This window comes from Rattus norvegicus, chromosome 1 (assembly GCF_021556685.1).
Source record: "Rattus norvegicus strain SHRSP/BbbUtx chromosome 1, alternate assembly SHRSP_T2T, whole genome shotgun sequence".
Lineage (NCBI taxonomy): Eukaryota > Metazoa > Chordata > Mammalia > Rodentia > Muridae > Rattus > Rattus norvegicus.
This window is the reverse complement of record NC_141534.1, coordinates 146440686-146568701: the sequence shown is the minus strand read 5'-3', so window position 1 is coordinate 146568701 and position 128016 is coordinate 146440686. Positions and strand designations below refer to the sequence as shown.

The following is a 128016-nucleotide window of genomic DNA, read 5'->3' as shown; positions in this document are numbered from 1 at the left end:
TCCTCCTCCGCGGCCTGTACTCCAGCGCCCCCTCCAGGTTCTATTCTGGCTTATGTAGTAAACAGCATATTAAGAATGCGAATAGTCGGGGTTGGGGATTTAGCTCAGTGGTAGAGCCCTTGCCTAGGAAGCGCAAGGCCCTGGGTTTGGTCCCCAGCCCCCCGCAACCCCCCCAAAAAAGAATGCGAATAGTCAGGGTCTGGAGAGATGGCTCAGAGGTTAAGAGCACTGACTGCTCTTCCAGAGGTCCTGAGTTCAAATCTCAGCAACCACATGGTGGCTCACAACCATCTGTAATGAGATCTGATGCCCTCTTCTGGTGTGTCTGAAAACAGCTGCAGTGTACTTAAATACATCTCTAAAAACGAAAGAACAAAAGCCAAACCAAAAATGCAGATAGTCATTTAGAAGCCGAGGTTGTCAGGAAGAGACAGGGAAAGTGTTGCCAGTGAACGACATTTTATTTCCACAGATGGATCGAGCATCAGGTGGTAGCACTGTCCTCTGGCTCATGTTTCTCAGCCGCAGAAATGACGAGGATAAGAATAGCCTCAGCTTCAGAGGGTTTTTATGAGGCCTAAGTGAGATCATTATAGAACAAGGCCCTAGTTCTGTACCTTTGCAGAGACACAGTGGAGAGAGAGGTGCATTCGGGCTGGTGGGTCCGGGCTGGTGAATGGCAGCCAGGATCTGACACCCACCAGGGAGGACCTAGAGGTGCTTTCTCACCCAAGAATGCAAACATCGTGGAGGTTGAGAGCAGGAGCAGCCGGCCACTCCCTCGATACTAGTCTACTCCGGGCTGTCTGGATGACCTTGGGAGCACCTGACTGGGGACTTGGCCAGTGACTGGCTACAGTGTTCTCCATGATGCACGTCTCAGCATTGCTGAGATTTCTGCTCTATGGTAGGGGGTGGTGCCCAGAATGCTAAACTGCTCTGGAGCCAGGAAAGAAAAAGGTCACCTTTTGTGTTGTGTCTCAGGGGAGGAGCACCCGCCTCACCCCGTGCTCAAGCACGTGAAGCCTGCCAATAGCGCTCTCTCTCCGGTGGCCAGGTCCTGAGGTACACCGGACTGATACTCCGGGAGACTCCCGAGGAGAGCCTCTGGCCTGGGAGCTGTGCCTGGAGCCCACCTGTGCAGGCTCAGGAAAGCCAATGTCTCCATTCTCACGAAGTCTGACTGCCACTCGGTGAGGGCGTTGCACACCTTTAATCCCAACACTTGGGAGGGAGAGACCAGTCTGGTGTGTAGCGAGTTTCAAGACAGCAAGAGATACATAGTGAGACATTGTCACAAAATAAACAGAAAGAAGTCAGCCTGCCTGCCTTTAGGCACCTCCACTGCTGTGGCTGGTGATGTGCCACTGACTCACTTTGACAGTCATCCCTGCTGTGAAGTGTTGAGACAGGATCAGACGGGAACTTTGAAGGGCAAATGAGCTAAGTGGCACATGCTTTTTAAAAAAAAAAAAAGTCTTAATTAATTATTTATTTATTTGTATGTGAGTACACTGTAGCTGTCTTCAGACACAGGAGAAAGGTCATTGGATCTCATTATAGATGGTTGTGAGCCACCATGTGGTTGCTGGGATTTGAACTCAGGACCTCTGGAAGAGCAGCCAGTGCTCTCCAGCCCAGCACATGCTTTTTAAAAAAAGATTTATTTTTATTATTTTATGTGTATGAGTGTTTTGCCTGGAAGTGGGCCACAAGCCTGCCTGGTGCCTGAGGATGTAGTGAGTCTCCATGTGGTGGTCTGGAAATCAAACCTGGTCCTTTTAACAACAAATGCTCTTGACCACCAAACCCCTCCCCTCTCCCTCCCTGCAGAGGTTTCCAGGGAGGTTGTAAGCTTGAATCTAGCCTGGACTGCAAAATGAACCGATGTCTCAGAAGAAATGGGAAATGGAGAGCTGGGCAGGGTTGGTGGCTGGGGGTGCGGAGGTTGGGAGGAGAGGGGAGGAAGATGGACTGAGGTGGGGAAAGGATGGGAGGAGAAAATAAATGGATTCCAGGAGGTTTGTCTTTCCCCATTTCTCACAAGTTTGGTATTCTCCATCTGGCTTAGGTGGACAGGCCTTTGTGCCTCCCCACCCCAACGTTCAAATGAGCTGGCTTGAATATCCAAATCCTGATAATCTTACATTTGCCCAGGGTCATGATTGATGGTGTGGCGCTGGTCACGCCCTCCCTGGCAAAGCTCCCCTTTAACCGTCACGTATTTACCACATGGTTGGTATAACCTGTCTCCATACCTATTTTTTGCATGTTTGTTTTTCTAGACAGGGTCTCTCTGTGTAGCCTTGGCTGTCCTGGAACTCACTCTGTAGACCAGGCTGGCCTTGAGCCCCCCTGACTCTGCTGGGATCATACCCGGCTACTCTGCCTGTCCTATAGATGATAAAGTGAGCTGCAGAGAAGGTAAAGCAACTCTTCTCCATGAGACGGGCGTGGGGCAAGGCTGGAGCCCTGTTTCTGAGGCTCACAGAGGAGTCTGAGCAACAGAGAGATGAGCTGAAGACCTGACAATGCACCCTAAAGGAAACACTAGAACTAAAGGGTCAGGATTTCATAGGTCAAAATGAGCAATAGAAAGAGGAGAATGAAGGTTGAAAACCAGACCTGGAAGAGATGCTAGAAAGAAGGATTCACCAGTTCACCGATCAAACTGAACAGCCAGGAGACAGAGATAAAATCTGGAAGCAAAGTCTGGAGGATAATTTACTAAAGCCAGCAAATCAAAATAAGGCAGATGCTGCAATATCAGAATTACAACATAAAGAGAAGCTAAGATTATGCAAGCAGGGCTTAGAACAGAAGATACAGAAAATTATAGAGCAGCACGAACAACAGAAAGAGAAATTTAAGACTTGGCAACGTGGCCTAGAGGGAACACTAGAATTGAAGACACAGGAAATTATAGATGAGGGTAAGCGACAGAAAGATGAAAATGGAGGTGGGAGACAGGGGCTGGAAAAGATGCTAGAAAGATGCGACAGTTCACAGATCCGACTGAGCAGCAAAGAGGAAATAACGGGGGTTGGAAGCAAGACTTGGAGAATAACCTTTTAAAATTAATCAATCAAAGCAAATTGGACAGCAGGCTATCAGAATTTCAATGTAAAGAAAAAAATCAAAATGTGGAGGCTGAACCTTCAACAGAGAATACAGGAACTCAGGGAACAGGAGGAGCGACAAGAGGAGAGGTATGAAGTGTGGACACAGACCTAAAGGGAGGAATTTAAAATCTCAATGAAGGAAAATATCTCAGGTAGAGAAAGAAGATAAAATTAGAGAAAGTCGACCTAAGGGTATTAGAAAACAAACTTTAGGGGTTGGGGATTTAGCTCAGTGGTAGAGCGCTTGCCTAGGAAGCTCAAGGCCCTGGGTTCGGTCCCCAGCTCCGAAAAAAAGAACCAAAAAAAAAAAAAAAAAAAAGAAAAAAAAAAGAAAACAAACTTTAGTCTATCCGGTCAGTGTACAATGCAGACCTCTAGAGATGATCAATCACAGGGTTATCAGGAATTTGAATGGCAACCCATGGATGTGTTAGAACTGAGGAAATTTAAGGAAAATGTCACTAATTTTGGAATGCATTAAAAAACATCCTGACTTCTTGGGCTATTAAAAATAGACTGGAAGGATATGGCAAAAGAAATACTAGAACCTATGTCACATTTACAACGGTTCTCAGGGTGGAAGAGAAAAGGGAGATATAGCAATATCATATATCATAAAAGTTAGAGAAATAGACAAAGAGAGATAGGTTATCAAATTTACTCCTTTTTTTTTTTTTTTTGGTTCTTTTTTTCGGAGCTGGGGACCGAACCCAGGGCCTTGCGCTTCCTAGGTAAGCGCTCTACCACTGAGCTAAATCCCAAGCCCCTCAAATTTACTCTTAAACAAAACATTACATAGCTATATCTTACATTGGAGGAAATCTTTATAATTGATACAAAGTTGAAGTTATAGTCTCATACTGGTACAGAATTTATTTGATACAAATTTAAGGTTTTCATTGGTATGAGTTTTTATTGATATAAAATTGGGATTGATATTGTTACTCTCATATAGACATTGTGTCTATACAACATATTTAAGAATACAAGGCTTAGACCCAGACCTATAACTGCGATTATAAACTGTTTTTAGATGATTAAGCATTACAAGTTAAGGGCCAGATAGCAAACTCATGGTTCTGAGTCATTTAAAGGGTGTGTTTGAGATAATTCAATTAGAAATGTCTGAGAGTCATCAAGGCTTAGCAGTTCAGAAATGCTTTGCATAGATAGATAGTCTTCAAAGGCGTCAGAAGTCCACAGAACATGACGTTTATTAACATTTCTTTATTAAAGATCATTTGACTAGAGACCTGTCTGCTCCTGACAGGACCCCTTCTTAGATTCAGAGAAGAAATTAAGCATCAATGGAGTTGCTCCAATTGTGGTGAGACAGCCACTAGGCAAGAATTGCCTCAACTCATCTACAGACAAAATACTGTCCAGAAAGGGACCAACTATGCAGAATAATCGACTAATAATCTCTGCCAAGACAGGGTAATCGGCCCTTCAAAATTCTGCATTACAAAGGTCTGTCAGATGACCCTGGGCCAGAAAGCTGAAGACTGATGTTCTGACATTTTGAGGAATGAGAGACTGTTCATGCGATGAGTGGCCTCTATAATTTGGCTAAGTTTTGGAAGCTATGTTTTGTGTTTCTCATGTTTTCAGGTATTATTAGTCGTTCTTGGGTTTTCTGAGGGGTTGAAGACTGGTTGTAGTCTCATAGTTAAGCCAAGCTGTTTAGCACTGAAAAAAGATGATATAGATTTGAGAGGATGGTTTTCAGATGGCATACAATCTAAAACCAGGACATAAGTCAGGCATAGAACTGTAAGTCTTTTAGTTAGAATAGATGATAGAGTGCTTTATCTAATCAACAAAACTGACGGACTGGGTGTTAAATGTGTCTTATACTTTATAAATTGTAGCATGATAATAGTTATACTCAATTTATATCTGAGAGAAAAGAGCCTTATAATTGGACAAAAAGAGGGAAATGTTGTGGGTTGCCCTGGTGCTGTTTGCATTTGATGCTAATTCTGCTTCCTCAAGAGGGGCTGCCTCAGATGAGGAGTGAATCACATACTCAGGTGACTTCATGTGAACCTTCTCCCCATTTTAACTTGTAAAATAAAGCTGAAGCCGGTGATTGGGAAGTGGAGAGGAAGGTAAAGCTAAAAAGTTGGGGCTGGGGATTTAGCTCAGTGGTAGAGCGCTTGCCTAGGAAGCGCAAGGCCCTGGGTTCGGTCCCCAGCTCCGAAAAAAAGAACAAAAAAAAAAAAAAAAAGCTAAAAAGTTTTAGAGAGAGGAGGAAGGGAGACAACAAGAAGAGAGAAAGACTAAAGAAGAGGAGGTGGAAGGAAGATGGAGCTGAAGCACGTGACCCGAGAGACCACAAGTCATAAGGGATCTCCTAGCTGGGGAGTAGAGTAGTGTATGGTAGATCTGCCCAGTCTAGACACACAGCTTGTTTTCATATTAATTGAGTTGTGTTTTCCTTGCTTATTTGGGTTGGAGATTTATCGCAACATCTCCCGGCCATTAGTTTATGGAGAAGAGTGTCACAGCCTGATACAGACTTCAGGGAGGCACTGGGCACTCCGTCCTGTAGCTAGCCCTGGCTTAAGCTTTCCTCTAGCTCTAGGCATTGCTCTTCATCACCCACAGTAAAATTACTGTGAGCTCATCAAACATCCTGGGAATGGGGAGACGGCTCAGCTGTGAGGAACACTTGTCTCTGTGGAGGACCTGAGTTTGGCACCCAGCACCCATAAGGCTCCCAATCATCCACAAGTCCAGTTTCAGGGACCTGTTGTCTTCTTCTGACTCTGAAGACAGCAGGCATGCATGTGGTGCTTGACATATCAGCAGGCAGAACACCTATACACATATGCATACACAGAAAACAATAAATAAATAAATTTGACTAAAATTAAGTAAAAATACTAACTTTCTTTCTCTCTTTCTCTGGAATGCACACCTGCCCAGGGCTAACAATGCTAAGCAAACACTCTATACCCGAGACACAGAACTAGTACTAACCCTAGGCCTTTAGAATATTTTACTGAGCCGGAGAGATGGCTCAGTGGTTCAGAGCACTGACTGCTCTTCTAGAGGTCCTGAGTTCAAATTCCAACAACCATATAATGGCTCACAACCATCTGTAATGAAATCTGATGACCTCTTCTGGTGTGTATAATAAATAAATTAATTAATTAATTAATTAGAGAGAGAGAGAGAGAGAGAGAGAGAGAGAGAGACTCATGTAGCCAGACTAACCTTGAACTCTTTTTTTTTTCCTTTTCTTTTCTTTTTTTTTTTTTTTTTTTTTTTCGGAGCTGGGGACCCAACCCAGGGCCTTGCGCTTGCTAGGCAAGCGCTCTACCACTGAGCTAAATCCCCAACCCCCTAACCTTGAACTCTTAAACTGACTTTGTAGCTGAGGATGGCCTTGAACCCCCTCATCCTCCCTTCTCTACCTCCAAAGTCTGGGTGTACAGACTTGTGCCAACACCTCTAGCTGGACACCAATCTTGAGCTGTGTTTATTCCCTAGCTTTATCTCAATTCCTAACTAATCACTGATTGATTTATAAGTGTTATATCAATGGCACTGTCTTAGTTATGGTTTCATTGCTGTGAAGAGACACCATGACCGAGGCAACTCTTATAAAGGAAAACATTTCACTGGGGCTGGCTTACAGAGACTCAGTCATTGTCATTATGGCGGGAAGCACGGCAGCGTGCAGGGAGACATAGTGCTGGAGGAGCTGAGAGTTCTACATGTTGATCCAAAAGCAGCCAGGAAGAAGTTCTCTTCAGAGTGGAGCTTGAGCACCAGGAGAACCCAAAGCCCACCTAAACAGTGGCACATCTCCTCCCACAGGGCCACACCTCTTAATAGTGCCACTTCCCATGGGCCAAACATATTCAGACCACCACAGGTACAGTAGATCGTTAACCCCAGGACAGCATTGTATATTCATTAACATGTTTTAGGGTTGCCAGAAGGACAACCATAGAGTTGTGGTTATGCAGCCTGATGACTGGGAGTTTGATCCTCAGATCCCATGAGGTGACAGGAGCTATCATGTGACCTCCACGAATGTGTTGTGGTATGTGTGTCCCTGCACCAACACATGCAGGAAAAATATTCTTTTTTTTTAAAGGTTTATTTATTATACATGAGGACACTGTACTGTGAATTGAACTCAGGACCTCTGGAAGAGCCGTCAGTGCTCTTAACCACTGAGCCATCTCTCCATCCCCCAGTATGCTTTTATATCATTCTAGGTACATACGAAGAATACGGTCAGTCCTAAGACATAAACAAAGTAGTCAAGGAACAAACAAGTCATAAACGAAGGTCCCAAGGTCGCTGTTCCTGGGGACTTATTAAGATGAACGAGATACAAGGAGCACACTCCTTGGCTCTATTTTCTTGAGTTTACTTTTTTTTTTTTCTTTTTTTTTTTTGGAACTGGGGACCGAACCCAGGGCCTTGCGGTTGCTAGGCAAGCGCTCTACCACTGAGCTAAATCCCCAACCCTTGAGTTTACTTCTTTATCCTAGCCCAATGTCAAATATTCTCGCCAAATTCCTAGAAGTGGCCCCAAGAGCTCTCCTCTAGTTTCCATTCTACTCCTAAGGTGAGATTAAGTTCAGATTCTCAGGCTCTACTTGGCAGAAGTAATTAATATAGCTGACACAGAATTCTCCCATAGAGACATAACTCTCTGGTTGTATTCCTTATGCTCTGTTATCTCAGGGCTCCGAAGCTCCCATCCCCATCCCCCCACCACCCTTGTCCCCTCACCTCAGGACCAATCAGCGTAGAAGCAGAAGCCGTCTGATGGTCAACTCTCCAGTAAGGCAGAGGTTATAGTGCCTCCACCCTTGCCTTCTGAACTTCTGAACTTGGTTTTTCCTATAAAAACCCTGCTCTAAGAATAGATGGGTGTCACCATTAGGTCCCCAAGTCCCCAAGCTCCTAATCTTGGGGTGTGTGTTCAATAAACTATTCTTGCCTAACTAAAATCAATGCCTGTATGGTTTGTATGGTCATTCCTTAACCCCAACACAAAACACCAATGCAAATAAAATAAAATAAAATAAATACTGTAAGGTGCTGGGTGGTGGCACATGCCTTTAGTCCCAGCACCAGGGAAGCAGAGGCAGGAGAATGTCTGTTCGTTCCAGGCCAGTTTGGTCTACAGGACAAGGTCCAGGACACCTGAGGGCTACACAGAGAAACTCTGCCTTGAAAAAATCAAACCAACCAACCAACCAAATACATACATAAATGACTAAATAAATAAATAAGGTTGGGTGTGGAGATACATGTCTTTAACCTCAGAACTCACAAGGCAGAGGTGGCTGTCTCTGAGTTCTAGGATAGCCTGGTCTGCATAATAAGTTTCGGGCCAGTCAGGGCTTTGAGACTATTTCAACGAAAAATAAAACTAAATTCACAGAGTGTCTTGAGAGTCTGAGGCAGAAAGACTGATGTGAAATGAAGGCTAGCCTGGACTAGATAGTGAGCTCTAAGCCAACTTGTGCTACAGAGTCTCAAAACAGAAAATCCCAACCAAAATCAGAAGTACAAGTTTCAGGTAATAGATGTTTGGGGATTGATATATTAATGAGCTTCATTAATTATTCAACTTTATACTAGCAAATAAGATCGCTGAATAAATGCACTCAACTATAATCTGTTGATTTCCAATTAAAAGATTGTTTTTAAAAGTCAACAGTTAGTAGAAGAATAACTCGTGAATCTGAAGGGAAGCCACATAAAGGCAAGAGAGAAATGACAGAGCCAGAGACAGACCCAGGGCAACCGTCCCTGCAAGCCTGTCCTGGGACCATTCAAACACACTTCTGCTATTTTCTGCTGGCCTCAAACTTGACAGAGATCTGCTTCCCTCTGCCTGGAGATAGTGATGGGAACAAAAGCAGGGGGCCTCATTCAGAGAACCAGTTTAATCTGGTTTCCTTTGCAACAAGGTATTGTTTTCCCAGGTATTGCATCCTGGACTGGCCTTCAATAGCTGCACAGTTGAAGCTGTCACAATCCTCCTGCCTCCACCACCAATGTGCTTGAATTACCACTGTGCACCACCACAATCCCGTAAGCCTAGAGGAAATTACACTAAAGCACGCAGTTCAAACACAAGAGAGCAAACACTGTTCAGGCCAGTGAGAGCAAGACAGGGGGAGCACAACTAACCGAGGCTGCAGATTCCGAGACGAGTCAGGGTGCAGCACAGCCGTTAAGGAGATAGAGATAAGGAACACAACAAGCTTCAGATTCAAGGGCCAGCAGAGAGGTGGGGCACGGAGGGGGAAGAGGGGGAGAGAGGGGAGAAGAGAGGGAGGGAGAAAGAAAGAGGGAGGGAGGGGGAAGGGAGAGAGACAAGGAAGGGGAGAGGAAGGGAGAAAGGGGAGGGAGAGAGGGAGGAGAAGATGAGAGTGGAGGTGAGGGAGAGAGAGCGAGAGCGAGAGAGAGCGAGAGAGAGCGAGAGAGAGCGAGAGAGCGAGAGAGCGAGAGAGAGAGAGAGAGAAAGAGAGAGAGAGCGCGAGCGAGAGCGAGAGCGAGCGAGAGCGAGAGAGAGCGAGAGAGCGAGAGAGCGAGAGAGCGAGAGAGCGAGAGAGCGAGAGAGAGAGAGAGAGAGAGAGAGAGAAAGAGAGAGAGAGCGCACCGGGGTGACTCACTTTTATCTGCAGCACACACCTGGCACACGCGGAGGCAGTGGCAGTGGCAGGTGATGGCATAAGCAGTTGCTAAGTCCCTGAGAACAGTCGGTTAGTGGAATTGCCTGGACACTGACAAGAGGAATGGGGCAGAGAAGGAGGGAGCCTTGAGATAAGGACATTATTACACACCTAAGACTTTTCAAGAGAGTTTCAATTTTAAAAACTCCAGTTCCAGGGACTCATGACTTCCGCAGCTACCAAGCATGTGCACGGTACACAGACATATGTGTGGGTAAAACACTCATAGCAGAGAGAGAGATGGGGGGGGGAGGGAGGGAGGGAGAGGGAGAGGGAGGAAGAAAGGAAGGAAGGAACGAATGAACGAACGAAGGGAAAATTGGGTGGAACTGGGTGGTGATTTATGTGTTAATCTTGGCACTTGGGAAGCAGAGGTAGACCGACTTCTGTGGGTTCAAGGCTGGGTCTCTCATTGTGAGACCCATCTCCAAGAAGAAAAAGGTTAAAATAGCTATTTCCTCAACTATTAGATATGTACAGATTTTTACTTTTGAAAGCTTTTTAGATTTTGAGACAGGGTCTCACTACATTGCCCTAGCTGTGTTGAAACTGGATGAATAAACTAGGCTGGCCTTGACCTCATAGAGACCCACCTGCCTTTGTCTTCAGAGCACAGGGACTAGGGGAAGGCGTTCAGTTCACGCAGCATGTGATTTGGAGCTTTGATGTGCCAATGGACACGCGGAAGAGAAGGCAAGCCACTGAAAGGGAGAAGCCGCTCTCAATCTACACCCCAGACAGAACCTGCCGGCAAGGCAACCCAAGGAGACCTGAGGCGGACAAAACATAATGGGGAATGGGGCTATAGCTCCTTTGTCTCCAGGGCAATGCCGTCTAAACCATTAGGAGACGCTCTCTTCCCCATCAGAAAGACATTACAGAAGACTAAGAGACAGAGAGGCAGAAGAGTCAAGGTGTTCCTGTGAGGTGATTAAATTAATCGGAACTTTGATTTGTGTGTGTGTGTGTGTGTGTGTGTGTGTGTGAGAGAGAGAGAGAGAGAGAGAGAGAGAGAGAGAGAGAGAGAGAGAGGAGAGACCCACTTCCAGTGTCCTAATGATTCTATGAAACATTCTTGCACAACATTTTCAGAATTATTTTGGCTAATGCTTGGGTTTAGGAGTTTAAAGTGCTTAGGAGAAATGAATTTTATTTATTTATTTTTTTGAGACACAGTTTCTTTGTATAGTCTGGGCTTTCCTGGACTCACTCTGTAGACCAGGCTGACCCATAGGCTCACCAGCCTCTGTCTCTCTTGTGCTGGGACTAAAGGTGTGTGCCTCCATGGTGCATTTAGGGTTTTTGCTTTCTTTCTGTGCTGAGGAGGGAGGGCACTTAGGCCTCACCCTTGCAGAACAAGAGCTTTCCCTCTCGGATGTCTCCCTAGCCTGTGCTCAGCTTCGGTGGACATTGTCGGCCAGGCATGGTAGTGATCCTGTAACCTGTAATACTAGCAGTTGGAAAGCAGAGACAGGAGGATCCTAGCCAATCTGGGCCAACTACACAGAGTTCCAGGCCAGTCAGCACCGCACAGGGAGGCCTATCTCAAAAACAAGCAAGCAAGCAGAAAAAAGACGTGTAAGTCAGGGTGCTAGTGCGCATGCGTGGTCTCCACACTTGGAAGGCAGCGGCGTTTGAGGGCTGGAGAGATGGCTCAGCTGTTAAGAGCACTGACTGCTCTTCCAGAGGTCCTGAGTTCAAATCCCAGCAACCACCTGGTGACCCACAACCATCTGTAATGAGATCTAATGCCCTCTTCTGGTGTGTCTGAAGACAGCTACAGTGTACTTATATATAATAAATAAATCTTTAAAAAAAAATAGACGTTTGAAAAAATAAAGTTACAAGGACAGCCAAGGCTGTTACACAAAAAACCTCAGTCTCAAAAAAATATATAGTAAAAAGTAAACAAACTTTTCAGTTTTGATTTATGAGACAGAGTCCCACTAGATAGTCCAGGGTTGTCTTAAACTAACAATTCTCCTGCATCATTCCCAGAGTTATGGGATTACAGGTCTTAACCACCGTAACGTCAAGGCTTTGAGAAAGCCCAAGGACAGTGATGTACAATACCATGTAGTTCAAAGTAATCATAGTGATGGGGTCCTCGGTGGGACCACACCTTTAGTCCCAGCACTCTAAAGACAGAGACAAGCGAAACTCTGAATCTGAGGCCAGCCTGGTGTACAGAGTGAGTTCTAGGATACCAAGGGCTATGCCAAGAAACCATGTTTCAGAAAAAAACAAAAAACAAAATAAAACAAAACAAATGTTTGTGTTGCCTGTTAGTATGTATGTATAACACACATGTGCCTGGTGCCCATAGAAGTCAGCAGAAGGCATCAGATCCCCTGGAACTGGAGTTAGGGATGTTTATGAGCCACCATGTGGGTGTTAGGAACTAAACTCTGGTCCTTTGCAAGAACAATAAGTGCTCCTAACCACTGAACTATCTCTCCAAGCCACTGGGCTAGCCTTTTATTTTTTTTCACTCAATTTATTTATTTTTTTTCTTTTCTTTTTTTCGGAGCTGGGGACCGAACCCAGGGCCTTGCGCTTGCTAGGCAAGCGCTCTACCACTGAGCTAAATCCCCAACCCCTTTCACTCAATTTATATTATGTGTATATGTGTGTGGGTTTGTGCATGTGACTGTGGGTGTGCCCTTGGAGGACAGAGACATTCCATCTCCCAGCTGAAGTTTCAGGTGGTTGTGAGGCCCGGAAAGAAAGTGCTTGGAGCTGAACGCTGCAGAATCAGCAAGCACTTTTTTTTTTTTAAAGATTTATTTATTTACTATATGTGAGTACACTGCAGCTGTCTTCAGACACACCAGAAGAGGGCATCAGACCTCATTACAGATGGTTGTGAGCCACCATGTGGTTGCTGGGATTTGAACTCAGGACCTCTGGAAGTGCAGTCAGTGCTCTTAACCACTGAGTCATCTCTCCAGCCCTCAGCAAGCACTCTTAATCACTGAAACTTTTTCCAGTCCTGAGTCTTTCCTTGTTTTCTTTAGTAACAAAGTAATAGTTTCCTGGTTGTCATTGTGGAGTTTGAAACAGTATCCATGAGGATTTTCTTCTTGTCTTTCTTTCTTTGTTCCTTTGCTGGGGATTGAACCCACTGAGGCTCTCACGTGCTAGACAGTAGCTGTACTGTGGAGTCCTCAGACCTGTTCTTTGTGTGTTTGTGAGGTATGTGAGAGTATTCGTGTGTGTGTGTGTGTGTGTGTGTGTGTGTGTGTGTGTGTGTGTGTGTCCCAATTTGACTAGACTGACTGGCCAACAGGGTCCAGTGTTCCTTTTCATTCTTTCTTTCTCTTTGCTTCTTCTCCACCCCAAGCACTGGGGTTAAGAGGAAATACTACTAATTCTATTTATTTATTTATTTATTTATTTATTTATTTATTTATTTATAGACAGGATCTCTCCTGACTGTCCTGGAACTAACCATGTATACCAAGCTGTTCTCAAACTCAACCAGATCTACTTGCCTCTGTCTCCTGAGTGTTGGAGTTAAGAGTGTGTCCCACCATGATGGGTATCCAAACAAGTTTATTGCCAAAGACTTTGCTGACTGAGTCCTTGCCCCTGTTCTTGAATGTATCCACTAATCACACACACACACACACACACACACACACACACACACACACACACTCCTTAGAATAAAACTCAGGACGTTGATTATGCCAGACAAATACTTCTACCAATAAGTTAAATCTTCATGCCCAACATTTTACTTTTGTTCAAGTCACCACATATAATGCAGAGTCAGAAGAGGGCATCAGATTCTCCTGGAACTAGAGCTGCAGATGGTTGTGAGCCACCATGTGGGTGCTGGATACTGAACCCATATCCTTTGCAAAAGTGCCAAGCCATCTCTCTAGGTCCAGGACCACACCATTTGAACCTTTGTTCTGAATCACGATAGTTTGTCTCCATCTCCATCTAATTTCTCAATTTGTTGTGATTTTTTTTTGTTCTCCTGAGTCCCCAGAGAAAAAATGGCTCCTTCGGGAGAACCTGGAGTAAAGGGCAGGCACGATTGACTTGGGACGGGGGTGGGGTGGGGGGTGGGAGTGTAGATGAGGATTTGGGGTGTGGGTGGGGCATTCTTCCAGCAAGCAGACACAGCTGTGGGTGTGGCTGGTCCCAGCTGTGGCAGCTGGTTTTCTGTTTGTTGAGGGTGTTGGGGTCCTCACTTTCTTTCTCTTTGCTTCTTCTCCCACCCCAAGCTCTTTAACTTTCATTTCCCACAAAGAAGAAAGAAAAGTCTGTGCAGAAAAGGAAGTTGCCAGATGGACTGTGCTGGCCACTCTGGACAGCACTTTGATATAGTGTCCATTTGTTTAAGTGAATGTGTCTGTCTGTCTGTCTGTCTGTGTGCCTGTATGTCCTGTGCTGGATTACAAGCATGGATTGCCATAGCCAGGATGGTCATTATTTTTCTGTCAAAGGCCGAGACAGATAGTCACCTTCCACAGAACAGTATCAGGTTGACGCAGTATAAGGCACAGTAACTCACACATGCAATCCCAGCTTTCTGAGACCGAAGCAGGAGGATTGCCTTAATTTAAGGCTAGTCTTCGCTCAGAGTGACATCTTATATCATAAATAAATATTCTGGGTATGGTGGTGCACGCCTTTAATCCCAGCACTCAGACGGCACAGGCTGTCAGACACTCATGAGTTCAAGACCACTTTGGTCTATACAGTGATTCCAGAACAGCCAGGGCTACCTAGGAAGAAGCTGCCTTGAGAAAATGAAAACCCAGCTAAACAACAAAAAGTTGAAATGAAGAGTCCTGCTAATCCTCCTTCTTCCTCATGTGTCTTTAATCTCTATTTTTTCTGTTTATATGTATATACATACATATCTATACATGTACATATATCAATACATGTGATGGTATGTGTGTGTGATGGCACAAATGTCTAGGTTAGAGGTCAACTTGCAGAATATACTGTGGTGGTTTGACTAGGAATGGCTCCCATAGATTTGTGTGTATGAAAGTTTGATCCATAGGGAGTGGCACTATAGGAGGTGTGGCCCTGTTAGAGTAGACGTGACCTTGAAGGGCGCTGCCATGCTTCCTGCAATGGTGATAATGGGCTGAACCTTTGAAACTGTCAGTCAGCCCCAGTTAAATGTTGTACTTTATTAGAGTTGCCATGGTCCTGGTGTCTCTTCACAGCAATGAAAACCCTAACAAAGGCGCTCACCATGTGGGTCTTGGGGCTCAAATTCAAGTGGTTAGACTTGACAAGCAGGCTCCACCACCCAGTGAGCCTTCATACTGACTTTCTTTACCTTTCTTTTCTTTTTCCTCTCTCACTTTGTAGCTTAGGTGGTCCTGGAACTGCTAATATATCCTAGGCTAAAGCTTCCTAGGTACTGAGATTTTAGGCCTGTACCACCACGCCTGGGTTTCGGTCTGGATTTTCCCACCACAAACAACAACCCTTTGAATATTCGTGTACCCTGAGCCTCCTTTTTTTTTTTTTTTTTTTTTTTTTTTTGGTTCTTTTTTTTTTTTTTCCGGAGCTGGGGACCGAACCCAGGGCCTTGCGCTTCCTAGGTAAGCGCTTTACCACTGAGCTAAATCCCCAACCCCATACCCTGAGCCTCCTTATACCTAGAGATTATTCTTGGGGCCGCAAACCCTGTGAGTGAAATTGCTGGATTCCAGAGTCCGTGCATTTCAAAATGGAGGGATGCCATGGAATCGCCCTGGAGACGCGGCAATAGCGCAATAGCGGGGCACTCTCTGTACCGCATTCACTGTATTTTTGAAATGACCTGTTTACATATCCATCGCCTCCACGCCCCTGAAGATTAAGGTCCTCTTAGGGAGGAACCCCCTGATCCATCCCTATGTCAACCTTGGCAAATCTCAGAGGTCCAGCAACCCTGTGTGGAGCAGCACATGCCTCTGTGTACCCGGCAACATTTCAGCACTGTGCTGGGAGCTCATTTAGCCCCAGAGAACTCCCCCAGAAGTCAGCACCGTTATTCCCTATTTGCAGCTAGAAGACTGAGGTTCCAAGAGGCTGTGACTCTCGGCAGTGAGACCCTAAGGATACCAAGACCATCTGCAAGTTGGTAGAAACTCCGCTCTGGCCAACCTGGTAATGTTGCACCTGGCCCGTGTTAATGGCTTTCAACCATTTCATGAAACAGTTCATGAAATTCAATAGTATCCCCGCATCTTCTCCCAGAACCGAGTGCGTCATCCTGAGGACTAATCTCAGAAGAGCATCGAAACAGACAGTAACAGAAAATTCACCCCCAAATCTAGTTTTAAACACCATTATTACCCATTTTTACAAAGTTAGAGTCAGAGACTAGCGTGCAGCTCAGGTGGTAGAGGGTTTGCTGAGCCTGCTTGAGGTTCGTGGTGGCTTGACTCTGCTTGGCCCTTGCGGAGTGGCACTGTTAGGAGTCACGGCCTTATTGGAGAAGGTGTGGCCTTGTTACAGATCATGTGACTCTGTGGAGGTGGGTTTTGAGGTCTCCTCCTGTGTTCAAGTTCTGCTTCTTCCTGGATGCCTGCGGAGGATAGCTCCCTTCTGCTGCCTGCAGATCAAGGTGTAGAACTCTTGGCTCCTTCTCCAGCACTGTGTCTGCCTGGATGCCGCCATGTTTCCTTCTATGATGATAATGGGTTGAACCTTTGAACTGTAAGCCAGCCTCAAGTAAATGTTGTCCTTATAACAGTTGCCCTGGTTGTGTTGTCCCTTCACTGCAATGGAAACATAAACTGACACAAGGTTCTGGGTTCGGTGTCCCAGAGCCACTGAATGTAGGAGGATGAGGTAGTATTAACATCCCAGCCCTTGGGAGCTTGAATCACAAAGATCAGGAGTTCAAAGCTATCTTCAGCTACAAAGCAAGTTTGAGGCCAGCCTGGGATACCAAACCCTACCTTAAAATAGTAGGACTAATAGATGGGTTGGAGAGACGCCCAAGCAGGAAAGACACTTGCTGCTCTTGCAGAGGACAAAACTTTGGTTCTTAGTACCCATATATGGCAGTTCGTGGCCATCTAGTTCCAGAGGCGCTGATGTATTTTTCTGGCCTACTCAGGTAGTGCACCTACATACATTCAGGCAAAGCACACATACACATAAAACAAAACAAAAACAATTACATATCTAAACATATAATAAAAGGTCCAGGTGCTTGCTGCCTGGTAAGGTCCTCTTTGATATTATAGCTTCATACTAGAGAAAGCAACTGTTTCACGAGACTTCTTACAAGGTCAGTAATTTTATTTATGATGAGTGGTCCTCATGATGTAATTGTGTTCCCAAGAGACTACCCCTAAAGACCATCACTAAGAGAATAAATGTGCAACATCTGAATTGTGGGGGCTCAAGCACCCAGGCTAAAGCATCTACCAGGCAGAAGCTGGGTTGGTCTGTGGTTGGAAAGCAGGTATTTGACTTGGCGAGAGGCCGTGGTGCAGGCACAGGGGACGGGGCTATCCATCTGTTCTTGTACTCATCGATGCTAGAACTGCTTCAGTTCTATAGAACCTCAGAGTGCTAGGCTGCAGGGAGAAGGTGCTGGAAACAGGCATGGGACAAGCTGGGGAGATCACCATAAATAGCTCACTCTGCTATCAACACTCGCCTCCTGTTTTCCACTTTCTAATAATGGCCTTCTCCAGCCTTCCAGGGGGAGTCTGACTCACCCTGGCTCCTCTCCTGCCTGGCTCGTGTTCAGGAGGCTCCGGCACTGCCTCTGAGGTCCTGTCCTTTTTTGGAAGTCTTCCAGGACCTGTGTCAGGCCAGTCTTTGGGACAGCGACTCTGATCTCTCTTCCAGGTGTGGACCCCTGCCTGCCAACACACCGGTACACTCTGCTTACAAGCACACCACAGGACACATGTAGTGTGGGCTGGACAGAGCTTGTCAGCCTGTGGCCCAGATTCTCACACTCTTGGTGGATCTTCCATCCACACACATTCTTTACCAGGGAAGCTCCTCCATCACAGAGGACTTTCCTCTCGCTGGATGTCTCATGGGCCATCAAAACTCCTCTTGGAAATAGGGTAATCTCAGCTTTGGGAAGTGGAGGCAGGAGGATCAGGAGTTCAAGGTCATTCTCCAATACGTAGTAAGTTTGAGGCTAGCCTGGGCTACATAAGACCTTGTTTAAAAAACAATGACAAATAACAGTAATAAAATGAAATTTAAAATGAAATCCTCTTGGGAGTCTCTTCTTGTCCCTGGATCTGTGATGAATGCATCTGTACATGGGCATTTTTTTTATAAATATCTTTTTTTTTTTTTTTGGTTCTTTTTTTCGGGGCTGGGGACCGAACCCAGGGCCTTGCACTTCCTAGGCAAGGGCTCTACCACTGAGCTAAATCCCCAACCCCTGTACATGGGCATTTTTAGAGGGTGAAGATAGACTAATTTTTGTCCTTCTTCAAAGAACTCCTATGTAGCATAGACTCAATTATGAAATGAAGATTAACTTTAAAAATGTGGGGCTATCTGGGTGCAGTGGCTCATGCCTTTAATCCCAGCACTCAGGAGGCAGAGACAGGTAGATCTCTCTGAGTTAGAGGCCAGCCTGGTTGGTCTACAGAGTGAGCTCCAGGATACCCAGGACTACATAGAGAAACTCTGTCTTGGAAAACAAAAACGAAGTATGTGGATCAAGGAAATTACTTAACAGGTAGGGGCCTTACCATGCAAGTATGGGGACCTGTGCTGACTCCGTAGAACCTACTAAGGCCAGGCATGGAATGCATGTCTGTTACTCCAGTGTGTCTATGATGAGATGGGAGGCAGAGGCAGGAGAATGCCTGTCAGTAGTGACAAACAATGAAAGACACCCTGCTTCAGACAGGGTGGGAGGAGGACAACATGCGAGGCTGCCTTCTGACTGTTTTACTCATGATGTAGCATGCATTCCCCACTGCTCACACACAGGTACAAGTACACACAAATATGTATGCACACACATGTGCCTAGCATTCTAACTCATCGACCTCAAGCTGCAGATTCTAACCCAATTTCCTTTAAACACCAGGTGGTGGTTTGAATATGCTTGGCCAAGGAAGTGGCACTGCTTGGAGGTGTGACCTTGTTGGAGTAGGTGTGGCTTTGTTGAAGGAAGTGCACCACTGCGAGCGTGGGCTTTGAGAGCTTCCTCCTAGCTGCCTGAGGATGACAGTCTCCTCCTAGTGGCCTTCAGATGAAGATGTAGAACTCTCAGCCCCTCCTGCATCATGCCTGCCTAGATGCTGCCATGCTTCCACTTTGTTGATAATAGACTGAACCTCTCAACATGCAAGCCAGCCGCAATTCAATGTTTCCTTATAAGACTTGTCTTGGTCATGGTGTCTGTTCACAGACTAACTGAGTCATACCATCACAGGTGAAACTTTTAGGGTCAAAGATGTTCATGTAGGGCTGGAGAGACGACTTGGAGGTTAAGAACGACCTCTTCTAGAGTACCCGGGTTCAACCCTCAGTCCCATATGGCAGGTCACAACTGTCTGTAACTCCAGTACCAATCACACATGCATATGGTACACAGACATACATGCAGGCAAAACATCCATACACACAAATTAATAATTTTTAGAAATTACCATAGCCAGGAATGCCAAGCAATAACAACAGGGTTTCTAGTTTCTTTCTTCTCCCCTTAAGCAAACATTGGGCTGTGAGCCAGGTACTTGGGTTTGAACCACAGCTACATCCTGACTGTATGACTTTGAAGTGTTGTCATCCTCTCTGAGCTCTGCTAAAACCAGCTGCCTCACAAATCACCGTTTGGAGAAAGCTGGCACGGAGGTGGAAGCCTAGGAGCAGGCATTGAGAGGGGCAGTTTAAATAGTGACCTTGCCAGCTGGACAGTGCTGGCCCATGCCTTTAATCTTAGCACTGGGGTGGGGGAGGCAGAGACAGGCAGATCTCTCAGTTTGAGGCCAGTCTGATCTACATACCAAGTTCCAAGACAGCCAGGGTTGCACAGCGAAGAAACCCTGTCTCAGAGGGAAAGGGAGGAGGAGGAGGAGGAGGAGGAAGAGGAGGAGGAGGAGGAGGAGGAGGGGAGAAGGGGAGGGGAAGGAAGAAGAAGAAGAAGGAGGAGGAGGAGGAGGAGGAGGAGGAGGAGGAGGAGGGGAGAAGGGGAGGGGAAGGGAGAAGGGGAGGGGAAGGAAGAAGAAGAATGAGGAGGAGGAGGAGGAGGAGGAGGAGGAGGAGGAGGAGAAGAAGAAGAAGAAGAAGAAGAAGAAGAAGAAGAAGAAGAAGAAGAAGAAGAAGAAGAAGAAGAAGAAGAAGAAGAAAAGTGACCTTGTCTCAACTGGTTCTAACTGATGCTGCATTTGGAAAGTTTGCGTGTGATGGTTCTGGAAACACAAAAACTTTCTACCTTGGTCTCTCGGCAGACAAACACTGAGTCTGAGTAGTGACTTGCCAGAACTCTGAGAGCTTTGCTATGGAGGAGAAGCCCCTTGTGAGATTCAGCAGCAATTGCAGTGGCAGTATGGGTAGTTGCCCTCCATAGTCACATCTGACTGGTCTAGAAAGACGCTTGGAAAGTCTGTTCTTCAACCCTGCATGTGTGGGTCCTGAAGTCCAGGAATCTGTTATTGCCAGAATGGCATGAAAGCCGAAGTCAGCAGCCTCTGCGGTCTTTACCAGTGTTTATACAAGACATTTGGGAATCCAGTAACAGGACTCAGGCTGTTCAGGAACATGTTGCCACAAGTTAGGCTTTCCTATTCCTTTCCTCAGACCTTGGAGGGATGGACCCATATGTCTCTGACTTACAGATACTCCCTATACTGGATCCCAGACACACATCTGTGGCTCGGACCAATTGAGACACCCAGAGGGAAGCTTTGATGTTAGCAGTTCAGAGGCCACTTTTCTGGCCCAGCTCCACCTGGCAATGCTGATCATGAAGCTGGGGTGGGAGACTGGGAGCACAGGGCAGAAAGGTTGCTCTCCTTTGCAGTAAATGGGTGTGACTGGGAGAGCTGGCATGGGTTTGTTAGATTTGATACACGAAACCCAGCCTTCAGTGAGCCCTACTTCAAGAAAATGGGCAGTGATTGATTTAGCTTGTATGTGCCAGGGTTTGCCATACAAACAGGCAAACTAGGAGTTGTTGGGCGGTGGTGGCTAGATCTTTGCCTAGGATATAGGAGACACGGGCTTTCCTTCAGGGCTACATAACTAGTAACACAGAATGTAATTAACTTGGGCAGTAGTTGTGCTGTGAAGGATGAACATACCCCAAACCTTTACATACATAATGTCACCAAAGTCTCCTGGCAGGCACTCTTATGCCTAGGGGAGACAGATTCGGCCATGATGAAGGACTTTGGGACTAGAAGTTTGGTTTAGTCAGGAGCAGAAGGATTTCCATCTTTTGTTTTTGCTGCAGGGTTTCATGTAGCCCAGGCTGTCCTAGAACTTGGTATATAGCTGAACTTCTTATTCTTTTGCCTCCAACATATTCAGCATTTCAACTCTCGATCCTAGTTAGTCCACCCAACTAGACGCTACCTGGGGGAGACCCAAGGTGTCATGTATTTGTCAATTGGCTTGATGAAATCGCCTCGGGTCGGTGGGTCAGCTAAACGCACAGGGCGCAAGGGATTAAGGCGACGTTTCCGCCGCTGACATTCTTATAGAAGCGTGAGTCTTGCAGCCATAAGCTCCCGCGGCCGATGGGTCTTACTGCTGCTTTGAGGATGTATAGAGGATCCCAGAAAGCGCGGGCTCAGCGTTGGGGCCGCCCGGGCTCTGGAACAGGCCCAAGGCTGTCGGGCAGGCTCCTGTCCCGGCCGTGGACCCGCCTTCTCCCGGGTGAGACCCAATGGGGCGGCGGGTTCTGCAGCTCCGCCCCGGTTGGGTCCCAGCCACCAAGGCCAGCCGAGTCCCCACCGCACAGCCCGGTGCAGCGGCGCGCTCGGACCTCGTGTGCTCGGGATGGCCGGCTATCTGCGGGCCGTGAGCTCGCTCTGCAGAGCCTCGGGCTCAACACGGACCTGGGCACCGGCTGCACTGAATGTCCCCAGCTGGCCGGAGCAGCCGCGGCGCCACTGTGAGTGTCGCACTGGGGGGACGGGGGGGGGCGCGGGCGCGCGCGCAGCGCTGCGACGTGGCGACGTCCCGGGAGGGGGACCCTGGAGCGTTACTCGCGACGTGCCGGCGGTCGGGGAACGGCGGCGTGCGGGTTACAAAGGACCGGGAGGTGGCCTTACTCCGGGCTCCCGCGCTTGTGGCTCCTGGGCCGCTGCAGGCGTAGGGATGGGGACGTAGGGGGATAGTGGCAGCTGGTGACTTGGGGCAGGATTGCTGGGTCTTATCAGGGTTCTCCAGGTACTCCGGAGAAGCATTTTTAGGGGTACCTGGACCCAGGGTGGGGTATCACGACTGCCCTGCGCCTTTGGAAGGGACAAGCGACCAAGAAGTGCTGGAGCTGTCTGTTGTTGCCCTAGGCAGGGGAGGGTCACCTCGCGCTCCAGGCTCAGACAAAGGCGAGGAGGAGAGGCCTCCACTTCCCCTTCTCTCCAATCCCCGCGTACTCTGGTCCCTCCTCTTCTACAGGCCCACGTCAGCTATTTTTGGAACCTTTACTCGACAGCTGGAGGAATGTCCTTCTATTTTTCCCGCTTTGCTTAGCTGCCACTCCCCCACCCTTCGCTGCTCAGGAGGCTCAGTCTGGGCCCTCTCCTGGTCTTTCTTGCTGGGCCGACCACGAGCTGCTTGTGAGTGGGACCTGCTTGGCATACAAGCTCTGGAGAGCTGGCACTGCACGCATGTTGTCATTTTTCTGCAGTCAGTCGTTCCCATGAGATCTGTGTTGCCTTCAGCTTGCTTATTTAGATGTGAAGGCTCAACTCGGGACAAAATAAGCAGGGTTTAGAGTCTCCATTGCTAATAGTCTGCCCAGCCTGGCATGTGGGCATCTTTCATAGCCTGGCACTTCAGCGCCTTGCTACAAAAGGCAGGGAACAATGTAGAGCACTTGGTGGCCTCTTTTGATGCCTGTTGCCACGGAAATTCTACCCTGACCTGGCCCAAAGCCAGAGGAATGAGAAGAAGGGGGTGGGTTTGGCTATGGGGTTTGTTCTGGCTGGAGTGGTAATCGTTAACTCACTGTGGAAGCAGCTGACCGGAGCTGGGGGGCAGGAGGAGGGAGAAGGCGGGGCCCTTGACCCTCCCCTTTGCCAAGGAGAAAGGGACATTTCTGCCTTTGTGCTTCTGGGATTTGCTTCTAAGCTCTGAGGCCCAGTCAAATGCCTCAGGTCTTCAAGACACCGATATGGCAGCTCTGCAGCAAAATAAATAGAAGTTAAAGGCACCCAGGGCTTTTTTCTTTTTTATCTTTTCTCTTTTTTGGGGGTGGGGAAGTCTGGTAAAATGGTAATGGTAATACCAAAACAAACAAACAAACAAACAAACAAACTACCTTAAGGCTCCTTTGACATCCTGAATTTGGATACATGGTTTGTTTATTTTGGTTTATTGAGGCAGGGTTCTCTGTGTAGCCCTGGCTGTCCTGGAACTCGCTCTGCAGACCAGGCTGGTCCAAACTCAGCAATCCACCTGCCTCTGCTTCCCAAGTCTGGGATTAAAGGAACGGACCCCCCCCCCCAATATGGATACATATTTAAAAAAGCAGTCAGTGGAAGGTCCTTCCCAAAGGTCTCCAAGTGGGGAGGTGATTCAAACCAAACCAAGCCAACCAACCAACCAAGACCATCCAGTGTCTTTGCTGTCCCTTGGTTCCCACTTGCAACCTCCAGCATCTGCATAACTTAGACCTTGGCAAGAGATGCAGCTTCTCCAGGGGACAGAGCATTTACTTAGACTACCTTTATTGTACTCCTGGTTAGAAACTTTGTCATTTCCTCACCTTAACTTTTTAGACATGTACTTAAATTTGTTTATTTTTATTTAACTTGTGTGCCACCTGTGACCCTATTTGCCCACAGAGGCTAAAAGAGGGCACTGGACTCCCTGGAACTGCACTTACAGATGGCTGTGAGAGGCCGGCCATGTGTGTGCTGGGAATTGAACGTGGGTCCTCAGCAAGAACAGGAAGTGCTCTTAACTGCTGAGTCATCTCTCCAGCCTCATATTTAGGTGTTCATGGTGGCTGGGCCAGGAAGGTACACTGCCAGTCTTGTACTCTTGGAGGGGACAAATAATCCCAGTGTCTAAGAGCAAAGAATAAATTATTCAATGGTTGATCATCAGTATTTTTTTTAACTTTTAAAACTTTCTTATTTATTATGTATGTGTGAGAGAGACAAGTATGTTCTCTCTCTCTCTCTCTCTCTCTCTCTCTCTCTCTCTTTGTGTGCGTGTGTGTCTGTGTGTCTCTGTGTGTGTCTCTGTGTGTGTGTACTTACTACAGTACATGTGTGGAGATCAGAGGACTACCTTGTGGAGGTGGCCTTTCCCACCGTCCCATAGGCCCTTCATCAAGTTCTGCAGACCCAGGAGTTAGTCCTTACTTGCTCCCCATGAGCTGTATCAAGCACAGCAGATAAATCCCCAGCTGCTCATCCCCAGAACAGCTCCTCCCTCAGAGCTGGTTTGGGTGCTTGTGCTAGACCTAGAACAGGGTTTTTCAATCTGTGGGTTGTGACCTCTTAGGGGTTGCATATCAGATAAGTTACATTATGATCCATAATGGTTAACAAACTTACAGATATGAAGTAGCAAGAAAAATAATCTAAGCACAACCTGAGGAACTGCATTAAAGGGTCACAGTATTAGGAAGGTTGAGAGCGGCTGCTGTAGAACGACTTGGCTGCCCCGATTTTTCCACCCTTAGCTGAGGCCTCTTGGGCTCATTCTACCCTCTTCTTTGATAGACTCCGGGCACAGCTCCTTGTTGTATAAAGTCGGGATCTGTGGTTTGCTTTGGAGTCTATACCAGGTAAAATGTGTCAGGGTCTCACATATGGCGAGCAAGTGCTGTTTGATAAGTTTGCAGCCCCCTGGCTTTTTCTAAACTTTGTTTCAAGCTGGTCTTCCTAAATTGTTCTGATTAGCTTTAAGATGTGTGATCCTCCTGCCTCTACTTTCTTAGTAGGTAGTCTTACAGGCATGTATCCTCACACCTGGGTGTACCCCTCTCCCCTACCCAGAGACTCACGGATGCAAGCTAGCTATGCAAGCATTCAGTCACTGAATCACACCTCCAGCCCGGATGAGAAATACTCATCTAGTCTGTGAGCTGCTCTGGGCATGGTGCCCATCACATGCGAGAGATCTTTGCTTATGTGTGGCAATGGCCCTGGGTAGCAGGAATGGAGGGAACACGTTCATCAAAATAGGAAGTGAGCCAGGTAGCCCTGGTGGACATTTACCCTTCCCCTATGACTTTGGCACGTTTTCTTCCTTTTGGGAATCCATGCAGGATGTAGGAGACAGAGCTGGGAATAGGCATGGGGAAGAGTTCTGCCTTTGGGCCTTAATTCTAATGGGGAGGGTACTGACATTTAACAAGGTAGTTAGCCAATGTGACGCATAGTAATGGGCTAAGGATAGGGTCAGAAAGAGGCACAGTGGGCAAAGGCACTTGCTGCCAAGCCCAGTGACAGTTTGATCCCCAGGACCCACATGGTGGAAGGAAAGAACAGATTCCTACAAGTTGTCCTTTGACCTTCAAAGGTTCTCTATGGAGCGCTTGTGCACACAGGTGAGTAGCTGCAGTAAATATTGAAAAAGCTAAGAAGAAGAAATAAAGAGGGTACAAGGTGTATGGGAATGGGGCAGACAGGAACGACCTGAGTGAAGCCAACCTGAGAGGAAGCTAATTCTTTAGATACCAGCGGAGGAAGAGGCCTGCAGGAGCCAAGGCTGCTTGTACTGTGTGCTGAGGTCTGTGGCTGTACAGATTTTTTTTTTTTTTTTTGAGCTGGGGACCGAACCCAGGGCTTTGCGCTTCCTAGGTAAGCACTCTACCACTGAGCTAAATCCCCAGCCCCAGATTTTTTTTTTTTTTAAGAGAACACATTCATGTAACTTAGAGTCTATTACTAAGACTGTCCTATTTCATTAGTTATTGTTAAGCACCAACTATGCCTGATTTGTAGGGTAAGCTTTATCATAGCATGTCTGCTCTGGAGAAAGTACAATACACACTGAGACAGTATGGAGCTAGCCACGGTTCCAGGTGTCCAAGGTGGATACTGGAGTCTATTCCTTATGAAGACGGCAGGGGAGGGTGGGGGTCACAATCTCTGCCTTCATTTGCATTTTCTCAGTAGGACAGGGGCATGGGCCTGAGGGCTTCATTCTGCACCAGCTTTTTTTCTACTGCTGATGCTATCTTTTAGTATGTCCCATCTTAGGAAGCTCCCTCTCTGGCTGGGTGGTGCAGCCTGCTGTATGGACTGAGTTCCAGGACGGCCATACTACACAGAGAAATGCTGTCTCAGAAAACAAAAACAAAAACAAACAAACAAATAAATAGAGGAGAGAGAGAGAGAGAGAGAGAGAGAGAGAGAGATCCCTCTCTGAGAATCCTGGTGGGGGACAGTTTCAGTTTTCAGAGGTTTCAGTTTCATGGTCTTACAGTCTTACACTTATGGTCACATGTTCCCCAGGCTAGCTTTGAACTTCCTAGTTGCTGAGGATAGCCTTGAGTTTCTGATTCCTCTGCCCCCGCCCTCCTGAATGTTGAGATTATAAATGTGTCCACATGCTCAGTCTTTGCAGTGCTGAGACTGTGTATGCTAGGCAAGCCCTCTGAGTCACACCCCCAGCTCTCCTCCCTTTTAGTCTGGTGCTGACAGTCAAATAGGGCTTTGAACTGGAGGACATGTGCTTACCACCTGGGATACACCCTCAACTTGTGGGCCATTTTTGAGGACTTTGATTTTGATTTAGAGTGAAAAAGGAAGTTCTAGAGGATTTCACAAGGTATATTACGGTCAGATTTATGCTTAATCTATTTTTTGTTTCAAAAATTAAGATTTTTATTTAATTTTACTTAAAATTGTTTTTCTTTGCGGGGAGTTGGTGTTACACACCTTTAATTCCATCACTCAGGAGGCAGAGGCAAGCAGATCTCTGTGAGTTTAAGGTCTGCAGAGTTCCAGGGCAGCCAGAGTTATGCAGAGAAAACACACACACACACACACACACACACACACACACACAAATACACACACACTATATGAGTGCTTGCCTGTATGTGCATTATGAATGACTGGTGTCTGTGGAGGCCACACGAAGGGGTCAGATCCTCTGGAACTGGACTTACAGATGGTTGTGAGCTACCATATGGGTGCTGGGAATCAGGCCCAGATTCTCTGCCAGAGCACCCAACTGCTGAGCCATCTCTCCAACTAATAAAGATTCATTTTTATGTGCCTGTGTGTGTGTGTGGCATGCATGTGCTGCTGATCCCTGCTAAGCCAGAATTGGGCATTGAACTCCCTGGGGCTAAAGTTCTAGGTGGTAGTGAGCTGACAGATGTGGATGCCGGGAGACAAGCTCAGGTCTTAATTTTAGAGTCCTCCCTTCAGTTGCCGTGTTTTATTTATTTATCTTTTGCAATGCTGGTCATGGAGCCTAGGCCCTTGGGAGAATCAAGCTGGCTGGACTTAGAGTTTTCAGAAAGGCTTTGGTACTGCTTCTTGTGTTTTCATGACCCTTATCTTCTTCCTCTCCCCCATGACATGGGCACACACAATGGTGTCATGGTGGAGGTCAGAGGTTAACCTTGAGTTTCATTACTCCCCTTCCACCTTATTTGAGACAGCGTCTCTTCAGGTTCTCCACTGTAAGACAGACACCTACCGCGTCTGGCTTTATTACGTTATTGGTTCTCTTGTGGTTCAAGCATGGTTTGTTTGCAAAACTAAACAACAGAAAAAGGTTTCAATTCCTGGAGACCTCGGGTGCTCTAGAGAGTGCAGGTCAAGCCTGGAACAGGGAGGCCCAGCTCTCCTTACTTCTAAGTGTCAGAGTAACTCATTCTTCAATATAGGCTGTGATCTAAGAGTGTGGGGCATGGCATTTTTATTTTGGTGAAAATATTAACCATGACAACTTTTGTTTTTCAGAATATTTTTTTTTACATTGCTTAAATGTGTGTGTGTGTGTGTGTGTGTGTGTGTGTGTGTGTGTGTGTGTGTGTGTGTGTACATGCTTGGCATAGCACCTGTGTGTAAGGACAACTCACAGGAGTTGGTTCTTTCCACCAGGTAGTTCAATCCTGAGATTGAATTTAGGTCCTTAGACTGGAGTATCTCTGGCCCTAGACTATCTTTTATTTAGTCTTTGACACTTTCTTTTTTAATTTTAACAGTATATTTAAATTTTCCGTTGACAAGTTAATCCATCTGTACAATGTATCTTGATACTTTGTTCGCTTCCTCCCGGCTTACTCCTCTCTTCAGTAGCGTTCAGTGTTGTTACTTTGTAGCCATCACCCCAGACATCTTCAGAACCTTTTCATCTTGCAAAACTGAAACTCTGTATCTATGAAACAGTCATTTCCTAGTTTCTCCTCCTTTAGCCCCTGGCTCCCTTAGCCTCTTCTCTGTGCTTCTCTGTACTGACCTGTGTTTTAGACCAGTAGTTCTCAACTCTTGACTTGAGACCCGCTTTGGTAAACTTCTCTCTACAACAGTATTTACATTACTGTTCAAAACAGCAAAATTACAGCTATAAAGTAGCAATGAAAATAATTTTACCGTTAGGAGTCACCACAGTGGGGTTGGGGATTTAGCTCAGTGGTAGAGCGCTTGCCTAGCAAGCGCAAGGCCCTGGGTTTGGTCCCCAGCTCCAAAAAAAAAAAAAAAAAAAAAAAAAAGAAAAGAAAAGAAAGAAAGAAAGAAAAAGAAAAGAAAAGAAAAGAAAAGAAAAAAGAGACGGAGTCACCACAGCATGAGGAATTGTGTTAAAGGTCTCAGTAGTAGGAAGGCTGAGGACTGCTCACTGCTCTAGGTACTGGTGTAAGAGGAATCCTACAATATTTGGTCCTGATGAGGAGATGGGGGTAGGTGACAAATGCAGGTCTCTGCGCTCTTCATGTCTCGACTTCAGGAAAACGTTGAGCATGCTCACTCTTACCCCAAGCAGCATCATGAAGTAGGTGAGGGCCTTCCACATATGAGCTGAACCTTCCTCGACATTGGCTGCCCCAGAGCCCAGCCCAGCAGCTGAGAGACACATACAACACCACCGAAGCCATCTTGGAACTATCCACATACGAATTCTTACAGGAGGTTGTGAGCTGTCTGACCTGGATACTGGGAATGAACTCAAGTCCTGTGGATGGGAAATATGTACACTTACCCTCTGAGCCATCTGTCTAGGCCTCCTCATTTACATTAAAAATTGTTTTATGTTTATGAATGTTTTACCTGCATGCACATTTTTATGTGTAGCATATGTGTGTCTGGTGCCCAAAGGAGGTCAGAAGAGGGTATCAGGTCCCCTGGGACTAGAGTTACAGACAGCTGTAAGCCATCAGATGGTGGGAGTCAAACCGAGGCCCTCTTCAACAGAAACCCAGCCATCTCTCTAGTCCCTCTCCTGATTTTTAAAAAAATAGTAGTCACTAAATGGATATTTGAAAACTACAACTACCTGGGCCTGATATGGTGATGCTGATGCCTGTGATCCCCATGTTCAGGAGGCAAGGCAGCAAAACTTTTGCATTTGAGGTCACCCTGGGATATAGAAAGAGTTAAAGGCCAACTTGAGCTACACAGTGGGACCCTGTCACCCTACCCCCAAACTAAAACCCAAATTGAACAACAACGACGACAACAACAAAAACCTACTATCTGGATGATGGTAGGGGGATTGCTTATTAACATGTGTGAGGCCTTAAGTTCAATCCACAGCATCAAGTAAGAGGGAAGAAAAGGACTTTTTAGAATTGAAGTTGTCTTAGTCAAAGGTTTATTGCTGTGAAGAAATACCATGACCCAAGGCAACTCTTATAAATGAAAGCATTTAGTTGGGGGCCAGCTTACAGTTTCAGGGACTTGGTCTATATCATCATGGTGGGAAGCATGGCAGCGGGCCGATGTGGTGCAGGAGAAGTAACTTACAGCAGTATCCTGACTGTAGGCTGATTAGTCCTGATTTGGGCTTTGAAACCTCAAAGCCCACCTCTATGGATATACTTCCTCTAACAAGGCCACGCCTACTCCAGCAAGGCCACACCTCCTAATCCTTCTCAAATAGCGCCACTTCCTGATGACTCAGTTTTCAAATATGTGAGCCTATGGGAGCCATTTTTATTCAAACCATCAAAGGGGTGTAGTCTAGTGTATGAGAGTTTGGCGTGAATATGCAAAGCTCCAGGTTCAGTTTTTAGTATGGGGGGGGGGACATCAATTTCTAAGGCAAAGCAAGAGGGCCTAGCTGGTGTGGGCTCAGAGACGCTAGCTCTGGGGTTGGGGATTTAGCTCAGTGGTAGAGCGCTTGTCTAGGAAGCGCAAGGCCCTGGGTTCGGTCCCCAGCTCCGAAAAAAAGAACCAAAAAAAAAAGAGAGACGCTAGCTCTTCTGGGAAGCCCGAGTATCCTTGGAGTCTGACAGCAGTGTTGGCTCCATTACCTGTTTTTTCCATCTCCTCCTTGTCCTCCTCCACCTCTCTTCCCCTCCCTCCCTGGGTGGTTTCAGATCTTAATATCTCAGTGTCAACAAAGCTTAGTTCGCACCAGGTTGCCATGTGAATAAATAGGCCCTGTGTTTTCTAATTCCATGAACACAGCCATGTGATCGTGACTTTGCTCTCCTTACCCTCCACAAGGGGGTTTGGAACTCATATGCTGCTGGCATAGGGCTGTGTTTATCTGTTGATGAGGTTGAGACCCTAAGAACTGGCTAGTGTCATAGGTTTAAAAAAATCTGACAAGCGGTCCTTAGATTAACTCTCAGTAGAGTCTTCTAGAAACTAGGCAAATTCTGTCCAGCAGACTGTTTCCAGCCCTTCTTACTTAAGCTCTAGCCCAAAGTGAAACTCTGTAGCTCGGGATGAAGATCCCTGTGGCATCTTGGGTATGTTAATGAGCCAGCTACATCTGCCTTTAGTTCCCAGGAGGGAGCCAGTTCACATCTGTGCTTTTGACTTCTTGGCATCTGACCCATGAGGACAAAGGTACACTGAACAGGGGACCTGGATTCTGACTTTCTTGCCTTTGACATCAACTGCACTCCTTAGCTCTGCTGTTTCTCCCTTAATGATCTCTCAGAGTGTCTGTCAGTCTGTCTGTCTCTCTGTCTCCCATCTATCTCTGTGTGTCTCTGTCTCATACAATCATTTGCATGCCTTTGAAGTGAGCTGGTTTGCTAACTGTATATGAGCTATGGTTGGGCTGTGTGTTGTAGGGCAATGATATGTTTAAGGCCCTTCAGACTTTTCTTTTTTTTTAAAGATTCATTTATTATTTATATGAGTATACTTTAGCTGTCTTCAGACACACCAGAAGAGGGCATCGGATCCCATTACAGATGGTTGTGAGCCACCATGTGGTTGCTGGGAATTGAACTCAGGACCTCTAGAAGAGCAGTCAGTGCTCTTAACCTCTGAGCCATCTCTCCAGCCCCAGACTTTTCTTTTCTTTCTTCTTTCCAGACAAACTTTCAGGTATCCCAGGTTGGCCTCAAATTTACCTTGAATTTACCTTCTTCTCCTGGGTGCTGGGATTGCTGGCACTTGCCGCCACACTCAGTTTTTGGAATGTTAAGGATTAAGCCCATGTATGCTAAAAAGGCATTTTATCAACTGAGTTGCCCCACACTAACTTGTTGAGGTTCTTTAAGATATTTTTAAGGAACTGGAGAGATGTTCAGCAGTTAGGAGTACTTACTACAGGCAGGAAATCCCAGAATGAAGGAGGTAGAGACAGAAAGATCAGACTTTCAAGGTTATCTTTTGTTATATCAGGAGTTCAAGAGCCAGGGCTACAAGTGAGTATGTCTCAAAAAACCAACCAAACCAAAACAAACAAAACAAACCAGAGAATCAACCAAACAAACAACAAATAAACAAGATGGCACTGGGACACTTCCCTTGGGGTTGTTTTGCAATATATGGTGACTGTAATAATAAGGGGGCTTGTACTGTTGTCAGGCACGTGTTGGGCTCTTGCTGGGGATCTGCACGTTTCTCTCTTGGTTTCAAGCTTTGGGGACTCTCAGCTTGCAGACAACAGTCAAACTTAGTGACTGTGAAAAGGTCACATTGGAAGGACACAGGATCACAGGGGAAAGAGAAGAGCGAAGACAGTGGAAGTGAAGAGTTTGCAGATTTCCCTGACTTGGGGCTGGACCGAGTAGGCCATCTGGCTGTGGTTCTCTCTTGGCCTATTCAGCTTCCAAGGGGAAAAGATCTGATTGGCCAGGCTGGATCCAGCCCCCTAAGCTGGGATGGGTTAGCTCTACTTGGAGGTCCTGAAAGCAGAAGAGGGAGGAGTTGCTGGATCATTGGAGTCCTTGTTGTCTTTAGTCCCCTCCTTATTGAAGTATTGAACTGGCAGGGAGGAGAAGGGCTCCTTTGGTGCTGCCCCGGAGCGGGGACGTGATATGCTTTGTGTCCAATTCTAGATGCTGAGAAGAGAATCAAGGTGGAGAAGCCGGTGGTGGAGATGGATGGCGATGAGATGACCCGGATCATCTGGCAGTTCATCAAGGAGAAGGTAGTACCCCTCCCTCAGAGGGTGGCAGGTCCCCATGGGTCTCGTGGGTCCCCGGTAGAGCGCAGCCCCGTTTCTCACTTTCTGCCCCACCTCCCTCCTGTAACAAAATTAGTGGTTGCCAGTTCTTTGTCTTTAGCCAGTGCCTGTCCTGAGCAGTCTGGGTCTTTCTCTTTCTCTGGTGCTGAAATGTGCAAGCTTTTCCAGTCTTCTTTCTTTTTCTCTTCAAAGCGTTTTATTATATTTGTGTACATGAGCGTGCACACATGGAGGTCAGAGGACTTGTCAGCTCCCCCCTTCCAAGTGAGGCCCAGGGATTAGACTCCAGTTGTCAGGCTTGGCAGTAAGTGCCTTCACCTGGAGAGCTATGTTGTCAAGCCCAGCACTTGGGAGGCAGAGGCAGGTAGATCTTTGAGTGATTGGTCTACAGAGCGAGTTCTAGGACAGCCAGGGCCACACAGGAAAACCTTATCTCAAAAACTCAAAACAAAACAAAAAAAAAGGAGGGCTGGAGAGATGGTTCAGTGGTTAAGAGCACTGACTGCTCTTCCAGAGGTCCTGAGTTCAAATCCCAGCAACCACATGGTGGCTCACAACCATCTGCAATGATATCCGATGCCCTCTTCTGGTGTGTCTGAAGAAAGTGACAGTGTACTCACATACATAGAATAAATAAATCTTTAAAAACAAAAACAAAAAAACAAAAAAAGGAGATCAATTGGCGTAGGCAAGATAGACCGGAGGGTAAAGGTGCTTGCTGACAAACCTGAGGATGTAAGTTCAATCCCTGAGACCCACACAGAGAAAGGGAAGGACAAATTACTGCAAGTTGTTTTCTGTTCTCCTTGTGCTAGCCATGGCGCAGGCACATCTACATACATGAACATGCATGCACGCGTGCACACGTGCGCACACACACACAAAATAGGGAAATAAATGTAATAAATGCGTGCGTGTGTGTGTGTGTGTGTGTGTGCGTGCGCGCGCGCGCATGGGTACAGAGGTCAGAAGATGGTATTTGGTGATCATTCACTCTCCAGTAGTTCACTGAGGTCGTTTCTCTTGGAACTCGGAGCTTGAAGCTTGTGCTTTCTCTGGAAGCCGGCAAGCCCTAGCAGGCACACACCCTCCCCTCCCACACACTCCGCCCCCTGTCTCTCTCTCAGATACAAGCATATACAAGATGGCCTGCTTATTTTGGTTGCTGGAGTCCAAACAGCTCCTCATGGTTTTGCAACAAGTGCTCCTAACCCTGAGCCATCACTTCAGCTTTTGTTTTTTTTTAATTGAAAAGTTATTTCAGATTTGTTTCTTTTATGGGTATAAATATTTTGTCTGCCTGTACGTGTGGACACCACATGTGTGCCTGGTGCCTTCCACATAGGTCAGAAGAAGGTGTCAGTTTCCATGGAGCTGAAGTTATGGGTGGTTGTGAGTTACCATGTGCGTGCTGGGATCTGAAGACCCTGTGTCTTTTACAAGAGAAACAAGAGCTCATATCCCCTGAACTACCTTTCCAGCCCCTGTACCTTCTTTAATTTAATTAGTGTTTTGTTTTGTTTGCCAAAGTCTCACTCTGTAGCCCGAACTGCCCTCAAACTCACAGTGCTCCTCCGCTTCAGACTTCTGAATGCAGCAACCACACAGCATGTGCTACCATGCCTCGCTGTGAGACGGGCTTTTTTGTTTGTTGAATTGGTTGGTTTTGGTTTTCTGTTTGTTTTTTGAAAGGGTTTCCCTGTGTAGCCCTGGCTGTCCTGGAACTCACTCTGTAGACCAGGCTGCTCTCAAACTCATATAGAGATCGTTCTGCCTCTGCCTTCCCAGTGCTGGGATTAAAGGTGTGAGCCACCACCACCTAGCTTTTTTTTTTTTTTTTTTTTTCTCATAATATTTTAGCAGGGCTGGAGAGATGGCGCAGCATTTGTTCTTGCAGAAGACCCAGGTTCAATTCCCAGCACCCACTGTCCAATACACTCTTCTCTCTTCACAGGGACCAGGCATGCATATGCACAGTCATACATGTAAGCAAAACAGACATACATGCAGTGGTGCATGTCTTTAATCCCAGCATTCACACGGCAGAGGCAGGTGGATGCCTTTGAGTTCCAGGACAACCAAGACTATATAGTGAGAACCCTCTCAACAACAGCAACAGCAACAAAGATTTATTTTTATTATGTGTGTGTGTGTGTGTGCACATGTGTGTGCACATGTGTGTGCACATGTGTATGCACATGTGGGCGCCAGTTCCCACAGTGGCCAGAGGTGGCAGCTTCTCTGGAGCTGAAGTTACAATTGGTCACCTGATGTAGGTTCTAGGGATTGAACTTAGGCCCTCGGCAGGAGCGGTATACTTAACTCCTAGCCATCTCTCCAGTCAGAGACAGAGTCATAACCGTGTAGCCCCAGGCTGTCACCTTGTCTGGCCACAGCATCCTGTCCAAGTCAATTGTCTGGCCTTACTTTACTCCGGCTTTCTTCTCTAGCTCATCCTGCCTCACGTGGATGTCCAGCTCAAGTATTTTGACCTTGGGCTTCCAAACCGTGACCAGACCAATGACCAGGTCACCATCGACTCTGCGCTGGCCACTCAGAAGTACAGTGTGGCTGTTAAGTGTGCTACAATCACCCCCGATGAGGCCCGTGTGGAAGGTAGGAAGTGTGGCGGGGTCTCAGAGCCCGGGAGGGTCATAGGCTATAACACTTAGATGGAAGCAATTGGCTGTGTCACTCATTACCAGACCGGGAGATGGGAGCTTCCAGAGCTGAGCTTCTTCCCTGAGGCTGAAGGGGGAGACTGAGAGTCAGTCCAGTCTGCTCAGAAAGCCTGATGTACAGCAGGGCCTCAGGTCACTATGATGTGCCTTGGGGAGGTGCGATGAGGGATCAGCCTCATTCTCATGGTCAGGCCAGACTTTCAAGTCTGCTAGAAGCAGGAAGGAGGTCCTTGCTGTGCTGTATGGCTTACACCAGCCAGAGGCATCAGCAATTACAGGGAGAGACAGTACTGCCACAGTACTGCTACTCTCATGTGAAGGGATTTCACAGCCTGGCCTTCTGGCCTCTTGGCCTGTTTGGTAGGCTGGTATATGGAGGCTGGGCAGAAGCCCGGGGAGGGTGGGCGTCAGTGATGCCGTAATGGTGGCTAAAGGTTAAACTTGCCTTCCCTGGAACTGTCAGCGTCTTCTGAAGACACCCTCTCTTTTGAAGTGTGGCTGCTTGATTACCCCCACTGCACATGAATGTGCTTTAGGGCATTTCCTTCCTGATTTCTGCAGTCTGAGGAAGCTAGTGATGGGCTGGAAGGATGGCTCAGTGGTTAAGAGCACTCACTGCTCTTCCAGAGGTCCAGAGTTCAAATCCCAGCAACCACATGGTGGCTCACAACCATCTGTAATGGGATCCGATGCCCTCTTCTGGTGTGTCTGAAGACAGCCTCAATATATACTTATAAAATAAATAAATATTAAAAAAAAAAAAAGGAGGAAGCTAGAGACAAACCTTCCAGTTACTCTTCGGAGCTCAGGGACAGAGCACTTGCCTAGCATGCTACAAGGCCCCGGGCTCAATCCCCAGCCCTGCAAACCGGTAACAAAGGGAAACCCAGGAAAGGGCAGTCTTCAGACCAGCTGTCTATAGCCCACTGGGTCAATTTTAGTCCTGAGCTCATTTCTTTGACAAATGCCAGGCAAGCCCTGTGTCACTGGGCTACATCTCCAGTCCAGTGCTGGGGTTTACAGCTCATTCTCTTATGGACAAGGTCGTAGTGTCTTGGACAGGCTGGGGTGGAGGGAGGCTGCCTTTTCTCCTCACTAAACAACCTCCCTGTGGACCTAGTAATAATGGCAGCCAGGTACTGTTCTGGGCACTTTACAACTTATTTAATGACAACCCAGCATGGTTCTCATCCTTCCTACTGCTGGGACCCTTCAATAAAGTTCCTCATGTTGTGGTGACCTCCCAACCATAAAATTATTTTCGTTGCTACATCATATCTGTAATTTTGCTACTGTCGTGAATTGTAATGTCAATATCTGTGTTTTTCCGATGATCTTAGGGGACCCGTTTGAAAGGATTGTTCAACCCCCAGGTTGAGTACCACTGCCCTAGACTCTAGACTCTTCTTCTGGATGAGTCCAGGATGACTTCTGGGGCCTCTGTATGGCTTGGGATACTTTCTGGTTGAAAGGTGGGGCTGTGGTGGGTCTATCGTATGTATCCCTGTCCTCACAGAGTTCAAGCTGAAGAAAATGTGGAAGAGCCCTAACGGAACTATCCGTAACATCCTTGGGGGAACGGTCTTCAGAGAGCCAATTATCTGCAAAAATATCCCCCGCCTTGTCCCTGGCTGGACCAAGCCCATCACCATTGGCAGACACGCCCATGGCGACCAGGTAGGCCAGACTTAGAGACACAGTCTGTTGATTCATGGTCCCGACAGGAAGCCTTGGCTTAAACTGCCTCTTTTCTCTGCAGTACAAGGCCACAGATTTTGTGGTAGATCGAGCTGGCATGTTCAAGTTGGTCTTCACCCCAAAGGATGGCAGTGGTGCCAAGGAGTGGGAGGTGTATAACTTCCCTGCCGGAGGCGTTGGTATGGGGATGTACAACACCGACGAGGTAAGGCCGTTCTCCTCTCCAGCCCATCTCTATGTCTGCCTATCTTTGCTTCTGTTGGCCTCACTCTTATGCCAGGAAGAGGTAGAAAAGACCACTTGGTCTTCCTGGCACTGCCTTCTTGCACAGGCCAGGATTGGGTCACATGACTACCTTTGAGCCAATCACTGATGGCCAGGGAAGAAGGGCTCTGATTGGATAAACTGGAGACAGGCGGTCAATCAAGCCTAGTAGTAGGCTGCTTAACCAGGCCCGCACCAGCCATATAAGGTCTAATTGTGAGGTCGAGCTGTCCAAAGTGAAGTTGGCGGCAGGGGTCTGTGCTCCCAGAAGTCTGGTGGGAGAAGATTGGCCAACCATAGTATCAGGGGCAGCAGAAGTCGAGGAGTCTTATGGGGATGCTGCTGGCCCTGGCTCTGGCCCTGGGACCATGGCAGACTGGCAGTCCTCAGCCTGGGGGCCATGCTATGCCCACTCTCCCCACAGTCCATTTCGGGCTTCGCGCACAGCTGCTTCCAGTACTCTATCCAGAAGAAATGGCCGCTCTACTTGAGCACCAAGAACACCATTATGAAGGCCTATGACGGGCGTTTCAAGGACATCTTCCAGGAGATCTTTGACAAGTAACAGCCTTTGATGCTTCCTGAGGGCACCGCAGTACCCCAGCTCCCTTGCGCCATCCCTACTTGGGGAGGTTGCTTTTACAGTGTGCTTGGTTTAGCTTTGAGGTTCAGGGAGGGGCCTTTAACCTGCCAGATTCCTGTGCTCTCCCCGAGACAAGTCCTTTTGCCCCCAGGCACTATAAGACTGACTTTGACAAGAATAAGATCTGGTACGAGCATCGGCTCATTGACGACATGGTGGCTCAGGTGCTCAAGTCTTCCGGTGGCTTTGTGTGGGCCTGCAAGAACTATGACGGAGATGTACAGTCTGACATCCTGGCTCAAGGTACGCTGAACAACCATCTCTCTGCGGTCGAGGAACTATTAGTCTGTGACTGGAATGATTTTTTTTTTTTTTTTTTTTTTTTTTGAGATGGTTTCTCCGTGTAGCTCTGGCTGTCCTGGAACTCATTCTGTAGACTAGGCTGGCCTCAAACTCAGAGATCCACCTGCCTCAGCCTCCTGAGTGCTGGGATTAAAAGTGTGTACAACTACCTAGCGATTTTTTTTTTTAATTAAAAAAAGTCATTATGATTGTAAGCACAAGGGCTAAGTGAAAGAGATAGAGGCTCTGAGGAAGAAAGTAAGATGCATCCAAGATCTTCCGGAGGGCGCGCACGCGTGCGTGCGTGCGTGCGTGCGTGCGTGCGTGCGTGCGTGCGTGTGTGTGTGTGTGTGTGTGTCCGTCCATGGAGACCAGAAATTGATGTCAGGTATCTTCTATTGTGCTCCACATTACTGTTTTTTAGCATACATTTTAAAAATTACCCTTATAAGACCAAGCATGGTGGCATTATAAACAGAGGCAGTTGGATCTCTGTATTTGAGGACATAACCAGTTTTATTTAGGACAGCCAGACTTACATAACAGAACCTCTCTAACATTTTTTATGTGTTTATAATTCCTGGGGATTATATATACAGCCTCATGAAAGCTAGGCGAGCGCACTACTACTGAGCTACAACCACAGGCCTTTATTTATCTGTGCTTGTGTGTATGCCGCAGCACATGTGTGGAGGGCAGAGGGCAGAGGGCAGAGGGCAGAGGGCACCCTGAAGGAGTTGATTCTTTCTGCTGTGTGGGTCCTGGAGATTGAACTCAGGTTGTCAGGCTTGGTGGTAAGAACCTTTACCAGCCGAGCTGTCTTGTCTTCCCTCTGCCTTATTGGAGACCAGCTGACTGGGTGAGCCCAAGGGATCTGCCCATCCTTGTCCCTGTGACTGTTGTAACAGAGAAAGGAGTGCAGGCTGCTGATTCAGGTGGCTCATACCTGTATCCTCAGCCCTCAGGAGGATGAGGTAGGCAGACTTCTGTAATTTGAGGCCAGCTTAGGTTACCTGGTGAGTTCCAGGCCAAACAAAAATAAACAAGACAGAAAGATTCTTTGAGGTGGCTCAGTGGTAAAGTCGCTTGCCACTGAGATTGACAGCTTGGGTCTGATCCCCAGAACCTACATGGTGGAGAAAACAGACTCTTGCAAAGCTGTCCTCTGACCTCCATACATACACTGACACATGTGCACCATCCCCTGCACAAAATAAAAACAAACAAACAAACAAACAAACAAACACCCAGAAAACAAGACCAAGCTGGATCTTTTTTCTTATGTAAGTTCCCCACTTTTTCTTCCTCCGACCTTCACGTTCTTTGTGGGTCTGGGGGAGTTTTTCGATTCCCCAGAGTCCTTGACAACAGACTCATTCTAGCTGAAATCTGGATTTGGGGACATTTGGAAAAAAGGGGCTAACTGCAGCAGGAGGGTTGCAGAATAGCTGATGGTGGCTTATTTCTTCTTGGAATGGTCTCCTGTGGGGCTTCAGGATCGACAGCGTCAGGCTGTGGGGTCTGGAAAGGGAGCACACAGAGTTCTAGCATGGCGACAGCTGTCTGGAAGGGCTCTACTGTCTTCTCAGCTGCAATGGGCTGGCATGGGGTCTAAGGCAAAGGGTTCTTTCTGAGCTGAAGCATGGCCCTGAGGGGAGATCTGCTCCCCCCCCCCCCCCCCCCCCCAGGATTTGGCTCCCTTGGCCTGATGACATCTGTGCTGGTCTGCCCTGACGGGAAGACCATTGAAGCTGAGGCTGCTCACGGGACAGTCACCCGCCACTACCGAGAACACCAGAAGGTAAATGTGTGCACTTCAAGGTCCAAATCCCATTGGCCCTGAGGGCTGGGAGGATGAGCCTGCTCTGCAGGTCTGGAGGTACACAGCTGTATCTGGTGCTCGGCTGATCCCGTGACCTGTCCCCAGGGCCGGCCCACCAGTACCAACCCTATTGCCAGCATCTTTGCCTGGACACGGGGTCTGGAGCATCGAGGGAAGCTGGATGGGAACCAGGACCTCATCAGGTGAGCTCATGGGGAGGATTTGAACTGATATAGCCCACACAGGTCTGCCCAGCATGCCAGGGCCTCACTCTGTCGCATCTCCTGCAGGTTTGCACAGACTCTGGAGAAGGTGTGCGTGCAGACTGTGGAGAGCGGAGCTATGACCAAGGACCTGGCTGGCTGCATCCATGGCCTCAGCAAGTGTGTGCTTTGGGAAACAGGGCTTGAGACCTCAGCACGGGGGAGGAAACCGGGGGACCCCACTTAGAGTCCCTCTCATGAGTGGGTAGAGCCTCCTGGGGTCTGGGACAGGACAAATCCTAACAAATGGCTCAGGCCAAGCCTCCCTAGGCCAGGTCTGAGTTGGTCCCCGCTGGCAGTTGCTTAGTTTCTTTCCTCTTCTCCTTAAACCTTTCCCCAGCTTCTTCTACGAGGCTTATGACAGGTAGCTTTTAACTTTCTGCTGAATTTATTGTGGCCCTCTTAGCAGTGGGCTACTAGCAAACTTGGACCTGTGCCTGGTGGCATGAGAAGGCCATTCCGGTGCCTGAGGTCTGATGTGCCTTGGAAGGGCTTGGTTAATGGGCTCCAGGAGGCCTGAGTCACCCCCCCTCCATGTTCTCTTGGCAGTGTGAAGCTGAATGAGCACTTCCTGAACACCACAGACTTCCTGGACACCATTAAGAGCAACCTGGACAGAGCTCTGGGCAAGCAGTAGGGGTGGACACTACACTACCCAGCTCCAGTGGGTGCTCCGTACATGGTAGAGGGTGGGCGTTGTAGCCCCCCTCTCTGGTGGCCTTTCTAGGGGATTATTTTTTTACATATATATATATATGATGGAGATGTTTTTTAAAGCATGTGAGCAATTTCCCTCACAGTGGACACGAGGCAGGAACGGTGCGCTTTACCTCAGCCAGTCAGTGTGTTTTGCATACTGTAATTTATATTGCCCTGAGTCACGTGGTGCCATATTTAGCTACTAAAAAGCTCTTCACAAAATGGTCTTGATGTCTTTGTCCCTGAGTGAGAGGAAGTAGCTGGTAGGATGCCCCAGGGACAGGGTTAGGGTGCCTCAGGCTGTTAATAGGACAGGTAGGGGGCTGCTTTACATGAGAGGGAACAAGGCAGCCTGTGGGCCTCATGCATTCTTCACAGGCTGCCTGAGTTGCCAGACTTTTGGGGGAAGGTCCTGGCTTCCTCACAAAGTGGCCTGCAGGGTTTGTCCCTGAGCTAGAGGAGGCAGCTGGGGCCTAAGGGCAAAGGGCAGAGGCTCACATAGAATCTCCTAGGGTGACCCCTCTCTCCTTAGGGATCGTCATTCTCTGTTAGTCTAGGTACTTATTAACACGCGCACCTTTTGTAGTGCGGGAGTCTCCGACCCAGGGGGCTTTGCGCACACTGAGCAAACATTCTACCTCTGCACCCAGCCTCTTTCATCCTTGTATTTATTTAGCCGAGTGGAGGCCCCATCACCACATAGCTCTGGCTAGTTAGGAACTCACTGTATGGGTCAGGCTGGTCTCCAAGTCATGAAGGTCCCAAGGCTGGGATTAAAGGTGCTCAGGTTCCTTTGCCCTTGTTATCCGCTAGATCCCCTGGTGTCTGCTCTGCAGCCCGCTCAGATTCCCTATGTCTATGTGTATACATGTTCCCCTGTTGTATCCTCAGGTTTATACTAGGAAAGTAACGTTGAGAAGTTGCTCCAACGCCATGTATACACTCACTGTAAAAAGCACTGTCCCCATGCGGTCAGTGAGTTCTCTTTCTGCTCGTTGGCCCTGTCCAAGAGCTGTCTGCTCTCTGTATCCAGAGTTGATGCTGGGCAGTGCTGGGAATTGAGTTTAGTTAGCTAAGGCAAGCATTTTATCGTTAAGATCATCTACCTTTTTTTTCTTTTTCTTTTTTTCCGGAGCTGGGGACCGAACCCAGGGCCTTGCGCTTCCTAGGCAAGTGCTCTACCACTGAGCTAAATCCCCAACCCCTTTTTTTCTTTTTTTTAAAGACCCATGGCTTTGTGTATCCTAGACTAGCCTCAAATTTCCATATAACTAAGGATGACCTTGAACTTCTTAGCCTCCTGTCTCTACCTCTTGAACGTTGGGATTGTGGGCGTGTGTCACGATACAGTGCATTCGGTGCTGGGTGTGAAATCCAGGGTGGTCTCCCGTGTAGTAGGCAAGCACTCTACCAAACAAGCCTCATCCATAGCCCTGGCCTCGGGTTTAAAAGCCATTTCCCTACTTTATGGGGTATTTTTGCCTGTTTGCATGTCTGTGTACCACAACATGCAGGGCCCACTGAAGTCAGAAGAGGCACGGGAGCCCCCGGAATCAGCGTTAGAGACAGTTGTGAGCTGCCATGTGGGTGGTGGGAATTGAACTCAGGACCTCTGGAAGAGTAGTCGGGTGCTCTTAACTGCTGAGCCATCTCTCCAGCCCACCAACAAGTGTTCTTAACCAACTGTCTCTCATCTCTAGCTACAGGTTTTAAGTTTGCAGATCCAAGAGCGGGAGTGTTTGGGGAAAAAAAGGTCAGGGACAGCAATGCTGTAATCCCAGCACTTGGGAGGCTCGGGTAGAAAGATCAGTCACTGTGAGTTTGACTAACGTGTCTCAAAAAATAGAAAAGAGAACGAGAAACCTGAAAAGGCCAGGTGCGTGTGCACACTTGTAATCTTGCTTCAGGAAGCCGAGACAGTTAGACAAGTTGGGTTCCAGGGTAGCACAGTTAGACAGTGAGAGCCTGTCACGAAAAGCCTCAAAACTATAAAAACAACCCCGAAAAAGGAGCTGGATGTGGAAGAACCCATCTGTAGTCCAGCCTTTCACAGGTAGATCTGGGCTATGAGACCTTGTCTCAAACAATAAAACCCACCCTTGGGGCTTGGAGCATGTCTCCCCCCCCCAACCCCCCACCATCTGGCAGGTCAGGTGGCTGAGACTGTCCTGTAGTTCCAGAGAGGGATGCTGTGTGGCATGTGACTAGGGAGCCTTGTTGGGACCTCCAGGGGGGAAAGGGCCACCCAGAGCAGCAAGAAGCACATGCAGTCACCTCGCTAAAGAATACTCATTTATTTATAATTATTGCTAAGTAAACTTCTCTTTTAAACAGGAACATAAAAACACAGTAGGGCTCTGCACAAGTGGAATCGCTAAACCGTTGGTTTGTATACACTTCAAAATAAGTTAGAGTGGAATTCCGCCAGGGCCACCTCCGGTTCCAACTGTGTACTGTGCTGTGCCTTCCTCTCTGCTTTGCACAGGGCGAGGGCAGGGGTTTCTGAGTATGGCACACCCCCCCCCCCCACCAGAGGGTTGTGCCAATGGCAGGCTGGGAGACAAAGGGAGATCCCACCCAGGCCAGACTTCTTCCTTCTGTTTTCCAAGACCAAGGCCACTGCGTTGGCAGGAGAGGAGGAGGAGGAGGGGAAGGAGGTACAGGGTGCTTTTTGGTTCCAGGGGAGAAAGTCGTTGTGGGAAGAGGTAGTTTGCAGGGGTGATGCCTTCTGCTCAGCAGGAGAAATGTCTTGTACAGTGACACCTAATCACTGCCACCTGAGGGTCATTGTGATGGGCACCTGGGAGGCTGGGAGCCACGGGAAACCACATTTAGACCACTGTCCCCCTCACTCCCAGTCCTGAACAGCTACCCTGAGGCCTGGCTTGGTGTCTCACTTAGGGACAGGCTTGGGGGCAGTTGTACTGCCAATCAGCACCCTCTGCCCCAGCTGGTTCTCCCTCTTGGTTTCTCAGCCAAAGCTGGTGGCGTCATCTATGTCTTTTTGGGGTTAGCCCTGCCTGCTCCTCCCCTTGGGGGCCTTGGGATTCGTGGGCAGGGGTTTGGGTACTTGGGAGATTATTGATGTGCGGGTCATTACCTGGGGGACAGAGGGGAGCAGAGTAGACAGCTGAAGAGGGCCAGCTGGCCTTGTGCAGTCAGAAGCCTTGGCTGCCTGGGTGGCACAGAACCGATGGCTGAAGAGGGCCAGGTAGGTTCTCCGCCTCCCCTTTCCTCCTGCCTTAGCCTTCTGAGGCTCCCAGCCAGTGACACACCTGGGCCAGGGCACAGGTCCCTCAGGCCTGATTGCTTTAGGTAAGGGAAGCAGGAAGCACACACAGCACACGAGAAAGCTGAGGCTTGAAAGAACAAATCAAAAACAAAACAAAACAAAAAAACCCTCTCCATCAAACATGATAGACAAGAGAGTTGGAAAAGAAAACATAAATTACCTTCAAAATATCCTCACTTGCTCAAAAAAAGATTACTCCCCCCTCTCTATGGTCTTCAATTAAATATGCTGCTCTTCCTTGGGAGCCTGCTGAGCTTCAGCTTACCCACTCCTCACAACACCTGCTTGCTCATAAAAAACAAAAACAAAACATTCTAGTTCCCCTCTTCCCATGGGTGGTCTTCCTTGGCTTCCCCTGAGGACAGCCTCTCCTGGTCCCAGAGATGTCACCCTGCCCCTCCCCGCTGGCTCAAGGGGCCTCCACCTATCTTTGTTAATGTTTGCCAGACACAAAGGCATGTCCTGATTTTGTTTGGTGAGGACGCTGTGGTTGGTGCCTTAGCTTGGGGCAGACCTGGATGAAATTTGTTGAAATGCACATCAGGGACATTCTTTCAAATGGGGCTGGGGCAAGGGTGCTCTGGAGGCTGGACTCCCCAGCTCCTACGGGCAGGGCCAGGGCCGCATGCATGCCTGCATGGAGCGAGGGGAGGCCCAGGAGGTAGAAGGCAGAGTGCCCTGCCTGGCTCTTGAGTGACAGGGGAAGGGAAGAGGTTCTTGGGTCTGAGCAGGGTGTGGTGGGCAGTGCTGGCCAGTGCAGGAGCTCAGATGTCCTTAAAGGCCAGAGTCGGTGCAGGAGAGAGACAAGACCTGACTCAAGCACTCTCTTCCTGGAGAGCCCCTCTACGCCCGAGGTGGCTTGGAGAAGACCTCTAAGTCTGTGCCTGTGAAGAGGCCTCATTAGTATTTCCCCTACCCACCCACAGCAGCAGGCCAAGGAGAACCAGATGTGGGCCTCCTGGTTACCTTTCCCTCACTGGGGTGCCTAGGCCTGCGCCCAGCTCCCTGCAAGGACAGTAGTACAGTCTCCATTTGGTCTAAAGGTCCCTAGTGGTGCAAGTGACTGAGGGTGGGGGGGAGGGGGGCTGGGCAGTGGGCAGTAGCTTGGTTCTGGACTGCACAGGTGCAGCCCTCAGTAGGTGGGTCTCACCCTGCGCCCCCCTCCCCCACTCAGCAGCCCGCTATAGCACATTGTAGTAGGCCATCTCTTTCATGGCCTGCTCAGTGAGGGCGCTGGCTTCCGTGCTGCCGTCCACACTGCTGTAGGTGTAGGCGTTTTCCTCGAAGTCCTCCATCTCCTGATGGTTGTCAAGTTCAGAGGGGTCGGGGCCTGCCAGCTCCATCATGGGGTCTACGAGAGAGGGGCATAGTTAGGCCTAAACACCGGGCATCCTCAGCGTCCTGCAGGAGGGGGTGGGAGTTAAAGTCCAGCCTCTGTTGGCCAGGTCTCCCCATCCAGGTGGTGTACATGGGCCTTGGGCAGAACAGATCCCTGGCCTGACCTTGACCTCTGGATTATGTAGCCTTGCCCCTGCTAGATCACAGAGCCCTCCTGGTCATCTGCCATGTCTGTCACTGGTTCCCCCTTTGCTATGGGACTCATGTAGTGCCCACTGCATGCCAGGTGCTTTCCAGACCTCACCTCATCCAATGTTTGCCCGCAACCCCCGGGTGTAGACTGAAAGGTCATCTCTTCCCATGTTCCCAAAGTCATCTCACAAGTGCTCCCGTGAACTTGCAAAGCTCTACCCCGAGCACCAGCAGGGGTGGTTTCTCCACATTACTGCACCAAACCAGCCCCACCCTGGCCCTGGGCTCTCCAAGGACAAACTCTGGCCAAGGTAGGTTGCTAAAGTGTCTCTGGAGACAGGAGGATGTCTGAGAGGTGCTGGTGCCTTATAATTCTGTCAAATTGGAAACTTACTATAAAGCTTGCTATTTCGACACGAGTGCCTCCTGAGATGTGGATTGGTATGAACCGGGAGTCCTGGATGGCTGGCAGGGGCTGAGGCTCACCAGTGGAGTGGGTTCTGCTCCTGCCCACTGGTGGTTAGGGGGAAACAGACCCAGCCCAGGGCTCAAACTGATAGGTCCAAGGGGGCATCTTAACCTTAGCATCAGTGTTGGCTGGGGCCATGATTGTGGCAGGCCACTGCAGGACATCACAGGGTCCTGCACTCTTCCTATCTAATGCCAGGGGTATCTTCTATAACAGTTCTGACATCCATATATCTATCCCCTGGGGGTCAAAGTCACCCTCCTCTGCCAATGAGTAGCTAAGGCATTGGCCTGTAACCTAATTCTGACCACTGGGTCAGAAGGAAATGCTTGCTGGCGAGTTATTGGTTTTAAAGGAGGAGGTCAGCTTTTGTTCCTTTCCTGGATGTGCAAGGAAGCAGTGTTCTAGTGGCTATGTTACACCTTGAGTGCAGGAGAAAATGCCAGTGCTGTGGGGTCTCACAGAGGTACCTGACCCTGATATTCACCTGACTTTAAAGATAGCTGAGGTTTTCAGTCCCTCTCTCTGCCTTTTTTTTCTTTTTTTGAGATAGGGTTTCTGTTGTAGCCCTAGCTGTCCTGAAACTCACTCTGTAGACCAGGCTGGTCTTGAATTCAAAGAACTGCCCGCCTCTGCCTCTCCAGTGCTGAGATCACAAAGGTGTGCTCTGCCATGCATGGCTTTCTCTGTCTCTCTCGACTAGATCTCATGTAGCTAAGGCTATCCTCAAACTCAATGTATAGTTGAAGATGACCTTGAACTTTTGGTCCTCTCCTCTCCACCTCCTCCAGAATGCTGAGATCATAGTGGTGTGCCACCACATCAGGTTTATGGGGTGCTGGGGTCAAACCCAGGGCCTTGTGCATGCTAGGCAAGCACTACCTACTTAGCTATCTCCAATTCTTCCAAACTGCTGAATCACCAAATCCGGCACACAGAACCCCTTGACCTTGAAAGCAAGATTAACTGACCCAGTGAACCAAAACCTGGGTTCTCTGTTCAAAGCCCACTGCCATCCCATCATATTCCACCACTGCTTATCACAGCAAGCCAAACTTCATGTCCCCACTTTATCTCCATTATGTCCATTGCTTCAGGCAAGTACCTCAGGCTGGCCTTGAACTCGGAATATAGTTGAAGACTGTGTTGAACTGGGTGAGGCATAGGAGCATCCAGCTGCTCTAGCAGCAATGCTAGCCATTCCTGGAAATGAGGAAAGAGATTGTTCCCCTCACCCCAGAGAACCGGCTCCTGTTATTTGCAAAAGGACAAAGGCTGGCTTGGTCTCTGCGGGCGACTAGCTATAAGGCAATCCCACTGTAGTAAAGCTCTCACATGGATGCACAGGGGACAGTCCAAAGGGCTTCAAAACCCAAACCACAGCCCAGCACCTCCAGGGTCCAGACCCAGCCATCAACATTAACATTTCTTCAACTGTGCTGGAGCCATGGCTCAGTGCTTAATGCACAGGGCATTCTCCCACAGCCCCGGCAATGACTGCCAGCACCCACATGGTGTCTGTAACTGTAACTCCTGGTGTTGCATTGGACCTGACAGCCTCCCCTGGACTCCACCAGACAGGCCCATGGTACAAAGACACAAAAAAACCCATACACTTTAATATTAAGGGAAAATCTTCAAGTGACTCCCACGGACAGCCAATTTGAGACCTCATAAGGTCTATATCAAAGCTATTCCAAGAGAACCTATTGGGAAGGCAATCCCATAACCTCCTACAGACTGCTGGAAGCCCAGCAGTTTAGGCCAGTTCTAGGGAGATTCTGGGAGGTACATTAGGCAAGGAACAGAGAACCATTGGTAATGAGGATTTCCACTCAGCAAGTCTGGGGCAAAGCTAAGCCCACATGTCCACTCCAGACAATGTGTATCAAGGGGCTAGAGAGCATCCAGATGTAGGCTATAGTGTTCCTGCTTATCTACCAACACAGCCATAGTAAGACTATTGAAAGACTATCCAGAACAAGCCACAGCTCCACCTCTGCCAGAAACTCTGGGCCACTGACTGGATACTCCAAAACCATCTGTAATGGCTCAGGGAGGAACCTCGGGTGCACCTTCAGCTGCCTCCTGCCTGTACGATCTGAAGCCACCTCCCCACAGTGGGATTGTAGACCAGCGGTCAGCTCTGCTGTGACCAGACAGAAGTGGGGAAGGGGCCAAGATGTAGCATCCTTGAGAAAATGTTCTCTTTTCTTTAGAGACAGGGTCTTATGTAGTCTGACTTGACCTCAAACTTGTAGTCCTGTCTTAGTATCACAAGTGTTTGAGTTACAGGTGTGTGTAGCTGCACACAGCCTTTCTGGAAATCTCTCTCAGACTATTATTAATGCTACAGGGTCTCACTGTAGGGCCATGCTGGCCTTGAAGTGATCTTCCTGCCTCAGTTCCTAAATGCTAGAATTGTGTGTATTGCTGCTTTACCTAGATCTCCTAAATCTTGGCTTCTGTTTTATGTTTCTCTCATAAAACTTACTGACAGGACCACCTGTCCCTCCCTGACTATGTGGCTGTATTCTCTCCAGCAGGTACCATGACTAAGTGTCTGAGACTCTCCAAGTGACCTTGTGCCACCCTCCCCATCGCTTTCCCACCCACTATTTCCAGTTATCACGGTACCTCATCATAATGATGAGAGACGGCACATCTACGGCTCTCATGTGTTACGATCAAGTTGCCTCATCTCTCTGCCCTGCAGTTTCCGCTATAGGAATAATACCAAAGCCAGCCTCCCTGGGAGGGTCACATGAGTTACACAGCACTCAACATGTATAAGTTATTGTTTTATTATTGTTTTAGTGAGCCCACGTAAGTCCTTGGAAGAAGACATAAATACCCCCCACCTGTTATTGCCACGATGGCTCTCCGGGTTCCCCCTCTCTCCAGACCTGAGCCCACCTCATTGACGTCTCGGCCTTGGCCAGCCTCCCTATGCCTCTAATTGGACAGGAGACTCCTGAGTGCACCATGCCGCTGTCAATCCTGCTCTGTCCACTGCGCACAGCCCACCCACCTTGGCTGTCCAGGCTGATGTCCATGACGCCGTGCTTGACCTTCATGTGCCGGCTCAGGTTTCCCTTGAGGTTGAACTTGCTGGAGCAGTACGGGCACTTGAATGGCTTGCTGCCTGCGTGCAGGTGCATATGACCCAGCAGGTTGTACATGCGGTTGAAGGACTTCCCGCACACCTGGAACAGGAAGGGTACCAGAGGGCTGTGGGGAGCCCGCCATCCTGGCTGATCTACCCCTGCTGCACACAGCACGCTGTCCCTTCCTCCGCGACCACAGAGAGAGGTAAAGGCACTGAGGTAGAAACTGCGGCTCACGTCCTATAGTAGGGACCTGACCAAGCCCCTGCAGGGACTGCACCACAACCTTCACCCCAGAAGTACAACTCCAGCTGCTCTAAGGCCCCATCCCCTCACCCACACCCGCCCTCTGCCCCAACACCTCCAAGCCCAGGCAAGCACTGCCCAGGCAGGCCATGGGAACTGCCCCATACCTTGCACTTGAACGGCTTCACAGGCGAGTGCACGATCATGTGGGTCTTGAGGGTTTGCTTCTGCACAAAGGTCTTGAAGCAGATGTGGCACTGGTAGGGCCGCACGCTGGTGTGGATGAGCATGTGGCGCTTCATGTTGGCCTGCAGGGTGAACTCCCGGCCACAGACCTCACACTTGAACTCCTTCACACCCTGTGAATATATATGAAAATATATTTGTATATATATAAAATACTTGGCAGTTTGCATGTGTGTGGTGTGTCTGCCATAGCACAGGTGACCATCAGAGAACAACCTTCAGAGCCTGGCTTCCTCCTTCCACTTGTGAGTAGCAAACTCAGGCTATCAGGTGTGGTGGCAAGCACTTACCTCTACTTGCTGAGCTGTTTTGCTGACCTTCACTGGGGTCTGACAGGGAAGAATGGCAGGGCTGCTGTTCCAAGCCATCCTCTAGAATAAGGCACACAAATTGTGCCTGCCAGTAGATCTGATTCAAGGCCAGCACAAACAACTTATCAATAAAGCCAGGGTGGGGTGGAGGGTGGGGCTGGAGAGATAGCTGAGTGGTTAAGAGCACTGGTTGTTCTTCCAGAGGATCTAGATTCAATTCCGAGCACTCGCATGGTTCACAACCATCTGTAACTCCAGTCCCAGGAACTCTGCCACCCTTTCTGGCTTTCGTGTGTGTGTGTGTGTGTGTGTGTGTGTGTGTGTGTGTGTGTGTGTGTGTGCGTGCGCGCGCGTGTGTGTGTATCACACACCCACGTACACATACGCAAAACATTTTTACGTGTAATAATAAATAAAATATAAAAGCTGGGTATAGGGGCACAAGCAGACAGATCTGAGACCAGCCAGGAATACACTGTAAGACTGTCTCAAAAGAGAGGGGAGAGGGGGAACTGGGAGTCTCTCTCAGCAGTAGAATGCCTATCTACCAAAGGTTCAATCACCAACACTCAAAAAAAGAATAAAATCTTTGTGCACCGGAGGAAGAATAACTAACACTCAAGTATAAAATTCTAAGTTGCAGTGGTGCATGCCTTTAATCCTGCACCCAGGAGGCAGAGGCAGGCAGATCTCTATGAGTTCAAGGCTAGCCTGGTCTACAGAAATAGTTCCAGGACAGCCAAGGCTACGCAGAGACACCTTTTCTTGAAACCTTCAGGCCCTTCCACCGATCTCCTGAAGGAATGGAGAGTGGCTGATAGCTGTTGTCCAGAAGACAGGCCGAGGCTCCTCCCTGAAGAGGCTCATTCAGTGGGGTCTGGGGTGGCCCGGGAGTTTAGTTTGACATTCTTCCCAACTGATTCTTAATCAGGGACACTCAGCCCCAGGAGACACTGGCTCCAGAGCACTGTCCGGTCAGGACTGTTGCATGACTGTTTATGGCCCAGCATTCACTTAGCCCTGGAATAGGGTGCTGTGTGCACAGGGGATGCTGGGAGAGAAGGCGGGGTCACAGCTAGGCACTCCCTGTCCTGAAGAGAACCTCACTGGTCACAGCTGCTGTCTCAACTACTTAATATAACATGTCTGCATTACATGCTTTTGTGCCTGTGTGCTGGTGACTGAACCCAGAGTGTTTATACTTTAACAGACTCTGTGTCTACTTTTTAAGCAGCCAGGTGTTCTTTCTTATTATCCACCCTCTTTATCCTTTTGACAGGGTGGGGCACATGACCACCAGGGGGCCCCACTCGAGAGTTGGAAGCACTGATGTGCATGGGGTACAAAATAAGATACCTTTGGTGTTTTTAGGCTTCCTTTATCTCTTGGCACTTCAGTGGATCTTGAAGTCTCTGAGTAAAGGAAGATGGCAAATACACAGCCACCCATCATCCTTCACTCCTACCCTTGCAGACATTAATAATCAATTACAGTTTTACTGATGAGCCCAGGTTCAGTGTCAGAATTTTTTTTTCAGAAATTTTTATTAATTTTCATTGATATGAGTACACTGTCGCTGTCTTCAGACACACCAGAAGAGGGCACCAGATCTCTTTACAGATGGTTGTGAGCCACCATGTGGCTGCTGAGAATTGAACTCAGGACCTCTGGAAGAGCAGCCAGTGCTCTTAACTGCTGAGCCATCTCTCTAGCCCCGAGTGTCAGAATCTTAACATTATACATTTAGCGGCCATCACAACTGAAAAGCCAGGCCTTACTAATGGTCCCTATGCTAGCAGAAAAGTTTGGGCTGGAGATGTTTGGGCCCCTAACTTGGTAAGCTCATAGGTGTCTACTGTGACACTATATATGGTGATCTGTCTCACAGACCACCATAGGCCACCACATAGAGGAGGCCAAGAAAGGGTGAGTTGGCCGGAGTTTGAAGGAATCAATGGGTCAGACAACTTCTAGGATGGATTGTTAGTTAAGTCTAAGGCTTGATTCCACCCTCCCGGGTAGAAGGGCTTCTTTGGGGGAAGAAGGTGGTGGCTGAAAGGTGAGGGGAAGAGAACTCAGTGACCTGGCACCAGGAAGAGGAGGAAACTGGAGGCAGGTTGGGTCTAACAACCTGGTGCATGAGAACATGGCTGCTCAAATTACTTTGCTCAGGTAAACATGTCCGTCACATGTACTTTTTTTTTTTTTTTTTTTTTTTTTTTTTTTGGTTCTTTTTTTCGGAGCTGGGGACCGAACCCAGGGCCTTGCGCTTCCTAGGTAAGCGCTCTACCACTGAGCTAAATCCCCAGCCCCCGTCACATGTACTTTTAAGGTCTACATATTCATTTTATGTGCACGTATTGTAGCTGTGTGTATGTCTGTACATCATATGTGTGTTTGTGCAAGCAGAGGCCCTGAGACGGAATTGGATCCCCCTGGAACTGGAGTCCCAGTTAGTTGTGAGGTACAATAGGCAGAAGTGGAGAACCAGACCTGGGGTCTCTACAAGAGCAACAAGCGCTCAGCTACGGAGTCTTCTCTCCCCTCCTTTCCTCATTGTGTGCATGTGTGATCATGTGTGTGATCATGGGTGCACATGAATGTGTGTGTGAAACCAGGTCAGCCTCAGGTGTTACTCCTCAGGAGCTGTCCCATGGGGGCCTGGAGCTCAGTGATTAGCTAGGCTGGTTGCCAGAAACCTCCAAGGATCCGCCTGCTTCCCGGCACTGGGATTATAAATGCATGCCGGCATGCCTAGCTTCTTACATGGTATGGGGGATTGATCCTTATGCATACAATGTGTGTGTGTGTGTGTGTGTGTGTGTGTGTGTGTGTGTGTGTGTGAAGCAGCACTAATGGGAGTTGGCTCTCCTTTTACCCTGTGGGTCCAGAGGATCAGACTTGAGCTTCTCTGGCTTGGCAGCCTTTACCTGCTGAGTCATCTCGCCGGCTTTCTCCAGCCCCATCGATCCCTTCCACAGTCATATATATATTGCATTTTCCTGAAGGGAAATCAAAAGTTTCTAACACTTTTGTGATCCCCTGAATTCCTGGCCATCTACCACGGCTCTCTCGGACCTCAGATCTAGGAAACAGCGAGGGACATTTGAGTCCTGAGTTCTACAAACATTTCACACAAAAATCTTTTAAATTCTTCTCTCTCCCTCTCTCTCTCTCGTATGCTTGTGTGTGTGTGTGTGTGTGTGTGTGTGTGTGTGTGTGTGTGTGTGTGTTGTCCAGGTGAACAGCTGGCGACCACAGGCTGATGGCGGGAGGTCTTTCTCGGTTGTTTCTCCACCTTACTCTCAGACCTTTCCTGAACTCACTATTTTGGCTTTGCCATCTGGCTAGTGAGCCTCGGAGACAGCTGTCTCCTCTCCCCACTGGTGGGTTCTGCACACCTGTGCACCCAGCTTTTACAAGGTGTGCCGGGGACTTGAACTCGGGCCCTCATGTTTGCATGAGCACTTTACACTGGGAACCATCTCCCCGGGCCTCAAAAACACAAAACTAATTTCAACCCAGTATTCTGTTTCTAATACTCTACTGAAATTAGGTGAATTCCTAAGTGTGAAGGTAAATAACATCAGGGTTATACAGATGGCTCTTCCAGAGACCCAGGTTTGAGTCCCAGCACCCACATGACAGCTTATAGCCATCTGCAACTCCAGTTCCAGGGGATCTTCTGGCCTCCAAGGAGACCAGGCACACACGTAGTACACAGACGTACATACGGGCAAAATACTCACACACATAAAATAAAAATACATCTTTAAAAAAAAAAAGTTCACCCCTGTACTACCTAAATAATCCCACCTGGGGCTTTGGGAAGAAAGTGACAGGCAGGGCAGCCATGGCTGGTGGCCTTACCTTGTGGGTGAGGGAGTGCTGCTTGAGGTGGTGGATCTGGCTGAACTCCATGCCACATTCAGTGCACACGAAGGGCCGCACATTCTGGTGCTTGAGCATGTGGTTTTGTAGCTGGCTGCGGTAGTGGAAGGACTTGTCACACTCAAGGCACTGGTAGAGGGTGGGGCCCTGGTGGGAGGCCAGGTGGCGCTTGAGTTGGGTCAGGGTGGAGAAGTCTAGGCCGCATTCGACACAGACGTGGCAGCGGCCACTCTCGTGCTTTACCTCGTGGGCCTTAAGCTCGCTAGGGTAGGCGAAGCCGCGGCCACAGAAGTGACAGCTGTAGGGCTTCACCTCCGAGTGCAGCAGCATGTGGCGCTTGAGGTGGCTGGTCTGAGTGAAGGCCTTGTGGCACACCTGGCACTTGTGGGGCCGCGTGCCCTGGTGTGTCAGCAGGTGCGTCTGCAGGTGGCTGGGCTGTTTGAAGAGCTTGCTACAGTGAGGACATGAGTGTGGCTTGATGCCATTGTGGCCCAGGATGTGCGTCACCAGATTATACTTAGACGTGTAGGACTTCTCGCACATGCGACACTGCCAGCGTTTCTGGCGGTCGCCTGCCTCCACTAGGTAAGAGTCATCGATCTGCACATTGATGTCCAGCCGGTCCAGCTGTGCCTTCTTGTGGCGCTCCACTGTAGAGCCTGCCGTGTCAGCCTCGAACTCGCTGGACTCCTGCCACACGAAGCCCTGCTCTGGTTTGACGAGTTCCGTCGATGTCATGTTGGGAGGCTCAGGATTGCTCAGGGGGGCCAGATGGGGCGGCTCGAAACTACATTCAGTGGGCAAAGTCTCTGATCCAGGTAGTGCCATGCTGGGCTCAAGGAAGCCATCCCGGGCTGGGTCCGGGAAAGGAGGATCGAATGGGGCCGTGTCCAGCTCTGGCCTTGGAGTTCTTGGCAAGTGCCGGAGTGTCCGGGGCTTGCGGCTGAAGGCGCTGAGGTCGATCATCTTGACGGCACTGCTCTGCACCAGGGCCTCACAGCCACCACTGGCCGCCTCCTCAGGGGCCTCTGCAGGGCCCGGGTCTTTGTCATCCCCGGGCACAGACACCTCATACACCTCCTGTTCCTCTTCGTCTTCTGCCTTCTCAAACTTGACCTTGGGTACCAGCCTCACAGGGGGCCGTGTCTTCCTCCGGGTGTGCTTCTCAAAGGCGGCCTCTACCTCCAGCACCTCCTCTTCTGGGGGCTCTTCCAGGGCCTGCCCATTACAGGCCAGCTGATAGATGTCAGGCCCTGGTGGTCCTGGCTCCCCCATGGCTGTCCCAGACAGTTCTGGCCCCAGGTCTGGGTAAAAGGCCTCTGCACTTATGGTGGCTCCAAAGAGCTCATTTTCTGAGACCAGGCCCAGCACAGCAGCCTGAGCCAAGGACAGCACCACCACAGCATCCGTCTGTGTCCCTGAGTCCATGAAGCCCTCCATCCCGTGGGGTCTGGCTACGAGGGCATTTCTGTAAGAGAAAAGGGAAGAGGTTACTACTGCTAGGCCCATGTTGAGTGGGGATCAGACTCATCGAGGAGAAAGGTCCTGATAATTTGGGGTATATGACCCTGATGTCGTGACCCCTGTCTTGAGAACAGGATATGCTTGTACTATGGGGAGCAGTGACCATCTCTTGTGTATACAGCCAACTCCTTCATCTCACTGAGAGGTCCTGGGTGAGCCCTATCCCCTGCCTGCCTAAGTCTTTCCCTGCATCCATAGAACAGGAAGGAGGGTGGACTTCATCTGTGATATTCTTTCTTTGTTTGAGACAGGGTCTCACTTTGGAGTTGTAGCTGGTCTAAAACTCGTTATCCTCTGGCCAATCCTCCCCCCACCCCAATGCTAGGATTACAAAATGTGCTTCTGCGCCATCTGTCCAGTGGTTTATACGCAGGTGTCTGGTACGTGTGCACATGCCCATGTGCAAGCCTGCATGGAGGTCAATGTCAGGCTTTTCTCAAAAAAAAAAAAAAAAAAAAAAAGATACAGTCTCTGACTGAACCTGGAGCTCACTAGTAAACTGGCCTAGGTGGCCAGCAAACCTCGGGAATTGATTCTCCTGACTCCGCCTTCCAGCTCTGGGGTTACACAGATCTACCTCCCTAATCCATGTACAGCTGTCCTTAAACTGGGTCTTACGAGGTCTTCACAGTGCCCTCAGAAATCTGTTTCAAAATGCACAAATATGATTCTACTTTTTTTTTTTTTTTAAGGCTGACAGGCTCTCAGTATGTAGCCGAGGTTAACCTGGAACTTGCTATCTTACAGCCTTCGCCTCCTAAATGCTGCCGTCACAGTCAGATGTGTGCCTCCACAAGCCCCAATTTATGAATGAAGTTGAATAGCCTTTTATTTTCTCTCTTGCAGTGCTGGGGATGGGGCCCAGGGCTCTGAGCATGCTAGGCAAGTACTCTTCCACTGAGCCATAGCCCCAGCCCTTCTGTTTTAAAAATTAATTACTCCATTATTTTAAGAACTGATTAAAAAAAACCCACCTACTCAAAATATAATGCGCCACATTTCTAAAACACGCCAAGTCCCACTGGTGGTGCCGGCGGAGTAATTAATTTTGCACAGACCCTGGGAACGTACTGTGGTGTGAAACGATTGTTACCATTAGTGATAGTGTGGCTGCATGAATGAGGATTTAAAAATATATATATACAGAGTAGAAACAGGACAACATGCAAAAATAGATTAGGCTCTGAGACTGGGTTTCAAACATGGGCTACCACCAGGCAGCCCCGATGTTAAATGGTCTATCATAGAGCCACTGTTTTCCCTAATTAACTAAATGCCGTATGTATATTTATCCAAATATACTGATAAAAAGACAGCTATAGCGGACACAGAGCTGTGGCATGTGAGACCACTGTCTGACTTGACCTGATCAAAAACTGCATCCCAGGCTCTGGGTCGTGTTCTCTGACCTAACAGGATCATGTAATCAGTACCACTGTACCCCATCCAGTTGTAAAACCAGCCGAGGCACCCTCCTTTCCCTGGGCTTTACAAGCACTGCAAACCCCACCTCTGAACAAGGTGCCCCTCCCCCAGCATTGCTTGGGCCCTCTGCCACCAGTTTCCTGGCCTCTGCCTGCTCCCATGCAGATGCCAGCTTCGCCAGGCTACAGTACACCCACAGCATGCCTGTGCTGTGTGGGTGCCTCCTCCTGGGCTTCACATACTCATGTCCTCACGCCCTGCCCTGGCTCAGTTCCTGACACACTCCAGAAAGAGGAAGGACACTCGTGGGGTGGCTCTGGCCTGCCTTACTCCTAGGGCCAGTGTCCAGCACATGGCCAGTGGACAGCCCTTCCTCAGGAAATCAGTCCAGGTCTGTTGCTACCCTCCCCCCAGCACTCAGTGGAGCTTCCTCTTCCTGAGGCTGGCTAAAAATACCCTAGACAGGAATCCGGCCTCCTTGCAACAGACACGAAAGATTAAACTATTAAGCTCAGAGCAGGGCTCTGGTGGAAGGGGTCACATGGGAGCCCTGCCAGGAGCCTCAGGTCCATCTGGAGCTGTCCAGGGGACTAAACTCACTCCTGGTGACCCTTGACGCCATGCTCAGCTTCACTTGACTGGGATCGCCCACTTAAAAAGTCACTCCTATGGCTCAGTTTCTCCATCTGAACACTGGGAGTGAAAGCACACAAGGAAGGCATGGGATCCCCAAGAGCACGGTGCAGGACAAGGATCTTATTTAACCACAAGGCCCTAAGCGGGAGTAAAGATCGGTAGCTTTATCATCAGATCTCCAGAAAGACAGTCTTAGAACTGAAGAAACTGTTCATCCTTGGGCCCCGAATTCAGCAAAGTTCTGGTGATCGCAAGGATAACTGTCACGAACTAAGGATTCATGAAAATAATACTACTACATCCCAGCTGGCTAGCAGGTCTAGTGCTTAGTAAAGAAGGTGAGCATGACAGGGACTCACTCTGTCCCCACTGAGCCTACAGAGAACTGCTGGGTTCTTCACAGATATGTCCAGGGCCCACTAGCCAGAGCTCATCCCAGACACAGCACCAGGCAGCAGCCTGGTATACACAGTGGCTCTGAGCAAACAACTCACTCAGCAAAATTTTCCGACTTCCCACAAGGCAGAACCCATGGGGAGCAGGGACTGGCCAATCACGGCAGAACCTGTGTTTAGAACTTGGCACTGGAAGCTGGGTCTGACAGCACACGCCTATAATCCCAGCACTTGGAAGGTGGACTAAGTTCAGGAGTTCAAAGTCATCCTCAGCTACATACTGAGTTTTGAGCAGACAAAACAAACAAACAAAAAAGAGCAACAACAAGAAGGAATTTGGGTTGAGTGCTGAGGTCAGCGCGAAGTTGGGCATGTCCCACTGTGTCTCAAAGCTCAGTTTCTTCTACCTAGTCTGATGAAGGCTTCCTGACTTGAAATAGACACAAGACAGACAGTGTGGCCTTTCCTCAGAGGCCAAATTGCTACCCCCACCCCTACCCGCACTCCCCCGTCCCACAACCCCAAGAGAATGTCGCACAGGGTCTATTTCACATTCAGACAAGAGTGTGACTGATCACTGGCCAACCCTGCTTGAGGAAGGAGCGAACATGAGTGTGGGTCTGCTTCCCGACTGCAAAAGAAGTCCCACAATTAACCATGCAACCCTCCAGCAAGGAGCCACTCCTTCCCATACAGACAGGATGCAAACCAAGTCTATCCCAGGCCACCTGGGCCTAATCTTCCCTAGGAACAGGTGGTTTTGACTGGAGTCAGTCAGTGCTCTCTGAGGGCCAAGGGTGGGGGGAATTGTCTGTCAATCGTGAGCCACAGACATAGCAGAAACTTACTGAGGGCTCCAGGACCCATTTAACCCTAAAGCAACCTCACTCCACAGCCAGGGAATGGTGTCTAAGCCCTGGTGACAGCAGTTCTTAATTAGCAGGGCAGAGCTGGGTCACACCAGGCATCACTAGCACCCAGGAGGACTCCAATTCCAAGGCTGCCAAATCTGGAGGCCACATCACAGCAGAGTGCAGGGGCTGCCCAGGGCTACTTGGGGCCAGCAGAAGCCTGCAACCTGGTGGCAGGGCCTGGGCTCTATGTTTTTGTGGTCTGGTCTCTTGGGAATAGTCTGTGCACGCATGAGTTTGTATTGTGTCTGCTCAAGTATGTGTTATGTGTGTGCAGAAGGGGCTTTGTTGACAGAAGGACAGATTCCAAGTGACTTGCCACTCTGCCTGTCAGTCTGATGTACAGAGCCTCTGGTCCAGAGTCCTTTTCATCCTCTTGGACTTGGTTTAGTTGTCCCCAAGTCCCCTAGCTCCTTCTCACAGGCTACAGCCCTGGCCCTGACTGCTCAAGGCAGAAGAGTCCACAGGGGACCATGTCACTTGTGGCACATGGATGCTGCAGGCCCCCAGAGGCCTCCTATGGCACCTGCCTTCTCAAGGCAAGGCCTTACTTTATCACTTGTGCTGGGGACTCAACCAAAGCTTGTAAGGGTGTCCAAGAGAAAAGGATCTGTGTCCTTCCAAATTGTGTGGCTTAGGACGGGGGCAGCCATTAGTGCGGTACCTCTGCAAAGCCCCTCCCACTTCTCCTGCTCTCTTCTCCCCTGGGTGTGGAGAAAGTAAATGTTAAAGGCAGGGATACAGAGTAGCTGCCGGGAGTGCAGTAATGCAGGGAGTGGGCTAAGGGAAAGAAGAAAAGGAGAGGGAGGAGGAAGGAGGGAGGGAGGAGGAGGGGAGGGAGGAGGGGTAAGAAGAGGAGTGAGATTGAGGGGGAGGGAGAAAAAGAGAAAGAGACTGTGGAGGACAAGAAACAAAGGCCCAGAGGGGGAGGGGACCCAGAGAGACACAGAAGCCCAGGGCTGCCCTATTTCCCAGGGCTCAGCTTCACCTCTGGGCCAGAGGGTCAGGCCTGATCCTGGGGAGGGAGCAAAGTCTCCCCTTTGAGACCCAGCAGCAGGCTTCTCCAGCCCAAAAAGGGCCCCAGGCTTCTCACTGTTACTCTAAAAATGCTTTGTCTCCTTTCCCCAGCTCCCGTGAGGACTGATCCAAGCAAAGGGACCATGGGCAAGTCACCTGATACCTTGGGGTCTCACTGACCCCATCTATGAAACAGACACGAAGGCCTACTTGGAATCTCAGGGTTTTGATAACCTACGGGATCATCCTATCTGACTTCCATACAAGGTCCCCTCATTTCAGAGCCTCCCTTTATCACGAAGGGTTCTACCAGTTCCTATCTTCCAATGGAACCCCCCCCCCCCATGCCCCTGCTTAAGGAGGCTTGGCCAGGTGGTAGTTTCACATGCCTTTAATCCCAGCACTCTGAGTTCAAGGCCAGCCTGGTCACATGGTGAGTTCAAAAAAAATAAAACCAACCAAAGTCAGGGGTGTTCCGCAGGCCTCTGGTGCCCACTAACTACAACTGACTTAATCTGCTGATTATTCCCTGAGGACCCAAGAGGACCCAGTCCCCAGTACAGCCTGAGCAGTAACCAGGCCTGATACTGGGAGGCCCAGTTTGCCCTTGGGCCTCTTTTTTTTTTTTTTTTTTTTTTTTTTTGGCCACGAATCATGAGACTACTCAGGCTTTGGTCTCCACTTCTCCAGGGGAACCAACTGCACTGACACACACTCACCCAGCACCTCCCTCCCAGGCGCTGCAAGTGTACCAACAGATGGAGCCTGAGATCTGGGAGGCAGGAGGTGTGGCCTCTTGTGGGAGGGACAGGCTCTCAGGGAACAAGAGGGAGGAGGTCTTAGCTAGGGTTTGCACTCAGACCTCCAGAGGTGGCGCCCGGTATCCGCTGCAGTACTGGGAGGAGATGGCACACAGGTCCGGGGAGATGGAGAGGTAGGCCCCAGGGTGGGACAGTACAGGTAGTCTGAAAGGGAAGCAAGTTCCTGGCACGAAGCTGAAGAAACACTCCAGGGAATTCACCTGGTAGCCAAACCCGTTGGCTTCCTCCTGTTGTTCGCACAGCAGACTTAGAGGTAAGGTGCTCCTGGCTATCCTCAGAGAAGAGGAAGTGAAAGCCCAAAGCTTGTGCAAACCTTCGGTTCCTTGCCTCAGTCTCGCTTGTCAGCCACGGGCTACCCACAGCATGGAGGCCCAGCGGAAATGTAGCTGTCGTCTCTCCTCCTCAGCTTCCTCTTTCCAGAGGTCCAACTCCACAAGTTAGACCGGAGCTGGGCCACAGAAAGTACAGATATATATATAAAATCAGCCCCTGCTCTGTTTGGACAGTGTCTTACCGAGACTGGTCTTGAACTTGTGGACGCAAGGGCTCACCCCACCTCATCCTCCTGAGCACAAACCACTCAGCCCAGCTCAGACCTCCCTCACCAACCACCGAATCCCACTCACTCAGCCCTCCCAAGTGCTAGGATTACAGGTCCACAACACCAGGCCCTGTGAAGCACAACTACCACCTCCTCCACCTCCTCCTCCTCCTCCTCCTCTTCCTCCTCCTCTTCCTCCTTTTAAATAAGGCCACTGAAGCCACAAAGAGAGGAGCCACGGATAGAAAGGCAAGGCTGGACTGCATCTCCAGCCTGGATCCCATCATGGCCTATAGCCTAGATGCTTCAGTCTGCTGCCCAAGGCTGTCCTTAGTTCCCCTGCTGGCCCTCAGCCCCTCTCACACTTGATGGCTCCTGACTGGGGACTTTGCCCATGCTAGCTTCCCTGTCAGGAAGAAGCATTACCCAGGCATCAAGAAGGAATGAATGGGGGCTGGAGATGGCTCAGCGGGGAACAGCAGCAGCTGCTCTTCCAAGGGACCTTGATTCTCAACACCTGCAAGATGGCTCACCACTGTCAGTTTTCTAGCCTCTCCAGGCACCAGGCACACACATAAAAAAAAAAAAAAATGAACGAACAAATGAATGATACTAGGGGCCCCTTGATGCTTAGCAGTGCATGGCCCTGCTCTGTACTGCAGGGTGGAATTTTGGGGTCCCTCTAGCCAATGCTATCACCTCACAGAGGTGGGAAGCAAAGCCCTAAGGCCCCTGTGCCACATCCCTAGGACTGATCTGGGATTTTAAGTCCTGCTACACTTTCCCCCAACATACTAAACAGAACACTCCTGCCCCAGGATGGTGGGCACTGCTGTTTCCCCTGGAGGCTGTAAGGGCAGTGCATGAAGGGTCTCCAGTCAAAGTGTTTTGAACTTAAGAATTCTGCCAAGACAGCTGTGTGTCGGCCCTGATCTGGAGCCTACTCCCCACTGTGTTTGTGGTCATGGACCTGGGAGCCTGCCTGGGCTACCGTGCCTGTGTGGCTTTCACTGTGCACTGCCTCCGTTCTCGGTCACAGACCTTGCCTGCAAGTGACTTCTGCATGTGTAGTTCCACACTCCAGGAATGCTCTTTCTCAACCTTCTACTTTTAGTTCAGGCGTCACATCTGCGGGAAATCCTCCTCATACTGCCCCACCCTCTAAGTTCTCAGCAAGTTCCAATTGAATCCTTTTCTAAGACTTCTCCTTGCCAGGTGTGGTGCTGCACACCTGCCGGCCCGGCACCTGGGAGTTGGAGTTCCGCAGGGACCCCAGGGTCACTGGAGGTACACACCAAACTATGCTTCAAACAACAACAAACAAACCCCCCCAAACTCCTTTTCCTTCCTGGACTTTATCATCATTTTTCAGGACTTGTTTTGTTGCTTTTTTTAAGATTTATTTATTATCTATAAGTACACCGTAGCTGTCTTCAGACACCAAAAGAGGGCATCAGATCCCATTACAGATGGTTGTGAGCCACCATGTGGTTGCTGGGATTTGAACTCAGGACCTCAGGAAGAGCAGTCAGTGCTCTTAACCGCTGAGTCACCACCTCTTTTTTTTTTTTTTTTTTTCCGGAGCTGGGGACCGAACCCAGGGCCTTGCGCTTGCTAGGCAAGCGCTCTACCACTGAGCTAAATCCCCAACCCCGAGTCACCACCTCTTAAGGACTTGTTACTGATCTGTTTATCAGGACAACTACTGGCCTAGAGAATTTGAGATCCCAGTTAGATGACACTTTCCAGGGGTGGACACCTGGCCCGTTTGCTCTCAGCAGCAGCACCTTGTGAGAGTGCAGATTCAAGGAGGAAGAGGAGGCCATGGCGGAGCCCAGCTTGGAAGGCTGCCATGTAGACAACCCCAGCCCTCCCTGTGCCTGAGTGGCAGGACCAGTTCCTCTTCCATGGGTGGAACAGCAGGCCTCCTGTATCTGGAAGGCTTCTTGTCTTTCCTCTTATTCTAGAAGCAAAAAATCACACATACAGTCTCTCCGACAAGGATGCTGTCTGTGCTGGACCCCAAGACCACCACCCTCCCCCCAGCTTAATGTAAAAGGGAAAAACAAAACTTTGGCTCACAAGTGCAAGGGGTGAAGAAAAGAAGAAACACACATGACTCTCACTGCTTCGAGCCTTGTCGGGACCTTCCATGAGTACATGTGAGAGGTTCTAGGAGTAGGGGAACTGCATTTCCAAACTACAGATTCAGAATCTAAGGCAGGCAGTCCCCGTGGGCAGGGTGAAGCAGCCTCCCCAGGGTCTCTCCACTCAGGTCTGGACAGCACAGATTTCGGGGTCATATTTTCCCTCCTTCGCCAGCCCGTCGGGACCAAAGGACTTCCCGTCCTCTTCATCTAGCCTGTCCGGCCCCTCCTCTGCAGAGTCCTCCTCTGCCTTCTCCATCCTGTCTTCCTCTCCCTCCATTCCTCCCCTCTTCTGTTTCCATGGCAACCCATCCTCTGCTCTGTTCTGCCACTCGGTCTTTCGTCCCCATCTCCTCTCTTTTTCTCCTCTTTCGTCTCTCCTGCCATGCCAGGGTAGAGTCCAGATCCCCCCATGTCCGCTGCTTCTGGCCTCCTGCTCCCATTTGCTCTCCTTTTATCTCCCCCAATGTTCTCTTGTCATCTCAGAGCGACATCTATTTATCTCTTGCTTAAAAAGAAAACACGAAACTCTAGTCCATTTGGCTCTTCCAGTTCGGTCCCAGGCACCTTTCCCTTGAGCCAAGGGTCAAAGCCCAGGGATGGCAAGGAGGGAGTCTCCTAGAAGGGGTCCCCCGCCCGCCTCGAGAATCCTCTGATTTCAGCAGTTCGAGGAAGAAAACACACAGTTGGGGGGTGGGGCTTGCTGGGAGAGGCCACTACAGTAGCCTGAAGTACCCTCAAAATAGAGCAAGGCCCAGGATTCCCCACTATGCTGCCCAAGGTAGGAATTCACTGTTTTTAGGGAAACTCCAGCCCAACCATACAACAACCCTGAGGCCCTGCCCCAGGCCCACCTTGCCTTAAGAATTGGATCCTCAATGTCTCAGTGCTCTTCCCTACAAACAGATGACGAGGTGGCAGAAGTCACCAGTTCTTCAAGATTCACTTTTCTAGGGATGAGGCCTAGTAGTGGAACACTTGCCTGGCATGCAGAATGCCTTGGGTTCTTTTCCTGGGGGAAGGCAGGATAGAGGGCCTTCTTCCCAGTGTCCTTCCAGCTCCCACAGACTGAGCTCCTAGTCGGGGCCAGGCAAGGAGATGGTCATTTCTGTGTCTTTTTTATTTTTTTTAAGATAGACAAATTGAGAGCAGAGGCTGCTGTTTGAGTCTGGGCACACAGGTTTGAGCCTGTTAACTATGCTCTTCTTCATAGACTCCACTTCTCCCTGCACTCGAGCCCAGCCTCCTCCAGGCCACTGCAATGCTGTGTTTAATCTACAGTGATCAGATACAAGTCCAGGGATGGATTTACCACAGAAAAGAAAGCAAACTGATTACGCTGGTGGCCCCGGGGTCTCAAAGCAACATGGGACAGATAGGTCGGTAGAAATGGTATCAAGTCCTGTGGTGGCATGGAGTAGGATGAAGGGGCCCAAAGGCTGTGAGAGACCTTGGCAGTAGCTGAGGGAAAAAAATGCACGGTGGGGAGGTAGTGGAGTCCTGGGCTCCCAAGACCCAGATGGGTTCTGTTCTGTCCTGCCAGTGTAGTTGACAAGGCTCTCTCCAGGATGCGGCAAGTGACAGGCCCAGAGGAAGCCAGGGGATGAATGCTGGGAGGGCCTCCCTCTGCAGGTGAACAGGGGAGGAGAGCTGTGCATCGTCTGGCAAGCTCCTGTGTGTAATTCTTTGTCTGTAACCAGGACCATGTCCAGGGAAGGAAGCTACCACATCCCCAGGCCACGTTTACTTTCTGAGATCATGGATGTAGAGAATGGCACCTTGGTAACAAAGCCTCTTTTACAAGTGGGCATGATGGGTGCATACCTGTCATCCCAGTACTTGGGAAGTTGGAACAAGAGGGCTGCTGTAAGCTCAAGGCTAGCCTGGGCTACAAATTCCAGGCCAGCCAAGGCTCTATAATAAGACCTGGTTTCCAAAAATGAAAAGTCAGGACAGGAAAGGAAAAGCAAAAAGAGAAGAGGGATACAGAGAGCCGTCTCACAGGAGAGGAGGCAGAGAGGAGCTGAGCGACCTGGCTGAGGCCCCCAGGGTAAGCGGCAGCCAGGTCTAACCTCATGCCTATGCTTTTAAATGAAAGCAGTGAGAGAGATGCTGAAGCCTGCAGTTGAGGCTTGTGTGCAGGGAAGACTGGGGATGGGAGCCATTGCTTTCCCTCATGCCTCGGTCATTATCGATGCTGAGGGCCACACGGGTGCAGGCAGGTCACAAAGATCTTCAGTAGCAGGGACCTCACGGCTTCTTAGAGGCAAGATTAAAAGCCACAAAACCGAAGTGCAAAATATCAAGCAGGAAATGAGTAAGGGGTACCACAACAAGACCAGGTAACTCCCCACCTCCCCACTTAGGGGGTTGGGAATGGTTTTCCATGTGAACCAGCTCTAGGGAGACAACAGACCTGAGCTGCAAAACTGAAGTTACCCCTTCCTGCCATGCTGGTTTGTGTGGGCCTCATCACCCGACCTATTAACATGGGATAGGATATCTATCTACTTTCTAGGGTGGCCAGGAGGTGGGCCTGAAGCCTACTGGATGAATGAGACAGATGCGGGTTGCACCATGGGAAGGTGGGTGGGGAGGCTTGGTGATGGATGATTAGGAAGCCATCACTGAGATAGATGGCAGCTGGCACAAGGGCTGTCACAGGCTGGAGGCACAGGGTGGAGAGAGAAAAGGAAAGAGTACAGAAGAGCAGCTGACGGAGAAGCGCTGAGGTTGGAGGGCAGGCGAGGCATGAGGCCTGGCCAGGAGCCCTCCCCTTTCCTCTCTTCTCCAGTAAGCCTGCCTGACTCATCCTGGGGCCTCCATTCTTGAACATCCCCTGACAGCGAGCACTGCCTCTCCAAGCCAAGCTGGCACTGGAATCAACATTTATTTTGCAGTCACCCACACACTCAAGTCAGGCTTGGATTTATGCCAGGAGAAGCGTAATTTAGGTCTGTGGGGTGTGTGTATGTGGGGACAGCTGGAGTACACACAGGCAGAAGTCAGACACACACACCGGCCACACAGCGGGCCTGGTGCACTTCCATACCAGGAGATGAGGGGAAGGAAGCCCTGTGCACAAGTGGAGTCACAAGTCCATGTATTCCGCCCACAGCCTCAGTCCATGGAGGGACACGCATGCACACATGCGTGAACGAAGTGGCTCAGAGAAGGAGGAGCAGAAAGAGGCTGGGGTCCTGTAATTAGAGCACGTGCACTGCGGGCTGATGGGTCTACGGGTAACATGCTAACAGAGGAAGGCGCTAAGAGAGCCTGGCTGCCACAGGCTGCAGAAAGGTAAGCAGGGGACTTGTAAAAGGCAGAAGTGAGATGTAGGCAAGGACCAGGAGATGGCCTTGGGAACAGGTTCCAGGAAGTCGGGCTGATAGATGTATGTGGGATGCCCAGAGAGGAACTGGGCATTTCTTCTTCTATCTGGGTCACAAGGATGTGGCACTTAGGAATCTGGGGAAAGGGGGAGGAGTGTGGGTGGTGGCTCTTCCTGTGTGTGTCCAGATGCTGACAATGCGAGGTATGGGTGTCGCCTAATGACAAATGACTTTGCTGTCTATGATCTTCTATCAAGTAAATGCCTGGCCTTTCATAGAGGTGGGAGGGTTTCCTCCTGGCTTTCCTGGCTGTGGAATCGGAGGGCCCTTGGGGCAGCCTGAGGACTGAGTTAGCTCAGCTCTAGTACACGGTAGGAGGCTGGGTTTACTGGGGAGATAGATAGTTCAATCTATAAAGGCCTTGCTGTGTAAACATGAGGACCTGAGTTTGGATCCCCAGAATTTCTATGCCAGGCACAGCAGTGAGCCCTGGGGCTGAGAAGGCGGAGTCAGGACGAACCCTGGGCTTGCTGGCCACCTAGTTTAGCCAAATGAGTGAACTGTAGGTTCAGTGAGAGACCCTCATTCAAAAAATAAGGTGGGGGGTTGGGGATTTAGCTCAGTAGTAGAGCGCTTGCCTAGCAAGCGCAAGGCCCTGGGTTTGGTCCCCAGCTCCAAAAAAAAGAAGAAAAAAAAAAAAATAAGGTGGGAGAGTGACTGAGGGACTCCCAACACAACCTGTTGCCTACACGTACGCACGCACGCACGCACGCACGCACGCACACAGTAAGGAGTAAGGAATGAACATATCCATTCACCTGGGCACAGTGCTGCACAATGCTACACAGTTTACGAATTCCTTCCCAGGCCCAACACCACTGGATTCCCCCTCCCAGGGGCCGCACTAGCCAGGCATGGACTGCACACGCATGGCTCTTGTTCTTATGGCCCAGTGCCAGTGCTGGTGGTAGCAGACTGGCCGGCTGCCCCAAGGAACACAGTGCCGGCTCGGGCACTCTAACTACATTACTTCACTTAATCCTGAGTGGTCTGTGGTTGGCATCAGTAATATCACAAGATGGGGGCGGGGGGGGGGGCAGAGGCACAGAGGGGTTCAGAACAGTTCCCAAGCACTGCTTCTTAGAGCCTGCACAGCCATTTGGGTGGTTGGCTGTGTGTCCTAGAACCTTCAAGGGGGGGGGCTCAAGGAACGACAGACTGGAAATATTCCTAGGATTGGTGTAGATAAAGGTGCTGGTCAGCAAGCCTGCAGACCGAACTTCATCCCTAGAACACAGCACACATGGTGGAAGGAGAGAACTGACTTGCTAGTGTTCTCTCTCTCTCTCTCTCTCTCTCTCTCTCACACACACACACACAAATAAATAAATAATAAAAGATGGTTTTATCTTTCTTCTCCCAAGGTTTGGGGAGCACTGTAGGGTGTAAGAACTAGGAGGAGTGCTGCGAGATGCTGTCCCCTGGACTTGACATGGCCATTGCACTCATTGAACTGGGGCAGCCATCTGCACAGTCACCTGCACAAGGTTAAGCCCACAGGATTAGTCCCATTCCAGAAAGCAGCACTAATTCAACACAGTGGGTTACAAAACACAAACAAAACCCACAAGACCCAACTGAAGTGGAGTGTTAGGGGATGTCTGGGGAGAGCTGGGGATTAATATGAGCAAGATGTATGTGTGTGTGAAATCGTAAAGAATTTTTAAAAACTATTAAAAAAAAGATGTTCTTTTAAAGTCTGCTTTATCTTAAAAAAATGTTCTGAAGGTTAATGGAGGATGATGAACATGGAGACTCACACATGGACTCCTAACACTCAGGGGGTTGGTGCAGGATGGCCGTTGTTATTATGGGGCCAGCCTGGGCTACTGAGACCCTGTCTCAGAAAAAACAAAACAAAACAAACAAACAAACAAAAAACAAAAAACTGTGGTACACTTCTCTGGAGGCAGAGAATCTCTGTAAGTTCCAGGCCAGCCTGGTCTACATATTGAGATCCGGGCTAGCTGAGGCTCGTAAAATTCTGTCTGAAAACAAACAAGCAAACAACCTCGGTGACCAAACCAAACAACAGGACAGCAATTAAAATAAAAACAAAAGAAGCTGACGGCCCTCCTCTGCTACATACTAAGTACATTGCTAGTATGATGTACTTGAAGCCCTGAGGAGGAACAGGAAGGAAGGAGACGATTAGGGTGAGGAAAATCATTCTGCCGTCAGATGTGTGTTACGTTCTTAGGCCTAGATGGCTGCATCGGTGCTGCATGCAAGTGAACTTCTTTCCTTGTCATTATCCCCTACACAGCACACCAGCAATTCACGCAGCATTTACACGGCGTTAGGTATTATTATAAGTCATCTAGAGATGCCTTGACTCATATGGAGGATCTGTGTGGGCTGTGTGCAAGCACTACGTCACTTTATATAACTCCCCCACAGAGACACGACTGTAAAAGCAATTTACAAAGCAGGTTGGAGACAGGTGTGATGGTCCCACCCGAGGACAGAAAGCTACAGCAGAAGGATAAGGAAGGAGTTCAAGGTTAGTTTGGGCTACATACTGAATTCTAGGACAGCCTGGGCTATTTAGCCGGGCTATCTCAAACAAATAAAACAAAACAAAAACCCCAGCCTGCTATGGAGCACTGAGCCCTAGCTTAGAGTGGAGTCTAGAGTCTAGGAGAGTGTCTGACTCGTTCTGCTCTCCTGAAGCAGGGGTGTATCAGGAGCACCTGCTTGGCAGCCTCTGCGAACAACACCCGTGAGTGTTTGCAATTATTGACTTTGGTAACTCCATGGCCACACAGCCAGTTCCTGGAGGAGCTGTCTCCTTGGTGCCAATTCTTAAAGAGGCAGAGAAAGCCAGTGAGATGGCTCAGATAAAAACACTTGCAGCCTAAGCTCAAGACTGGAATTTGATCCCCACATGCCAAGAAGAGAGAACTGACTCCCCAAAATTGTACTCTGTTGTGCCAGCCCTCAAACAGACAGACAGAGAGAGAGACAGAGAGACAGACAGACACACACACACACCATGAAAGAGATGTTGCCGTATGTGCCCTGCTAGGATCCAGGAATGTTTTTGCCCAAACTGGAATAACCTGAAGGTCAGGTGAGCTCTGCCAGCAGGTGTCCCAAGAAGCCTGTAGCACCAGGAAGCAGTGACAGCCCTACTAAGTCCCCAGATGCTAAGATGCCAAGCCCATAGCAGGACTCCACTGAGGGAAGGAGTTGGCCACAGCCACATTTGGCCCTATCAATTCCTTGAGGCACAAAGCCTGAGTATCCCTAGGGGAAAAAATGGATACCTTTCCCCGCAGGTGACCAACTCACTCAGACTTAGAGAGGAGAGAGCCTGCTTTGCCTTTTTTTCCCCCCTCAGAACCTGCACACAGTAGGTACTCAACAGTCCCCACGCTCACACGCTCTGCATTGCAGCATCTGGGTGACATCTGCTCTCTGGTGCTTGCCTATGTCTTTTTGCTTCTGATACCCTCCATCTTCCTTGGCTCTGCTCTAGTTTTCGGTGGGGAGGAAGTGGCCCATTCCACGACGACTCAATGCCTGAAGACCAGGGCGGGCCGCACCTCATGGGGCACTGCGGTTCACACAACTGCTCCTGGTTTGTATCCAGTACACCTTGTGTCTACTTTGCTAATGATAAATTTGATTCACACATCAAGAAACCCAGGCTGGGGTGTGAGGCATGAAGGTGGGCCAGCCAGGGTGGGAGTAAAGGAAGGACCCCCAGGCCTGGCAGTTGGTGTGTGACGTATCCTGGCCAACCCCTTTTCTTATGTCTCCCTGACTGCAGCAGCCCAAGCTTCCCTCCTCCAAAAACAGCTCCTCTTTCTAGCAAGCAGGACAGACTGAATGTAGCTTCCACTCACTGCCCCCCGCTCCAAGTCACAGGACCTAGAAGAGGTCATCTTCAGGGTGGTGGAGCTGACAGAGCCCTTCCTTCCTCCAGGAGGAAATGAGTTCCAGTCACAGGGCAGTTTCCACCTACTTCTGGAGAGAGCTGGCCTCAGTCTCGGCTAGCTGCTTTCCCTGCCTCAGCTCGCCCAGTTAGCTCACAGCCTTCCCTCAGCCCTGCCCCCTCCCTGACCCCATGTCCAGATGACCTCTAGTACCACAGCAGACCACAGTTCAGGCACTGTCCAACTTCCCTTGTCACCACCACATGCCCAGGGGCCATCCACTGCCACCAGCACTGTGCTGTGTGACCTCCGCCCTCCTTCTGGAAGGCCACCGTTCTTTGCCAAGCAGACTTACCCTTACCTCTGGTGTCCCCAAGGTCCCAGCATCAGGCCTGGCCTCTGTCCTGCTGGGTTCGCTGAGGGAAGCCATGTCTGCAGCCTCCACACTCACCTCTGCTGAACTCCCTCACCCCAGGACCAGCACTGCTCTAGGTTTCAACAGTCAATCTGTCAACCATGACCCCATCAATGACCTGTCCCGTCCCTGATGCCAGGCACCATTTTCAGCTTTGTAGATTCAGAAGTTTTTTGTTTTTGTTTTTGTTTTTGTTTTCCCCGGAGCTGGGGACTGAACCCAGGGCCTTGCGCTTCCTAGGCAAGCGCTCTACCACTGAGCTAAATCCCCAACCCCCAGAAGTTTTTTTAAAACCAACTTTTGAGTGGCTAAGGTTAGGCGAACATGGATGGCACAATACTCTTTTTTTCTTTTGAATTCAGAAAGACAAAGTGCTGCTGTCCCTCGGGGAGCCTCAGTAGGAAGGTAACTAACACAGCTGTCTGGTTAACACTACCTGGGGGACCAAAGGGGGGCTAAGTAGGGTTTTGTAAGTTGTATAGGAGTCCAGCAGGTGGATTAACAAGCACACTTACAAGATAAGGAGGGAACCTGGATTTGCAATAGTCCAAAGACAGGCATAATCCTGAACACGCCTGGAGTCAGGGCTGCTCAGGCAGCAATGATGGCTGCCCTGCATCTGGTCCTCTCTGGACTGCACAGGAATGGAGTCAGTGCCCAGCAGATACACTACCAAGCTAACCAAGCATAACTCTCAGGAGGGACCCAGGCTTGCAGAGAGAGAGAACCCAGTGGGAACCCAAAAGGAATGCTCGACAGCTCCCATGTGACACTTTATTTGGGGAGGGCCATCTAGTGGAGCCACTCAACCACCATCCCAGGTCCAGCCAATATGGGGACAACTGCTTCTCCAAGTGTGTCAGTGTGGTAGGGGATTCATGGCTAGACAGCTGTCACGTAAATGTGGCTTGGCCTTCGTGCTTGAGTTCAGTCCCAGTGAGGGTCTCATGGCTTCACCATGGCCCTTCTGGGCCAGGAGGATTGACAGCAGGCTCCCACAGAGGAGAGAGGTTTGGGGAATCTGCATTCACCTCTGACCTCTGCCCCAACCCAGGCAGGGCAGAAAAGGAACTGTCTCGGGACCTTGCTGGATTTCCCCCAGCCGAAAGATTTATGGTTCCTTATCTGTGACAACAGGTATGTCTTGTCCAATGGGGACCTTTCCAAATTTTCTGCCCTCTCTGAGGGGAGGCTAGCACACACCAGGGTCTGCAGAGGGAGGTCTGTGCACACAACTCAGTAAAGGGGGGACCTCACAAAACCACTTCTCTAACTTCTCCCACCCCCTGAAAACAGAGGCATTATTCAAAAGGGGAAAAAAAGACTTTTTTTTTTTTTAAAAAGGCAAAAGAAATGAGGAACTGAATAGAAGAAAAGGGAGAAAAAAAGAGCGAGAGGAGAAGAGCGAGGTCCCCGGGGAGGTGGGGAGTGCCCAGAATGAAAGGCAGGAGAGAAGGGAAGGAAGGAGAGCAGAGACAAAGCATGGGGGAGAGAAAGACAGAGCTTTAAAGAGAAATGTGAATGCAGCGAGCAGGGGAAACAGGAGTCTTGAAAAAGAGCAGCCCAGAGCGGTGACCCCTCATTCACACACGGTGCCAATCACGGGGACAATGCGAACGCTTTCTGTCTTTTCTCCTTCTCTCCTTCCTGGGGGTGGAAAGGCTGGAGCTGCACGTTAATTTCTGAAAGTGTGAGAACACATTGCGACGCTGCCCGGAACTCACGGCAACCCTCAAGTGCTCCCTCAAGCTTGACGGCCCAGCAGCCATCACTTCTGGTGCAGGGTTGGCTGGCCCTGCCCCGAGCCTGGGCCCTGGCTGTGGTCACCCCTTATGGGGTCCTGGCTGAGTGGGAGCCCATGGGTGAGATAAGCCTCTTGGACAGGCCTTGCCAGTGAGTGGCTGGGAATCTGTGAGGGTTGTCCACTGTCCCGGGATACAGTAGCACACAGGAGAGGGCCTGAGGAGCAGCTGCTTGCCTGGGCCCTGTCTACCCACTCCAGATGTCGACAGAGAGACAGTGCTCTGTCCAGGGTGACTGTGTGTAATGACAGAAACAGCCAAAGGCTAAGAAGATGGGCTGGTTGGGTCAGTGTCTCTTAGGACAGAAAGGAACCTGTGGCAGAGGTTTGCTTTTCACATACCAGAGCGCTGCACTTTCCCAAGTCACCCAAGACCCAAAGGCAGAAAGAATGGAGTTCCCACAGTGGGTGTGGGGCATGCAAGTCCCGGCGACTTGGAAGGCTGAGGCAAAAGTTTCACTTGAGCACAGGAGTCTAGGTCAGTCACACAGCCACAACCCAAAGGTCAGTGGCAACACAGCCACAACCTACTCTTGGTAGAAGAAAGGGAGGAGAAAGCATGGCTGGCCTGGGCTTGGATCACGGAACTTCCCTCTTCCCTGCAGCAGGCCACTGATATGCACTGGGCATTGCCTGGCCAGTGTTCAGCTCAAGGGTGAGACAATGCTCACACACTGGTAACCAAATGGCTCTCCACCTGTCCTCAGAGACGGCAGGTGGGTGTCCCTGCCCTCCACTTCTTTGTCTTTTCTTCTCTCCCTCTCCCTAGCTTCCAGGACCCAATGAGTCATAAAACTTGGATCAGGGTCACCTTTCGGCAATGGCTTCCGATCATTCTGATACTGGTATTGAGAAGCGCTGGGAAAAGACTGACTGGCTTATTGATTGATTGACTGATTGACTGAATGAACAAGCCTCTGCCCTCCTCTCTATTGGACGTGCTACGTCCTGCGCAGAGCTCAGCACTGCGGGCTGGGATTAGAAACCGAGGAGGGCCAATGGGACCTGGTGATGGTGGAGGCCAGTCAGGGTGGGGGAGGGATGGAAACAGCCAGGGAAGAAACCCTTTCCTTACCACGGCCACCAGACCAGTAAAGACTCAGCTGGAACCTCGACCCAAACAAGGAAACTATCAAGAGAAAGGACGTGAGGCAGATCCAGGCTCACGGGGCGGAAACTTAATGGAACCACAGCATGCACCTACTCTGGTACTTCTTTGTGATGCACAAATGCTGGCAGATATTTGATGAGCATCTGAGTGCAGGCTAGCTCCCATACACGCAGGGTGGTAGTGAGCAAGATCCTAGTGCCACAGAGGAAGCAAAAGTGAGAAAACTGACAGGTGAGGCTGGGCGGGGAGAGGCAGTGGGCAGTGGCCTTCGTGCATCAGGAGCGTGTGCAGAAGGGCCCCGGAATCACCTTAAGTAGCATGCTAAACAGAAAAGTACATTTATTTGTTAGGATAATTGTGGTCCCAGCACGTGGACGGTAGAGACAGGAAGATGGAGGTGTAGCCTGGCTACACTGTGAATTCTGGCTAGCCTAGGCTACAAGTGAGGCCCCATCTCGAAGACAAACAAATAAAACAGGGCTGGGGAGGTGGTTCAGAGGGTGAGAATGTTTGCTATGCAATCATCAGTACCTGAATTAAAAACCCCAGAACTGGGCATGTCACCTGGACCTGTAACCCCATGCTGGGGGGAGGGGACAGAGACAAGAGGAGCCCTGGGGCCTGCAACTTGTCAGACACACTTTTGGCTTAGTGAGGAGACACTCTGTTGAGGAAATATATTGATAAAACAGAACACTGATGCTCCCTAGCCCATGTGCCTAGGTGAGCACACACACACACACACACACACACACACACACACACACACACACACAGAGGCGCGCTCGCATGCATGTACACACAACAAATAATTAAGAACAACAAAGTTCCCCCTTTGTTTTGAAAAGGCTTTAAGGAATTCTGCTGACGGGCTGCACTAGCATTGTCAGAAATTAAAACACGGCTACTTCTTAAGGGACTGGAGAGATGGCTCGGCGGTTAAGAGCACTGGCTGCTCTTCCAGAGGACCTGAGTTCAATTCCCAGCAACCACATGGTGGCTCACAACCATCTATAATGGGATCTGATGCCCTCTTCTAGTGTCTGAAGAAAGTGACAGTAAGTATACTCACATAAATAAATAAATCTTAAAAAAAATTATAAAACACAGCTCCTTCTGAGATGACAGAGAAAGACATCCCACCATTGGGTCCTGACCTCTTGGTGTACCAGGAGGAATTTGAACGACAGAAAAATGTCATTTGGTGAGTGAGACCTGCAGAGAGTGTAATCTACTTTCAAAAAATTATATTATTTTTTTGTGTATCGGTGTTTTGCCTGCATGTGTGTCTATACTTTATGTGTGCCTGATGCCCTTGGAGAACAGAGTGTGTCAGAACCTCTGGAACTGACTGGAGCTATAGACAGCCCTAAGCTACCATGTGGAAGCTGGGAATGGAACCAGGGGCCACTAGAAGAGCAGCTGGCGCTTTTACCCCGAGTCATCTCTGCAGCCTCTTAATCGCTTTTTTTTTTTTTTTCTTTTCTTTTCTTTTTTTTTTTTTTCCCGGAGCTGGGGACCGAACCCAGGGCCTTGAGCTTGCTGGGCAAGCACTCTACCACTGAGCTAAATCCCCAACCCCCTCAATTCCTTTTGAAAGAAGTAACGAGACAATCATAGCACGGTACTCAGTTCAGCAGCGAGCAGTGTTAACCCGAACATGTGACTTTAGGAAGAAAAAAAAAAGTGACGGGACGCTATGAAGGAGATTCCATGTGAACAAGAACATGGGCAGGGGCGCGCGCGCGTGTGTGTATGTGCTCACATACACATACAGATAATGACTGAAGTTGGTTTACAAAAAATAAGAAAGTTTTTCAAAAGATGGAGGTGTATGGGAATCAGGAGGAGCTGCAGAGCTGAGGGTCAGGGATGCAGGCAGCCATCTTTTAGAATCTGACACAGCTTGGTTCATTAGCTCATCAGTAGGGTTTGATGTGAACACAAATGAATGTGCATTACTTTGATTAAAATAAACCTGATTAAAGGTGCAGCACTTGGGAGGCAGAGGCAGAGGCAGAGGCAGAGGCAGAGGCAGAGGCAGAGGCAGAGGCAGAGGCAGAGGCAGAGGCAGAGGCAGAGGCAGAGGCAGAGGCAGAGGCAGAGGCAGAGGCAGAGGCAGAGGCAGAGGCAGAGGCAGAGGCAGAGGCAGAGGCAGAGGCAGAGGCAGAGGCAGAGGCAGAGGCAGAGGCAGAGGCAGAGGCAGAGGCAGAGGCAGAGGCAGAGGCAGAGGCAGAGGCAGAGGCAGAGGCAGAGGCAGAGGCAGAGGCAGGTGGAGCTGAGCCTGAGGCCAGCCTGGTCTGCAGAGTGAGTTCCAGGACAGCCAGGGCTACATGAAGTCCCTATTTTGAAAAGGCAACTAATCAACCAACCAAAAGTCCTGGGATGAGGTGGTGCACACCTGTCATCTCAGCTCTTGAGAAGTGGGGCAAGAAGAGGCAGCCTGGACTACATGAGACCTTATTAAAGATGGGGGGAAGAGGGAGGGAGGGAGAGAGAGAAGAGGAGGGGGAGGGGGATGGAGAGGGAGGGAGACAGAGAAAAGCCTTGTATTGGAGCCGCTCTTTTTTTTTTTTTTTAAGATTTATTTATTTATTATATATAAGTACACTGTAGCTGTCTTCAGACACACCAGAAGAGAGCACTGGATCCCATTACAGATGGTTGTGAGCCACCATGTGGTTGCTGGGAATTGAACTCAGGACCTCTGGAAGAGTAGTCGGGTGCTCTTAACCACTGAGCCATCTCTCCAGCCCCATTGGAGCCGCTCTTGAATCAAACCTTGATCACTCTCAACTCCTAGGGATATCCAGAGGAGAAGCAAAAAGGGGCCTGCCTGCACCCATCACAGAGGCTAGACCTCAGAGGCTTCTGCCCAAGGCAGCACAATGAGATGAGCCTAGAGGAAGGAGCCCCGGAAAGCCAACAGTGTGGGCATGTGTTCTCAAAAGAGACTGGAGCACAGGGGTGTCACTCTGGAAGGAAGATGCATGACCAGAGACCACAGGACTCAATTCACATTGGGACCAGATCCTCAGGAATGCTGGGAGGGGGACTAGTTACAACATGGCGCTCTCGATGGCAAATGCAGAAGGTTAGCTGTCCCACGTTTGCCTGACGTCTGGGCTTCCTCACAAGGCGAGCAGAGTCTGCTTGCTCACTTGCTACCGTGCCTAAGAGGCTCTGGCTCTCTGGGCCTCATGTTCACACTGGTCAGCCAGGGCTGTGATAGTCCCCATCTTTTAAGCTTGATGCATACTTAGTGCCGTTTCCACTTGAAGGCATAGCAGAGAAATGGAGAGTACACCAAAACCTCAGAAATGTCAGGCAGCACCGTGGGACACAGCCCTGACCAAGGAGCCTTTAGACTCTGCTCTAACAGCTGTGGCCATGCAGCTTCCTGGATCTCAGCTTGTGCAAGGTGCAGGTCAGGAGGAAGAGCAGGGCATGGAAGGGGTGTGGCAGTTGATGGCCATGGCAAAAGCAGGGTTAAAAATGGCAAAGTCGCTTGATGAGGCCATACAGGGTAGGTACCTCATGGTACCTGGTTTCAGTCACTGAGGCTCAAAATTACAGCTGGATTGCATTAGATTATATCTAGTATTCTCAGGGCTGTGCTGGGGTGACTCTTCCCGGCCCCCAGCTGCCCCTGCAGGGAAGGAAGTCCTATCTGTGTCACAAGGCTGGATCCTATCCACTTCTGCCTTGTAGCCTGGATGTAGGCCGGGCTTCAACTTCTTAAAACCCTAAGCACGGAATGAAGATAGCACACACCCAGCCATCCAGGTTGGCTATGGACCCAGCAAGATAACCTTTCCGGTCAGCTGGGTCCAGCTATAAATAAGTTAACTGAAGCAGGAGAAGCATTCCATGACTCACAGGAGGTAAAAACAAAGGCCATGCCTCCAATTGCAGATCCCTATCCCCCCCTTACGATTTTCCTGGCTACAACGAAGTGACGGTCAGCTCAGCGGAGTTATGCACCAGTAAACAACTCAAGGTACTAAACCTGACAAATAAATCCGGAGCCCTCTACAACACAGCTGGCTTGCACACGCTCTTCAACGTCACATCACACACACACCAGCACACAATGGCCAGGGGGACTGGTCCAAGTCAAAAGCGAAAGAAACAAAACCAAATGTACGGCACGGATAGGAAAGAGGCACAAGAGACATTTCCAGCGAACCGGGAAAATTCACACAGGATGATGTAATGGATGATATCGCTGAGTAACAATGTATCTAGGTGTGAAAATGTCCGGTGGACCTCCATGACAGAGCTTCACCCGACAGTCAAGTTCATAATTTCACAGTAAAACCTTATGAGTAATCAGGCCTTGTGGGCAGGCTGTGGCTTGTTCCTTGGGTCTACAGGGCCTGGCTTTAGTTTCTTCTCTAGTCTGCCCATGGTGGAGAGGAATGGAGTGTTAAGCAGACCACAGTGTTCCTGGTCTGCAGGGCGGATATCAAAAGTGCTGCATGGACCAAATAGTGGGGTGACTAGGCAAGAGCGCTCAGACCTCCAGGCCTGGCCAGCCCAGCTGCTGCAGGCAGAGAGGAAGTCACAGAGTGGGCACAGCTTGGTAGCTCTGGTGCTCAGCTCAGTATGTAGACTGGTCACCTAGGCTTGCTGGGGTGACCCCAAACCCTTAGCTGCTTCCTCTCTGGGAGGCGGCACCCGGTCTCCCACAGCCCATCTCTCATAGCATGGACAGTCTATTTCCATATCAGTTTTAGACCCATTGCTCTGTGGGGTCCTCGGCACTTTAAGAGCAGGAACCAAGGGGTTGAGGATTTAGCTCAGTGGTAGAGCGCTTGCCTAGCAAGCGCAAGGCCCTGGGTTCGGTCCCCAGCTCCGAAAAAAAAGAAAAGGAAAAAAAAAAAAAAAAGGAGCAGGAACCAAAAGTGTGGGGTCAGAGTTTATTCCCGCCTTACCAGTGCAAGTAGATGGTGAGGAGCCTGCAAAAGCAAGCTGTCCTCAGGGGCAGTACTTGGTGCTAATCAGACCTCAGCCTTCCCCTTCAGAACAAGGGTACTTTCAGCGGGTTCTCTAGGGATCCCTTCTCGGCTCAGAGCTCTCCCACTGCTCTGAGGCAAAGCAGTCTTCCCATCGGCATCGTCCCAGTGCACCGGGGCCACGGTAAGTCCCGAGGCAGCTGGGCCACCTTCTGAAGCCTCAGTGGGGGATTTCCAGTGAATGCAGCTACCTAGACTGGGCCCATCCCAGACCCCAGTAAGTTTGAAAGGCTCTTCAAATAACTTAAAGTGAACTTGAGAGTCCCACTACCCAGTGCCTTTTCCCTTCCTGCCACTTCCTGTCCATCTCTTCAGCCTGCCCTGCACCCTCACCTTCTTTGTGCTGTGGCCTCCCTGTCTCCACCTCCCCAGATACCAGCATTCTTCAAGGTTCAAGTGTCTTTTCAGGAACACAAGTCCCTTCTCCAAGAGGGAAGACAGAGAGTTTCCTGTTGTGTGGAACTGGGCACAAGAGCTAGAGAAAGGGTCATTAAGAAGCAGCCATTTGGTGTGGGTGAGATGGTTCCACAGTTAAGAGCACTGGCTGCTCTTCCAGAGGTCCTGAGTTCAATTCCCAGCATCCACATGGTGGCTCACAACCATCTGTAATGGGACCTGATGCCCTCTTCTGGTGGATCTGAAGACAGCAACAGTGTACTCACAGACGTAAACAAACAAACAAACAAATAAATAAATAAATAAATAAAAGAAGTCAACACCTTGGTCTTGCTGAGAGCCTGGATACCACCCTCAGGAGAGTTTTAGACAAGAAAGTCATATAACATTGTGACAGACAGGCAGGCAGGTACACACACGTGCATGCACATGCACTTAAACAACCTTGAGTTGCGAGGGATGAAACCTGGAGCCTTGGACGTCCTACCACTGAGCTACATCCACAGCCTTGCCATGAATGTTTGTTGGTTTTGTGAGTTTGTTTTTTTGGAGAGCCTCACATAAGCCCTGGATCACTTCCAACTTGTGGCAATCCTCCTGTGTCCACCTCCCAACTGCTGGTATCATAGGTCCACAGCACCATATCGGAGCTGTGCATATATTCTGTGCATATTCTGAAGATTTTGGGAACAGGGCAGTGTCCGACTTCACTACTTGACCTTTCACATGCCCTAGTGCAGCCCCCAGCTGCACGGCCTGCATGGTAGCCACGGTGCCTAAGAATGATGGCCAGGTCTGTTCTGTCACCAGGGAATGGGACAGGCTTTCTTTCCACTGTGGCCAGTAGGGTTGACAGCTGAATGCGGGGAGGAGGTGGCTGCCAGCGAGTGCTAACAATGAGAATTCATTCCAGGCTCCCAATGGGCAGAGACCATCTGGACAGACCCAGAGGCCACCGAAGGGACGCCCCTTGGTGAGGAAGACATTCACTCCAGCCACTTCAGAGAAACCCAAGGAGCCCGGTGTCACTAAAAAAGAACATTAAAATCGAATGGCGCCAGATGAATGGCTGGGAAATGTTACACATCAATCCAGTCAAGGGTTTTCTCTCTTAGATAAAGCAAAGAGAAGAGTGAAATGGAGGAGGGGGGAGGGGGAGGAAGAGAAGCAGAGGCCAGGAGAGGAAGCTGGGAGAGGAGGGAGGAGTCTCAACTCTTGAGTTTACAGAGAAAGGAGGGGAAGAGACAAGGAGAGAACAGGAAGAAGCTGAAGTTCTCTCCCCTTAGAAATGGAAGTCACTAGAACAAAGCTGACAACCGTCCAGCTTTGGGTGGGCCCAGGGTGGGGAGGTCAAACTCCTCTTCTACCTAAGACAGGCTCCACTGGGCCTGCTGTACCTCTGGGTGGGCTGCTGATGCCACCACCTAGGGCCCCACACTCAGCAGGTCTGCTCTTTCTTGGTCTCATGTTCTGCGTGACTGTCCCGAAGTTCTTACTCATTTTCAAACACAGGGTCCATGTTTCTATTTGTCACCTGGCCCTGAAAATTATGTAGCCACGCCTGGCTGACCTTTCCAGAGGACATTTCTGCAAGCAGGGCAGGAGGGTGGCTGTGGGCGGGGCCCAAGCTGCTACTAGATGTTTGCTCTACAAACACTACTCTCGGTGCTGTTGACTCAGCCACCAGGTATTAGGAAATGTGGGGCTTCACCCCCCAAGCCGGGGATCTGGGCCTGTTCAGCTGCCAGTGCTAGCTAGACTCTGCTGGGAAATTCACACTAAGTGGGCCTGACCTGTCCCTGCACACAGGAAGCACACATTACACTAAGGCTTACGAATGCCTGTGGAGAGCACCATGCTGTCTGGGGAGACCTGCCTCAAATGGTGAGCTCACTGCAGTCAGTGGGAGCAACTGGGCAAGTCTGTCCACATCCTGAGCCAGTGGGTTCCTCTGCTCCGAGTGGCAGGAAGCCACAGTGCCATCACCAATGCTCTGTGCTGTTGGGGGCTAAGGCCACAGTTTCATCTGCCAGCCCCCTCACCTTTGACAGTGGGGACCATGGCACTATCCCAGGGTACCCCATCTCTGTCTGGCTCTCCATCAATGTATAGGCCAAAACCCTTAAGACCAAAGGCAGAGGCCCTCCAACTGGGGCCTCTGCCATTAGCTCCCCTGAGAACAGCAGCGCTACTCAAATGACCCCAGCCAAGGGATAATTTGGCAGAGTAAGTCTCCGGCAGGTGTGCAAGGAAACACCTGCAGGCAAAACCTGGAGCAGCCGGATCCCAGGTGAGCAGAACAAAGCCAGACTCACTAGGCCTGCCAGGGTGTCCCTGGCCCAAGGTGACAGGGCCAGGGCAGGATTCTTAGAAGTGGTAAGGAAGAGTAAACTCCAAATCTGATGAGGCAGAGTCTAGGCAGGAAGCCGGGCCTAGTGACCAAGCTCCCCTCGCTGTCAGGGAAGGCCCTCCAGGAACTGAGCTGCTTCCTTACAATCCTGCCACCAACACCACAGCCATGGCCCGAACACACACCAGAACCTGGAAGCAGGAGAGTGCTGGCAAGTTCCCACAAGCCGCAGTTTTCAGATAACATATAAACACAAGGATTTCTCCTTCTGTGGAACCCCAAACCTAATCCATGTACTATTGCATAAGTATTCCACACAAGAACCCCTCCATGAGTGTACTCACTTTCATTCAAAACTCAGAGACACGTGGATGGACCCAAGGTCACACAGCAGGAGTCTAAAGGCCATCTCAGGCTTTCTTGCTCCACCCATGGGTCACCTCAGTGTTCAAAGTCCACCTCAATTCAACAAGGCAGAAGAGCTCAGAGTGGCCTGAGAGCCAGTCCCTCCCGGACTGGGAGATGGATTGCGGATGGCAGAAGAGGAGGCCGATACTTCCTCCTCTGTTCTCTGCCCCTTTCTACTTTTCCACCTACCTGCACACCCTCCTGCCACCGCCTCTCGGGCTCTCTACAGGAGTCCGTTGTGTTTCTTGCACAGTCCTGAGGCTGTCACATGGAGTCAGTGGTGTCTACACTGGGCTACTGATCGTCCACTGTTGTCATGGCCAAACTACAGGTTTCTTAATATTATATTTGCATGCATATTCATTCCCCACCCCAAGGGACTGCAGTGGGGTAGGCAATCACCCTCCCACAGATCTCCCCACTTCTGAACAACACTCTAGTAGTTGTACTTAGCTTCTGGTCCTTGACCTGTACTTCTGTGTACAGTGGTCTAAGAAGAAGAAGGGAAGTTTACAAGTTTAAAAAAAAAAACAACTAAAATGCTGATTTGTCTGGGGACACGACATAAGCTGCTGTCTCAGCTACTCCTCTTAGGCCCAAGAGTTCCAGAGCAGCTTAGGGAACATGACATCTCAAAACTAAAGGAAATCAAAATACAGACTCAATTTCATCTCAGTTCTTCTAAGTCTGAAGTAAGAGGACTTCAAATGTCCTTCCCTCCCTCCCTTTCTTTTTCTGAGGTAGGGTCTCCTACAGCCTTGAATTTCACCCTTCATTCCCCCCCACACACCGTGGGATTACAGGTGTCATGTCCAGTTTAAAAAGTATTAAGGGGGCTGGAGGGATGGCTCGGTGGTTAAGAGCACCAACTGCTCTTCCCGAGGTCCTGAGTTCAAATCCCAGCAACCACATGGTGGCTCACAACCACCTCTAATGAGATCTGATGCCCTCTTCTGGTTTGTCAGAAGAGAGCTACAGTGTACTTACGTTACATAAATCAATCAATCAATCAATCAATCAATCAATCTTTAAATTAAAACAACAACAACAACAAAAAAAAGCCCAGTACTAAGGATGGAAGCCAAGGTTTCCTGCATTCTAGACAAGCGATCTACCGAGATATCTTTTCTTTTTTTTCCAGATTTTGCTTTTTTCTCTTCTTTCCAGATTTTGGGGGTTTTTTTTTGTTTTTGGTTTTTTTCCCCCCCTAAACAGCGGTTCTCTGTGTTGCCCTGGCTGTCCTGGAGATCAGGCTGGCTGAAAACTCCATGAGTCCCCCTACCTCCGCCTGCTTAGTGCTGGGATTAAAGGCGTGTGCCAGCTCGGCCTGACTGATATTTTCCTTTTCTTAACATTTCCTTTTTAAAGTGTATGGGCATCTTGCCTATATGTATGACTGTGCACCATGTGTGTGCCTGGTACCTGCAGAGTGGGCACCAGACCCCCTGGAACTGAAGTTACTGTTCTGAGCTGCTAGGCATCTCCCAGGACCTCTGGAAAGGTAGCAAGTGTTCTCAGCCACTGAGCCATCTCTCCAGCTCCATTTCTTAATATCCAAACACACATTTTTACCAGTCTTGGATGAGAGTTATTTATTTTTCCAAAGTCTTCTTTTCCTTAAAAGTAGAAAATAATAGTCAGGTGTGGTGGCACAAGCCTTCACTCTCAACACAGCCCTAGGGGAGGCAAGCAGGCATAAGTAGGCAGATCTCTGAGTTCGAGGCCAGCCTAGTCTACATATGAAATTCCCAGGTCAGCCAAGGCTACATAGTCAGACCCTGAATATATATATTTACCTTTCTTAAATATTGTTAGAATTTATATTTAACTATAATATAATAGTTAATGCTGAGCTCCACGGACAGGTAAAGCATGTAATCTTTAACCACTAGGCTTCCCTGGGTGATAACCAGGCCGATGTATGTCCCACCTGGGCAGCCCTAACAGTTTGTGGGTGGTCATAGCAACTGCACCGCTCAGGACTCACAGGAGTGTTTTAAGAGAGGCTTAGTCCCACTTGGATCTTGTATATCTGGGGCTGAGCCCAGGGAATGGTTAATTTCACAGTTCCTCCCACCTCCACCAGGCACAACGAACACTGTGGCCTCTGGAAATGCCCCCACTATCCAAGAACTAACAGTAACAGGACGGCTGGTAGTGTTGCAGACCCAGAGCAAAAAAACCCTCAAACCAAGTGGGTTTACTATACTGGGCTAAGTGCTGATAAATCCCTGGTGTGGAATGGACAGAGCTCTGTTTTTTAAAACTTTCTGGGCGTCCTCAGGCATGAGTCACTTAAAACTACTTGGTTTCCTCATCTCCTCAGAGATCAGATGGATGGACAGATAGGAGCATTGCTCCTCAGATATTCAAGGAGTCACTCGGGGTTCTGGATTAGCTGGGTAGTGGGTGTTGGTTCCCAAGCAATGCTATGCCCTCAGCCCCCCACTCAGTCCAGTTTCTAAAGCCCACGATCGGGTGCTAGTCTCATGGCTTCCCTGTTCTTCATAGTTCAGTTCATTAAACCCCAAACCATCATTCTAACTATGAATGAAGCCATCAGTACCACCTGTCAGGTACACAGCTCATGAGATACTCAGAGATCCACCTGCCTCTGCCTCCTGAGTGCTGGGGGTGACAGGTGTTCGATGCCACGTCCACTCTGCGTTTTAAAAACATTTTTTATGTGTATGAGAGCTCTGCCTGCACACACGTCTTGTGAACTATAGAGGCCTGCAGAAGCCAGGAGAGGGCACCGGACCCCATGGAACCCGAGTTCTCTGGAAGAGCTCCTAACAGTGCTCCTATCTGCCGAGTCATCTCCTCAGCTCCTCAACTCCGACTCAGCAACGTTCACAAACCTGACAGGATGTTCTCTGCAGCTCTTTGCACTTAGAGGAATGCACTCCTGTCCTGTGGGTGGTGTGGCCTTCCTTCCTGTTGGAAAGTGGACTTCGTTCCCCACCGCTGCACCTGCTCTGTGCCTTGCTCCCCTGGGCTTCACAAACACACTAGGAGTCCTGTGATCTGTGGAACTTTCCTAGGAAAACTAAGACCTCTTCCTTCATCACCAAAACGGAGATGGAGACGGCCACTCATCCATGTTGTTTAGTTATGAAGATCAAGGGAATGGCTATATAAAGGTGTGTAGCCTGGCCTCTAGTAAGCACTCAATAAACAATCACTTTGTGGAATCCCTATCACCATTATCAAGGGTTTTTTTGGTTTTTTTTCCCCGTTTTTTCTTTGGCTCTTTTGATTGTTTGTTTGGTTTTCGGGTTTGTTTTTGTTTTTGTTTTTGAGGCAGGGTCTCAGGTAACTGAAGCTGGTCTTAAACTCCTGATCTTCCTGTTTCTACCTCTGGGGAGCTGAGAATTAAAGACAAGACTTAGCCCACAAGTTTAAAAGTCCGATAAGAATGTGGAATCTAGTCCCACCTGATCTGGAGTCTGAGCTCCTGTGATAGCGACATGGTGACGCCGGGTCAGCCTTTATTTCGGTGCTTCCTTCCTTCCTCCCTCCCTGCCACCCTTCCATCACTCGGTCAATCCCAGAGTCCCCTGAGCCACACCTCTGCGTCACACTGAATAACCACAATGTGGCCCACACCTTGCCAGACCTTTTTGGTCTGGCCAGAAGCTGACCCTGCAATACATCCCAGGCGTGTGCTTGCTCCCTGAAAGCAGAGCTGAGGAAGCTCTCTGCAAACACGTTCTGGGCCAAACCCTTCTGAGAAGTTTCCCAGTGGGCACCCATCCAACACTCACATTAATTACATCCACAATATGCCAGGCGCATGCGGCTGGACACCGGGAGATAAAACAATAACAACGAAGAGAGCAGAGCCTCCCCACCATGGCCTCACAGACCTGTAGGGCAGGCACAAGTAGCTTATTCTATAAGAACTAAGGAAACTACCCACGACAAAGAGTTTGGGAAGAAAAGCAATCAATACTCCTTCCCACCCTAACCTGCCACTTGAGTTCTTTCTCCCCAGGTTCTCTTCCTGACTGTGTTTTTCACGACTCTGATCAGGGTTTGTACAATCTATTACCCTGATTAATTTCCCATAAGCGGGAGCCCCCATTACATGTTCATGGTCAGTCATAGCCATCTATGGACTGCTCACCACGTGCCCGTCCACCTCATTCAGACGGCTTCCCACTTGTCCAGCTGCCCAAGGAACCACTTTCATGTGCCCAGAGGGGAAAGATGGAGAGCAAAAGGAGGAATATTATGTAATTTGATGGGGTCAGGTGGGCCCAGGTTGAAAACCACACTGTGTGAACTTAAAGCAATTTCTGTGAAATGGGCACAGTGTTTTGGTGATGGGTGGTTTTAATCAGCAACTTGACACAATGGGATGATGTCTTAATGAGGTGTTGTCTAAACAACCTATTGGGTTAATTGAGGTGGAAAGACCACCCTGACTGTGGATGACAGGATTTCATGGGCCAACCCTGGGCAGAATGGGAAGGAGCCGGCAATCTGAGCATGCGTGCTCTGGACTGTAGATGTAATGACTAGCTACTTCAAGATCCCACCACCTTGCCTTTAATCTCCCAGTCCTCCCAAGGTAGAGGCAGGCAGATCTCTTGGTTTGAGGCCAGCCTGGTCCACAAAGTGAGTTCCAGGCTGGCCAAGGTTACACAGTGACCCCCTATGTCAAAAAACCAAAATGTTCCGGCCACCTTGACCCATCTACTCCCACCCCCAACATGGACTATACATTATAGTTGTGAGCCAAACTCTCTCTCCCTTACATTGCTTTTGTCAAAGTCATTTATCACAGTGATAAGAAAGAAAACTAAGACAGCCTCCTTCATAGATGAAACCTGTAGCACTCTGAGCTCAGGTTTAGCATACGTGTCTCCGTTTTAGTGTGGTACTGGGGATCGTGGCTGCGTCCCCACACAAGTCAGGCAGCAAAGTGGACCACTGAGCCCAGCCCTCTCTTTCCCTCACTTCTACATCAGGTCATGACTGGCTCCCACATACCTTCAAGTCCTAGAAAGGTATGCGGGGCTGCCCTCCAGCCTCGGTGCAACAGCCTTGCGTACCAGAGCCAGATTCAGGATGTCTGAGTTCAATGAAGTCCTCAAGAGAGGCTGCAGTGAGCCTCAGAACTTGCACGGGCAGACGGAGGTAGCGTGACAAACACTAGCATTTGTCCTATGCGGCCACTAACATCTATCTGTCCTATGAGGCCAAGGCGTGTGGATGTTTACAGTAAAGGTATTTCAACTTTTCAAACCATTTGAAAAATTTTCATAATAAAACCTTGATGGGAGTGAGTCTTCTTACGGATAAGGATACAGCAGTGGTATAGCTAGCTGCTTTCCTCGAAGGCAGGAAGCCATGGGTTTGGTCCCAAGCACTATAGAACAACTAAACAAGCCCTTCCCTTAAAAAAAAAAAAAAAAAAAAAAAAAAAAATCAAAACCCCTCACACTCTTTCTACAATAAGAAAGGTAACTGCCAGTGGCCACAAGTCCCTGGTGTGGGCACCAGAGAGTTAGAGATTGTTTCAAACAAGACGGGAAGCAAAGATTGATACCTGTAGTTGTCCTCAGACACCCAAAGCGTAGTCACATACATGGCAAACATGTGTACATGAGCTCGCACACGCTGCAGCCATAGTGACCACCACCACATACTGAATTGACTTGGTCCATGTGTTCATCAAGGTTGCCAAGTGGTAACAATTTCTTTGTGCCAGTATTTACTTGCTAATCATGGGATCTATTCATACTGTTTTCAAGTTTGTCTTCATTTTATTAAAACTTTTGTTTATTTGCTTACTTCTCCATTCAAGATTTTACTTTGTAGCCCAAGAAAGCCTCGGGTTTACCGCTATTCCTGTGCTCCAACTTCCTTAGTTGCTGGGGTTAAAGGCTTGGACTACCAAGTCTAACTATCCTTGATTTAAAAAGCAAAACAAATGCAAGCTGCTAGGGGAGGCACTCAGTAATGGCAACAATGTAGACACTGAAACAGAAGGCTCTCACACTGGCCAGGCTACCCTGTCTCAAAACACTGAATAACAAACCAGCAACCAAACCAAAAACATCACCGACAACAAAAAAAGCAAATCTGCATGGGCTCTTTGATAGGGGTAAAACATCAACCTACTTATGTATTTAAGATCAAAATCTTTTCTCTATGACCTACCAGCCTCTCGTCCTTTTACAGTCTGCATACAGATGTTGCAATTTTTTTTTCAGAGTCCAATTTGTTCCCTCTCCCCATCCTTGGCAAGAGCTCTACCACTGAGCAACATGTCCAGACTCTTGACTTTGATGACTTTTATTGGTTCTGAACTTTAGAAATCAACCCAAGTCTGAGCTGTGATGTCAGTTAAGTTGGTTTTACTGGATTCAAGGGATACTAGACAGTACTGGTGACACAAGTCTCCTTGGCTGATTTTAGCATGGATGTCTGAGTGTTGCTAGTCACTTGTAAAGCTAGTAGCTTTAATAGGTACTTTGAATCATGTTAAGAAGTCATCCACACTTCTCCTCCTCCTCCTCCTTTTTTTAGGCTCCTATATTTCTGTTTCTCTTTTGGCACGATGTTTAGGTAGAAATGTAATTAATTCTCCCCCTGCATATATGGAGTTAATACGGCCTTGCTGCTCTGACTCATTAGCATACCGTAGTTACTATATTAAGCTTTCCTAATACAGACGATTCTTCCTTCTTGCCCCACTGGGTTGTGGTGGATGACTTGCTTAATATGTTACCGAATTCTATTTCCTACCTAGCATTTTCATTCTTTAATCTGGTCTCTTTGCCACATTTAGTATCAGTCTTATTTTTGCTCTGTAGACTGAACTAGAGACTTCTCTGTCTTTTGCTAAGCCACAGAATAGCGTAATGCTATCATATCAGCGCCATCACATTTGAAATTAACCAGCAAAAGCACCGGGGACTGCCGTCTTCGGGGAGAAGAGGCATCGTTCTGATAAGGATCATGGTCCCCCCCCCCCCCATTAGCAACATATACATTTTCAGGAGCAAGCATTTAATTGAGATTTTTCAAATTTCAGCCTATTGCTGTGCCTGAATTTTCCATTTAAATATCTCTATTGAAATGTGCCCCCGCCCATTCCTCTTCCTACGATTGTTTTCTCTATTCCTTGCATTCTCAAATAAACATGCCAGAGGTTACTCTACTTTGTTTAAAAACAGAATTGGCTCTTGGACACATCGTTAATTTTAGTGTTTCGTGTTTGTAATTCACTTATCTCTGCCTTTATCTTTACTGGTTTCTCCCTCGCCTTCCTTGGGGGCTGTTTTGATATACCCACCCCTCCAAGATCCCAGGCTGAATGCTTCAATTACTCTTTTTTTGTCTCCCGTTTTCCTTTTCATAATAAAGGCATTTGATGGTGTGAGAATAGAACCAGCTGTCTCCCATAGGTTTGGTTCTGTAGTATTTTGGTTTTTGATGCTTTTCTAAATATTCATCACTGTACTCCGTTATTTTTTATCTTGATCCAATAACACTCGAGGAGCAGGCATTACAGTCCTGTTGAGTGTCTGGGTCTGGACTGTGGCGTGTTTGAATTTGCAGTGTTTTGGCTGGGTTTACTGCATGGTGATCAAAGGCCCCCTGGACTGGCACTGTTTCTGTTTGGGGTAGAATGTGAGTTCTTGCAGTTGGTTAAGGGAGTTGACAGCATGTCTGCAGAGCATATGCTAGCTCGCTCGCTCGCGCTCGCAGAGCCCAAGTGCTTGGAAACTTTCGGCTTTGCCATATTACGTCAAAAGTAAAAGAGAAGGAGGCGAAGTCCGATGTGCTTGTGGCCATGTTCAGGTGCAGTGTGTGTGTAATAAAGACACAGGGGGGCTCCAAGGACCACATGGTGTTCATAATTTTGTTTATCAAATTCCCTACAGAACTGTGAAGCTGACTAATACAATTTTCTTTCTTTTTTTTTTTTTTTTTCTTTTTTTCGGAGCTGGGGACCGAACCCAGGGCCTTCCGCTTGCTAGGCAAGCGCTCTACCACTGAGCTAAATCCCCAACCCCTACAATTTTCTTTCTTTTCTCCTAAGGTTGTGGCAGCAGACGCAACATGGCGGAGAAAACAGGATTTCAGGGCCCCTCACCCTCGCCCCAGTCAGAGTTAAAGAAGCCACCAAAAATAATTAGATTTGGACACGCATGAGGACAGTGGCTGGTGACAGACCAGACCCACCATCACTCTGGTCCTGGAAAAGGGAATCGACGATCGTGTTGGTTGGCCCACAAGCTTCTGCTGGCCTTTCTAATGCCAGAAGTTCTGGGGAGGGAGCGGCCCAAACCCTAACTCCATCACTGTCCACCAGAGAGAGGGGAGAAATGTTGTAGAAGGCACAATAGGGAGAAGGGTGTCCTTTACTGTTCCTGGAAGGTAACCAGCTCCATAGCCCTGCCACCCGGCCCATTCCTCACACTCACCCAATTTCCTGGAGTCCTTCCCCAACAAGGGTCTCTCCTGTCCCTACCCTGCATCCTGTCTACCCTGAGCTGTGTCCAAGCAGGCAGGGAGGGAGGAGGCCAGGAGGAGTAACTAAGAGGATGGGCAGGAATAAGCATCTGTCTCCATCACTAAGCCCTCCTCCTCAGTGTGGTGGTCAGACCCCGTCAGATGTGATGGACAGTCTAGACCCATGGAGCCAGGAGGGACATCAGGGGAATGGACTCCTGGCCCTTTTCTGTAGGAAATGGATTAAGATTAAGGTGGTTAACCAAAGACAGCAAGATGTTAGGATGCAGGTGAAAGGAGAAACAAGCTCCTGCAAGTTGTCCCCTGACCTCCGGGTCACATACCCACACACAGGCACCCACAGTAAATAAGTCTAGCCTAGAATTGGGCATATAGTTAGACGCTCAAGCGAGCTTCCCTCCTCCCTCGCTGGGGAAGCCTGGCTCAAGCTCAGGCCACATCTCAAAAGCTCTTGCTACATTCTCAAATGCAGAATCAGGTCTGCAGAACACGCCCCCATGGAAACATTTTAGTTGGGGTAATTTCCCAAGGAGCTTTAAAGAAACTCAGCCAAGAACAGAAAACACACTTTTGTAAATTGTCTGTTAACATCAGAAGAGAATTTGAGGAGGAACGAGAACACGGTACTCAGGCAAAAGCACACCATATGTATTACCACAAGAGGTCCTCTACTCTCAGGCCAACATTCCCCAGGGGACTTCCACGCATAGATATGGCCAATTTGCTGGTCATGCAGGAGTGATGCCGGGCCAGAATCCTCTGGTAGGATGACAAGCCTTGGAGGATGTCTGAGCTTGACATGCTCAACTTGCCTCACCGGTATGTCCATCTCCTGCCCCCAGCCTCTTCTCACGTGTCTTGCATTTTGCTTTGCAAGGCTCCCTTTGCCAGTTGGACGCCATCCCCATCAACCCCTGACCCCACCTCTCCCTACCCCTAGTAATGCTGAGCTGGAGATAAAAGTTCAGCATGAAAGCACCTGTCCAGCGTGTCAGCAGCCCCGGGTTCTACTCCTAGCAGTTCAAAAGCAAGCCAGGGGTAGCTGCTCTAGTCTGTAGTTCCAGTATTTGGGAGGCTAAGACAGGATGATCCTCACAAGTTCAAAAGTCAGCCTGGGCTACATTGCAAGACTGTGTGAACAAAACAAAAACAACAACGACAAAAAGCTACAACATAGGGGGGTTGGGGATTTAGTTCAGTGGTAGAGCACTTGCCTAGCAAGCGCAAGGCCCTGGGTTCGGTCCCCAGCTCCGAAAAAAAGAAAAGAAAAAAAAAAAAAAGCTACAACATAAAACAACAACAACATCCCAGCTAATTCTATAAGCTCTTGTCTGTAAGTCCATCCATTATTACTTGTGGATTAGGGACAGAGACCATGATATGCACCATTGTATCAGAGTTGGGCCAATGGAAGGTACATGGTAAATGATTAAATGAACAGAGATGAAAAGGGAAATTTTTAAGAGATCAGAGGAACCAGGGCAGCACAGACCCCTGACTTCACAGCTGAGATCCACAGGACCAATGAGAGCATTGAGCATAGACACTAAAAAGAGTTGCCTATGCCCGGTTCACAGGCTTGTGAAACTAAGGCGTGGGAGGCTAGGGGACAAGGAGCCAAGACAGAAGCATACCTGTCCAGCTGCTGAGTCCTGTGACACATCTGTGGGTCCTTTCCTTCCCTCTGAGCCCAGGTCTACAGGGTCTTTTAGGTCAGGCCAGCACGGGTGAAAGCAGCCTGTATTTCCATTTAACAGTTTCAATCTTCAGATGACTGAGCCGAGTTAGAAGTTAGATCACACTGACTCCATCTCAAGCCACACACAGCAGAGACCCTCACCCTTCGACCCATGGCTCCCTGCAGTGCTGAGGGTGGGCCAGACCGCCTCTCCTAGGATGCCCAAGTGGCTTAGTGCTTGTACCTTTGGTGGGTCCAACACCGTTAAAAGTAGTCCATTTCCCCCTAAATCTTAGCTGGCAGGTTCCGTCTGAATCTATGATTGCAGAAGGGGATCTGTCATGTTCTATCACAAATGGGGGAGGGGCAGAGAGTGGGTTTGGGATGCACTCGCCGCCGCTCGGGAGAGAGGGAGGACAGGGTAGATAAGGGATCTCATCCACCAGCAAGATAACAGGGATAGAGTGACAAAGGAGCTGGGAGCCTGGCGCTTGGAGAAAAGGAAGAACATATTAATATTTAAACAAAGCCCACCCGGGGGAAACATCCAGGCTCCCTCTCCTAACCTGTGCCTCTTTCTAGCTTCAGGTTCATATAAACTGAAATGACATCCTTCTCTTGGGGCTGGGGTTCGCGCTTTTGTTTTTTGTTATCCATTCGGGCAGTGGCAGCTGGCATACTGGGTCTCTTGGGGGAGGCAGTTTGGGCCTTCTCAAGCCTGTGGCCTTTCCAGGCAGGCCTGAAAGAAGACAGAAGACACCAGGCTGGGCCCGGGCCCTCAGCTTGACAGAGGGTGCAGGAAGTGAGGAGAGTTTTTCTTACACGTGGACATGGCCAAAACACAGGCCTCTATGTCAACAACAAAATGGTAAGAAAGACACTAAGGAGGGAAGGCCCAAAGCCCCCACCAACTACCGTGACAAATAGACCATGCAGAGGAGGGGAAGGAAAAGGAGGAAGAGCCATTCAGAAGGAACAGGAAGGCCCAGTTTAGCCTGCACGAAAGCTACTTCCTCAAGAAAGTCCGACTAACTTCCCTGTCTTCTCTTACCAGAGGATGACAGTGTGTGAGGGGCCCAAGTTTGGGCAGAAGCCTACACAGGATATCATCAAGCTCCTTCCACCCCAGAGGCCCAGCAAGGCCAGCCTCTGCATCTTCCACAATGGTCTTTAGAGTTAGGACAGGATGTTTGTTTTAGGGTTATCTCCCTAGCAAAGAGAGGCCTGTTTCCTGAGAGTCTCCCTTCAGCCCTAGGTCCTAGTAAAAGGTTTCCCAGGGAACCACAGAATGCCTGAGGCTAGAAAGGACTTCAAGGCAGGGCCCAGACCTGGAGCCCAGGGTGCAAAATAGGCATAAAGATAGAACTTTCTTTCCCAGGCTAACAGAGGCCAGCAATCAAAGGCTTCTTGCTATGTATATGGAAAGGGACTTGGAAGAGAAATTCTTTTTTTTTTTTTTTTTTTGGTTCTTTTTTTCGGAGCTGGGGACCGAACCCAGGGCCTTGCGCTTCCTAGGTAAGCGCTCTACCACTGAGCTAAATCCCCAGCCCCTGGAAGAGAAATTCTTAAAGAGGAACCAAAATGCTATGGGCATTTCTGCAAGGCGATTTTACCACCAAACTTTGTCCTTGAGGGGAATATGGAGATGAATACTTAGAATCCCTGCACTCAGGAAGCTGAGTATTGCCAAGAATTTGGAGCCAACCTGGGCTACACAGAGTTCCCGACTAGTCTGGACTACAAGGTGCATCCCTGTCTCCAAAAACCATGACACTGCCAACCAAACCCAGAAAACAGTCTAACTGCATAAGACTAAACTTTAGTGCTGAGGCTGGCAGATACCTGATTCCGTACACTGCTTGCTGTGCAGACATTAAGGTTTGAGTTTGATTCCCAGCACTCACATAAAGCCAGGCCCGGCAGTGACTGCACTTACCCCAGCACTGGGCAGGTGGGGGCAGGGTGATCCCCAGGGCTTGGACAATCAAGATAATTGGTGAGTTCCAGGTTGAATGAGAGACCTTGTCTCAAAAACTAAAGCAGACAGCAATCGAGGAAGACATCCGATGTCAACCTCTGACTAAAACGCCCATCTACCAGCGCAACACAATGCTCTAAATCCTTTGCAAGTGGCTCCAAGGAGAATGTTTAACCCGCAGAGGATTTTAATTAAAAAACTAATTTAACATTGTTCATTAAGTAACAAGATGGCACAAACAGTACAATCTCACACTTTGAATTAAAATTTGCTGAAGGGGTGTATATACACTCTCCTTTTAAAATATTAATAATTATAGATCTTTTTGGCCCATTTATTATGCTAACATTCTGCAATAAACTTCTTTGTAATAAGAAAAACGGTCATGCTGGGTAGTGGGTGTGTGTCTTTAATCCCAGCACTCAGGAGGCAGGAGTAGATAAATATCTTAGTTCTAAGGCCAGCCTGGTCTACAGAGAGAGAGAAAGACAGCTAAGGATACACAAAGAAATCCTGGCTCAAAAAAGCAACACAACATATAACAAACGAACGAAGAAAAAGGCCAGGCCACAGAAGATGATAATTTTGATTACCTCTCCGTATGTTATTTTACATGTTAAGGTATGTATGCGATCTTAGGGGCAGTGCACTTGTGCACATGAATGCACGTGTATATGCAGAGGCAGCATCAACACTGGATGCCTTTAATTGCTTCCCAGTTTCCTTTAAAGACAGTGTCTCTCGCTGAACCTGAAGCTCGCCAGACAGCATGGCTGCCAACAAACCCCAAAGGACTGCCTGTTTCCCCATCCCAGTGCTGAGATTACAGATAGGCACCCCTGTGCCTGCCTTTTACACGGGTGCTAGGGATCTGAACTTGGGGTCCCATGTCTGTGAAGCAAGCACTTTCCCAACTGAGGCCTCTCCCCTCTTTTTGTTTATTTTGAGACAAGTTCTCACTCTAGAGTTCCTCACTGGCCCGATGGACAGATTGGCCTCGAACCCGTGGTTATTCCTATCTCAGCCTCCTGCAGAATTACACGTACCACCATACATGGCTAACGATATGAGAGAGAGAGAGAGAGAGAGAGAGAGAGAGAGAGAGAGAGAGAGAGAGATATTTGAACTCAGAGATCCACCAGCTGCCCTGAGTGTTGGTATTAAAGGTGTGTGTGTATGTACCCCTGCCCAGCCAGAAGCTGGAATTAAAAAAATAACTGGACAGACACATCTTTTTTTTTTTTTTTTTTTTTGGTTCTTTTTTTCGGAGCTGGGGACCGAACCCAGGGCCTTGCGCTTCCTAGGTAAGCGCTCTACCACTGAGCTAAATCCCCAGCCCCCAGACACTTCTTTAAACGACATTTGAGTCCTTTCAAGGACTACGAGGAATGTTCCAGAAAAAAATGAAGGAATTAGAATTCTCCAGAAGGTCCCACCCAGCTGGTGCAGCCAGGGTGAAACTCCAGTACAGACCCACACAATCCTCCAATTTTTCTTTTTCCCAATTTCTTTTCTCTCTTTCTTTTCATTGTAGTTTTTTGTTTGTTTGGCTATCTGGGTTTTTTTGTTTTGTTTTGTTTTGTTTGTTTGTTTTTTGTTTTTGTTTTTTCACGCCAGGGTTTCCCTGTGTATCCCTGGCTGTCCTGGATTTCACCCTGTGAACCAGGCTGGCATCAACAATCCTCGTTTCTGAAGACAAATTCTGAGGACATAGCCCCTCTGTGGGCCCTCTTTGTGAGAGCAGAGGTAGTGGGGCCGAGACGCTGAGTGGGGAGGAAGCAAAGCCCATTTCTCTTATCCATTGTTTGAAGAAAGGGAGAACGACCAGTTTCATAGCTAGGTTTACCTGTAGGACAGCTACCCAGCACTTATCCAGGAAGATCGAGTGACATTGGAGGGCAGCCTGGGCAACACAGCAAGTCTGTCTTTCATAGAGAGAGGTAAGAGGATCCGGAGTTTATGGCCAGCCTGGGCTAAACAGCCAATTTAAGACCAGCTAAGGCTGGTTGGGGATTTAGCTCAGTGGTAGAGCCCTTGCCTAGGAAGCGCAAGGCCCTGGGTTCGGTCCCCAGCTCCGGAAAAAAAAAAAAAAGACCAGCTAAGGCTACATAATACTTCACCTCAAAAAGGTCAGGGGGCAGTTTCTGTGCTGAGATTTGTGGGCAGAGAAATCCTCATAAGTTCTGTAAAAGAAACAGAACACTGCCCACACGACAGGAACACTTCCCACACAAGGAGGGAGGAGGAGAAAAGATGGAGAAGAAGTTGGACACTGGATGTTTAGAGCGCCATGTTAGGAGTGGCCCTCATTCAAATGTATACTGGAGCTCAAGGAAGAAAAAACCCCACACAGCACAAACTTAATTATTCAAGTGTCAGGAAAACCCCAGGAGCAAGGGAGGCGGCTGGATGTCTCAGCCGTGTTGTGACCAGAAGCTGAAGGCTTTAAAGTCTACCTCAAGTATCAACAAGTATCTATATAGGGACACTTTACTGGGCACCTCCTCCCCACTCACACATCCAGCTCCATCGCTGGGAGATGGTCCATCAGACACAACAATGGGAAGGTGGGCTGTTGGGATGTGTCCTGGAAACCAGCAGGTGTACAGTGCACATCAGCTCCGACACGCAGATGCCAAGAACTTCTTACCCCTGTCAGCATCACAAGAAAGGACCGCCTCTCTCTGAAGAAGCATCAACTCTAACTTAGAAAATAAGTGACCCCCACACACCAGGACCACAGGCACAGGATGGTTTTTTTATATCTTTAAGCTACCAACCCCATCCCGCCTTCCCCTCAGTTGTACAGTCTTGTACTACATACCGCCACCTCCCCTAGCTTTGTCCTCTACCCAGTATTTCTCTTCGGCAAAGGGAGAAGTATCCTGCTTTGAAAAACGATGCAAGTATGTCTGAGACAAAAATAAAAACAAAAATCATCAGGCTGGAGAGATGGCTCAGCGGTTAAGAGCACTGACTGCTCTTCCAGAGGTTCTGAGTTCAATTCCCAGCAACCACATGGTGGCTCACAACCATCTGTAATGGGATCTGGTGCCCTCTTCTGTCTGGTGTGTCTGAAGACAGCTACAGAGTACTTATATATAATAAATCTTTTTTTAAAAGTTTTATACACACACACACACACACACACACACATATATATATATATATATATACACACACACACACACACATATATATATATATGTGTGTGTGTGTGTATATCTTTCCCTGTAATTAAAGGCATGTCATCTAATTTATACCTCTGCATAGAAAAATACTTTTAAAAATTATCCTCCTGGCCCTTCTTCTCTCTCCCTGCCCCTTTCTTTTTCTCCCTCCCTTGCCCCTCCTCCTTTCCCCAAGGTGACTTCCCTGGCCTTGGTCCTTGAGGCCAGTGAACTCACCCACCTGAGAGCAGCTTCTAAATAAACCTGCCTTAATAAAAAAAAAAAATTAATAATATAAGTCCTTCTGGAATCTTCCAAGTACTAAGTGCCTTTAGCTCTGAAAACTTCTTGACCATAAAACAAAGTCAAGGCATTGGCTTCAGAAACCAGGATGTGATCTCTCTGGATACCTGGCAGTGGCTGGCACCTCCCCGAGGCCAGTTCACAGACAGTAAGTAGTAAAAGCTTCCTTGACATTATGCTGGAGTTCAGACGTTCTGATGAAAGCTGGCCACTTCAAAGACAGGATTGCAGGGCCCATCTCTAATCTTCCTCATTGTGTCTGATGCAGCCGGCAGGGTATGGATGGGGCTTCCTTCCCCAGTATTGCCTGAGCTTTGCCCAGGAGACACAGGCGGGCTGAAGAGGCAGGAATAGGAATTTACACACATTCGACTGAGTCTAGGCCAAGGTAAATAGATGACCACAGGCTCTTGAGAAATGAGACGTCAGTTTAGAAAAAGAGGCAGGCATGATGGGACGGCACACTCTTTTAAGCCCAATACTTGGGAGGCAGAAGCAGGCAGATTTCTGAGTTTGAGGCCAGCGTGGTCTACAGAGAGAGTTCTAGGACAGCCAAGGTTACACAGAAAAACTCTGCCTTGAAAAAAAAAAAACGAAAGAGGGTGGAGGAAGAAGAGGAGGAAAGAAGAGAACTTAGGTTGGAGAGATAGATGGCTCAGTGATTAAGAGCACTGGCTGCTCTTCCGGGGCATGGATTCGAATCCAGTACCCATACTGTGGTTTATAACCATCTGTAACTCACAGTTGCAGGGGATCCACACACGATCTTCTAACCTCTGTGGGCACTACCATACACATCATGCATGTATGTATACACATGCAGACAAAGCATTCTCACATGAAGAGAGCCGGGTGAGGTGGTTTATTCCTCCCTGTAGTCTAGAACTTAGGACTCTGCAGAAGGACCAGCCTACCCTGCACAATGTATTCCAAGCCAGCCTGTGCAACGGGGAGACACTTCTCTCAGAAAAGCACGTGCCCTGGGGGTGGAGAGGATCTAGAAATAAGAGCCCAGTACTTCTAGGCTTCTAGTACCTCTAGTACTGCTAGGTTCCAAATCTCTCTCCATGAACTTGGACGGAGAGTCATTTCAGACTTCTGTCCCATGGTCTGTTAAAGGATAAAACTCGGGCTGATGAGATGCCTCAGAGATAGAAGTGCTTCAAAAGCCTGATCCGAGTTGGACGCCTGGAACCCACATAAAGGTGGAGAGAATCAACAGACAGGACGTTGTCCTCTACATGTGTACTGTGACACATATATGCCTTCCCCCCAACACACACACACACACACACACACACACACACACACACACACACCCCACACTAAACAAAATCTTTAAAAAAAAAAAGCTTGCACAAGCTGCAGGGAGTCCAGAGCCGATTTAAAATGCTGAGAACACCTGGGGAACTTCCCCCGACCACATCAACTTCCTTCTTTAGGAATATTTGTTATCAGGTAATATATACACAAAATTCAAAACGCTCCCCTCCCGAGGAAAGCACTGTTTTAAGTCTCTAAAGCTCAGCCAGGCACTGCATCTTGTTTTCTTACTTAGAAAGATCCCCCTGGTCACCCCAAGTGTACATGGGCACAGAGTGGGACCTCATTTCTTCCTCCTCCGATGACTACAGGGAACCACATGGCGGTGAGATGCTGTTCTCTGCTGATGGACAGGGTTCCCCCTGCTTCTTTTTCTCCCTGAGACAGGGTTTCACAATGTAGCTCTGGATGTCCTAAAGTCCACTGTGCAGACCAGGTTGGCCTCAAAACCATAATTTTATGGTTTATGTCATAATTTTAAAATGTGTTTCTTGCACCTTCCTGGCTTCTGCTGGGGCCTTGTGCATGCCCGGCCAGCAATCAACCCCAGCCCCTGTATTATGAGAACTCACTCTGACGTTCCTCTTTCCTCTCCTCCAATTGATGGCCAGCTACCTCTAGATCGTGCTTTCCCTCCACAGCCCGCCCATCTCTTCATAGCGTTTGTGAGCCAAGACACCTGGTGTTGCAGCAACATCCAGAAACAAGCACTGGATGTCGGGACCACTGACGTGGGAGGGAGACCCGAAGTACCTTTCACTGGGCACTGAGATAGGATGGAATAGCCCACAATCAAAGGACGGGTGGTCTTATAATGTTATCATTATTGTTGTTGTTATTAATTGATTTTACCTTAAGAGTCTATTAATCAATGACTCCTCCCAATAGTGAGCCAGGCACTAGGGCTCCAGAAATAAGTAGCATGGCCCAGAGCTTTCAAAAAACTTGGCGTGCAGTATGGGAGTCTGAGCCCTATATACCCCACCCCTATGCCATCACACACACAACTAACAGGCAAGGCAACTGTGGCTCAGAGGCAGGGAAAGGCCAGCCAAGAACAGAATGCCTATCAGCCCAGCACTACCACTCAGGATAATAGGCAGATGCAGAAGTACCATCCTAAGCTGGGGGCTACCCCTGACTTCAGTGAGTCCCTGGTCAGCTACGGACACAAAGTGAGACCTTGTCTCAAAAGGCACGCAAGCTGCTAGTCATGGTGGAAAGGACTTTAACCCTAGCACTTGGGAAATAAAGGCAGGAAATCTCTACAAGTTCCAGGCCAACCAGGGCTATATTGTGAGACCTTGTCTCACAAACAAATGGGCAAATAATTAGAATTAATAATTAATTAACAATTCCTTTCAATTAAATATAAAGGAATGGGGGTTGGGGATTTAGCTCAGTGGTAGAGCGCTTGCCTAGCAAGCACAAGGCCCTGGGTTCGGTCCCCAGCTCCGAAAAAAAGAAAAAAAGAAATATAAAGGAATATGGGGGACTAAATTTTGCAGGAGAGTATGGAGAAAGCGCATGAGACCTGTAGTGTGTATTCATGTATGCAGGCGTACACGAGAGCGGGTGCACAGAGGGAGGCCTAACAGACTCAGATACATCCACCTTTTTTTCCTGAGAGGGTTTTTCATTGGCCTCTCCTCTCCCCAGTGCCGAAATTTCAAGCACACACTACACGTGACTTTCTTTTAAACTTTTGTTACATGGATCCTGGGGCTTAAACGCGGGTCCTCCTAACAGTGTCTCCCTATCCCAGCAAGCAATTTTAAGTCGGCCTGACAAAACTAGGACTTTGGCTCAAAAGAGAAGGCACTCGGCAACAAGTTATCCATCCATTGGTGCACAAAGCCGGGTGTCAAGGGGTACAGGAAGGAAGGAGGCCGGTTCACGGTGAGTGGGGGTGGAGTGGGATGGTGGGGGTGGGCATCAGAAAGGGGGAGTTCCTTGGAGACTGTTAGCACCTAATTAATTTGTGGGATTAAAGAAGGGAAAGAAGCTGAGTGTGGTGATGCACGCCTTTGATCCCTGCACTCAGGGATACTGAGACCCTGTCTCCAAAAAAGAAAAAAGAGGGGGGGGGCTACTGTGACAAATGAATGTGACCAGAGATGTTGGGGACTTGCTATAAAAAGCCTTTCAAATCCCTTGTACTGTCTGGGAGGGGAGGGGGGCCAGGCACAACAAACAGTGCTCACCTTTAATTCCAGTACTGAGTTTGAGGCTAGCCCTACATACTGAATTCTAGGACAGATAAGGCTATCTCAAAAAAGAAAAGAGAAAATTAGGTACGTACAGCCAGGCTTTTGGGAGGCACAGACTGGAAGACTACTACAAGTTTGGGGATCGACATCTAAGTTCCAGGTCAGCTAGAGCCAGACGATGAAGCTCTGTCTCAAAACAAAACTAGGGGCTAGGGATAAAGCTCAGTAAGTGGCACAGGCTAGCATAAAATGCAGACTCCCGGGGTTGGGGATTTAGCTCAGTGGTAGAGCGCTTGCCTAGCAAGCATAAGGCCCTGGGTTTGGTCCCCAGCTCCGAAGAAAAGAAAAAAAGAAAAAAAAAATGCAGACTCCCATCCCCAGCACCATATGTGGATGGGGGCACATCTATGATCGCAGCTAAATAGATAAAACTATACCAAACGTAAATGGACTGAACTCACTTGTTAAACAGCACAGATGTCAGAATGTGTCATAAACCAAAGGCAGTCTAGCTGTGGGCTGTGCCCGGGGCATGTGGCCAAGGGAGAGCCCTCACCACTCAGGCTGAACCAGACGTGTGGAAGAAAGCCGAAGGCTGAGGACTGTGGCCAGGGCACCCAAGTACAGCAAGGACAGGATGGGGGAAAGGGCGGAGATAACAGAATCAGAGGAAAAGGACCAGTGAGAAACCAGATCCAAGCGGGCCAGGCTCTTCCTGACATAAACCATGTCAGGCAGACAGGGAAGAAGAGGGGGGAAATGAATTCTAGTGTGAAGGGAGACACACAGGAAAGGAACTGGGAGACTGGCTTGTCCTCAAGTGTAGACAGAAACCTAGAGCCCAGGATGAGGGAAGCCCATTCCTACAGAGGCGGCCTGGGCAGGACTTGATGGGAGGCAGGGGGAACAGCCTAGGGAGGCAGGCATAGGTTTTCTGCTTGGGCAAGGGTGAAGGGGCCGGATTCCAGTAGGGCTGTGTGGAGGGAGGACAAGTCAAGGAAGGCATTTCCACAAGGGGTCAGAAGCTAATAGAGTCGCAAAGATGGGACAAAGCATTTGTCAACAAGACAGTTTGTAAGCCCAAGGCCCACTATCGGAATCACAAAGTGAGATTAACCAACCACGCCACTGGCTTCCAAAGGGCACCTGACAATTCTCAAGAGGCCAGTTGGTTGAGGTCTGTAGGAAGACATGCTGGTGTGACATAATCCCAGCAGTCAAGTTTGCCTGTTGTGTTTTTCCAGGCATGCAGAACCTCCTTCACAACCAGGAAGCTATGCCATCCCTGTCCTACTGGAAATGGGATGGTCACTGGGGTGGCACCCAAGCCCACGTCCTTCCCCACCCCCAGACGATCCACACACAAGCAAAAGTCATCACCGAAGTTAGTTTTACATCTGGGCGTTCTCGCTGTCTGTAGAGATCTTTCTGACCTCATTTTGACTCTGTAGTTCCTAACTAGGGGTTCAGAGGGAAGACTGTTGGGCCACCGTGATCTCTTACGCTAAGCTCGGACTGCTTGGAAAATCCTCACATTTCCCACAGCTCTCTGCGCACTCCCAGAAATAAACACACAATAGAGCATATATATTTAATACCAGGAACCCGTACAATGGTGGGTATGAAAGACAGAACCAAAACCCTCTTAAAGGCTGCCCCACTTCTGAGAGTGATTTGACCCCGTTTGCAAACATGTTATAAGGAAAAATCATATGCATGAAAATCCAGATAGCATAGGAAAGAGTAAAGGAGACAGAAGGCCTCGGTGCTGCCGGTAAGGCACTGAGGGGTGGGGGAAGGGTCGGCTCTGGGAGCACCACACATTAATTAGGAGGTAATAAAACCAGTTATTTCACCTTATGATGCTGCTGACATGCATGTGGCCAGCTTTGGTTCTAACACCCTTTAATCTGTTCCGTTTGGGGAGCTACCCCAATTTCCTCTTGCAACCCCTTCCCCTAATTCAAGGGTACAATTCTTCAAAGGCTTTCCTTCCAGAATGTTTAGTCTTCAAGGCTGCAGTAATCTTGTTTGCTAATTCTTTGCTTTGCAAATAAGAGGTTGGATGCAATGATGACATGGGTTTTCAGAGGCAGTCTGGGAACCTGGCCCCATCCCATCTGTTTCCTTAGGAAAAACCTTCCTGTCACAATATATGAACAATTAGGAGATGCTTACAAGGGGAGTTGGGGGAGGGGCTCTATAACCTTTCTCTATCTCACCCCTATTCTACCTGTGACCAATGCTTGCTTGCTACATAGGACTTCCAGAAAGTTACTGTTTAAAGGAGCTAATTTAAATATCTAAACAGCGCTCCAAACAGTAGCACAGGCCTGCCTGCAATACCAGCACTCAGGAAGTGTAGGAAGGGGCATTAAGAGTTCCAGGCCAGGGGCTGGGGATTTAGCTCAGTGGTAGAGCGCTTACCTAGGAAGCGCAAGGCCCTGGGTTCGGTCCCCAGCTCCGAAAAAAAAGAACCAAAAAAAAAAAAAAAGAGTTCCAGGCCAGGGGTTGGGGATTTAGCTCAGTGGTAGAGCGCTTGCCTAGGAAGCGCAAGGTCCTGGGTTTGGTCCCCAGCTCCGGAAAAAAAAAAAAAAAGAACCAAAAAAAAAAAAAAAAAAAAAAAAAAGAGTTCCAGGCCAGGGGTTGGGGATTTAGCTCAGTGGTAGAGCGCTTGCCTAGGAAGCGCAAGGTCCTGGGTTTGGTCCCCAGCTCCGGAAAAAAAAAAAAAAAGAACCAAAAAAAAAAAAAGAGTTCCAGGCCAGTTTCAGGTACATGGCAAGATGAAGGGCAGCCTGAACCTATGCAGTTCTTTCTCGATTTCTACTCCCCACAAAAGAATGAATGAATGAATGAATGAATGAATGAGTATGTCAAGTACTTAGAATTGTGCCTTGCATATATATAGTAAGCATTGTCCTGGGTGATGCCTCCTTAGGAGGCTGAGGAGGAGGATTACAAGTCTCCCTGGGCTGTGTGACAAGGCAAGTTGAAGGCTAGCAATTTGGTAAGACCTTGTCTTAAAAAAGGGCCAGCAAGACAAGGTTCAGAGGATAAAAGTGCTTGCCACCGAGCCAACGACCTGAGTTCGATCCCCAAGGCCACATGGTAGTAGGAAGGAACTGACTCCCACAAGGTATCCTCTGACCTCCTCACGCACACACACACACCCTCTCCCCCATATAATTTTTTTTAAATGAAAGTGAAAGAAAAAAGAAGAAAGGGCTAGAAGTATAGTCGGTGGTCATGCTCTTGCCTTGCATTCATCAGACCCTGGGTTCTATGACCAGAGCTGAGCCTAGACCAGTGCTTCTCAACCCCCCCAATGCTGGGACCCTTCAATACAGTCCAGTTCCTCAAGTTACAGTGCCCTCCACAACCATAACTGGGATTTTGCTACTGTTATGAACTGTAATGTAAATATCTGATATACAGGCTACCTGATAGGAGACCCCTGTGAAAGTGTTGTCACACACACACACACACACACACACACACACACACACACTCACCATGCCCGAAGGGGTCCCAAACCACAATTAAGAACTACTACACTAGAGCCAAGAACTCCCTGAAGCTAATGAGTACCGCAGTCTTTTCCAGAATACCACATACATGACCTGCATGGCTTCAGGTAAGAACCCCAACCCCCCCACCCCCCACTGCAAGCACCCCCCCCATCGAGCCCCTCCCTGCAGTGACTTCAGGAGGCCAGGGACAAAAGTTCTGAGGCAATTCGAAAATGACTAAGTTTGAACCCATAGAACCACTGAGCAGGTTTCCCTGTGCGGTTTTAACTTCCACTTCTGGCAGGAACCTTACACCTCCCTTCCCTAAAGCCCTTTGACCTTGCCCGGTTTTTCTTACTCCGGGCTAAATCTCCCTGCGTGTAGTCTGTGGCACAGAGCTCCAATACTTCTTACAACTCACTCTGATACTTCTCCAAAGCCCTGAAGGTGCCTGAGTGCCTACTAAGGGAAAAGGGGAGTCCCCAGGAAGGCAATGCGGGGTGAGGCCCTGGCCCTCCACAAGCTCGGTGACAGCAGAAAGCTCCAAAATCTAAGGGTCAGAGCCACCAGAAGGGACGTATGAGATTGCCTAATTCCCTGCTACTTGCCAGAGAAGTTGTTCCAGGTCACACCACTCCTCGCCTGCGAAACTAACAACCTCCCAGTTCAGGACACCCATTCACCTGGAGAGCCGCCTCCTTGGTGCTCTTGTTAAAAGCAAACCTTCCAGGAGCCCAGGAGTCTGCATTTCTACCAAGCTCCGAGGTAATCACATAGGAAAGAGTAAGATGCATATCAAAGTGAACACACTAAGCCAGGCCAGATGGCATGTGCCTGGAATCCTATGGGAGGCCATGAACGTAAGGCAAGCATGGTAAGGTTAACACATGCCTGCAATCCCAGCATTTACCTTCTAACGCAGGTTCAGGTGTTCAAGGCCAGTCTCCGAGCTACACAGCAAGTTGAGGCTAGCTTTGGTTACTAAAAACAAGCAAACAAAAACCCAGCAGTAGGGGAGAGACTGTCAGCAGGATAGCTTTGAAGGTTAAGGCACTGGCTGCCAAGCCTAAATAACCTGAGTTCAGTCCCCCAGGATCCACACTGTGGAACTGACTCCCACACAATGCACCATGGCACCCTTATGCCCAAACACATACATAATAAAGTAATAAAAGGTTTGGGAAGGCTTTTGGGTTAGACTTGTACAAGCTGTCTAGCCCCTTCCATTATTATCCAGAGGGCCTTTCTCTTCTTTACTGTCTCTATTTCCGAAGAAAGAAAAAAACTGAGTATACCCCCCTGGTTATAAAGCCCTCCATCCAAGCCGCTTCAGATATCCTTTCTTCAGGAACTGTCCCTCTACCCCTCCCTCCCTAATTATTGGCTCCTATGCCTCTGAACTTTTTCCTTTGAAGCATTATAACAACTATAATTAAAGAGTATTTGTGTAATTATTCGTTTAATGTCTGTCTCCCAGACAGAATGCAAGTCCCCAGAGGACAGGATAGCAAAGTGCCTAGAACCACGGACTGCCCCAAAACAAGCAGATGCTGGGCCCTACTCTTCGCTGGGCCAGCACTCTGGACTTTACACCCGTGGGACATCTGCTGGAGACCTCAGCAGATGGTGACTGCCCTTGTGTGTGTGTGTGTGTGTGTGTGTGTGTGTGTGTGTGTGTGTGTGTGTGTGTGTGTAAGGTGCATTTGTGTGTGCAGGTGCCTATGTTTGCATGCAGGTGGAGGCCAGAGTGTCCTCCTTCAGGCACCATCTACCTTGTATTGTGAGGTAGTCTCCTGGACTAGTTAGACTGGCCAGCCAGAGAATCCCAGCAATCCTCCTGTCTCCACGGTCCCAATTCTGGAGTTACAAGTGTGTGCATCATAGAATTCATGTGGGTGCTGGCTGATCTGCTAACTCACAAGAACTTTACTGCCTGGGCCATTTCCCCAACGCTCAACAGTGCATTCCTTAACTTTAGATTTCCCGTCCGTTGAAATGTATTCCAATAGGGTAGGGATGTAGCTCAGCAGTACTGCACATGGGCAAACCCTGGATCTGATTCCTGGCGTCACCTGTGTTCATGTGTGTGCAATTCTTGTCAAGTACAAAGACAGTCCTGACCCGGTACTGCTACTGGAAAGTAATTAGGCCCTGGAAAATAAGCACACCCTAGTCAGCAGGAAGGCTCTGTTGCACACGGACAATCTCTCTCCCTCTCCCCCTCTCTCTCTGTTTTCTTGAGACAGATTTTCTCTGTGTAGCCCTGGCTGTCCAGAAACTCACTCTGTAGACCAGGCTGGCCTCGGAACTCAGAAATCCTCCTGCCTCTGCCTCTGCCTCCCGGGAGTGCTGGGATTAAAAGTGTGTGACACCATCGCCCGTTGACAATTTATCCTTCCACTAACCTTTAATGAGAACCTAAAGGCTCCTTTGAATGAGTGGAGAGGCCTGACCATGTGATCATTCTAGGGAAGCAAAGTCAGAGGTCGGTCTGTCTGTCGCTGAGATACCAGCTCTGTGCCCCGGGACAAATGACTTAACGGATCTGTGCTGTTGCTGTTTCCCCGGGCCACCGAATGAGAATGGTAATGTTTGCCAGCGCCCACAAGTGCGATGGGAGATGACACTTATATATTCTTTAGCATAATCCTGGGCCTGAATACCTGATTATATTATTCTCCCAGTGTCTGAGTCCAATTCGAAACCTCTCTATTGTCTTGTAGAAGTCTCCACCTCGTGGCTCCACCCACTCAGGATCCACTCCTTCCCAACCCCCTCCTGCCTTACCTGTCTGGAGCTTGTTTGAGACAATGAATCACAGCACAACTCTGCAGCTCCCATCAATCACTTCCCCGGCCCTGCCTCTGTGTGTCATTTCTGAGCTCCTCCAGGGAGGGAAATGGTTTTCCTAATGTCCAGAACATCATTCAACAAGTATTTATGAAAGGCCAACTATGTATTAGTCTTACAAGGGCTTAGCGGTGGACAAAGCAAATAAGCAATAAATACATAAATAAGATGGGGTGTGTGGGGGGCGGGGAATCCAAGGTCTCTGCCCCACTAAGCATTCCAGCAAATCTAAACCCAGAATGGAGAACGAGTGGCGGAGGCCCTTCCTTCTTCCCCTGTTCTTCCTCTCTGGCCAACCCTAAATAAACCATGCACAAGTACAAAGTATGAAGAAAGTATTCAGGATCAAAACCTGGTAATTTAGGAACATCCTGATGACTAAACTTCTACCCTGCTGTACTGCTAGACTTTAAAGGAGTCAGTGTTAAAATAGCAAGCTCTCCCAATAATTGCCCTGGCCTGCCCAGTCCTCCAGAGTGGCATGTATGCATACCTAGAAAATAAGGCAATGCTACCTCAGCCTGCACATGTACTACCAGCCTGTGGCCTCATGTCCTTGCAGCCATTTATGTGTGGCTGGGAAGCCCTAGCAGCAGTAAAATAATGGCCTTGAGGAGAGGGTACTGGTGGGGGTTGGGGATTTAGCTCAGTGGTAGAGCGCTTGCCTAGCAAGCGCAAGGCCCTGGGTTCGGTCCCCAGCTCCAAAAAAAAAAAAAAAAAAAAGAGGAGAGGGTACTGGAAACAGATCCCAGGGGCTCGGATTTGGGTGCCTTCCCGACTACTGACTCTGAGGTCAACGGGGTGATCTTTCTGCCTTGGTTGTTTTTGAACAACCTCTCTAAGGTCTTCTAGCTTTGAAATCAAAGGAATGGCTCACAGAGACCTTGCAGACTCGGAATGCTTCCTTCTGCAAACTGAGTAACTTGCCTGGGGCCTAGCCTTGGAAAGACATGAGGGATCTGTGGGTGACCAAGCCAAAGGAGGAACCTGCACCAAAAGTCAGAGCTGGGTGCAGGGGGTAGTGGGCCTTTCCACTGGTGTCTTCTGGAATGCAATGGATTCTTCCTTTTCGTTTTCCAGGATTCCAATGGTTCTCAACCTTCCTAATGCTGCCGGACTTTAATACAGACCTGGTGACCCCCAACCATAAAATTATCTCATTGCTACTACCTAACTGCATTTTGCTACTGCTGTGAATATAATGTAAATATATATGATATGACCACACCCCCAATGGGATTGAGACCCACAGGTCTTCTAGAAAAAAAAGAGCTATGCTAGAGCCAGGCCTGTAATCTCAGCACTTGGGAGCTCGAGACAGAAGGGTCACCAATTCACAGCCAGTCGGGGCTAGGTAGTGATACTGTCTCAAAAGAAAGGAGCAGGCTTATTAGAAATGATCTCCAGACCACAAGGCAAACCTAAACTAGAAGCTAATCAAAATCTCTGGTGATCCTTTTGTTTCCCCCCTCCAACTCAAAAGGTATCAAGACCTTGTCTGTCTCCTTGGCTCTAAACAAGGAGCCTAAAATAAAATGCCTGGTTGTGATCCGAGGGACCTGAGCAAACAAATGCCTCCTACACCACGGGGCCAAGGGTCAGCTCCGAACAGCTGGGAGAAGACAACCAAGACACTCTAGATGACAGACTGTCCCCACCCCAACTCACTGAAACTCTTGGCACATGGTCACTCGGGAAACCAGGCCAGACTGGCCATTCTCCCTACCCCAAAGCAAGCAGCTCTACCCAGTGGCCTCTTGCAGCAAAGCCAGCTCTGCAAGGTGGCTGGAGCTGTAAGGGATCAATTCAAGGTTGTGCTCCAAGAACAGCAGGTGCCCGGCCCAGGGTTACTAGTGGGACGAGAGAGTAGACAAAACCACTAAGCAAAGGTCTCAAAGGTAAATCTGCTTTAAAACAAGTGAAAAAGATGAAGGTCAAAATCAAAACCAGACAGGCCCATCAGCTTTGATGAGCATACACTCACATCTAAAGACGGTTAAGGACATTTATTTCCCCCTTCTCAGACCAGCTCCCTGGACCTTTGAAGGTCCCTTAGGAAGGCCCTCTATCCCCCACTCCTGTTCCCATACACCAGTTCTTCTCTTTGGCAGAAATGAACTTCGCTTTTTACTTACACACATACAAAGGCAAGGCTGAGAGGGCAGCGTCAAAGCTGGCTGGATGACCCCCAACAGCACAAAGTCCTCTGCACACCTGTGGGGGAGTTTTGTGAGCTTCCGAGGTACCCACAGGGACTAGTTAAGTCTTCAGGTGGACAGAGGCGGAGAGTTTCCATTGTAAACGGAAAGAAAGGGGCTCAGGGTGCCCTTCGAAGATAGGGCACAGGGCCCGCAGGTCAAGTGTCCCCTCACTGGCAGGCTGGCCGCTAAGACCGTGATAGAACTCCGCAGTGTCCGGGTAAAAACATACCCAAGGCTACCGCTTGGCCTGGTCGGAACCATCTCGCAGGGCGTAGAGATACATTAATGACCGTTTTGGATTAGTTAAAGCCCACACAAGCACCTCCCTGGGCTCTTAAATCTTCCCAAACTACAGTTTAGACTGGAGGGAAGCAGTTGCAGGGACCATAAAAGTCATCTTAAAAGGCAAGTTGAAAAAAAAAAAAAAAAAAAGAAAAGAAAGAAAACCAACAACCCGCTACGCACGAGTTAGCAAGTCCGCAGCTGGGGGGTAGGGGGGGCTGGCACCGAGGCCGGCTCGATGGGGTCTGAGAGTCCTGGAAGGAAGACCACCCGATTCGGGGGGCTCCTCCGTCTGACGCCGACGATCACGCCCCACAGCTCCGTCCAATTAGGAAAATGACCGCGAGGAGAGGGAGAGGGGGCGGCGAGGAAGGGAGGCCGAGCCACGGGAGGCTCGAGATCAGCCGTGGGGATCTACCCACCCGTTCCCGGCACTGGGCGAGCGCCTTCAACAGGTCGGAGCCGAGGCCACCGAGGGGGGCCCGGGTCCCACCATACCGGCCTGGGGACGCCCGCTGCCCTCGAGGGGCGCCCGGCACGCCAGCTGCGCGCTGCGCCCTCACCACCCTGCCGGCCCGGCCGCGCGGCCACCCCACCCGCTCCCGGAGTAAAAAGTTTGTGGGCAGCCGCAGGGGCGGGGCGGCGAGGGGTGAAACTTTGAGTCCCGGGCCGGGTGCGGGGGGAACGTCCCGGAGCGCCGCGACACCCACGTGCGGGTCGGAGACCGCCGCCGCCGCCTCCCCGGCCTCCCGCGCCGCCGCCGCGCTTTCCTTTCATTTTGCTTCTCTGCCTGTGCCTCTGCCTCTCTGCCCCTCTCTCCCTCTCTCTCTCCTTCCTCTCTCTCTCTCTCTCTCTCTCTCTCTCTCTCTCTCTCTCTCTCTCTCTCTCTCTCTCTCTCTCTCTCTCTCTCCCCCCCTCTCCCTCTCTCTCCTTCCCTTCCCCCTCTCCCTCCTCCCCCCCTCCAGACGCCATCTCTCCCTCTTTCCCCCTCTCTCGCTCCAGCTCTCCGGCATGAGGGAATGTGGAAGTGAAAGGAAAAGACGACATGTTTGCAGCGCGGCTGCGGGCCTGCGCGCCGCCGTCCCCGGGGAGAGGCGGGGGGCGGGTCGACCGCGGCCGCAGCGACCCACCCCCGCGCCCCCAGCCACCCCGCCGCGGGCTGCCGGGGGGCTGGCGGGGCCGCGGGCCGCACGGGACACTCACCCTGGGTCCGGGCGCGGCTCCTCGCGCTGGGGGCCCTCGGCTGGCCGGGCCGGGCGGGCCGGGGGCTCCTGCTGCCCACCGCCCGGGTTGCTGCTGCGCGCCGCCTCCACGCGCGCCCGCCCTGCTCTGCCACCCTCCCTCCGGCTCCTCTCTTTCTCCCCCTCTCTCTCTCTCCCTCCTGCTCTCTCTCGCGCTCGCTCGCTCGCGCTCTCTCCCTCCCTGGAAGAAGGGAATGAGGCAGGGCTGACGTGAAGGGATGCTAAACAGCTCCTCCTAAGCCAGCTCGCAGAGGAAGAGAGACTGAAAAGCAGCCCTTTTATCTCTCTTTTGTTTTCTCACTTCCTTCCACCCCCCCAGCACCCCCCTCTCGTCGGCCCAAGTTTTCTTTTTCTCTTTCTACCGCAGAGAGGATTTTTCTTCTTTTCTTTCTCTTTCTCTCGCTGCAACTCTCCTACTCGAATTGCAAGCCTGGAGGCTTCTCTTTTTTTTTTTTCTTCCCCTTCCCTCTTTTCTTCCTCCTTCCTCCTTTCTTATTTCTCTAAAAGGGTTTTGTTTGCTGTGGGAGTTTCGTTTGAAAATCGAGTCACGCCTTTTTCCTTCTTTTCTTTCTCTCCCTCTTTTTTTTTCCCCTCCTCTCAGCAGAAAAGGGGAACAAAGATTAACAAGCGGGGGAGAAGGGAGCGTCAGAACCTCGCATGGAAATGGGGGGGGCTGTCCCTGCCAGGCACAAAGGGGGCTCGAGAGAACAGCCCCCCCAGGAAGTCTGGGGTGTCCTATCCCAAAGAAGAGCCAATGGGGTGGGGGTCCAGGGGAGCCCCTGAGTGCCCAGTCCTTCCGAAATACGGGCAGGGGCTGAGCCTGCCCCCTCCCCAGTCGGGTGGAAGCTGGGGGTGCTGTTCACTTAATATATTTTTTAAGTGGGCAGATGGGACTTAGAGCCAACGTCGCCGCAGAGCCCTGAACAGTAAAGAGCCTTTAAACAGCTGTTCGCTGAGCCCTGGACGGTCAGACTCGAGGGAACGGCTCCGGCTGCTATCGTCGGGCCCCGGGTGCGAATGGGGTTCAGAGGAGTTCGGGGCCCCTCGCGTCCTCCCCAAGCCCAGGGCCTAAGCTTGACCCCGGGGTGCACTGCTGGGGGGCGCCGAGGCGTGGTCGTTCGCTAAGGTCTGGGCCCTTGTGGCGCCCCGCGGTGCCCGGGGTTCGGCGTAGCCTGGCCTCCTCCCAACTCTGGGACAGGCCGGACACCCCGCCTCCAACCTCCCGGACACCCGCCACTCAGAGCTGCGCCGCTCTACTCCGACGCATGGGCGGGTACGGAGCCCGCGGACAGAGCCGGGCAGTGTCGCCACCAAGGGTCAATTATTCATGGGGCGCCTGGGCGTGCTCCCAAGACCAGCTCTGTCTTCGGCTTCTCCGGAGGAGTGGAGACAACACGGGGGAAAAGTTCCCAGAGCAAAGTTGGCCACATTTCTTATTTTCCCAAGTAAGTATTGAGCACCTGCTGGATGCCTGGCCCTTGGACTGGGGCTGCAGCTGGGCGAGAAACGTGAGGTCTCGGCAGGCCCAGACAAAGCGAGGGAAGCTGCGGCTCCGGACCAGGTCACCGAGCAGAAGGGAAGCCTGGATCCTCTCCCCTCCCTGCGCTCTTCCTTCCCCTTCCCTCCTTCCTCCGGGCTGCATCTCCTTGGCTCCACCCCTTCTCATCAATTCCTCCCACACTTCCCTGCTCTCCCTGGCTTTTCACTGGAGGGTCCCTTCTCCCAGCGAGGAGCAGATGCCGAGCCCCATTGTCTCTCCCCCAATGACTGCAGCCTCCCAGGGATAGGACCAGCCACTCCTTCCCCTCCCCCCAGCCCAAAGGCCTGGGTCTTTACTGACAGGCGCCCCAAGGCCACTGCCCCTCGCCCCACCCTACACCAGCTCACGGAGCTGTGAGCAATGACTCCAGTCATTCAGAACATGATTTATTTCTGGCAAGGAGTGAGAAAACAGAAGCCAGAGAGTTTGGTTCAGCAAGAAGGACCCGACCCCGTGATTTCAGGCTTAGCACACTGGGCCTCTAGTGACCCCAGCATCTTCACTACCCTTGCAGTAGGGAATGCAAGAAGCCACAGTTGTGTCATTACCTGCCCCTCTCCGGAACATGAAAACCATATTTCCCCCCAAAAAAGACAAAGTCCTCACTGACAGTCAAACAGTCATTCAACAACCATTTGCTACATGCCTGCTCTATGCCAGTTTCCCAGCCTGGTACTAAGGACCTAACCACCAGGGAGACCATCTCCTTGTTCTGGCTTTGCAAACTGGTAGAAGCCAGAGAGATTTGGGCCTCAGTCAGGCATCATAGTGCCAACACTTGGAAAGCTGAGGCAGGAGGATTGCCAGGAGTTTAAGGCAAGCAGGGACTACATAATTGAATATCAATCAGGTTGGCCAGGGCCACTATGGCAAGACCTTGTCTCAACAAAACTAAATAGAGGGAGGCACAGTTGTACATAGACTGTAATCGCAGCTTCTAGACGGTAGAGACAGGAAGAACAGAAGTTCAAGGCCAGCCCCAGCTATGTAGCCAGTTCCAGGGTGGCAGGGGCCAGAGCCAGGTGTGGTGGCACAGGCCCTTAACCCCAGCACTTGCAGGGCAGAGGCAAGCAGATCTTTGTGAGTTAGCTAGCCTGGTCTACATAGTTCCTGGACAGCCTGGTTTCTACAGATCTTATCTCAAAACAACAAAAACTTGGGAGGGAACAATTTGCCTACAGGGCAAGAAGGGACATTCTTCTAGATTCAAGGAACCGTTTTAGAAGCCAGGCCTGGAAGTACATGCCTTCAATCCTGGCTCTGGGGAAATAGAGGCAGATGGAGCTCTGTGACTTTGAGGCATCCTAGTCTACATAAGGAGCCCCAAGCTAGCCAAGACTTTGTGGGGAAGTCCTGTTTTTAAAAAAGGAAGGAAGAAAGAGAAAAAACTTCAGGTACTTGGAGTAATATAGAATGCACACTAGGGAATGAGGGTGGTTGTGAGCACAGTTGGGGGACGGGGTTAGTGTCAAGGAAATAGTCAAAGTTTATTTCTTTTTTCTTGCCAGCTTCCTGCTCTTCCAAATGACTAACAGGAAATCACTTAGACCCAGTAGCCTGACATATAGAAACGGAGGTAATGAAGGTTGGGTGTGATGTTATATGCCTTTAACCCCAGCACTCCAAGACAGAATCAGGCATATCTTGGGAGTTTGTGGCCAGCCTGGTCTGCATAGCAAGTTCATTGGGGGTGGGGGGAGATGAATCAAAGCAAGTAAATAAAAGGACTGAGGCAGAAAGATAAAAGTTGAAGGCCAGCCTGGGCTACATATAGAGACCATGTCCCAAAATAAAATGTAAGAAAGAGGGCTGGAGGGGTTGGGGATTTAGCTCAGTGGTAGAGCACTTGCCTAGGAAGCGCAAGGCCCTGGGTTCGGTCCCCAGCTCCAAAAAAAAGAACCAAAAAAAAAAAAAAAAAAAAAAAAGAAAGAGGGTTGGGGATACAGTGGTAGAGCAACTAACCAGCATTCGTGAGCCACCAACATAAATAGCTAAGTTCAAGGCCAGCTTGGGGTACATAGTGAGGCCCTGTTTCAAACTATTGAGGAGAGGGGATAAAGTGTGTGTGTGGGAGAGAGATCTAGAGGTTCTAGAGTGTCTTGTGTGCAAATGGTCAGACTTATGTGCCAAGTTGGTCAGTGACCTCGTCTATAAGGTAGGGATGCAAATCCCTGCTTCCCAGTGTGCATGGAGGCCTAAAGGAGCCCACACCTTTTGTGCTATTTGGTACATAAGCACAACAGCACATAGTAGCTTTTATTCATTTCTACTGTGACATGGGGGAGTGGCAGGGAGGTGTCCTTACTGCCTAAAAATGAGAAGATGGGGTGAAACCAGAGTGACTCACAGGCTGCAAAGGTAAAGAACCAGCTGTGGCAGAAACATTCCTTCAATGGTGCCTTGTGTCCCAGTGGGTGGCTGGAATGGGGGACACCCACATCTGCTCCAAGGTGGCCAGGGTGTGTCATCTCAGAAGCATGACAGCCAGATCACTGGAGTTCTAGCCTGCCTGGGGAACACAGGAATCCGTGGTGGATGAGCCCTATGAAATCTGCATAGGCTCCTAAGAGCAGGGAAAGAAATGGACTCCAATCCACACAGGGTGGGAGGGGGCTCTTGAGTTCCCAGAGTCCAAGACTCTCTTCCAAGACTCTTGTCCTTTACCAGGGCCCTGATTCTGGGCACACGGAAGAGGAACGTCACAGCAGCAAAATGCTGGTGGACAGACGGTGATCCGAGGAGCCAGGGTTCCACTTCCTCCATTGTGGATATTATGCATTTCTGCAGTGTAGTTTATTTCATTGAAGTACTGGGATAGAATCCAGGGCTTCCTACGTGCCGAGAAAATATCTCCAGACCACCTTTCTCCTCTTTCCTCAGGTCCTTCCTCCCCCCTTCTCCAGGGTCTCAGGAAGCCCAGGCTGGTCACAAAGTTGAACTCCTGATCTTCTGACTTCCTGTCCCGAGTGCTAGGAATACAGGTGTCTGCCAATACACACCTGACATTTTCTTTCCTTCTTCATAGCACAAATACATTGGGAAAAAGTTGAGAATCAAATAGGTAAGACTAAAAACCCCACAGAGAGACATAATGTTTTAGTGTATAGTCGAAAGCATTTCATCTCCCCATATTTGCATATAATAAAATGACACAGAATAAATATTGTTAAATAACTAGTAATATATATAAATGTTAGCCTGGTATGGTGGCTCAGCTATTAAGGGGGCTTCTGCTCTTGTAGGACTCAAGTTTGATTCCCAGCACCCACATCTGGCAACTCACAACCACCTGCAACTCCAGCTCCCAGGGATCAGTGTCCTCCTCTTCTGGCTTCTGAGAGCACTGACATGTAGATGACATATACATTTAAAAAAAAAACTATACAGGAAAACAATTGTCATCAATGCATCCCCAACTCAAAAGGCACACATGCATTTACCATATACACATATAAATAGATAAAAGTACAAGGAAGCAAATGTGATTTTTAGAAATGAATTTAACTCACTTTAACTCTAGGGTTGCCACCATTTTGGTCCAGTAATACGTTATAAATATCTTTTCTGTCTGTAAACACCCACAGTAACATTCACAACAGATCGCACTGTTTCATGGTATCTTTGTATACAAATTGTTGGGATATATGCAGATTTTCAATGTTATAAAACTGCTATGAGGCAGAAACAGTGTGGGTGTAAGTCTTTAATCCCAGCACTCGGGAGACAGAGACAGGCAGCTCTCTATGAGCTTGAGCCTGGCCTACAGAGTGAGTCCAGGACCAAGGCTATGCAAAAGAAACCCTGTCTTTAAAAACAACAACAAAACCAAACAGCCAAAAAGAAACTGCTGATAAACTTTTTTATTTTGCTATTGTTTCTGTTTTTAAAAAGCTACAATTAGCCTTTATTTTCGTTTTGGAATTGATTGATTTATTTTGTTGGGGTGTGTGCATGCCACGGTCTTCTACCATGTAGGTCCCTGGGATGGAACTCTGGACCTCAGGCTTGGCTGCAGTCCCCTCTTATCTGCTGAGCTATATCATCAGCCCTAGTGTGTCTTTTGAAACAAGGTTTTACTATGTGTCTTGGGCTGGCCTTGAACCCACTCTGGCCTGGAACTCTCAAGATCCTCCTGCCTCTGCTGGAATAAGAAGCATTAGACATTTTTTGTACTGTCTTTTGTGCCAGGCTTGCACTGCACTGTATCATAACTAAGTCAGAATTTGCAGATGAGGCATCTTATGGGGTTTTCAGTGCATGGCCTGGTTCATAGGAGCAGGGTCCCTCAGGATCTTCTCTGTCTTTGTCTCTGTCTCTGTCTCTTTCTCTCAGATGGGTTTCATCTAATCCAGGCTGGTCTCGTACTTGCTTTATAGCTAAGGATAACCTTGAAATCTGAATCTTTCTGCCGCTGCCTCTCGAGTCCTTCCGGGATCCCGAGTAGCTTCGCACCACCTTTCTTACCTATTACCTCCCTGAGAGAACCTGTCTGGGCAGATGCCCCACCTTCTACACTGACAGTAACCAAAATAATTAATGTTCATTGCTTGGAGTTGCTGGAAAGAATGAAATTTAGCAACTAGAGACAGAAAACACCAGACACTGTGTCTTGTAAATTGTAAAGCTCCTTGGTGTCAGGCCATCCCAGTGAGGGCCAAGCTCAGGTGTTACTGTTTAGCTAAACACCCTCCCTGATTTACTGTAAGCAGAGGAGAATCTTCCAGATTGACACTAGAGAGGGATCAGTGACACATGTAGGCCCCTTTCCAGCATTTTGGAAGCCCCGAAGTGGTCTCCCCTAGGTAAAATTTGAAGGTAGGTGTGTTTTAAGGTTCATGAATCAAAAAAAAAAAAATTTTTTTTTTTTAATGAATCCTCACTTTCCTTATGGGTCTTGTGTAAGCCAAGAAAAGAGATGGAGTGCACCCCTCCCTCGCCCCTGATTCCACTGACATCCACTAGAGTGATCCTATGGGGAAATTAATTGGTGCTTATTTAGTAAGACCCGTGTCTCTTGCCAGATGCTCTTTTTTTTTTTTTTTTTTTTCTTGCCAGATGCTCTTGACCCAGCACTGGAAAGGCGGAGGCAGAAGAATCTCTGAGTTCAAGGCTAGCCTGGCCTACACAGTCTTTTTTTTTTTTTTTTTCTTCCGGAGCTGGGGACCGAACCCAGGGCCTTGTGCTTGCTAGGCAAGCACTCTACCACTGAGCTAAATCCCCAACCCCCTACACAGTCTCAAAATAAAAAAAAAAATAATAATAAAAAAAAAAAACCAACAACAACAAAAAAAACAAACCAAAACAACAACAAAACAAAACAAAAGAAACCAAGACCAGTGTCTTCCATAGGACAAGCCAATGGAGACTTTTAGAGGATATCAGCAGTATCTAATTGTAATATCTAATATTCCATGTTTTCTTAGTTTTTGTTTTTTCTAGGCAGATGTTTCTCTGTGTAGTCCTGGCTATCCTGGAACTCACTCTATAGATCAGGCTTGAACTCCAGAGAACCACCTGCCTTAGCTACATGGTGAGTTTGCAGCCAGCCTGTGAGTCTCTGTTTTCCTTCTCCTCTCTCCCAGAAAGAAAAAGAAAACTAACAAAGTCAGTTGTGGTGCTGTGACGCATGTCTGTAAATCCCAGTATAGTGGGAGTGGGAGACTGGAGAACTAGGAGCTCAAGGTCACCCTCAGGTACAGAGTGAGTTTGAAGCTAGCTAGCTAACCTGAGCTAACTTCACACCCCACCCCACCCCCCAGAAAAAGAGGAAGAAACATTTGCCACAGAAAAGTTTCATAATGGCAATAAGCAGGCAACGGCCGGCTTCCTTAAACAAATGAGTAATATGTAAAGAAGACCATGATTACATTAATTAATGTGGGAGGGTAGGTTGATGGGAAGAAGCTGGGTCCATAGTTTTATATTACAGATTAAGGGCAGTTTGGGCTGGAGAGACGGCTCAGTGCTAAAATCAATACCGATTTTTATTCTAGATAGGACTTCTCTGTGTAACCTTGGCTGTCCTGGAGCTTGCTCTGAAGACTAGGCTAGCCTTGAACTCACAGAGATCTGTCAGCCTCTGCCCCTGGAGTGCTGGAATTAAAAGTGTGCGCCACCATGTCCAGTTTAAAACTATATTTTAAAAGGGAAAGTTCAATGGTTCTACCTCTTGGTTTTTGTTTTTTGTTTTTGTTTTTGTTTTTTTTTTTTGTAAGTCTAGTTCTAGAATTTTTTTTTAAAGATTTATTTATTTTTATTTATGAGTACACTGCAGCTGTCTTCAGACACACCAGAAGAGGGCATCGGATCCCATTACAGATGGTTGTGAGCCACCATGTGGTTGCTGGGAATTGAACTCAGGACCTCTGGAAGAGCAGTCAGTGCTCCTAACCACTGAGCCATCTCTCTAGCCCTAGTTCTAGAATTTTTATTTTATTTTTTTCATAACATGGGAATTGAACCTGGAGTTCTGCACATGCTGGGTAAGAACCTGATCACTATGCTAGGTCCTGAGCCCTCTCTTTGCTTTAATTAAAAAAATTATGTATATATGTACGTGGGAGCCTGTATGTCTGTATACCATGTGTGTACAGTGCCCAAGGAGGCCAGAAGGAGGCATGGAGCCCTAGGCTTAGAGCTAGAAGAGGCTGTGAGCCACCTTGTGAGTGCTGGGAGTTGACCCTGGGTCCTCTGGAAGAGCAGCCAGTGGTCTTAACTGCTGAGCCATCTCTCCAGCACTTTCTGCTTTTGATTGTGTTTATTTTTTAAGATTTTATTTTCTCTCTGTGTGTGTCTGAGTGTTTGAAGGGGCACCACGTGTGCAAATGTTTGTGGAGACTAAAAAAGGACTTCAGATCTCCTGGAACTGGAGTTATAGGCTGTTGTGAGCTGCCCGACATGGGTGCTGGGAGCCGGCCCTCTGGAGGAGTAAGCATTTTTAACTGCTGAATCATCTCTTCAACCCCTTGCTTTTAAATCTTCAGATATCATGCTAAGTTACCCAGGATGCCCTTGAATTCCCTCTGTATCCTAGGCTGTTCTTGTTCTGCCTCTGCTCTCTAACAGCTCGCATTATAGTCCCACAGTACCAGGCCCTGAAAGTTCTAGAAGTCAGAGAGAAGAATTCAGTCTTCCTAGTAGGAATGTTTACCGAAGTGTTTAGTATGTTAGCAAAAATGGAGAATAAAAAACGAGAACTGAAGGAAGAAAGGAACCCACAATTTGGGCATGCCAGGCAAACGCTCTGCCATTTAGTGAGTCATGCCCTTAATGGTCAAGGTTTAAAAAATGCTTCAGAGTGGAGAACGTTCCTAACACCCCTAAGAAGATAGTAAATTTTACATAAATCAGAATCACATATTTGTAAGTTTGTGTATACATGTATCTTACAAATCTTATATGTATTTTTCTATGTAAGAAAATGTACTTTAAAAAGTTATTTCCTGGGGCTGGGGATTTAGCTCAGTGGTAGAGCGCTTACCTAGGAAGCACAAGGCCCTGGGTTCGGTCCCCAGCTTCGGAAAAAAAAAAAAAAAAAAAAAAGAACCAAAAAAAAAAAAAGTTATTTCCTGCTGGGCAGTGGTGACACAACTCTAAGCCCAAAACTCAGGAGGCAGAGGCAAGTGGATCTTGGATTTCCAGGCCCCTCTGGTCCTCAGAGTGAGTTCCAGGACAGCCAGGGCTACCCAGAGAAACTCTGTCTCAAGACAACAGCAACAAAAATATATTGTCTTAGTTACCTTCTTATTGCTATGATAAGACATCATGACCAAGGCAACTTATAAAAGTGTTTAATCTGGGGTTTATGCTTTGGTTTCAGAGGATTAGAGTCTGTAGCCATCATGGAGGGGAGCAGGGTGGCAGGCAGGCAGGCAGGCAGGCCCTGGAACAGCGGGTGAGCGCTTACATCACGATCAAATTGAGGCAGAGAGAACTAATTGGGAAACCTCAAAGCCCAGCCCTGTGACATTCCTCCTTCAACAAGGCCATGCCTCCTAATTCTTCCCAGTTTCACCAACTGGGAAGCAAGCATCCAAATATATGTGTTCATGGGTTTATTCTCGCTATGTTGTTCCCATTTTTCCGGCCCCATGGCTCAGTGTGTGAGAGCTCTTGCTGCCAAGTCTCACTAACCGTGTTCCATCCCAGGACCCACACGGTGGAAGGAGAGGACTAACCCGTCCTCATATCTATACACACACACACATATATGCAAGATAAATAAATAATAAGTAGAATTTTAAAAAGTTGTCAGTTACTTCTATTCATTTTATAAGTGTGTTTTTAATTTATTTAAAAAATATTTCATTTGTTTGTGGTTGGTTTGGTTTTTGTTTTTTTGAGACAGGGTTTCACTGTGTAGCCCTGGCTGTCTTGGAACTCTGTAGATCTTACTGGACTCGAACTCGTAGATCTGCCTGCCTCTGCCTCTCAAGAGCTGGGATTAAAGGCCCAGTTTACTTAATTTACTTGTAATTGTGTGTGTGTGTGTACTCTGAGTTCAGATCTTCCAGATCCCCGGAGAACTGAACACAAGTCCTGTAAGAACAGCAAGTGCTCTCAATGACAGGGCTGTGTTTCCAGCCCTTTGTTTTCTGTTATAGAGGATTTGTCAGATTTCTTTTTTTTTTTTTTTGGTTCTTTTTTTCGGAGCTGGGGACCGAACCCAGGGCCTTGCGCTTCCTAGGTAAGCGCTCTACCACTGAGCTAAATCCCCAGCCCCGTCAGATTTCTTTAATGAGCAGACATTTTTCCTCTTTCTTGAACAAGCTGTATTTCTCCCCTCCCACGTTTAGCTTTGCTAAAACATCTAACATCTGGTAGGTAAAGACTGCACACAACTCTTGTATGAAGCTTGGTATGTTTGCAAATGTGTGTGCCACAGGTCACGTCACAGCAGTCAAGGTGATTTACAAGTACATCTCTCCTTTCCAGAACTTTCCTTATGTTCTTGTTTTGCTTTAATGGTCATTATTTTTGTTTTCATGTTTCATTGCTCTGAAACAACTATTTGGATATTTAGAAAACCAGGCATAAGCTTCTTTTGCATTCTCCTGCTGGTGGCAAAGGCATCCTGCAGACCCTTCTTTTGCATTCTCCTGTTGGTGGCAAAGGCATCCTGCAGACCCTTCAGGGAGCTTCCAGTTTGTGGGAGAAGCCGCCGGCAAATAGGGGTTATGTTGTATTTGGAGAACTGGGCGGAAAGAGGAACCAGCCCTCTGGTTGCTGATTTAAGCTCTGGATGGAATAGAGTATCTATTGTGGAAGTGTATTGTGCAAAAGAGAAAGGAGCTTTTTGTGAAGAGAGATAAAGAGGTTGTGGGGTGGGAGGGGGGAGGGGAGGAGAGGAGGAGGAGGAGACAGGGCTGGCAGATAGTCCTGGAAGGGGCCTGACAAATAACCAGCCAGTGGGCAGACTTCAATCAGGACACCCATCCGAATGTCCCAGCAGGGGACCTCTAAAGAGGTTAAAACCTGGGTCTGTGAGTCCAGGCCCAGCCCTGTACTCAATGTCACCTTCTTTTTTTTCTTCTTTTTTTCGGAGCTGGGGACCGAACCCAGGGCCTTGTGCTTGCTAGGCAAGCGCTCTACCACTGAGCTAAATCCCCAACCTCAATGTCACCTTCTTATGGGTTCAGTAAATAGTTATTGTTCTTGAAGATCCTGGCAAGCTTGAGTAAGCCCTGTGTTTAAGATCATTCCTTTGAATTTCACTTAAGCAATTCATTCAGTAATCAGTCTGAAGATTCGGGCCTGGCAGCTCACACGGATAAACCTAGCGATTAGGAGGCTGAGGCAGGAAGATTGCTGTGCATTCCAGGCCAGCCTGGGCCACAGGGCAAATTCAGGGAGAGGGGCGTGCGTGGGGGTGGGGGTGGGGATGGGGGGGTGGAGCCAGGGAGAGGAGGCAGCAGGCAAACCGCCACTGTTATAAGAATAGGAGCCTGAGCCACGTGTGGTGGAGCACGTCTTAAATCTCAGCACCTGGAGGCAGAGGCAGAGGCAGAGGCAGAGGCAGAGGCAGAGGCAGAGGCAGAGGCAGAGGCAGAGGCAGAGGCAGAGGCAGAGGCAGAGGCAGAGGCAGAGGCAGAGGCAGAGGCAGAGGCAGAGGCAGAGGCAGAGGGAGAGGCAGAGGAGGCAGAGGCAGAGGGAGAGGCAGAGGAGGCAGAGGCAGAGGGAGAGGCAGAGGAGGCAGAGGCAGAGGAGGCAGAGGCAGAGGAGGCAGAGGCAGAGGCAGAGGAGGCAGAGGCAGAGGAGGCAGAGGCAGAGGCAGTGGCAGGCAGACAGATCTCTGCGCTCCAGGCCAGCCTGATCTACCGAGTGAATTCCAAGACAGGGAAATCCAGGGAGGGGTTCTCTGGGTGTATGTGTCCTATTTAGTTTTGTCTGTGGTTTTTTAATTCTTTGTTTGGTTTCGAGGCAGTTTCACTATGTAGACCTGGCTGGCTTTGAACTTGAAAAGACCCTGCTGTCTTTCACCCCAGTGATTGTTCTGCCTCTGCCCATTGATGCTGTCTGTTTTGAGACAGGACTCACTAGGTAGCACTCACGGGATTCACTGGAACTCCTGTGAAGACCCAGCTAACCTCAAACCCACAGAAATCCACACTCCTCTCCCTTCGGGGTAGTGCTGGAATTAAAGGCATAAGTCAGGGCTGGAGAGATGGCTCAACAGTTAGGACACTGGCTGGGAAGATGGCTCAGTGGTTAAGAGCACTGGCTGCTCTTCCAGAGGTTTGAGTTCAAATCCCCACAACCACATGGTGGCTCACAACCATCTGTAATGGGATCTGATGCCCTCTTCTGGTGTGTCTGAAGACAGCTACAGTGTACTCATATAATAAATCTTTTTTAAAAAGGCATATGTCTGACCTGTGGATCCTTCCAATAATAAATTCTCTTTTGTAATCAAGTTTTCTTCTACTATCTAGTAGAGGGTTTTGGTTTTTTTTCCTCCTTTTGTCTTTGATGTTTCTTTTGAGACAGGGTCTCTGACAATCCAGGTTATCTGTCCTCAAGTATGGAATGCCATGCCCCTGTCCTTGCAATTTATGTATTTGTTTATAGTCCTGGAGATTGAACCCAGGGCCTCACTCCATCAGGCCTTGAGACATAACCCTCAGCCTAAGGGCAAGGTTTCACCTGATTTGGAATTGGAGCTATGACAGCAGGCCTCTCGGCAGGCAGTGGATGGAGTCTAGCTGAAGCTAAATGGAAACGCCTTTTGTTTGTTGTTACAGTTCTGGTTTTGTTTGTAGCTGCTTTGAGACAGTTTCTCCTTAGAGTGTCTAACACAAAATAACAAAACACAAAGAAAGCTTGCTTCATCTAGGAAGATTGGAGGGGTCTTTATAGAGAAAGATTGGGGGGGGGGGTGTCTTTTCTGCAGGAAGATGTGGGAAGCAACTAATTTGACCTTCAAAAGTTCACTTCCCATTCAGTAGAATCCCAGCTCCCAGCATGCATCAGCCTATGTCCCTCCGCTATCAAGATCAGTTCCTCTGGAAACTTACTTCCTGTTCCCATTTCACTCTCCTTTCCAACTTCCTCTAGCAAGCTCGGTGTTGGCTCCACCCTTAAGTTACCCAGACAATTTTTCTGGAGCTGAAACATAGTTTTTTTTTTTTTTTTTTTTGGTTCTTTTTTTTCGGAGCTGGGGACCGAACCCAGGGCCTTGTGCTTCCTAGGTAAGCGCTCTACCACTGAGCTAAATCCCCAGCCCCTCCCTTTTTTTTTTTGTTTTGTTTTGTTTTTTTTGGAAACATAGTTTTAAACAAAGATCTTATTTTTTCACCACAGGGGGAAAAAAAAATCCCAATAAATTTGAAAATGCAGATGTGAATCTGAAGCCCATTCCCTGTTCCCAAAATGGTATGACTGGAAATTAGTGCTAGGAACCACTTATTGGGGATTCTCTGAGGTAGCTCTGGAATAAAAGAAAGAAATCAAAAATAAAGTATCAATTTAGAGGACAGCACAATTTCTCTGGCCATATCTCCCTGAATGTATCCGATTTCCTCTAGTCTCGGAAGCTAAGCAGGGCCAGCCCTGGTCGGTCCAAAGATGGGAGTAAACAGAGAAAAACAAAAGAATCTCAATATATATTTATATATTTGTATATATATATAGTGTATATATACATATTTATATGTGAATGTGTATGGCTCAGTGGTTAAGAGCACTCACAGTTCTTGCAGAGGACCCAGTTTTGATTCCCATCACCTACATGGTGGTCACAACCATCTGTAATTCCAGTTCCAGGGGATCAGACACCCCCTTCTTATCTCTTCAGGCACTGAGCATGCATGTGGTGCACATACATACATGCAGGAAAAAAATCCACACATAAAATAATTTTTTTTAAAGTACATATTGGGGCTAGAGAGATGGTTCAGATGGTTCAGATGGTTAAGAACACTGACTGCTCTTCCTGAGTTCAAATCCCAGCAACCACATGGTGGCTCACAACCAGCTGTAATGGGATCTGATGTCCTCTTCTGGTTTGTCTGAAGACAGCTATAGTGTACTTATATAAATAAATCTTTAAAATATAAAATGACTCAGCAGTTAAGAGCACTGGTGGAGGGGTTGGGATTTAGCTCAGTGGTAGAGCACTTGCCTAGCAAGCGCAAGGCCCTGGGTTTGGTCCCATAGCACTGGTGGCTATTCCAGAGGAACCACATGGTGGCCAACAACCATCTGTAAGTACCGTTCCAGGAGGTCCAGCGCCCTCTTCTGGCCTCTTTGGGCATTGTGTACAGGTGGTGCACAGATTTAAATGCACCCATGTACACATAAAATAAAAATAATACATATAACATTTTTAAAAGAATCGAGGGCAACCCTGATTGCATAGAGTTTAGGCCAACCTGGTCCTCATGAGGCCTTGTCTCAAGAAAAAAAAAGACAAAGAGAATAAGTTAGAAAAATTAATTTATTAAAAAGCAAGCTGAGCGTGATGGCTCATGCTGTTATCCCAGCCCTTGAGAGGTAGCAACAGCAGGATCAGAAGAAGTTCAAGCCAGCTTGTTCAACTTCAGATCCTGTGTCAAAATAGATGAGAGCAGGGAGAGGCAAAGGAGGAGGAAGAGGACGAGAGGAAGGGAGAGGGGGAGGAAGGGGAGGAGGAGCGGGGAGGAAGAAGAAAATAGAAAGGAGTAGAATGAATACCTTTGCCCTTGGGCTTTGTTTTTGTAAAAGACAAAGTCTAGTTAATGCAGGACTTAAGAGAAGGGGTAGGTAGAATAGCGAAGAGAAAGAAGTTTAAGAAGAACTAACTTTGACAGCACACATCCGTAACCCCAACTCAGGAGGGTGAGGCAGGAGAATGTCAAGAGCCAGGCAGGCCTGGGCTACACTGGGAGAGGCTTTCTCAGAATAAAATAAAAATTAGAGGTTTTGTGCTTTGGATCAAAAAACATGCTCGCTCTCAGGACCCCTGAAGCCAGCCAGCAGTGCCGTTCCGGGAACCTGGAGCCTGGAGCCGGGCTGGCAGAGGTGGGTTTGAACTGCAGCCATGCCCTGCTTCAGGCTCCATCCTCTCTCACTCTGCCAAGATGTGACTGGCTGTCCCCACGCACTTCCCCTCGGTGGAAATCTCCTCTGCCTTTCAGCACATGGCAGACTAACCTTACAGGACCAGGAATCTTAACCAATCCTCCCTCCCTCCAGTCACTTCGGTCCTGTAAATTGTGTGAAAGGTAACCAACTCAAAACACTATCAGGCCGGCTCTGGTACCTTTAATTCCAGCCCTTGGGAGGCAGAGGCAGGAAGAATCTCTGTAAGTTTGAGGCCAGCCTGGTGTGTAGATCAAGTTCCAAGACAGCCAAGAAACCCTGTCTTGAAACAAACAACCCCTCAACCAAACAGAGAAAGAAACAAAATGGTCTTATTACATAGTTGTAATTTTTGGCTGCTGAATTCTCCTGCTCTACCGAACTGGTGGGGCAGGCAAGAGGCACTTAAATGAAAGTTTGGGGCAGTAGAGCTCAGTGGTAGAGCCCTTGCCTAGCACTTGCTTCCTAGCTCTGCAAACACTGTTTTGGGGAATTAACTGAGGGAGAATTTAACAAAGGTGTTACAAGCACTGATTTCTCAAAACTCTTGGTTCAGAACATCGGGACTAGAAAAAAGGATGTCTTTTAAAAGGTTCAAGGCAAAAGTGGACCATTTCTTTTTATATAGATCAATTAGAATAGAGATAATTTTTTTCACATGAAGAAAACTAGACTCCCCCGCCCCCACCCCACAGAGGGACATGAGACTAGCTGAGGCCAGCAGAACGGGACAGCGCTTTACAACACTTGTTGCTTTTTATAAAGGACCAGGTTTGATTTTCACAACTGCAGAGGCTCTGACGCCTGCCTTCCTCTGACCTCTGAGGGCACCATGCATCTGTATAGTTCATATGCATACATTGGGGCAAAATATACACATAAATAAAATACATCTGAAAAATGTAAAGAAGGGCTGGAGAGATGGCTCAGTGGTTAAGAGCACTGACTGCTCTTTCAGAGGTCCTGAGTTCAAATCCCAGCAACCACATGGTGGCTCACAACCATCTATAATGAGATCTGATGCCCTCTTCTGGTGTGTCTGAAGACAGCGTACTCACATAAAATAAATAAAGAGACCTCTTTTTTAAATTGTAAAGAAAAGAGAAAGAGCCGAAGCCAGTGAGGTGGACATCAGGTAAAGGTGCTTGCTCCAAAACCTGAAGACTTGAGTTCCATCTGGGGAACTCATGTGAAGGTGAAGCATTATCTTTTGACTTTCATATGCACGTGGTATATGCACTGGCAAACATCACACATGCATCATGCACACAGACACACATGCAGACACACATTCAAACACTATCATCATCACAACCATCATCATCACCATCATCACCACCATCATCATCACCACCATCATCATTCCCCACCCTTATTATCATCAATGAAAATGAAAAACTAAGGTGAGTCACAATCAAGGAAAACCTGATGTGAGCATCCGGCCTTCACACACAAATACTCACACATGCAAATGTACCTGCATGCACACACCCACAGGAATGGCACCTA

The 128016-nt window shown here is 48.9% G+C and overlaps 2 protein-coding genes across 8 annotated transcripts; one reads left to right on the top strand and one right to left on the bottom strand.

The window, feature by feature from the left end:
* The first annotated feature begins 21776 nt into the window (after nucleotides 1-21776).
* Idh2 (isocitrate dehydrogenase (NADP(+)) 2) lies at nucleotides 21777-41113 on the top strand. The gene is made up of 11 exons (NM_001014161.1): nucleotides 21777-21920; nucleotides 32412-32503; nucleotides 34990-35155; nucleotides 36737-36897; nucleotides 36980-37123; nucleotides 37607-37743; nucleotides 37917-38068; nucleotides 39796-39908; nucleotides 40035-40132; nucleotides 40220-40312; nucleotides 40742-41113. Exons 1-11 carry the CDS (start codon nucleotides 21806-21808, stop codon nucleotides 40827-40829), a joined length of 1359 nt encoding a protein of 452 aa, NP_001014183.1. The 5' UTR covers nucleotides 21777-21805; the 3' UTR covers nucleotides 40830-41113.
* A 2051-nt stretch (nucleotides 41114-43164) lies between these two features.
* Zfp710 (zinc finger protein 710) lies at nucleotides 43165-113024 on the bottom strand. 7 transcript variants are annotated; one of them, NM_001398728.1, is given in 6 exon segments: nucleotides 43165-43737; nucleotides 43764-45534; nucleotides 49214-49388; nucleotides 49703-49894; nucleotides 53963-55451; nucleotides 111373-111854. In NM_001398728.1, coding segments are annotated over 4 exon segments (1998 nt in total). In that variant the 5' UTR covers nucleotides 55424-55451; nucleotides 111373-111854; the 3' UTR covers nucleotides 43165-43737; nucleotides 43764-45364.
* Between the last annotated feature and the right edge of the window lie 14992 nt (nucleotides 113025-128016).

Bases quoted from the DNA above. Each gene is read 5' to 3' on its own strand.
- Idh2 (NM_001014161.1), top strand. From the start codon at position 21,806: ATGGCCGGCTATCTGCGGGCCGTGAGCTCGCTCTGCAGAGCCTCGGGC. The intron at 35,156-36,736 runs GTAGGAAGTGTG...CTGTCCTCACAG, and splicing joins CGATGAGGCCCGTGTGGAAG to AGTTCAAGCTGAAGAAAATG. The intron at 38,069-39,795 runs GTACGCTGAACA...CCCCCCCCCCAG, and splicing joins GTCTGACATCCTGGCTCAAG to GATTTGGCTCCCTTGGCCTG.
- Zfp710 (XM_087655652.1), bottom strand. From the start codon at position 55,423: ATGGAGGGCTTCATGGACTCAGGGACACAGACGGATGCTGTGGTGGTG. The intron at 49,895-53,962 runs GTAAGGCCACCA...ATATATTCACAG, and splicing joins AGCACTCCCTCACCCACAAG to GGTGTGAAGGAGTTCAAGTG. The intron at 45,535-49,213 runs GTGGGTGGGCTG...CCTCTCTCGTAG, and splicing joins CATCAGCCTGGACAGCCAAG to ACCCCATGATGGAGCTGGCA.